The sequence below is a fragment of the Thamnophis elegans genome, chromosome 14 (assembly GCF_009769535.1).
Source record: "Thamnophis elegans isolate rThaEle1 chromosome 14, rThaEle1.pri, whole genome shotgun sequence".
NCBI classification, from domain to species: Eukaryota; Metazoa; Chordata; class Lepidosauria; order Squamata; family Colubridae; genus Thamnophis; species Thamnophis elegans.
In genome coordinates, this window is record NC_045554.1 from 14800320 (window position 1) to 14944498 (window position 144179).

Genomic DNA, 144179 nt, shown 5'->3' on the forward strand with positions numbered 1-144179 from the left:
ATATTTTTCTTAAGAGGAAGGTGTCATTAAAATATGCCAATAAAGAGGAACACAGACAAACCACAAGCAATAAATCTTACTTTAAGATCAGAGCATTTGCAGAGTGGCTACTCTTAGGAGACAACCCAGGAGCAAAACACAGCACACAGAGACTTAGACATTTAACAGTGGTTTATATACAACGTATACAGAAATACTGTATATGTGGTAGCAAATACCTGACAAGTAAGCATTCTTCTTCTTAACTCTACACAGAGAACGTAGCAATGGATACCGGACACAAGGCGAGAGAGATATGCCCTCTCCTGGCTGTCTTATATAAAGACCTCCTAAAGTGGTAAAAACTTTTGTGGACTCCTTCATAGTCTTCAATTGGCTATACCAATCCTGATTCATCTTCATTGCATCAGCCTTACATTTTATCAGCTTTACAGCTGGTTAGCTCTTAAATCTCAATACCTCAATGAGCAATTCAGAACACGAATAGCCAAAATAGCCGTGCAATTCCACAACAAAACTCACTGCCAAACCGTTGCAATGGGGTCCAATGACGTGTTCCAAGTGTGTGCATGCACTGAGTAAACATGCTCACAAGTAAACTGCAGATTAGAAGCAGCCAGCAAATCCTGGCTTACTCGCTCGGCTGCTCGCTCCCTGGAGCTCGCAGGCAGTGAACAAAACCACCTCCTCCAGCCTCTGCGCATCGAAGAGGCCAAGCAGCAGCAGGAGTGGCTGCCAGCGATGCTCTGAGGTGAAGATGTGAGTGGGGAGGCTCAATCCCACTTAGGAGCCTCAGTTTACTCATGAGCACCTTTAGCCTTATTCCCTGCCTCTCCTGACCAATGTTGCTCACCAGTAAACTGCAGCCAAGGTCTCCCACATATTGCATGGAGGGCATGGTTAGCAATGCAATTTCACAACAAAACTTGAATTATTACACCATTGCAATGGGGTCCAATGGCACATAGCAGTTCTTACAAGGATTGCTATTGGGCAAAGGGCACCATTCTCATCTCAGGCCGCATTTCTTGCACCTTATTTTCTACTAACCTACGCATCCCATAGTTTCACTTCCTTATTCTTTCTTACATTCTTACTGGCCGTCACTCTCTGCAAACACCCATGTACATTTGAAGCTCTCAGCCATTTGTTACTTTTAGTTCCTCATTTCCCACCATCTCATTCTTCCCGCTCTAAATATACCCATACGAGTTGCAGAAAATGCAGCACATGAATCAGCACATTAGAAATAAATCTGGTACGTTTTGCAATTATGTTAGTTTAAAACTTTGGTTCAGTGAGGCCTGCAAACTCACTCCTAGGCCTATTACCTGCAACTTTCCAATGGATATATGTCTCTTCTCACAAAGGAAAAATGGATGTTTTGCTTCAACTTCTCTGACAGCTTTTTCTGGTAATTCCTTAGCTGGAATGATTTTTCTGCACATACAGAATTCCTAACCAGAAGCCTCTCTTGGTTATTGGGATGCTAGTCAAGGCTTTGAGGTGATATGAAGCACCTCACTGAAGCAAGTCGTGTAGCTGCTTCGCTCCAACAAAGATAATTGTGTTGCTTTCACGCTTATCAAGACAGATCCAGAGTGCCTCAAGCAGACCTGGTGAATTTTATTGTGACTTATATTTTAGAAGACAATGGGGTGTTTTTCCCCCAGCTTAGGATCTGGAACATTTCAACTGTTCCGTTGTAATTAAAAATGCTGAAATGAAGTGATAAGAGATTGACTTTTAAGAGCATTAAGTGCCCCAGACTGCTGTTGTTCAAAGATAGGGAAAGTGATTGAAATGCTATTAAATATAAGGAAGAGAAAGGGTAGGAATTCCTGCATTCCTCTTTTTTTCCCCCATGATATTTTTGAGTGAGACACACACACACACACACACACACACACACACACACACACACTTATGTATATGTGTTAATGGCTTTTGGCAGCACACCAAGGCTTTCAAGCCACACCCACTAAGCCATGCATGTGGTAGTAAAAACATTTTAATCCCACCACTGGATACAACCCACATGACTCTCCCTCCCCTTATATTCCCCAAAAGGTGAGAAAATGCCAGAGCACCTAGGCACCAGGCTATAAAGCTGAAGGTTATAAATCACATAGGGGATAAAGCAATAAAGTATTAACAAATAAATGTAACCAGGGTCCCCCCCCCCACTTCCCCTAAAGAATGGCAGATTCATAGATCTGACAATATGTGGACTTCAACTCCCAGATTTCCTCAGCCAGATATCCACGTATCTTCAAATTGCCAAGTTTGGGGAGGGGGGGGGGAGGAAAGGAAAAACAAAACCCTGCCCTACAGTTATGGTGATGAAATGTAAAAATAAGATGAAAAAGAACTTGGAGAGGACTCTCACTGTTAACATGTTTCTGTGCTTGTCAGATTTTTGTTGACAGCTGTGGAAAGAAAATTATAATACATTTCAGCTAATTGCTGAAAGGGAATCCAAGTGTGATTTAGTAGGATGTGATTAATTGTTGACACTTTTTTTATATACTTTGGAAGAAGAAGTTGCCAACTTCAAAACTTCTTCATTATCAGTGGCCATGGATGGATTAGATAAAACAGAACCAGTGTTTCCCTCCCGAGGGCACTTCATTACAAAACTTAATTGTGGCAATCCTAGTTTCGTTTGTTTAGCATCCGTTGCATGAAAGGAAATGTTTAATGGTCTACTTTGGCTCCAGACAATTTTCTTGGTATGATTAAAAAGTTTCAGCTTACATCAGTATTGCTTCCTATAATTGATTTAACAGTTTGGATTAAAATATGTCTTTTTCTCCCCTTTCAATGTCACAGAAATGCTTCTTTAAGATGTTCTTTTGCATGTTATAGTCTAATGAACGTTAATTAAACAAGAAACTTGAACTGTTAAAATTTATTGAGCCACGGTGGTGCGGTGGTTAGAGTGCAGTACTGTAGGCTACTTCTGCTGACTGCCGGCTGCCTGCAAAATGGCAGCTCTGTTGTGGCTCGGTAAGAGCCTTTGGATTCAATTTAATTCAGACTGACACAGAAATCTCCTGGGAGTGGTTTCAGGATGCTCACAGGAGAAGATAACAAGCAGCTGGGGCTCGTTAAGGATCTCCTCCTGTGGATAAAAGACTGATGGTGCCACGCCTTAGTTGCAGAAGTCAATGTTCCGTTGTTTGTTAGTTCCGTTCCATTCCTGTTCTAGTTCATGCTCATGATTCAAAGAAGCACTTGGATAAGTGATTTGCTTTATGTAAACCTGGTTTGCTGTGAGAGTTTGTTTTTGCATTTGCTGTTTAACTTTTTGCCAGAGAATTTATCTATATTTATTTTGGGCTCGCAGCCAGCAAAAGCCGAGACTGATAAAGACATTCCTTTGCAAGCTGTGTGTGGCTGTTGGTTCTGAACGAGCAAAGAGGGGGGTCAGAATACAGCTCGAATCTCACCAGCCTCAAGGTTGACTCAGCCTCCCATTTTTCAAAGGTGGGTAAAATGAGGACCCAGATTGCAAGAGGCTGACTCTATAAACTGCTTAGAAAGGGCTGTAAAGCGCTATGAAGCAGTACATAAATCTAAGTGCTATTGCTATTGTGAACTTATTTTGATGTTGCAAACAATGGTTGACGTAATTATTGAACTACTGTATGTCCTCTCCTTTTACGGTATCAATTATTGCTTTAAAATAAAATAATTCCCACCACCTCATGATATAGGTGAATATCAAAAATGTTTTTGAAGTATAAAGGTACAGGTTCCCCTTGCACATATGTGCTAGTTGTCCCTGACTCTAGGGAATGGTGCTCAACTCCATTTCAAAGCTGAAGAGCCAGTGCTGTCCAAAGACCTCTCCGTGGTCATGTGGCTGGCATGACTAAATGCCGAAGGCATATGGAACGCTGTTACTTTCCCACCAACATGGTCCCTATTTTGCTACTTGCATTTTTATATGCTTTTGAACTGCTAGGTTGGCAGAAGCTGGGACAAATAATGGGAGCTCACTCCATTACACGGTATTAGGGATTCAAACCACCGAACTGCCGACCTTTCTGATCGACAAGTTCAGCATCTTAGCCACTGAGCCACCACATCCCTTTTGAAATATAGGAGTGCTTTAATTTGCAGAAAAAGGATAACCTTTTTTAAATTTTAAGTGGTGCACAAAACAAACATTCAACTTATTTTTTTAACATCTGTGAATTCACTTAAGCTCACTTATGCACACTTATTCACTTATTATTGAGGAAAACTCATTCTTTTAATCTGTTTCCTGAGGTGAGAAAAAAATCCTACTTAGAAGCAGAGTGAAACAAATAGAATGGACTATTAAAATATGCACATTTAAGGCTGGATAAAGTAGGAATCCTAGGCACATGGTGGCTCAGTGGCTAAGATGTTGAGCTTGTCGATCAGAGAGTTCGATGGTTCGAATCCCTAGTGCTATGTGACAGGGTGAATTACTTGTCCCAGCTTCTGCCAACCTAGCAGTTCGAAATCACGTAACAATGCAAGTAGAGTAAAAAGTTTCTCTGTACTCTTTTATAATGTAAACTGCTTTAAACTTAAACCATTTAAAACTCAATGTTTTTTAAAAAATCATTTTTTATAATAGAGCTGTCGAGGACTGGAATATCTTATTTGATTCAATTGTCTCAGCCACTAACTTTCACAGTTTTCATTCTAACTTCTCTGGACTTCACCCCACATTTTAGAAGTTCCTAAGGAGGCGTCGGTAAGTGCATTAATATACCTATCGTCCCTATCACAATTTGTTTTTCATTTTCTTGTTCTAATTTGTAATTTTTGTTTAACAAATGAATAAATACCGGGACATAAAAATAAGTAGTAAGGAGAAAAGCGATGGTTTTGCTATCTCTCTTCAAGACAGCATGCTGCTAGTTAAAATCATGTGGTCAAATGTCCTAAAAAAATCCAGCTGTAATAACTAAGGACCTCAGACCTTTTTTTTTTTTCAAAAAACCAAAACCATCTGGATTTCTTTCCTGTTTGTGTGCATAGTGTGAACAGTTTCAGAAGGGAAAATGTGAAAGTCAAGCACCTTTCTACCTTGTACTAAAAGAATAATTTAAGAATATATAAAATATAAAAGAAGAATATAAAAAAACCACAAGCCTTGGTGAAACAATACATAAAAGATGAAAAATATAAAATTTGCCACTGATAATGAGTTCTCTGTTGGGAGAATAAAGTTTCTGCTAGCCGATAAAAGCTGTAATGCCACATTCTAACTCCTGTAAAGAACAACCTTATCATCTCTATCTCTATCTCTATCTCTATCTCTATCTCTATCTCTATCTCTATCTCTATCTCTATCTCTATCTCTATCTCTATCTCTATCTACCTATCTACCTATCTACCTATCTACCTATCTACCTATCTACCTATCTATATCTATATCTATATCTATATCTATATCTATATCTATATCTATATCTATATCTATATCTATATCTATATCTATATCTATATCTATATCTATATCTATATCTATATCTATATCTATATCTATATCTATCTATATCTCTATCTATCTATCTATCTATCTATCTATCTATATCTATATCTATATCTATATCTATATCTATAGACATAGACATATGGACACATGGACACACGGACACACAGACACACAGACACACAGACACACAGACACAAACATAATGGTAGAAAATAAGGGTAGAAAATAGTATTTTTGAATTTGTATTTATTATTTTGTCAAACATGTTCAAGATAGCAGATATAAACATGGACATGAATGAAAGAAATTAATACAAATAAATGGGGAGAGTAGGACAGGGATGGTAGCCATGCTGGTGCGCTTATGCATGTCCCCTTTACGGACCTCTTAGCAATGGGGTGAGGTCCATGGTAGACAGTTTGAGGTTGAAGTTGTGAGGGTTTGAGGATGTAACAACAGAGTCAGGTAGAGTATTCCAGGCGTTGACCACTCTGTTGCTGAAGTCGTATTTTCTGCAATCAAGTTTGGGGCGATTTACCTTTAGTTTGTATTGATTGTTTGCCCATATGTTATTGAGGTTGAAGCTGAAGTAGTCATTGACAGGTAGGACGTTCTTACAGACAATTTTATGTGAGTGCTTAGATCATACTGCAGGTGGTGCAGCTCCAGGTTGTCCAAGCCCAAAATTTCGAGCCTGGTGACATAGGGAATTCTATTGTAAGTAGTGGAGTGGAGGACTCTTCTCGTGAAATACCTCTGGACCCGCTCAATCGTATTAATGTCCGATATACAGTGTGGATTCCAGGCAGACAAGCTATATTTGAGAATTGGTCTGGCGAAGGTTTTGTATGCCCTAGTTTGCAGTACAGTGTTACTGGACAAGAAGCTTTGCAAAATTAGGTTAATAACTCTTAATGCCTTTTTGGCAATGCTGTTACAGTGGGCTCTGGGGCTTTTAGTTTCTAGTAGGGTTTGTCCTAAGATTGTCCTAAGAAACTAAAACCAGTGTTTTAGTGACTTAGGAAATCACTTTTAATACTTTTTTTAGCAAAACAAAGCAGCAAAGAAGAGCGATCCAAACAGTTGAATTTGCTTTTCTTAATTGAGATGTTAATTAGCACCTCACCTGCATTGGTAACTTCCCACTTGCTTTATCTTTGAGGCATTTCTTTTTAAAAAAATGCTGCCTATCTATCTTTGCTATCCCACACAAGCACCTCGATGAATCAAATCAATAGGTCATTATGTTCTTACTGTGTTGGTCTCTTAGCAGGTGCATATTAATTACGCCAATGTTTAATGATCAGATAAGAAGTATGGGAATCCTAGCAATGGTGATTTAATGAGAGAAAGAACAAGGAGGAAAGAGAAATAATTGGTACTTTTGCAGTTGTCCTGATGGTTATTTCTACAACAGTGCCTCCCAGATATTTTAGGACAGCATACTAATAGATTAACAGAATTGGAAGGGACTTTGTAGGTCATCTAGTCCAACTTCCTGCCCAAGCAGGAGACACTACACCATTTCTAACAGATGGCAGTCCAATCTCATCTTGAAAGCTTTCAGTGATGAAGTTCCCACAACTTCTGAAGGCAATTTCTGTTTGATGGGTTGATTGTTCTCACAATCAGAAAGTTCCTCCTTATTTCTAGGTTGAATCTCTCCTTGGTCAGTTTCCATCCATTATTCCTTGTCTGGCCTTCGGGTGCTTTGGAAAATAGCTTGATCCCCTCCTCTCTGTGGTAGCCCCTCAAATATTGGAAGACTGCTCTCATAGAAGAAAAACAAGTTGTAATAGGGAAATCCCTGCTCTGATTTTATTTGTGATAGAGTTACTAGATGAACTCAGGATTTCTGAATATTGATTTTAGTGATGGGATCTGCGACTCTTGGATGAATATTTTTTATCACAATTTGTTGAGTAGCTTTAATACTCCTGCTCAGAAAACCAGGGGGCATGGGTATTTGAATTTCACCCTCTGCAGGTACTTTCCCCATGCAACAGTTTAGAAAAGGGAATAGGGCAGAATAATTTTATGAAGAATAATGAAATTGACATGAGCTACTACTGTTTTATCTGTCATGAATAAATGCAAATGTTTTATGTTTTATGATAGAATGTTTTATCTGATTTCATTCATGATATTCTTCTTCCCTCCCTCATCATCTTTCAATTTCCTTCCTTCTTTCCTTCCTGCCTCCCTCCCTCCCTCCCTCTATTTCCTTCCTTCCTTCCTTCCTTCTTTCTTCCCTCCCTCTCTATCTCTCTGTTTCCTTCCTTCCTTGCTCCCTCCCCCCACTCTCTCTTCATTTCCTTCCTTCTTTCTTTCCTCCCTCCCTCTCTATCTCTCTGTTTCCACACACCCTCTCAGAAGGATTCTATAGGCCACCACTGAGACAGTGAGTTGTTTAGCTGCCTGGTTTTTGAATTAAAACCTTTTGCTTCTGTCTACAGAGCCTCCTACATAGGTCCTAATATTCAGTTATATTATAGGAGTGTAAGACAGACTGCTGTTCAAATAATCTCACCCCATGTTTAAGGCAACTAATGCTAAAATTATCATCTTTTAATTCTATCCAGATTTAATTAGCAGTCAATTTAACCAATATTAAATGGTATATAAACATGTGGCTCTGACATTTTGCACTAACTGAAGTTATTAAATCATATTTTTAAAGATTTTATTAAATCCCACCCTTCTATTTTTTTATAAATAACTCCAGACAGAGCCTTGCCATATTATAGGAACCAAACCTAATTAGAATGTATTTTGTTTTTTTACCATTAGAATTTCCAGGGTCATGAAAGAGTTCAGAGAAGAGCAACAAAAATAATAAAGGTCTGGAGGCTAAAATGTATGATGGACCAGGTAGCTTATCAAAGAGAAGGATTGGGAGGACACAATAACTGTCTCCCAGTACTTGAGGGACGATAACAGAGAAGAGGGGACCAACCTCTTTTCCAAAACACCTGAGAACAGGAGAAGTAATAGATAGAACTTTACCAAGGAGAGATTAAACCTAAAACTAAGGAGAAATGTTCTGACAGAGAGAACAATTAGTCATTGGAACAGCTTGCCTCCTTGAATCGTGGAACCTCCATCACTGTAAGCTTTCAATAAAAGATAGCACAACTATTTGTCTGGGGTGGAATAAGGATTAACAAAACAAAATGAAATTCAATGGTGAAAAAAGTAAGGTTCTACATTTAGGGAAGAAAAACAAAATGCACACGTACAGTATACGTGATACCTTGCTCAATAGTAGTAACTGTGAGGGCTCTTGGAGTCCTAGTGGACAACCTTTTAAATAGGAGCCAACCGTGCGCAGCAGCTGCCAAAAAAGCCAACACAGTTCTAGGCTGCATAAACAGAGGGAGAGAATCAAGTGTTAATACCACTTTATAACACCTTGGTAAGGCCACACTTGGAATATGGCATCCAGTTTTGGTCGCCACAATGTAAAAAAGATATGGAGACTCTTGAAAGAGTGCAGAGAAGAGCAGCAAAGATGATTAGTGAACTGGAGGCTAAAACATGAAGAACAGTTGCAGGAACTGGGTATGTCTAGTTTAAATAAAGAAGGACTAGGGGAGAAATGATAGCAGTGTTCCAATATCTCAGGGGTTGCCACAAAGAATAAGGAGTCAAACTATTCTCCAAAGCACCTGAGGGCAGGACAAGAAGCAATGGGTGGAAACTTGAAGGAGAGAAACAACTTAGAACTAAGGAGACATTTCCTGACAGTTAGAACAATTCATCAGGGGTTGGACTGGAAGATCTCCAAGGTCCCTTCTGCTGTTCTACGCCTGTCTAGAGTAGGGGGTTGGACCATGAGCCCTTCCATCCCTCCTATGGTACTCCTCAAGAATATTGTCCTGTTACCTTTAAGACAAAATGGAGCTTCTCCAATTTAGATAGAAGGGATAACACACAGTATCAACTCTCAAATCCACTTTCTATTTATAACAGTTAGACTTATATACCGCTTCATAGGGCTTTCAGCCCTCTCTAAGTGGTTTACAGAGTCAGCATATTGCCCCCACAGTCTGGGTCCTCATTTTACCCACCTCAGAAGGATGGAAGGCTGAGTCAACCTTGAGCCGGTGAGATTAGAACCGCTGAATTGCAGATAACAGTCAGCTGAAGTGGCCTGCAGTACTGCACCCTAACCACTGCGCCACCTCGGCTTGAGTTATAGTTTCAGTTCAAATAGAAATTTGCCAGCTTTGTACTATTTGATTCATGTGTTCTGAAAGTTAGGTCAGTTGGATTGGAAAGAAGAGGAACAGTGAAAAAAAAATAGCATACCTGATGAAGATCTGCTGTTGTGTAGGCTTTTGTAAAGTACTTTTCTGAACTTCAAAAAATTAAACAGGGTTCAGTGATTCTAAATAATGCAACCATAGCTTAAAATGTTGCTTCTGCTGTAGACCAAACTTGGAAGAATAAATTTGAGTTACAAATTTAGTTAATTACCAGTACCACTTTCCAGAAGTACATATGCACTGATATTTTATTTCACAAATTCTCATTTTCTAAGCTTTATATTGTGGTTTGCAAGGTAAAGGAATGCAGATATGAAGACAAAAATAAGTAACCTGAGACTTACCTTTGTAGCAATCCTGTATCTTTTCATTCCATACCATATGTGACACAAATACTTCAAAGTTTTCATAATGTAGTGTCCTCTGAACCTCGGAATGGAACTTCCACAATTCCTGAACATGGTCTTGCTGAGTGAATTTAGTAGGAGAAAATTCCACAAAACCTCTGGAGTGCATGGTATCTGGAAAAAAAACAACCCTGTGCTATTATTAATGCACTTTCTTTTGGAATCCAAGAAACCTAAAACTTAAAATGTTAAACTGTCACTTCCTTGTAACAATGGAATGGTTATCCATTTTAGGGAATGGGACAGTGGTGAGATTCAATTTTTTTTTACTACCGGTTCTGTGGGCGTAGCTTTGTGGGTGTGGCAGGAGAAGGATACTGCAAAATCCCAATTCCTTCCCCACCCCACTAACCTGCTTTCCAGCTCTGTTCTCCTGTTCAGGACAACAAAAGAAGATCAGCTGGGAGGCTGGCAGGATGCGGTGCAGGGCCAGCCTATTTGCCAGTTCTCCGAACTACTCAACATTTCCACGACCGGTTCTCTAGAACCTGTCAGAACTGTCTGAATGCCACCTCTGGAGTGGGACTTATAAGTTGATGGAAGATACAGTCTTGATAAAAGGAGCAAGCTGAAACTGTTTGATATGGCAAAAACATCCCAAACTGTATTTTAAAGCACTTGGAATTATTTTATGTACCACAAAATAACTTTGATCGTGATTCAAAAGCATAGTTTTGCAATGAAGTGGTACCAATTCATATAATAATACAGCAAGGTTTGAGCTGTGCTTACAAGAGGAATTATTTACCATAATCGGATGCGAAAGACACTATCGATTTGGAGATCCGTTTGTCCTAAATTTGATAGAATATTCTTCATGTGTTTCTTACACCAGTTTTGAATCTGGTGGTATGCTGTACAATTAGTTGTGAAGAACACTTTAGTAGGAAATAACCAGTAATCCTATTAAAAGCATAATGAGGACTTCATTCAGTTTCCTGTCAGTCTTCAGAGCCATAAGTGGTTTCTAATTTGCACAAGATTGGAATAGCATTGAAAAATTACTGTAACTAACTGAAACACTGGTTGCATTTTCAATTTTTTGATAGCCTCCCTTGTAATGCATTATAATGTGTTGTGCTGAGGTTCGGTGACATATGCCAGATCTCATTTTAATACTGTTCTCTCTGTGAGCCGCAAGACTTAATCTAAACCAGTGGATGTGCTCCAGAATGTGTGACAATTTATTCCCCTGTCTTCAGGAACCATTTTAGTTCTTCCAAAATTAATATATATGGATTTGCTTGTTTAGCAAGAAAAGGAGTATAGGTAGTCCTTGACTTATGACTGTTGGTGTAGCAACTGTTTGAAGTTATACCAGCTTTGAAAAAAGTGAGCTACAAGTGATCCTCATACTTATAACTGTTGCTGTTGTAGCCTGCCAGGAGCCAGAGGATCTGACAGCATATTCGGACAGTGAGGAGGTTGGGGAGGAACATGGGCCAGTCCTGGAGTCTGGGGAAGGCTCTGGGGAGGGCTCTCCATCAGAGGCAGAGCTGGAGCCTGTTCCCAGTGTGTGCACGCACAGAGTTGCAAGATGAAGGGAACAGCTAAGGAACAAGGGTCAACTTGGGAGTAAGGCCACAAGTGGACAGTGAATAGCCCCTGTCATAGGAATAAAAGAGGAGCGAAAGAGGAGGAGTGTTTGCGGGAGACAATTAGTTCATTCCTGCATTCTTGCCAAGTATTGCGGCATCTGAAAGATATCGGCTTGGCCACTCTCCAAGCCTGATAAAAGTCGGTAATTGTGAACTATCTCAAAAGACTTTGGGAGAGGAAAGACTTTGCTGGAGAGGAATTCACTGTACATTAAATAAAAGGGGTTTATTGGGATGAGGCCTCGGCTTTGTGCTGCTGGGGAAGCCTAGGTCAGAATAGCTCCATTGTCCCTGCTCTCATGTGATCAAAATTTGGATGCTTGTCAACTGGTATCTATTTATGATGAATGCAGCATTCCAAGGCCACGTGACCACCATTTGCAAGCTTCCTAGCTGGTGTCTGACAAGCAAAGTCAATGGGAGGAGCTGGATCCACTTAACAACCTCATGATTTGTTTTATGACCATGGTGAGCCACTTAACGCTTGCACCCAAAATGATCATAAAATTGGGCATGATTCACTTAAGTGCTGCCTTGCTTAGCAACAGACGTTCCAGTCCAATTTACTGTCATAAGTCAAGGTGTCAGGGGTCCAAGAGGTAGATCCATTGCAAGCAAACCTCTGAGGCAGGTAGATTCATCAAGAAATAGCTTTATTGGAAATATCATATTGGTGATATTGGTGATTATCTGGTGATAATCGACTCTGAAGTGTCCCTCAGTTTTACCTAATTAAAAGTGAAAGTTTTTCCCTCAATCCCAAACAATCAGTCACGTGGCCCAATCATGGCAGCGTTCACTGGTCTGATGACATCTATCCTTCTTCCTCTGACCGGGGGCTTTCTTGGAGGCTGGGGAGGGCAAAAACGACCTCCCTCACCCCCCACCCCGGAGTCCCTCCGAAGTCTGGAAATAGCCCTTTTCTGACTTCCGGTGGACCAGGTAGGTTCCGTTTTTTGCCCTCCTCAGGCTCCAAAGGCTTTCTAGGAGGCTTGAGAGAATGAAAACAGCCTCCCCCCCACCCTCGAGGCCCTCTGGAGTCCAGAAATGGCCCATTTTCCAACTTCTGGTGGGCCTGGTAGGTCAGTTTTTCACCCCCGCCCAGGCTCCAAAGGCTTTCTAGGAGCCTGGGGAGGGCAAAAAATAGTCCAAGATGCAAACTGGAAGTTCAGGAATGGACTTCTGTGTTGCCTGTTAGGCCGTTTTTCTACTTCTGGAGGCTTCAGGAGGCTTCCCTGAAGCCTCCAGAGGGCGAAAAACAGGGTAACGCCTCACGTGCCCTCAGAAATGGCTCCGTGTGCCAACTGTGGTACACATGCCATAGGTTAGCCATCACTGCTATAGACGATCAAAAAGACTGATTTGTTTTCTAAAACAAGTCAGCAACATTGTTTTTTAATCACAACAATTTTTTTAGGCCTTTCTGTAAAAAAAAAAGTAGTAGTATATTTTTAGCTTTACTTCTTTATTTGTTAATGTTCTTTTCTTACCACAAAGGTCACCTATAATTTCAAGTTAATAGGAAACCTTTATCTAAACTAATGGCAAAATAATTTAAAACATATTAAACACTCTCGGTTCACCATTAATATGTGCATTATGCAAATTCGGAATATTATGCGTGGTATTTTCTGAATAGCTATTATTCATCTGTTGTGCCTTTCAGTCCCTTTAATGCATCATAAATTATTAAAAGGATGACTGGGAGTCTTTTATTTCTGAAGAGCGTAAAGTTGGAAAATAGTTTTCTAGCTCATTTTTCTTCTTTCATCTCAGGAATAATTCAGAGGGATCAAAGTGTAGGTTGGAAGGGGAAGGCCCGAAGCAGCTCCAGGGTCAGGAATAATGGATGACAAAGGTTGTAGATGGAGAACTACTTGATGGAGAAGGTCAGATAATGGAGTGCAGAAATTTAGCAGAGGCCCACTTCCTAAATACCAACATACCTTGTGACATCTTTGGTAGAAACACTGAAATCCTATCTGAGATCACAGGAATGTTTTTGGAAGGCAAGTTGGCTATTGCCAAAATGAGCCGTGGTGGTGTAGTGGTTAAAATGAAGTATTGAAAGCTAACTCTGTCCGTTGCCAAGAGTTCGATCCTGACCGGCTCAAGGTTGACTCAGCCTGCCATCCTTGCAAGGTTGGTAAAATGAGGATCCAGATTGGGCAAGATGCTGACTCTGTAGACTGCTTAGAGAGGGCTGTAAAGCACTGTGAAGTGGTATATAAATCTAAGTGCTATTGCTGTAGTTGTTTGGATGTTGCATTAGGAGCCTTGGTGATGGAGTGGTTAAAATGTGGTATTGCAGGCTGATTCTTCCCACGGTCTGGAGCTCAACCCTGACTGGCTCAAGATTGACTCAGCCTTCCGTCCTCCTGAGGTAGGTAGAATGCGGACCCAGATTGTTGGGGGCAAGAGGCTGACTCTGTAAACCACTTAGAGAGGGCTATAAATCACTGTAAAGTGGTATATAAGTCTAAGTGCTATTGCTATTGTATGAGATATGTAATAGCACTCAGATGTTAGACCTCACTAATTCACTGAAATATAAGAAGAGGGAGGAGGTTCAGTGGAATCAGAATAAGACAAGATTCTGTTAGTACAGAAAATCCCAATATTGTTAATTTTTGTTCCTGTATTTTGATTGCCTAATCTGGTTTACTTACTAGGATTTACAACATCATATCTAGAACAATAGAGCAACCAGATCTGAACTCCATAATCTGATCAATCACTAAATGGCAGCAAAAAGATACAAAAGAAACCATATTCTGTTCTGTCCTCTCATCAGAAGTGGGTTGTTACCAGTTCCCACTGGTTCAGACAAACCAGTAGTGGAAATTGGGACTGGGTCACTGAACAAGTAGGGATGGCAGGCTGGCCACACCCCCATACCGGTTCCCCTGTCATTGCTGCCGTTGCCGGCTTGATTTTCAGTCATTTTTTTCATGTTATGCACATGCACAAAAATTTTTACAGGCAACTGCGCGCACACACACACAAAACGAACCAGCAGAAATGCCGGCATCAACCCATCCCTGCATCTGATCATGGTTTAGATTTTCTGGTAGTCCAAAGTAAGAAGCATCGACATTGCAACCTGCTGTTGTCAGTACAGGGCAGTTAGGATAATCCAGCAAACAATCCATGAACCCGTTATTTGTTTTTGCTTGGAAATGACTGAAACTTTAAAAATCCAGTCTTCTGTTTAAAGTTATCCTTCACCATCCCAAATCTGCTTTAGGAGTTTCAATTCAGTTAGAGGTTACAAGATGTTATTCTAACTTCTTAGTAAGAATAAGTTATCATCAGTTTTTAGTATTTCCATTGCTAATGTTTATTGAATTGAACCATACCAAGCTAATAAAATAGAAAGAATGAACTCCAAAGACAGTCCTCTAGAGTTATCAATTTAACAGCAGCTGACTCCCTCCTTCAATTAAATTTGTTTATCATTTAAATAAATAAACTGCTGGAAAGTCATATCATGTGGTCTGTTACAAAATCAAAGATGTCTGTTGGCCATCTATTATCCATCCATCCATCCATCCATCCATCCATCCATCCATCCATTCATCCCTCCCTCTGTCTATCTATCATCATAGCTAACTGTTGTGGCCCAGCAGGAGCCATTGGAGCTGCCACCAGACTCCGACAGCGAGGGGCCCTATGAGTTGGCTCTGGAGGATGTGGAGGACCCTAGACAGGGTTCCGACTCCGAGCAGGGCGCAGAGAGACTGGTTGGCCACCAGATGGTGCCTGAGCCTTGGACCAGTGTGGAGGAGACAAGGGAGAGTGATCCAGAAGCCAGCAGTGAGTTGTTCCTGGATGCACGCCATCAAAGAGCTACTAGGCATCAGGAACAATTATGCAATTACAGGAGGTAATTGTGCTCAGCTGATGGTCATTAGGCTCCTTTCTAGACTATAAAAAAGACTGCTTGTGCACACGCCCCTCTTGCAGAAGTCAACACATTGACTAAAGAAAACTGTTGTAACTAACTTGTCAGGCTGGATTGCTGCCAAGGTTTATCTGAGTTGCTGCCAACGTCCTTATCTATTTGTTTGCTTGGCTTTCAGCCTCCGAGATTTTGGTCTTGCTATTAAAGTACATTCTAGTTTAGCTTGTCTTGGCTTTTGTTACTGGATGGAGGAGGGGGTCAGAACACCTAACTAGGCACACATATACACAAGCTCTATCTATATCTACAATCTATTATCTCTATCTATCTATCTATCTATCTATCTATCTATCTATCTATCTATCTATCTATCATCTATCAATGTATCTATAATGTATTAAGATAATGGTATTGTATTGGGTTACATAATTTTCATTAATGTCAATGCAGAAAAGCAAGCATTATTCTAAATACTTCAATAGTCTTTGTGAGGCATAGAAGTATCTTAGAAACCCTTAGAACAGAATAGATAGAGAGGAAAAAACATTTTGAGGATGGTAGACATGTTTGGAATATTTAATATTGTAGTTGCTTTTATCAAATAATTGTCATCCTGTGGAGAATTCATAATCCAAAATTGAAATAACATTTCTGGTCATTCTGATCAGTTTGATTTTTATATATATTACTTTCGGACCAACATGATTTTATCTTTACTCTGAGTATAGCTATATTTTGCTAGGTCATGTGTAAACTGCACAGTCAGTTTTAATCCATCAAGTTAATTTTGTATTTTTATTATATCTCTGTAAGAGAAGGAATGGCAGAGCTAGGGGGTGGAGTTAAAAGAGAGATCAGCCTAGAATCCCTACATAGTCACAAATGAACTAAGTCCAACTTCCCCTTGACTGCTGTTTATCCTTATCTAACTCTAACCAGGTGCTGTTGCGAAGATTCCTGTGTATAGGTTTTTAGCAATGAATCAATTAAATTGAATCTTCATGGGTGTTTTTTACACCTGATAAGTTATTACTTGACCATAGTAAGTTTTACCATGTACTAGTTATTGACCACAATTGTCATTATGGCTACCACAAAAGTCCCAGAAACCTGGTGAGGGTCCTTGCTGTGACCCGCTCTAACCACAAGTAATTTTCTTTCTTTCTTTATGACTGCATGCTTATCCTTGGAAGCTGAACCTTGTGCTGCAACCGTCGGCCATTTTTGTTTTCCAAAAAAAGCTGAAACCTCCCAGCTAATTATCAGCAATTAAAAGTGACATTTTACATCTCAGCATGTCAATTTCATTTCTTTATATTTAATAAACAGGTAGGTGTTTAATGAACAGGTAGGTGAGGCAAGCAAGCACTGAGGAAGAGCTGAGGTGGTGCAGTGGTTAGAGTGCAGTACTGCTGGTTAATTCAGCTGACTGCTAGCTGCAGTTCGGCAGTTCGACTCTCACCAGGCTCAAGGTTGACTCAGCCTTCCGTCCTTCTGAGGTGGGCAAAATGAAGACCCAGATTGTTGGGGGCAAGAAGTTGACTCTGTAAACCACTTAGAGAGGACTGAAAAGCACTGTGAAGTGGTATATAAGTCTAAGTGCTAAGTGCTAGTGGTAAGAGAGAACAACAAATGGTAGCCTCTCTGTTTTTCCTCCCCATTTCTACTGGGCTGTTTGACACAGGCACACTTAGGTCTGCATTATGAATCAAGACAAATGAATTCAGCAGCTCATCTAATGAGCTTATCTAATGAGTCCGGTGTGTCTTTTCTCTTTATTAACTTCACTTTTCTTAATTAAAGTCAATAATGTCTGTATCACATTTAACTTGCTCTGCTGGATTTTTTTGCAGCTTCAGATACAGATATATTGTTGTTGTTAGTTGCGAAGTCGTGCCCGACCCATTGCGACCCCATGGATAATGTTCCTCCAGACCTTCCTGTCCTCTACCATCTCCCAGAGTCCATTTAAGCTCACACCGACTGCTTCAGTCATTCCATCCAGCCACCTCATTCTCTGTCGTCCCCTTCTTTTTTTGCCCTAAATCGTTCCCAGCATGAGGCTCTTCTCCAGTGAGTCCTTCCTTCTCATTAGAAGGCCAAAGTCTTTGAGTTTCCTCTTCAGGATCTGGCCTTCTAAAGAGCAGTCAGGGTTAATCTTCTCCAGGACTGACCGGTTGGATGGCCTTGCAGTCCAAGGGACTTGCAGGAGTCTTCTCCAGCACCAGAGTTCAAAGGCCTCCATTCTTTGGCGCTCAGCCTTCCTTATGGTCCAACCTTCACAGGCATTCATTGCAACTGGGAAAACCATAGCCTTGACTAGACACACTTTTTTGGCAGGATGATCTGCTTTTTAGACAGATATATTAGCAACTAGAAAATATAGAACATAGAATTATAGAGCTGGAAGGTCTTGAAGATCTTCTAGTCCATCCACCTCCACAAGGCAGGAGACCAGACTAAAGGTTGTCCAGTCTTTTCTTGAAGACCTCCAGTGATGAAGCAGCCACAATTCCAGGAAGCAAGCTATTCCATTGATTGATCATTTTCACTGTCAGAAAATTTCTTCTTTATTCTAGGTTGGATCTCTTATTAGGGAACTTTCACCTGTTGCTTCTTGTCCTGCCCTTAGGTCCTCTGGAGAATAGGACAATCCTCTCTTCTGTGTCACAACTCTCAAATACTGGAAAACAGTGATTATGGCCCTTTGAATCCTTCTCTTTGATAGGCTAAATAATAGGCTGTAAAAATGAAGAGGTTGGGAAAAGAGAATATATTAAACAACCTAAGGAGAAAAAAACTCTATCTGATTTCAGAATGTTAAAAAATTCTGGACAAGATAGATAGATAGATGATAAATGGATGGATGGATGGATGGATGGATGGATGGATGGATGGATGGATAGATAGATAATGAGATGACAGATACAATATAAGGTGATGGATAATGGGATGATAGATGATGGATGGATGAATAGATAGAGATTATATTAATGTTATAAATTACCTAACATATAAAGAAGGGATAAAATATCTTTCCAAAACATGCTCATTTCTAAAGAGACAAGGACATGCAAATTTTGTCCCTCCTTTCTCTTTTCTTTAATTAGAATTTACATCTACAAAATTGACTTTTGATTACTATTGTTATAACCACCTTTGAGCTACTTTGCACTCAAATATGCAGAAAAAGTTGATGGGTAGAGCTAACTTCCCCATTGGCTTTTCCCATCCATTATCTCACTGTAGAACAGAGTGAAATAGGTCCAGATGAGCCTCTCCACACTTATTACTTCAGGAGCAATAGGAACCTCTTGAGTCAAATTCATTCTTGGTAGACTAATTCATTAAAACAGGAAGTCAGTGATTATCACAGGGTGGCCAGACATTAAACTGGAGTTAAGCCATTATCGAACTCCCTGTGACCAGTTGTTGAACGTTGTCTGTGTGCCTTTCATTTTTGCTGAAGCCAAGAGTTACTAATGGGCACCTGTTGTCCATAGACTAGTAATCCATTAGGGGAGCATAAATGAAATATTCTTCCATCTGAAACAGCAGGAAATATATCAAGCCTTTCTCACCCATTGCACTAAAGGAGCCCAGGCTTAGTCCGATGCTACATATCTCTTGAGCTTATTATATTTTATTACCCTCCTGTTTGGAAGTAAAAGCCAGCAGTTTGCAAGATAGTAAGCATAGTTATGGTTTATTTGCTTTAATAAAAGTAGAAACAATGTAAGAACAATAGAATTCCCCCCCCCCCCCCCCAAAGCTGCACTTCCCCTATACCAGCATACACATTAATGCGAAGGGGGAAAAGGCCAAAATGTTGAAAGAGCAAGCAGTCAAATTAAAGGAAAGATTTTTTTTTTAAAAAAAAGGTTATTGAAGAAGAAAAAGACAAGAATTAAATAAATAGGAAAAGTATTGCTGCTGGGAGATAAAGGCAGACTCACCTAGGCGTGCTCAGATGGAGAGGGGCAAAAAAAAATTTGATATGTGGAATAAATGAAGCAAATCATGAAGCCACAAAGGGAAAATAAATAAAAATGAAATTTCCAATGAGGCAGGAGCTTTCCGTGTTGATTTTTAAATCATGAGAATGGTTCCAGATGGGATGTGTACAGAGAACAATAATACTTCTGCTCACACTCAAGAGGTGCCTCCGTTGACAATATTGCTCATTGTTTACTGAAAATATTGAGGAGAAGAAGAAAAAAACCAAGGTTGGGTAAGGCTGTTTTTTTTCTGTGTGAAACGATTCTGTTTAGGTCAGACATAGAAGAACCAACACACACACTATATGTTATGAACATATCTTTTCAGTACTCGCTGGTTTGTTTATCCCTCTTGAATTTTTAGAAGACGATTCGTCTTCTTTTTAAATAGAAAATTGGGCTTTCCCTCCTAAATACCCATTGACTGGTACCGCCTGTAGGTGTTATCATTTCTATGACCCAGGGATGGGTTGCTGCTGGCATTACTGTTGGTTCAGTGCACAAAAAAATTCTGTGCACATGAACACAACATTAGGAAAAGGAAAAAAATAAATTCCTGCAATGAAGATTGTTCTGCACATGCGACGAACCAAAAATGAAGATGACCCTGTTGCAAATAGAACCAGTTCGGGGGCGTGGCAGGTCGAGTTATTATCTACTCAGGTGAACCGGTCCGAACCAGTAGGACCCCACCTCTGCTCTGACCTTTACATGGTAAAATAAAATATATGGATGGCTGAACTCAGTTTGGAAGGGTGCCCATATGGGTTACAGATTCTGTTCCAACCGGTACGGTTGGAACAGCCCCAGCATCACCCACATGGACGCACGCAGCCTGTGGGCACATACAAGTGGTGCATGCGCACACATGCATGGTGTGTGTGCATGCATTGTACTTGCCTGCAACGCTTCTGCAAGCCTCCATGACTCTCCAGCTGTTCAGTGGAGCATTGCGGAGGCGCCGTATGCACCATGCACTTGCGTGGAAGTGCCAAAACCTTAAAGCACAGGTAAGGAGTGTGGGCGGGCGGGCTCTCTGGAGTACCGTACCGGAATGGTACCCAGTGCTCCAGGCAGGATCCAGTACGCCCGTACCGGGGCGTACCACCCGCAACCCACCACTGCCATTGACCCATTAAAAAAGAATGAGTAAGCTATGCTTCATGCAGAAATGGAAGAGGAACCATGGAGAAATCTTTCCAGTTCACCTTCTTAGGATGTTGCTGCATCAGAGGTTGGTTGCTGCCGGTTTGGCCCAGTTCGGCCGAACTGTAGTGGAATTCAGGCCTGGGTCGTAGAATTATGTGCATAGCTCCAACTCTGCTATTGTATTATTGTGTTATTGAACCTACCTCTGATGATAGCCATTTGAATTCCCTGGGATACTGCGACCGTCATCAATGTGAGCCAGTTTTCAAGCATCCAAATATAAATCACGTGACCATGGGGATGCTGCAACGGTCGTAAGTGTGAAAAACAGTCATAAATTATTTTTTCAGTGCCATTGTAACTTTGAATGGTCACTAAGTAAGTCAAGGACTACCTCTCTTTGTCTCCCCAATCTGCAGTTTTCTCAGTAACTGTCTTCAGCTGCTCTTTGCATTTTTAAATAATACACATTTGTTTTGATTTCTCTAGTTGTGTTTTTATTTTGAAAATGTACTCTGTACCAGATGACTTTTCTTGTTCATGATCCTTTAATTCCTCCTAGTAACACCAATGCATACATTTACTAAAGCTCATTAGAGCGTGTTCAGCTCTGTGTTTCAAAGGAGGGTAAAAGCTTTACTAAGTAAAAGGCTTTGTTTGGTAAACAGTTGATATCTTCCATGGAAAAGTTTCATAGGAATATTAACCACTTCCTCCTCCTCCTTATATCTCTCCTCCTCCTCCTCTCGCTCCTCATCTCTCTCCTTGCCTTTCTCCTCCTCCTCCTCCTCCTCCTCCCCCCTCCTCCTTCTTGTCTTTCTCCTCCTCCACTTCCTCATCTTTCTACTCCTCGTCTTTCTACTCCTCCTCCTTGTCTGTCCTCCTTCGCCTCCTTTTTCCTCATCCGTGTCTTTCTCCTCCTCCTCCTCCTCCTCCTCCTCCTCCTCCTCCTCCTTCTCCTCCTCCTTGTCTCTGTCATCTTCCTCCTCTTCTTCCTCCTTGTCTCCCTCCACCTCCTCCTTATCACTATCCTTTCTTTCTACTCCTCCTTCTTGTCATCTTTCTACTCCTCCATCTCCTCCTTTTTGTCCTCGTCTTCTCTTTTTCCTCCTCCTTGTCTCTCTCCTCCTTATCTCTCTTCTCCTCTTCTCCTCGTCCTCCTCCTTGTCTCTCTCCTTTTGCTCCACTTCCTCCTTGTCTCCCTCCACCTCCTCATCTCTATCCTTGTCTCTCTCCTCCTTATCTCTCTTCTCCTCGTCCTCCTCCCTGTCTCTCTCTTTTTGCTCCACTTCCTCCTCCTCTCCTCTCCCTCCTCTTTGTTTCCCTCCACCTCCTCATCTTTATCCTTGTCTTTCTCCTCCTAATCTTTCTCCTCCTCTTCCTCCTTGTCTGTCCTCCTCTTCTTCTCCTCCTCCTTCTCCTCCTTATCTCTCCTCCTCCTCTCTTCCTCCCCCCCCATCTAATTTCTGGTGCTCCATTTTCAATCTGACAGGATTTAAAATTGTACAGTTCACCAATAGCAAGTTCCAGTGATTTTCTTACCTGTATTTTGTTTCTACCTTTTTGGTCATGTTAGCAAATCTTGGTGAAAGCAGTCAGTCAGTTTGTTTCTTCAGGCATACTACTTCTGCGGAAACAAATACTTACTGAATTTCCAGTTGTTAGCCATCAATATTGGCCTGAGGGAAATGACATTTTCTCAGATGAAAAGTTAGAGATGAGGGCTACCTTTGTGTGTGTGTGTGTATGTATGCTTGTTTGTGTATGTGTGAAAGGCAAAGATGTAGAAATGTTCTATGTGATAGGTTGGAGTAATGAAATATATATTCATGGCATTTTATGCAATCACATTATTCTTATTGAAGTCATTTTCTTCATAGAAGGATGAAATGGGAAATTCAGTATATAAACAATGCAAATGTTTAAATAGCCTTATAGAAATGACTTTTGGAAATTAAAATGTTAGTTCAATTAGCCATTTGCAGCATTGTTTAATTGATGGAGAAGTCACCTTTCTTGGGTTTTTTTCCCCCAGTCAAAAAGCAAATCATATGCTCTTTACTTGCCTTGTCTGTAAATCTGCAAACTTTTGGTATATAGTTCAAAAATCCATTAGCATTAACAACAACAACAAAAATAAACTTGGGACTGAGGACAAATGAAATATGTGAAATAATTTCTGTTCAAGAAGAAGCCAATTTAAGAACTTAAGTTGCATTTTTCTTCCTTAAAAAAAAGATACAATAGCTGTCCAATAGACATGAAATGCTAGCATTGTTTCATTTAAATCATCATTTTATATCTAAAGAAATGTGACATCTAGATGCCAAGATGATCTTCCACTGACATTCAGGTAGTGACTTTATTCCTGCCTCCTCTACTCTTCAACATCTAATTTAGTGTAGTCTTAAAAATGATTTATGAATAGCTATTACAGGCATATTGTTTTCTAAAGAGCGCATTAAAATCTCTAATACTAGAAGGGCTTAGGGCTATCAAGATATTTCAGTGATAGGGATTCCAGGATCTTTTGTCCTTGCCTCAAAGGAAAAGTTTGCTCCTGAGTCAACTAATACTATTTCACATATAATATTAAGAGCCTTGTGTATTGGCACTTTATTTTTATGTCTTTGTTTTTCTTGATGCTATTGTTACAGGTTCTTTGTGTTCCCAAAAAGGTGCATTATATACATTTCATCTGTTTAACGTGCTTTGTTTTTTTATGTCACTATGGGTACATAGATTGAGGGATCAAGATGGATCTGCCTTGTGGGGAAGAACGGAATCAGGTGTGCCTGAATTGCTTGGGAACCTACTGGACCATGCTCATGTATGTGTACACACACACACAAACACACACACAAACACACACACTTTCTATAAAAGATAAAATATAACAAAAATAAGGAGAGGAATAGGTAGGGAAGTACAAGGAATAAAAGAAAAAAGAAAATATTAACTTGACATTCATTGATACTATTGCAAATATTTTTTAAAAATGACTTATCACAGGTCACTTACTTATGACCCAGATTCAAAGTTTCAATGTCAGCCCCTGTTCTGACCTAGGCTTCCACAGCAGCATGAAGCCAAGTCCTTGTCCTGATAAACCCCTTTGATTTAATTTACTCTCCAGCCAAGGCCCGGCCCACAGTTTTTCAAGATAGTTCACAATTACCAACCTTTATCAGGCTTGGAGAGTGGCCAGGCAGATATTTTTCAGATGCTGCAATACTTGGCAAGAATGCAGGAATGAACTAATTGTCTCCTGCAAACTCCTCTCCACTTTTGCTCCTCTTTTATTCCCTATGGGAGGGGCCCTTCATCATCCACCTGTGGCCTTACTCCCAAGTTGACCCTTGTTCCTTAGCTGTTTCTTTGTCTGGCAACTCTGCGCATGTGCTCCCTGGGAACAGGCTCCAGCTGTTCCTCTGCCTCACTGATGTCTGACTCTAAAGGCAGCTGATAACTGGCATACAGCTCTGCCCCCCCCCCCCCTCTGCCTCTGACACAGAGCCCTCATCAGAGCCTTCCCCAGACTCCAGGACTGGCCCAGGTTCCTCCCCAACCTCCTCACTGTCTAAGTCTGCTGCCAGCTCCACAGGCTGCTGGCAGGCCACAACAGTCCCCTGCCCCATGGTTGGATGGGATGGTGGGGAAGTCTCTAAGTAACTGGGCCCCATTTATGGACATTTGCCGTGTCTCCTGGTCATGTGAGCACCTTTTATGATGGTACTGCCAAACTTTGGTATTTGCTTCAGTAGTATGTTTCTATTGTTGTTAGTTGCGACCCCATGGACAATGTTCCTCCAGGCCTCCTGGAGGAACCATCCCCCAGAGCCCATTTAAACTCACGTCAACTGCTTCGGTGACTCCATCCAGCCACCTCCTTCTCTGCCGTCCCCTTCTTCTTTTGCCCTCCATCGTTCCCAGCATGAGTCTCTTCTCCAGCGAGTCCTTCCTTCTCATCAGGTGGCCAAAGTATTTGAGCTTCCTCTTCAGGATCTGGCCTTCTAAAGAGCAGTCAGAGTTGATCTCCTCTAGGACATTTCTATAAACAGCTCTAATCATCAAATCCCAAAATGAAAATTTCATTTCTTTTTTGTTTCCAAGCAAAAAATCCAGGCGTGGTTTCCATGCAGAAACAAAGTGATCTATAGACATTTATTTGATCAAAGTGGTTAGTTTCGCCATCTCAGCCAGCTCCAGGAATCTAGTGGAACATTCTGAGGATTTAGTCCTCTCTGGCTGATTTGGAGATATCTTACAGGAAAAAGATTCCTACATTTCATTGTGCAACATTGAAGGCAGTGAGGATTTGAACCATCTCTGTCATTTTTATGAGCAGCCCTGTTAGAGCTTTTCCCAGTGATGAGACTTACTTTGAGCTTCACTTTCTTTCTCACCTCTCAACTTTTGCAGTTTGGCTAATTGCAAATCATAACTTGCAGTAATGGAATTTTATGTTTCTGTTCTGAGCTGGGAGCTCAGCTGACCTCTGAAGTTTGTTATAAATTTCCTAACAATAAGTGAACAGATATTGGACTATTGTGTAATAGGTTCAATCCCCAATGATTACTGCTCCAGAAATAGTTGGGTTAAAAGTTTCCAAATACTCTTCTATTTCTTATTTCATACTATATTTATCTACAGCCTATCATATGTTTCCCCCTCTTGTTCATTCGGCAGTTTGATGTTTGTTTTGTAGTTTCTTTGTCTTTCTTCCTCTCTTTATTGCTTCCCTACTTTCTTCCTCTTTCCTGTAGCCAATTATACCATAAGTCCCATACTGAGTAATACTTGGATTCCTCTTTGCCTTTTAGCTCTTTTGTGAGCCTGTCCATTTCAGCACATTCCAATATTTTTTAATCACGTTGTCTTCCGTTGGTGTGTGTTTATTTTTCCAATTCTGTGCATATGAGATTCTTGCTGCCGTGATTACATGTAGAATTAGGTATTTGATTTTTTCCCCTCCGACTTCTGCTTAATTATTCCTAATAGAAATATTTCCGGTTTTAGTTCTATTTGGTGTGCAGTCATCATTTCAAGCCAGTCCTTTATTTATTTATTTTTATGTGTGTGTGTGTGTTTTATTTATTTGTGCTGATAAATAAATAAAGGCAGACTAGTATAGATCTATTTCAAGCTATTTAGCTCTCATCAGCTAGCCATACCCTTACTGGGATTTGACATTATGGACATTATTTATGGAACTAATAGAAAAGCTATGTAAAGATAGATAGATAGGTAGGTAGGTAGGTAGGTAGGTAGGTAGGTAGGTAGCTATAGCTATAGCTATATAGAGATAGATAGAGAGATAGATAGAGAGAGTTAGAGATAGATAGATAGATAGATAGATAGATAGATAGAGAGAGAGAGAGAGAGAGAGAGATGGATGATAGATAGATAGATAGATAGATAGATAGATAGATAGATAGATAGATAGATAGAGAGATAGTGTCAGCCTCTGTTTTGCTGCCTGCTTTTCGGCTGCCATTGAAACGGGGAGGGAGGGCATGGTATTTGGGTGTGGGAAATAATCTGCACAGGAGGACTATTATTTGGGAGTTGTTCTCACCATCTACTGCGCATGTGGCAAGGAGGGGAGTTTCCCGCCAAGGCCAACTGTCCGGCATACCAACCTGAGGATGCTTTTTGAAGATGTCTCCCACCTGACAGCTGTGGAGATATTGGATTGGACTATGGACTGGGGCTACCAAGGGGAGGTGAATGGGTCATGTATTGATATCTAATGCTTTCGTGCGCTTTTGCTCAAATCCAGCTTTGCTTAGCTTCTATTTACTTATAACCAGTAAAAGTACTCTAAATTCTGCAAAATTGAGTTGAGTGGTTTCTTTCTTGGTTATTAAGTGAAGCAGCCCTGACATATAGATATAGTTATAAAAATAGATATAGTGGGGCAAAAAAGTATTTAGTCAGCCACCAATTGTGCATGTTCTCCCACTTAAAAAGATGAGAGAGGCATGTAATTGACGTAATAGGTAGACCTCAACTATGAGAGACAAAATGAGAAAACAAATCCAGACAATCACGCAGTAAGCAAAATGGATTTCCCCCCTCATTTAGTACATTGGTAACTAGCTAACTAACTGTTAGCTAAATATAGGTAATGCTTGACTTGCAATCATTCATTTCATGACTGTTCAAAGTTACACTGAAAAAAGTGACTTATGACCAGTTCTCAGACTTGTGACTGTGGCACAATCCCCAGAGTCATGTGATCAAATTTGGGTGCCTGTATTTAAGTTAGTTACAGCACCCTCGGGGTTTAGAAAGTGTCTAAGTTGCAAGCAGCCTTCCTTGGGAGCATGTGCCAAGCAAAGTCTATATGGGAAGCTGGATTTGCTTAGTGACTGCAACAACCTGATTCATTTAAAAACCATGGCAAAAAGGTTATAAAATGGGGCATGAGTCATTTAACAACTGACTTGCTTAGCAATGGAAATTGTGTTCCCCGTCGAGAACTATCATAAGTTAGGAAATTTCTTTTTGATTGATTTTATTAATTGATTAATTGAATTAACTTTGTGATTTATAGTCTGGGGATGAAATGCTGAAAAACGATGATTGTGGACAGGGACATATGGTAGTAACTATGGTGGTATAAAAATGACAAAACATGCATAATGATGTAATGATGCAAGGATTGGACATCTGTAAGTCAGGAGGTGGATGTCACAACATCTGTTTCATGACTCCCCCAGCTCCAGGCAGGCTATAATTACAGGTGAAAAGGACTTTCAACATTTGCGCTTGGTGGCGTGACATGAATTTTGTATTGTTGTCTTCTGTACCATTGTAGGATGTCTAAAGTATGGCTGTGTCAAAAAATTCCTTTCTGTTGCCCCTAAGGAAGTATTCTGCTGAAAAAAAATGGGGCCGTAACGTGCTCTATCCATATGGTGCCTTTCTTAAATCCTCTTCAGTTTGCAGGCCTCCTCTTAGAGCTAAATGAATTTCAGGGTTTTCTTTTGATATAAATTTGCAAGGATTGTATCTCTTTTTCTAAGGGCAAAAATAAAATATTAAACTCGATGAGGACTGGTTTTTTTTTTTTTAAAAAAAAACCCATCATTAAATCAGGCCTTGTGAGGGTGTTATAAATGAAATAGGTGTGCAGGTTTGTGTCTTCTAAACATGTGAACTACAGAAGCAATTTAAGGACTAAGGAGAAATTTCCTGGCAGTGTGAACAATTAATCAGTGGAACAACTTGCCTCCAGAAATTGTGAATGCTCCAAAAATGGAAGTTTTTAAGAAAAGATTGAATAACCATTTGTGTGAAGTGGTGTAGGGTTTCCTGCCTAAGCATGGGGTTGGACTAGAAGACCTCCAAGGTCCCTTCCAACTATGTTATTCTATTCTATTCTATTCTATTTTGTCCTTCTGTAAAATAATATAAAAAGTGCTTGAGGGCAGGAGAAGAAGCAATGGGTGGAAACTAATCAAGGAGAGAAGCTCCTTAGAACTAAAGAGAAGTTTCCTGGCAGTTAGAACAATTAATCAGTGGAGCAACTTGCCTCCAGAAGTTGTGAATGCTCCAACACTGGAAGTTTTTAAGATGTTGGATAGCTATTTGTCTGAAGTTGTATAGGGCTTCCTGCCTGAGCAGGGGGTTGGACTAAAAGATCTCCAAGGTCCCTTTCAATTCTGTTATTCTATTCTATTCTATTCTATTCTTTTTGTCCTTCTGTAAAATAATATAGAAAGCACTTGAGGGCAGGATAAGAAGCAATCGGTGGAAACTAATTGTCAGCCCTTCTTCATTCAAAAATCAGGAAAGAAAAAACCACAGGACTCCATTGGTAGAAATCAAGTGTACTTTTACTAATTATAAATGATTAGAAGTGAAGCTTAGCAAAGTCTGATTATTTAGGTGCGAAAGCGAATAATATTTTGTATAATTCATTCCCCTCCCCTTGGCATCCCGTGACAGTCCAATCATAATTCTCCCAATTGTCAGGTGTGAGATAACTTCAAAAGGCATCACCAGAATGGAATGCTGGTTCCGTTAGCCTTGGTGGGAAACACTCCTCCTCCACATGCGCAGTAAGGTGGACAGTTCAAACTCTAGAATCTTCCTCCAGCACAACATTCAGTCCCCTCCCAAATACCATGCCCTCCCCGTTTCAATGGCAGCCGAAGCAGCAGCAAAGCGGAGGCTGACATCCGGCCCTCCTCCAGGAAAAGGCGGTCAGACCTGGAAAATGACAAAGCACAAACAAACATGAACAACAATAAACGGAAAGAGAAAAACAGGGGGGGGGGGAGAGAGAAAAAGTCAGGAAATATGGGAAACTAGGGCTTGTCAGGATAAGCAGAATAGAACTGGTGGAGCAACTCAGGGGCCCGGACATGGAATTTGTCCACCCATTCGGCATGAGAAGGGGGAAAATGCTTCCAAGCCACCAGGTACTGAATGCGATTCCGCTGCCTGTGGGAGTCCAAAATTTCGCGAACTTCAAAATGCTGTTCACCATCAATCAATAGCGGGGCGGGCGGCAGGTCAACCGGAGGACGTAAGAATGAAAAGGAACAGGCTTAATGAGGTTAACATGAAAAACAGGATAGACTCGGCTGAGGTGTTTAGGCAGCTGTAGGCGAACAGAAACAGGATTGATGACCTTGATAATAGGAAATGGGCCAACATACTTAGGTCCCAACTTCTTGGATTTCTGGGTAGTCTGAAGAAACTTGGTGGACAGATAAACCTGATCACCCACTTTGTAATCAGAAGGCTTAGTCCGTTTCTTATCCGCCTGTTTCTTATGTGCGCGATGCGCAGCGTCCAAAGTTTGAAGTGCTAAAGGCCAAACATGCTGAAGGCGATCACTCCACTCAGAGAGAGACAAGACTTGTGGTTGCTCACGAGGAACTTCAGGAATAGGTACGAAATCCTGTCCAGACACCACCCGGAAAGGGGTGAAACCAGTGCTGCTATGCACAGAATTATTATAAGCCACCTCCACATGTGGCAACAAGTCCACCCAATCATCTTGCTGGTAGTTGATGAAATAACATAAGTACTGTTCTAGAACAGAATTAGTCCTCTCACAAGCCCCATTAGTCTGAGGGTGGTGGGCGGAGCTTAAGCACTGGGCGGAGCCAATATGCTTAAGAAATTCCCTCCAGAACACGGAGGTGAATTGCACACCTCTATCCAAAATGATGCGATCAGGCACTCCATGTAAACAGTAAACGTGAGAAATGAACATCTTTGCGAGAGCCTTAGCAGATGGAATTTTGGGGCAAGGGATGAAGTGGACTTGTTTGGAGAACAAGTCGGTAACCACCCAGATAATGGTGTGCCCCTAGCTCTCAGGGAGTTCGACAATGAAGTCCATAGAGATCTCCCTCCATGGGGCGACAGGGCGAGCCACAGTCTGGAGCAAACCTTGCGGTTTCCCTGGTGGGCGTTTAGTGGAAGCACAAACGGGACAACTGGTGACATAAAGTTCAATGTCCTTTTTCAAAGAAGGCCACCAAAACTGCCATTTCATGAGATGCAGCGTCTTCACGAACCCAAAATGCCCCACCATCCGGGAATCATGAGCCCATTGGAGAACCACCTGATGAAGAGATGCAGGGACGTACAGTTTCACCCCAATCCATGGCAGGTCATCCCTCATGGTGCATTCATTTACATGCTGCTGGAACCACTCATCATGAGTGAGGGCGTTCTTGAGATTGGAGAGAAAATCCTGGGACATCTCCACTTTAGAACATGCCTGTTGTCTAGTAACCATGGGGGCAGCGAGGCTTGAGGTGGGAACGACTGGCTGGACCACACTGAGCTTTGAACAATTGTACTGAGGGAGCCGGGACAAAGCATCAGCCATGAAGTTCTCCCCACCCCCCGGAATGTATTTCAGGGTGAAATTAAAATGATTGAAATGCTGAGCCCAGCGCATCTGCTTAGGGGAAAGTCTCTGGAGAGTTCTCAAAGCTTCTAAATTCTTATGGTCAGTCCACACCTCGAACGGGTGCTTAGCGCCTTCTAGAAAATGGCGCCATGTGGCCAAAGCCCAACAAACAGCAAATGCCTCCTTCTCCCAGATAGCCCAACGTCTCTCTGTGTCCGTGAGCTTGCGAGAGGTGTATGCACAGGGTTGCAAGTTACCCACAAGTTACCCACTCAGTGACTGCTTTGACCTTAGCTGGGTCCATCTCCACACCTGCGTGGGAGATACGATAGCCTAGGTAGTCCACCTTCTCCTGATGGAATTCACATTTGGACAATTTGGCATAAAGCTCCGCGGCTCGAAGCTTCTTCAGCACCGTACGAACCAGCTTGATGTGTTCCTCATGTCTTTGCGTGTAAATAAGGATATCGTCTAAATATACGATAACGCCTTTGTAAAGATGGTTGTGCAAGACCTCATTAATCAGTTGCATGAAGACCGCAGGCACCCCTTGCAGGCCAAATGGCATCACACGGAACTGGAATCAGCCCAGGGGACAATTGAAAGCTGTTTTCCACTCATCCCCCTCCTTAATACGGACTCTATATGATGCCTCCCGTAAGTCTAGTTTAGTAAAAATGCAGCCCTTGCCCAGTTGGGCTAACATGTCCTTCATTAGTGGTAACGGATAGTGGTTCTGGGCAGAGATACTGTTCAAATTTTTGAAATTCACACATAATCTGAGAGAGCCATCTTTCTTTTCTCTGAAAAGCACAGGTGCTGCTACCTTGGGTCTAGCTGGTTCAATGAAACCCCTCTCCAAGTTCTTGTCAATGAATTTTCTCATTTCCTCCATCTCCCTAGGAGACATAGAATATATGTGGGGCTTGGGAAGCACCACTCCAGGTAAAATCTCGATGGTGCAATCAGTGGGTCTGTGGGGGGGGAGCTTATCAGAAGATTTCTCACTAAAGACTTCTCTTAGATCCCAATATTCCTTTGGAATTTTCTCTTCCCCTTCGATTCTCTCCTTCCCCCTGGCTGCCAAAGTGGGGTTGGAATCAGCAGGGTCTGGGGCTTCAACCTCCCTGTCCGGGGCCATGCTAGTGCGAATGCATAGCCACCCCTTCCTCCAGTTAATGCGAAGGTTCCATTTACGAAGCCAGGGGAGTCCTAAAATAAGGGGGCGGTCCATGCCAGGTGCCACTATAAAAGTGATTAACTCCTGATGGGTTCCCATCTTCATTTCTAACGGCTCAGTAGAAAAATGAGCAGGGCCCCCACCCACAATAGAATCATCAATCTGGCAAAAAACAATAGGGGTTTTCAAAGTCCTCAACTTCAACCCCAGTTTTTCCACCATCGCCGGACTAATCATGCAGCGGGAACAGCCGGAGTCCAGCAGAGCTAAAAGCTTTTCAGTCTCGCCAGCAGATGGTACCCTTAATTCAATAGGGATCAACATGGGGCCCTTTTTTGAACTCACCCAACGATGCGAGCGGTCGTCATCTGATTCGTCAGATGAGCTGGAGGTAACGTCACCCTCCTCCTCCTCCAGCTGAAAATGCAGGGGGACATTTTCAGCAGCGCACACAGCCTCTCTCTTCTTTCCCGGGGCCTTGCTTGCCTTCCCCTCTCTTCTGGGTGGGGGTGGAGCAGTCTGAGCCAGTTTAACGTGGCAATTCACGGCACAATGGCCTTCCTTCCTGCAGCAGAAACACATGAAAGGCTTGGCCTTGCCGGCGAAGCTTCCCTTCCCTTCACCTCTGGTGTGAGCAGGGGCTTTTTGGGCCGATGTTGGGGGCGACTTCTCTGCTTCTCCCTCTTTCATGCATTGAAGTCTGGCCAAATCTAACGCAACGTCTGCTGCATGTTCATACCAAACAGTCACTTGGTGAGGAAGGTGTCTGTTAACGCACTGTTGGTAAATTTTTTCATTCAATCCCCCAGCGAACTGATCTAACAAAGCGTCTTCTGACCATCCCCTCATATAGGCTGACAGCTGTTGAAACTACTGAATATATTCAGCCACTGGTCTATTTCCCTGCTTCAGGGCCATAAATTTCACCTTCCCGCGTTTCTCAATCAGCGGGTCATCAAACCTCCTCTTCATTGCATCCATAAAGTCATTAAAATTCCTCAGGAGAGGGGAATTGCATTGGTGTAAGCCCACCATCCAGTCGGCCGCCTTGTCTTCCAATGAGAGTAAGACCATTCTTACTTTCATATCATCCGTTTCTAAATCCGGACCATAAATTTCCATATAGTTCCAAATCTGTATGACAAACAACCCTAACTTTTTGGGATCACCATTATATTTCACTGTTAAGGGAGGGACTTTTGCCAATCGACATCGCCTGCCCCCCCCTACTCTTGGAGCGGCTCTAGCTGGGGGGGGTGGTTGGGTTTCCTTGCTCCCAACCCCCCTCGGCCTCATCACCCTCCCTTAACCTATGCATAGAGTACCTTTGTTCAAACTCTTCAGCTTGCTCCCTTTCCATTGCTCTGCCACGGTTTTTGCGTTCGGACATAGCTTCCTGAAGGAGTCGCATGGCGTGGGACAGTTTGTAATCTTCATCTCCAGCGTCACTCCATTCTGCTGTTTTTTTCTTTGGTCTCCTTCTCGTGACTCCTGCATCCAACTCCTCAGACTCCTCTTTTTGCCCCACACCCAAAGTCCATCGGGGACGAACAGTAGGCTCTTCCACTCTTAGACCAGCCAGACTTTCAGTTAAAGATGGTTCTGCTGCTGCCCCTTCAGTTTCCTCTTCATCACTCACATGCAAAGACATTCTTTTTCTTCTTGTGAGAACACCCCCCTCGGTAGGTTGTAACTCCTGGTGGGGTGGAGGTTGAGACTTCGCTTATTGTCAGCCCTTCTTCATTCAAAAATCAGGAAAGAAAACCACAGGACTCCATTGGTAGAAATCAAGTGTACTTTTACTAATTATAAATTATTAGAAGTGAAGCTTAGCGAAGTCTGATTATTTAGGCGCGAAAGCGAATAATATTTTGTATAATTCATTCCCCTCCCCTTAGCATCCCGTGCACAGTCCAATCATAATTCTCCCAATTGTCAGGTGTGAGATAACTTCAAAAGGCATCACCAGGATGGAATGCTGGTTCCGTTAGCCTTGGCGGGAAACACTCCTCCTCTACATGCGCAGTAAGGTAGACAGTTCAAACTCTAGAATCTTCCTCCAGCACAACATTCAGTCCCCTCCAAAATACCATGCCCCCCCCCCCGTTTCAATGGCAGCCGAAGCAGCAGCAAAGCGGAGGCTGACACTAATCAAGGAGAGAAGCTACTTAGAACTAAAGAGAATTTTTCTGACAGTGAGAACAATTAATCAGTGCAACAACTTGCCTCCAGAAGTTGGACCAGAAGATCTCCAAGGTCCCTTCCAACTCTGTTTTCTATTCTATTCTATTCTATTCTATTCTATTCTATTCTATTCTATTCCATTCCATTCCATTCCATTCCATTCCATTCCATCCATTCTATTCTATTCTATTCTGTCCTTCCGTAAAATAATATAGAAATTCCTTCAAAACTAGCTTCCATTTTGTTGTGTTTTATTACTTTAGAATGTATGTTTACATGTGTGTGTGTACACACATATATGTATATATGTATGTACATATATACATAAACACATCTCTCTCTCTCTCATACACACACACACACACACCTTGTTTTCATTACATTTAAGAAGGTGAACTAAGGGAATTGAAAAAATATTTTTTACCAAAGATAATATGGAAGTTTTATCTTTGTAGTTGGTTGATAGAGACTTGTTTGCAGAAAAATGTTGCAGCATCACATCTAAATCAACTGTGGCTATCCTCGTTGGTTGCACAGTCAGCCAGATGCTTAGACTGAATTTGGCATTTTTATCCACCTGTCCAGTTTTTCCCAAGGACGTGGGGTAGGCAGATGTTGTCTGATGATTTCAAAGATACTGTTGCTGGATGTGAGCTGTTCCGAGTAAAGCTTCCTTTTGCAGTTGACTGATGGTGCTCAAGTTGTGCTCCAGATGTTTTGGGATTACACCCAAGCTTCCTGTTATTATGGGTATTACCTTTGCTTTCTTTTGCCACCATTCTGCTTCTACTGACAGGCCTTCGTGCAATTTTCTCCAGTTCTTTCTCTTTTATTTTGTTGCTTTAAGTACTGCAACATTATCATCATCATCATCATTTTTTATTAAAAGGGTTTTTTTTAGTCTCATACACACATTTACAAGTATACATTCTCTTAGTTATTATTCTTATCACATTTTAACACTTTTAAACATTTCATTTTTCCATGTAAAAAATTAAAATATATGGTCGGGATTTCTTTGCTTACCATCCCATACACCTATGTTGTTTTACCGACACCCTATTTTCCTTTTGTTACCTTTTCTCCCTCCTTCTCTTCTCTACTTTCTTCTTTCCTCCAACATTATCACTATGGTTGGTCCCACAGCCTCAGTTGGAACAGCTGAACAGATTTAACAGATTAACAGATTTGGACAAGAGGACCTTGTAGGTCATCTAGTCCAACCCCCCACCCAAGCAGGAAACCCTACACCATTTCTGGCAGATGGCAGTCCAGTTTCTTCTGGAAAGCTTCCAGTGATGAAGCTCCCACAAGTTCTGAAGGCAACTTCTATTCCATGGGTTGATGGTTCCCACTGTCAGGAAATTTCTCCTTATTTCCAGGTTGAATCTCTCCTTCGTCAATTTCCATCCATTATTCCTTTGGCCTTCAGGGGCTTTGGAGAATAGGTTGACCCCTTTCTCTCTTTGGCAGCTCCTCAAGTATTGGAATACTGCTCTCATGTCTCCCCTGGTCCTTCTCTTCACTAGACGAGTCATGCCCAGTTCAGATTAACATATTAACATAGGTGGAAGGGACCTTGTAGGTCATCTAATTCAATCCCCTACCCAAGCAGGAGACCCTATACCATTTCTGGCCAATGGCAGACCAGTTTATTCTGGAAATCTTCCAGTGATGAAGCTCCCACAAGTTCTGAAGGCAACTTCTGTTCCATGGGTTGATGTTTCCCACTGTCAGAAAGTTCCTCCTTATTTCCAGGTTGAATCTCTCCTTGATCAGTTTCCATCCATTATTCCTTTTCTGGCCTTCAGATGCTTTGCAATGCTATCTTTCATGCCATCTAAGAACATCTGCCTGTCTCAGCTCCTTGGGAAGGATTCAATAGATGGATAAAGTGCCAAACCCAGTCTAAACATCTGGCTGACTGCAACCAGCCAATAGAAAAACAGGTAGTCCTTGATTTACAACAATTCATTAAGGCCATTCAAAAGTTCTTTCACACAACCCATGGTCACGTGATCAAAAGTCAGATGCTGACAACTGACTTACATTTATAACAGTTGCAATGTCCTGGGGTCATGTGATCACCTTCCGACAAGGTAAAATCAACACCAGATTCACTTAACAATTACGTCACTAACTTAAGAACTGCAGTTATTCACTTAACAACTGTGGCAAGAAAGGTCATAAAGTGGGGCAAAACTCAGTTAAGAAATCTGTCACTTAACATCAAAAAGTTTGTGCTCAATGGTGGTTCTAAGTTGAGGACTACCTGTAGTAATAATTATAAAATAAATTATTAATATTATTTACAGGATGAAAGGGGAAGATGGCTGTCTAATTCCTCACTTGTTCCCTGTTTCCCTAGCAACAAACTTAGATGACTTAGATTCCTAAATACAGACTTGATCTGTGGGAGAGTTTTCCACCCACCCAAAAAACAGTTTCATTAAATAAAAAAGATAGTTATGTTGGAATGTACCTTTCTATACATACATATATACATACATACATACATACATACATACATACATACATACATACATACAGTGGCTCAGTGGCTAAGATGCTGAGCTTGTCGCTATCCCTCTGTTACAGTTAACTTATTGTTCAGGGAAGACAAATTATGTAACTGGAATAGATTGTTTGAATCATAGTGGGTCAGAGAGCAGGACCATATCTTCATAAATTATACTATAGGGATAATGTTATCTGGTTTTGGAATAATGTGTTATAGGAACTGAGCCATTGAAGCTTGCAAATATTTATGAGTTGTGGTACAAGATGAACCTAGTAAATAGTGATTTGTTCATTTAACCATGGTTAAGTAAATCATAGTTTGGGATGTTGCATAGACTCAGAATACATTCAGGGAATACTAATACTGTATTTATTTGGTGCTTTTATGTTTAAATTGTTGCTTTATGCCCTATTAATAGGCATTAAGGGACACGATGGCAGAGTGGCTAAGATGCTGTGCTTGCTGATCAGAAAGGTTGGCAGTTCAGCAAATTGAATCTCTAATGCCATGTAATGGAGTGAGCTCCCGTTACTTGTCCCAGCTTCTGCCAACCTAGCAGTTCAAAAGCACATAAAAAATGCAAGTAGAAAAATAGAAACCACCTTTGGTGGGAAGGTCACAGCGTTCCATGCGCCTTCGACATTTAGTCATGCCGGTCACATGACCACAGAAACGTCTACAGACAGCTCTGGCCCTTCGGCTGTGAAACGGAGATGAGCACCGCCCTTTAGAGTTGGGAGCAAGTAGCACTTATGTGCAAGGGGAACCTTTATCTTCTCTCTCTCTCTCTCTCTTATGCTTTGCTGAATAATGTCATTAAAGTATTGATTTGCATGGAAAACAAAGTTATTTGTTAAGCTTTTCAAAAGAGAAGCTTCAACCTCTCCAAGTTACTACTATATTTTAATAGCACTTTAGAGAACCTTCAGCTTTTAATTCTTTATTGTACATTTTATTATACTCTGTTGAAATGGACATTAATTATGTTACACCGAGGAGAATGCAAACAATTATATTTAATTTGCAGTATAACCAGGGCCAGATTTCTAATAAATATATACTAAAACAAATGAGTATACATATATTTACAATTTCCATGACTATTCACAATTTTGTCAGGTAGATTAAGGAACCAAAAATTGCAAGAAATTACATTTTTTGTCGCATATGGATTTATTTAACACATTTTGCAACTATGGGTCTGTAAAGATATTCACTGTCATTTAAAAATTTGACAATAAAATGTAATAAAAATAATTCGAATAGGACAGGTTTTCTTATTTGTTTTTTTTAACTTTTGCTTTCTCTTGGGCTTGAAGGTCGATGTTCTGAGCATATAAAGAATGCTTCCTTGACAATCTTTTGATGTATTTCATTGTTCATTGCAAAATTAGATTCTTCCCTTCTGCATTTTGCTCTATATAAAGACATGGATGGATTATTATTATTTTTTCTAGACTGGCAAACATTCAGAGGATGCTTGTGAAGGAGGGGTAGTTTATTTTTTTATATAAAAACAAGAGAAACAACAACAAAACAATATTTGATTGCATACAATAAAAAACCCTTGACTATGCTTATGCTATTTTAACAAAAACACCCCCCCCCTTTCACTTTTTTTTCAAGGAAGCACTGTTGTTATTTTGCATTATATTGCAAAATAAGTCTGAAAGCATAAAAACACCTACATTTAATACCATTTCAATTATTTGCTTAGAGCAAAGGAAAGCTACAATCCTGCCCTCTGCTGGATTTGGACATTGAAATGAACAAGGGTTTGCTGATTTATAGATATGTGTTCTAGAAGACTTTTTAAAAAATGTTATCACCATTTAAAAATAACAGTTGAACAGTGTCACCGTATTAGGTATTTATTCTGAATAATGAATATAGTAGTGATTAAAAATATACTCTTAAGAGATTAAAGATGCACATCTTCCATATGATTTGTTCGCTTCTGCTAACTTTGGTGTGGCTTTATCTCATTAAATTAAGATGCCTTTAAAATATTCTGAGATTAGAAAAGTTTGAAAAATTTCTCTTTCTTTGATACAAACTGAGCTGATTTATATATTAGGAAAAGAGTTACCAGTATACAGAACATAATTATGATAATTAGAACTACAGGAAAAACAATTACTATCAACCTGCCTTCCATTGAGGATCTGTATACTGCACGAAGCAAAAAGAGGGCTGTGAAAATATCTACAGACCCCTCACATCTTGGACATAAATTGTTTTAACTCCTACCCTCAAAACGACGCTATAGAATGACTGCATACCAAGACAACTAGACACAAGAACAGTTTTTTTCCAGAACGCCATCACTCTGCTAAGCAAATAATTCCCTCAACACTGTCAAACTATTCACTAAGTCTGCATTACTATTACTGTTAGTCTTCTCATTGTTCCTATCACCCATCTCCTCCCACTTATGACTGCAGGACTGTAACTTTGTTACTTGTATCCTTACAATTTATATTGATTGTTTCCTAGTATGATTTGATTGCTTATTTGTATCCTATGGCTATCATGAAGTGTTGAACCTTATGATTCTTGACAAAGGTATCTTTTCTTTTATGTACACTGAGAGCATCTGCACCAAAGACAAATTCCTTGTGTGTCCAATCACATTTGGCCAATAAATAATTCTATTCTATTCTATTTTTTAAAAAAATATTATATTGAAGTTTTTGGGAAATTAACAGTAGTGCTTTTTATTCAAAAAAGGTGCAAAATGATTGAAAATGCATTCAGCAATAGGATAAGGTTTATTTCATACTTTGGAAGAAAATTATCTGATCCAATACATGTCTTTAAGAAAGTTGTTCATCATGTACATTTATAATTTATTTATTTATTAAATGTATATGATTCCCATTTCACTATCAAGCTGGGTATGGGGTGGTTTACAATGACATAAATTACAATACGAAACAGTCAGAAAGTTAAAACATTAAAACATTTGAAAGTTAAAAATCAAAATATAAAAATTAAAACAATGGTTGAAAAGAATCAATCTATACATAGAGGTGGGATTTTCTCCTAATTTACTATCCAGAATGGAATGCTCCCCCACATAGCATTTGGCTCTGTGTGTGTGTGTCTGTGTGTGTGTTTTGTGGATGTATCAATGATATACATGTAGATAAATGCAGAAAAATGGAAGACCTGACTTAAAATCTTGAGGGATAAATTTTTACACAGTGGTGGAGCACAACTGTTTTCCCTGTCAAATATTTACACCTGCTTCTATCTCCCCTCCTAGTAGACTGCCAGGGAACAGCTCACTTCTTTTGAGAATAAGTCAGAATAAGTTCCAATAAAACATTATGGCACACATCCTACTTAAATATGTACAGGTATCTTGAGATATGTCTATAGAATACAGCATAACAGAGTCGGAAGGATATCATTCTTGGTGGCACAGTGGTTAAAGTGCAGTACTGCAGCCTAATTCTGCTGCTTGACAGCTGCCTGCAATTTGGCAGTTCAAATCCCGCCAGGCTCAAGGTTGACTCAGCCTTCCATCTTTCCAAGGTGGGTAAAATGAGGACCCAGATTGTTGGGGGCAAGAGGCTGACTCTGTAAACCGCTTAGAGAGGGCTGTAAAAGCTCTGTGAAGCAGCATATAAGTCTAAGTGCTGTTGCTATTCTGGACAAATGTGGTTCAATCTTTTCTTGAAGAAACTCGAGTAATGGAGCACCCACAACTTCCGAAGGGAAGCCGTTCCACTGAGTAATTGTTAACACTGTCAGGAAAATCCTCCATGTGGGTTCTCTCTTTAATTGCCTTCTACCTGTTACTCAGTGACGTGCAGTCAGCTTTATGGCTAGTGAGGCAGCTTTTTAGACTTGTGGACTTCAACTTCCAGAATTCCACAGCCAGGCACGCTCAGTTCCGAGTTAAGGCAACAGCATTTTTCCCCTTTGCAAAATAAGTTTTCCCATTCTTTTTTTATCCCTCCCCCTCCTTCCTCCCTCTCTCCCTCCCTCCCCCCTCTCTCAAACAGACACACGCACACAGATAAATTGGATCCCTCTCTCACTCACTCACTCTCAAATAAACACAAACACAGAAGTTGGATTGGATATATTTTTTAAAGGCTTGAAAGCAGCTCCTCTGCCATACCCCCCCTTCCCCTGCTGCCTTCCGATCAAACTTTTTGAATTCCTCTCCCCTTCCCACACACGCACTTTTCCAGCTGTTTTAGAGACGATTTCAACTCTGCTTCTGCCTGCCCTCATGAAAGGCCAGGCTCTGAGTCAGACTGAGCTAGTTGCTCCCAGAGAACTCTAAAAAGCCTCTAAAAATGCCCTCTACAGGAGGCAAGAGGACACGTGCCTCCTTTGCATACGAAATTTTTTGCTTGTTAACCCTTGCTTAACTCTTAAAAGGTGAAAAATTGCTTATGCACAGGAGGCCCCTATTTCTCTGGCCTCCTCATATAGTTAACACTAAGCACTGTTCCAAGTCACTGCTAATCTGGTAGCAACTACCTTGGTTTTAATTATTTTAAAAAAATTCTTTAAAATTCTTCCCTTTTCCTCATGACTGGTGAGGCCATGCCTCCCCTGCCTCTAGTGACTGCACGTCCCTGCTGTTACTTCTTGTCCTGCCCTCAGGTCTTCTGTAGCAATTGAAGGCAGTGTACATGCAACTGAGGCCTTCTTTTGCTCTCACCTCAACAATTGTGTAAGAGATTAGACTGAATTATACTGACTGGCCCACCATTACTTAATAAACTCACAATTGAGCAGGGATTTGAACTTTGATCTATTTGATCCCCACTTGACACTTTAACTATTACAACAGACTGGCTCTCCTTAGTAATAATGGAATTCCTAGCATCATTTTTTAGTTCAAGATTTGTTTACCGAAGGGTCAACCAACAAGAGTCCCCTTCAACCATTAATGAATGTTTGCAATGGAATATTGTCCATTGTCTTTGAATGCTTTCTGAACAATATTGACTTATTTGTAATTTTGGCACAGTAGAGCTGTGCAAAATTTGATGCAATTAGTCCAATTCAATTTGACTCAAATCTGTTTCTTATTAGTTTCTATTTTTTTAAATACCAATACTACCCTGAAGATGGCATTAAAAAAAAACACCTGCGTGTGATATCAGCTGAAGACAAATGGTGTGTCAGGCCTCGAAGCCATCTTTTACATTGGTCTGCCACATTTTCTATTGTGGGAAAATGGGGTGGGGGTTGTATGGAGTATAGGAGATATATAGTCATAATAACATTCCTTTCTCAGAGAGTCAAGGACATCTTGCCCTGCACCTGGAGTGGTGTGACTGGAAGGCATCTCCACTGCTGGATGGTGCCTTATTGGATCATGTGATGGACATGTGGATGCTGAGCAGGGACTTGAACTTTCACTTGAGTGGGGAAAACCTGGAAGATTTCACATTTGGGTTTTCCCAGATGTGCCAATATGACATCCCTAATAAAATGAAACTTTGAGGAAACTCAAGTCTTGGAGTCTTCTTTCATTGGGGGTCTTATTTGGAACCCTGACATGGTGTGGAGTAAGCTGAATAAACAGTAGTACAGTATAATGTTATCTCCAGACATAACAATTTCTACATCACTGTGCAGAAGTTTTGAATCACAGGTCTATAGATAAGGGTTTTGGAATGCATATTTCCTAGCATATTGTACACATTTGCAAGTACATATTAATCTAGTGTAGTTTTCTGAATATTTTTTCCACAAATCTATGCCTTTGCAGTTCTGTTCCACATAATTTAGAAAGTGTGAATTTGAAAGTTTTAAGGGTGGGAATTCATATATTTAGCAATGTATTCCTTCTTGGTAAATATAGTATCCTTCTCTTACAGTTAACCTAGCATTCAGGGAAGATAAATTATGTAACTGGAATAGATTGTTTGAATGTTAGTGGCGCAGAGATCAGGACTCTGTCTTGATTCATAAATTACATTATAGGGACAATGTTATCTGATTTTGGAATAATGTGTTATAGGAACTGAGCCATTGAAGCTTGTAAATATTTATGAGTTGTGGCATGAGGTGAACCTAGTCAGTAGTGATTTGTTCATTTAACCATGGTTAAACAAATCATGGTTTGGCATGAAGCATAAACTCAGAATGCATTCAGGGAAGAATAATACTCTATTTATTTGGTGCTTCTATGTTTAAATTAAGGGACATTTGGCTAAGATGTTGAACTTGTCAATCAGAAAGGTCGGCGGGTCGGTGGGTTGAATCCCTAGCACTGCATAATGGACTGAGCTCCTGTTACTTGTCCCAGCTTCTGTCAACCTAGCAGTTCGAAATCACCTAAAAATTCAAGTAGAAAAACAGGAGCCACCTTTGGTGGGAAGGTAACAGCGTTCCGTGTTCCTTTGACATTGAGTCATGTTGGCCACATGACCATGGAGACGTCTTTGGACAGTGCTGGCTCTTCGGCTTTGAAATGGAGATGAGCACCACCCCCTAGAGTCGGGAACAACTAGCACATATGTGCAACAGGAACCTTTACTTTTACCTTTACATTTAAATTGTTGCTAATAGGCATTAGCTAAATTATAGAAGCTGTTATGAAAGATCTTAGATTCATAAAGTGAACACCTTCAACTTGAGGGCAATGGCTTAATAGATAGTAGTTTCAACTTAACTTCATATAAAATTTTATTTCTATGATTGACAAAGAAACAGATCTTACAACATAGTAATTAAGCCATTTTCCTAGAAATTATAAATTAAATATGGAAATGGAAGGTAGGATAAAAATAACTTCAAAGTGAAGATGTTATTAGGCAGTTCTATATAAACAGAAGAACTCAACAAAATAAATTTCAATTTCTTCCTCCCTCCCTCCCTCCCTCCCTCCCCCCTCTCTCTATATAATCATAAGCCTTTCTTTAATAATTCAAAAATTAAATTGACTAGGGAAGACATGATAGCAATCTTCCCATATTTGAGGGGCTGTCAGAGAGAAGGGGAGGTGAACTTATTGTCCAAGACACTTGAAGGAAGAACAAGAAATAATGGAACAAGAAATAATGGAGGGAAATGTATCAAGGAGAGATCCAATCTAGAATTAAGGAGAAATTTCCCAACAGTGACAACAAGCAATCAATGGAATGGCTGGCCTTGATAAGTTATCCATCCAGAAGGTATTCCATCACTGGAGGTTTTTAAGAAGAGATTGAATAGCCATTGGTATGAAACAGAATAGGGTCTTCTGTATTCTATTCCTATACAGCATTTGGGAAGCCACCTTCCGTACCATACTGACAAACTCACCAATGTCCTTTTTGGATAATTTTCTGCCCTACATGCTAAAATGACATAATTTGGCAGAAAGATTTTTTATCGACTTAACAGGAAATGGATTTATACATAGACTTTGCAGATAAAAGGAAGAGAAAAGGGAAATTGATATTTGAAGCAATGTTCTTGTGTATAATGTGTGGAGCAAAATGATCCCCCCCCTTTCAAATCAATTTTGAAACATTACTGTTCTAAGAAAGGTCTTATTTTTCAGGTGCCAGCCGAAAACAGAAACATCATTACAGTGTTGGTAAATAAGTTGTCACTGTCTTATTTTCTTCTGTTTACATTAGGTTATTGCTTTTGCCTTCCTCCACCTCGGAATGCATCATAGGTTTTGACAGTAACTGACACATTCTGTGTTTTTTGTTTTTTGTTTAGTTTAGAAAAAAAAAGTGAAGGCTGTTTCTACTGCTTAATCAGAAAGGAAGCTACAAAACTAACCTGTCAGCATAATTAAATGCTCATGGGTTGAGGAGGCCCAGTTTTAAAAGTTGCAGCAAAATTGCGGTTAATTTTAACATCACTAAGAAGATGCTTAACAAAGGGAGGGAGGGAGAAATACCTTTCTACTTCTTGGTTTGTTTCAGAGACCAACTGAAGGCAGGGGTGGCATTTTGGGGTCAAGGTGAAACCTAAAGTCAAGGATAATAGAATAAAATTCAGAGGAGGTTCAGAAAGCAAAGGGGAAAGCAAAGGACCAGGGGTGGGTTGCTGCTAGCATTACTGCTGGTTTGGTGCATGCAAAAATGTTGCGCATGCATGCTCGCTTTGCTCGCGCACATGCCATTTGCACATAAATAGGTCTGTGCATGTGCAAAATGTTAAAAAAAGAAAAAATGAAATTTCTGCAATGAAAATTATTCTGTACATGCACAGAATTGAAAATCAAGATGATGCCGCCATAAGATAACTGGTTCAGGGCCTGGTAGGCCTGGGTCTGGGCCGTTTCCAGACCACTACCAGTTCGGCTGAACTGGTCCAAACCAGTAGGAACCCAGCACTGAAGAGGGCCCAAAACATGAAAAAGTGAGCTGCAGCAAAGTCCAGAAGCTAAATCAGATCATATTGATCAGTTGTTTTTTCCCCTTTCCTAAATAATAGCCATTGAAAGATTGGAATCAAGGGAAAGAAATGAGCACCAATTTCAATAAACTCACATATTCTTAAGTCACGCTAGGTAATGTAGATCAGGGGTCTCCAAAGTTGGCAATGTCAGCGATCCAAGTAATACACCCATAGAAAGCAGAACTCAGAGGCAGGTAGATTCCTCAAAAGACAGTTTTATTGGATACGTCATATTGGCACAACTGGTACAAGCCGACTGCAAAAGTTCCCACAGTTAATTCACCTAATTAAAAGAGAAAAGTTTCCCAAGTCATCAGTCACATGGTCCAGTCAAGGTGCTGGCTAGTTGCTTGGTTACTTCGCTCCTCCTCTCCACAGCCACCTTTTGAAAGACCTTGGTTCCCAAAGGAAAACTTTTTATTTTGACTACAACATCCTAGCTAACTATTTCCCTCCCCCTCCCAGCTAATGGCAGCCCTGAAGCCTCAAAGAGGGCCCCAGCCAGGTTCGCTTCAGCGTTTACAGGCAATTTTAAGACATTTGGACTTCAGCTCCCAGAATTCCACAGCTAGTATCCTGGTTGAGGGATTCCGGCAGTTAAAATCCAGAAGTCTTAAAAGTGCCAAGTTTGGAGACTCCCTGGTATAGATGAAACAGAGGTACTGGCATGTTTGTAGAAGTGATGCTGTCCAGGTTCATCATGTTCAGTCTTACTTCTAAGTAGGGAATTTCCAAAACAGTCCATTAGCATGAATAATCAGAAAGTTATTACCTTACTCCAGGGATCTCCAACCTTGGCAACTTTATGACATGCTGTGGCTAAGGAATTCTGGGAGTTGAAGTCCACACATCATAAAGTTCCCAAGGTTGGAGAGCCCTGCTTTAATCCATATTTGCTTGTTATGAAGCCTGATAAGCTTTAAACCATGTTATTTGCCACTGATTCAATTGTTCTGTTTTTTTTAAATGCGAAAGGTGCCATTGAAATAAACATCTCTTAGTTGTTAATGCATTTGTGATTGAAATAGAGTTGGCAAAATCCCTCTATTATTGTTTGTAAATTTGATTGCTTGAGTCACGTCCTTTGCTTTTTATCTTTTATTTTCTCCTCCTGTCAGGTTTTGAGACTTTATTAGAAGAATCTTTTCCATTTTCACAGATTTTAGTAATTGAGCTTTCAAATTTGATATTCAAATTGTTTTTTTTAAAGCTACACTCCTTGTACTAATCCTTTTAAGGCAGTGAGTGAAAATAATTTTTATTGGCTTTTTGTTAACTGGTGTTTTGGGATTGTTCCTTCTACCTGTTTTCTGCAGTTTTCTACTATTTCTTGTGTTTTATATTTCTTTAATGACTTCTTTATATCTTTAATTCATCATATCAGTTGCAAGGCCCTCTTCAACTATTCACAGTGACAACTTGTAATATAGAGCAATGAAAAAACCATCAACATTTTGAGACTGTTGATCATTTTGTTGTCATCAAATAGACTGGGAGGATTCAATCAGAATTTGTACAGTGATGGAAGTTTTCTTACTTGGTGATTTATTTTTTAATCAGCAACTTACTAAGGTTTTCATTACAGCAATATATAAAGCTTACCCAAAGCAAAAAGTAAGAATCTCTGATAAGATGAAATAATGCAGAATGAAGCCTTCCAGTAGCTCAAATGATGGTCAACATGTAAAGATAAACCAGCGGCCCCCTAACTTGGGGGCACCAGGACCGGTTCCATGGAGAAAGTTTTTTGCACAGACCAGAGGGGGCATTCTGCCTGCATCTTGCAGATGGGTCTAGCTTGTTTGCATGGCCCAATTGCAGGCATACCATGGCCTGGTGCCAATCCATAGACTGGTGGTTGGGGCTCCTGAGAATTGTTAAGGTCAACTCTCTTCTATCATTTTCCGGAACTGGACCTTCTTAAGTTGGTATCCCAAATTAAGTAAAGGTAAAGGTTCCTCTCTCACTAGTTGTTTCTAACTCTAGGGGGCAGTACTCATCTCCGTTTCAAAGCCGAAGAGCCAGCGATGTCTGAAGACATCTCCGTGGTCATGTGGCAGGTATGACTAAATGTCGAAGGCACACAATATGCTGTTACCTTCCCAACAAAGGTGGTTCCTATTTTTCTACTTTTTCTTTTGAAACTGCTAGGTTAGCAGAAATTGGGACAACTAACGGGAACTCACTCCATTTCACGGCACTAAGGATTCAAACCGCCAAACTGCTGATCTTTCTGATCGACAAGCTCAGTGTCTTAGCCATTGAGCCACCACGTCCCTCTATCTCACATTACTAAATGCATAATTGGCTTGAAATGGTGGCTATGCATTTTCTACTAGCACCTCAACACTCAAGTTGCTAAGTTCTGCTCAGTTGTAAATGCTATAAGAAGATGTTGTGTTTGAAATTCAGGTAGCCCTTGACTTATAAACTTTGGTTTATTAACTGTTTAAATTTACAACAGCATTGAAAAAGTGAGTTACAACCAATCTTCATACTTAAAACTCCGGCAGCATCCTCATGGTCACATGTCACATGACAATTGAGAACTATTTATGACAGTGAAAGCCTCTCTGCCCATCTCACCTATGAGACTCTGGATGTTTTGCAATAAAACTATATACTACTGGGAAGCTAAATATAAGATTTTCTAGAAATCTCTAGATATTCCCCCACACACACACACACCAAATAAAACATCCATTGATTGAAAAGACAAATAGGATTGAAATAAATTTGCTGCAATTGCTTCTGTATCAAAATAAGTGAGGCAAAGATTTATTTGAGGAGTTTTCAATGATGAAAAGGTAAGGTAGTTTCATCCTCTGTAGATCTTTATCAGCATCTCCTTGGACAGTTTGAGCTTCCTGGGTTGGCGCAGAAAGAACATTCTTTGTGGTGCTTTTTGGATGATGTTTTTGATATTAGGTGTCCATTTTAGGTCTTGAGATAGAAAAAAAACAGAAGTAGGAAAGGGGAACGAAAGAGAAGGAAATAAACCACCCTCATCTAGTCTCAACTGTCAGTAGCTGTCCTTTCATCTCCCCCATCATCTGGTAAAACTAATGAAGCTTCCTGGTTGGGGAGCAAACATCATCTTCTTCAAAAAATCAGTCCAGTTGCCTTTTCAAGAAACACCTCTCAGGCAACTATGACCCAGATGACTGAGAATCTTCATAGACAGAAGTAAATAAACATGAAAATGTGATATTTTGGCAGACAGTGATCCCTCCAAAAAGTTTGAATTACTTTTAGTATTAGAAATATATTCATTCTTTTTGTTTTTGTTTTGAATGCTGGTTTCCTCCTGTGCAAGTCAAGAGAATATTGAATAGTTTTCTGTGTGTTTTTAGCACCTTAAGCCATGCCCATGTTAGTTGGAAATATGTCTAAATTTATTAAATGGAATTGGTGCTGGCTGGGCCATCATTTATCTTCCGATAAAACACATTAAAAAAATAGGTAGCTCAGACTGTGATTATGCAGCTTATAACTGTGTCAAGTCAAATACCTGTTTATATCTGACTAATGATTATGTGGTGTAGATAGTTGCTTCTCTCTCTCTCTCTCTCACCTCACCCCTTGGAGAGGGCTGTTGTAAAAATCCTTCACTATTACAACCTCGACCTTCAGCTTGCTCAGTGGTTTTAGTGAGTTTCTGAATTCACTAAATGTGTTCTTATCTATATAATTGAAATTGGGGACATCAGAATTAGTTTGGGATAAAAGTATAGAGAGAGTGAGGGTGGGTATTTTTCCCCCAGTATTTTCAATGCAGCTGTTGCCCTGAGTAGGTTAAAATAAGTTAAGATGGCTAAAAGACAGACACAAAATGATCCATGGTCATTGAGGAAAAGTTGAGGAAGCATATTATGGGTACTAAAGCTTAGGATTTAGCATCCCTCGGAGTGAGAAAGCACAGAAAAGGAACCCACAAAATATTTGTTTCTCCAACATGACAGAGAAATCCTCAACTCTTTTGTTTTCTTTAAAAAGTATTGCCCTTTTGTCAAACAATCGAACTATGAAAAAGTTATGCAAAGTTCAAACGCAATTTGGACATTTCCTTCCTTCCTTCCTTCCTTCCTTCCCTTCCTTCCCCTTTCTTTCTTTTGTTCTTTCTTTCTTTCCTACTTACTTGCTTACTTATTTATTTATTAAGTTTTCATTGCACCCATCTTCCTTAAAAGGTGTCTTACAGGTTATAAAAGAAGCAGAAAAATAATTAAAATATTTAAAACATTAAAACAATATACTGGTTAAGATATTAAAACTGTACTGAAACCAGAACCAACTGTACTGAAACCAGTAAGGCTGTATCAAGGACCTCTTCATATTTATACTTTCTGTCCGAAATGGAGGCACATTCAATTGAATTGATTGTCTTCTTCCTCATTCTTGAACTGTCATCATTCCAGAAAACAACAAAGACCGAGCTGGCCTTTCTTATATGAGTTTTGGTGTATTTTAAAAAAGATCTGGGAAGAAAGGTATCAATGGAATCAATCTAACTCAATCTGGATTATATCCAGTTCCATGAATTTAAACTCATCTGAGAATTTCAAGCCAATGAAGCCATCACAGTAAATCTTTGAAGGAGCTGAAAGAGAACAAGGTTGAGGAAGGATGTGCTAGATTTTTGCTCGGGTAAGACCAAACATTTGCTAACACCGTCTTCAAATTCATTACTGTGGTTTCCAAATCTCTCTTAGTCAGAGAATACAAGAAAATAAAAGAGAAAGTAGCTTAATACTGTAACAGCAATAATTAGGTTATTCCATCTTCTAGGGAGGTGCAGAACAAGTGTGAATGTAAATCTTCTGAGATTTTCTTGAATATTGGCTAAGCTTTAGTTGCCATCACTGAAGATCAAACACATCTATTACATCTGTTTATTCTCTGAATTTAAGAAATAATCTAAAACTTAAAGAAAACTCTTAGAACTATTTTCCTGATAAGGCAGTCCCTTTTCTTGCATTTATAGTCTGATAGACATTAAAAGGAAGGAAGGAAGGAAGGAAGGAAGGAAGGAAGGAAGGAAGGAAGGAAGGAAGGAAGGAAGGAAGGAAAATTTAGAGGTGATAAGGGAGAAGGCTGAGTGCCAAAGAATGGAGACCTTTGAATTCTGGTGCTGGAGAAGACTCCTGCGAGTCCCTTGAACTGCAAGGTGATCAAACCAGTCAGTCCTAGAGGAGATCAACCCTGACTGCTCTTTAGAAGGCCAGATCCTGAAGAGGAAACTCAAATATTTTGGCCACCTAATGAGAAGGAAGGACTCCCTGGAGAAGAGCCTCATGCTGGGAAAGATGGAGGGCAAAAGAAGAAGGGAGAGAATGAGGTGGCTGGATGGAGTCACTGAAGCAGTTGGCCTGAGCTTAACTGGACCTCTGGGGGAAGGTAGAGGACAGGAAGGCCTGGAGGAGTGTTGTCCATGGGTTGGACATGACTTTGCCACTAAAAACTACAAAGGGAGAAGGGTTGGAGGAAAAAAGGAAGGAAGGAAGTTAACAAGAGACATTGAACCTTATAATTTTTTTTTCAGAAAGTGATGAATGAAGCTAGCAAGGAGAAAATTGAAGAGTCTCAGACCAGTCAGAGTGTTACCTAAACACAGAGCAGGTGGCTTCCAAGCTACAGTCCAGAAATAATCTATCATCTATCTATCTATCTATCTATCTATCTATCTATCTATCTATCTATCTATCTATCTATCTATCTATCATCTATCTATCTATCTATCTATCTATCTATCTATCTATCTATCTATCTATCTATCTATCTATCTATTACTTTGAAACTCAAATCCCTGAGTCCATGCGTGCTCTGTCTTGTTTATACACAGACCGACAGAGAATTTTGTAATAGTTGATCTGCACAGATAAGAGTTCCTATAATAATTTGAAATGGACTGTAAAGCAGGTTTTCTTAACCGTAAAGTAGCTCTTAAGACATGTGGATCTCAACTCCCAGAGTTCCCCAACTAGCATTTGGTAGAGAAGTTGGGTCAACAATGAGTTTGAACATTGAAGTATTTAAAATAATCCATTTAAAGTACAATTCTAAATGCCTATCAGCAAGAAAAACTTATGTTTTAAAAACACATTTAAAAGGAAGGAATCGCAGGAGAAAACTGCATCTCCTAATGGGATTTGCTAGGGACCTTACGAAAAGTATTTACACAAAAATACAACTGTTGCAAGCTATGTGCTATAAAAAGCTTGTTTTAACCATTTTCAGAAAGCGAAATGGAGGAATAAGGAACAGACCCATCTTAGCCCTAATAAGTGGTCTGGGGAAAAAAGGTAGAAATAACATATAATGCTAGTAATGTCAACACTATTATTTCCACTTTTCTGACATGTCGGTATGTAATTTGCAGCATTCCTCAGAATAATAGAATTTACTCAGTCATTTCCCCTTAATGTGTGTGGTATAAATGGGTTTATGCAGTGCTTATACATCATGGTAATAATACTTGATGCATGCTTTCTTTATAAATTGGAAACATTGATTTTTTTTCCCTTTCCTCCACATTGCAGTAATGTATAAAACCCTCCCATTCAGGGCTCATTTTAGCCTCTCTGCTCTGTAAATGAGATGATATTTCATCCAACCTCATTTCTATCATAAGCAGTCCCACAAATACATTTCTTTTTTTATATATTCTAAGTACCCTTTGCTGTTCTGTAGATTGGAAGGGTGAAGTAGGGTTAATTCAAAAAGCTTGATCCTTATATCCTTCCGAATATTCATTGTAAAATAATTTAGGACATAACATTCAAGGAGAGAGCAGGTTCTTGAATTCCGATTCACCGATTCTTTGGTTGAAATGGAAAGCTGCAATTATTACTCTCTTACACTGAAAAAACAAAAATATTTCTCTTGCTCCTTCTTGCAGTACTATGCTCATAAGTGTGCAAAACTCCTCGTTGAAATTTTGTTCTAAAGAGATAGAGAAATGGTTACCCAACTCAATGGGATATAGCTAGGTGAAAAAAAATCCTAGGTGTAAAGGAGTGTGTTATAGGAATGTGTTTTTGATGGCTCTTTAATTTCTCTGTATTTTAGAGATGAGAGGATAAAGTTTTTGTATGATCCAATATTATATTAAATGATTGAGTTGCATAGTAAAACTAGCTGATTACCTGGCATTGCCCAGATATTTATTTAACCCAATCCTGTATTAGACAGGAATGGCAATGTCAAGTGGCAACTTAAATGTGGAATGGGCTGTCCTCCTTCCTTCCATGAACATTACTGCAATTCCTGAAGAGGCAAGAGCAACGTCTCCCTGAGCCCTGATTTCGGCAACAATTAAATTAGTTTAAAAATATTTTTCCTGTGCTCCCAGAAGCGTAATTTCTGATGTTGGATTTTCCCCCTTACCAGAGGGAGCCCCCTTGTGGAGTACTGTGAAGCCGTTACTATGGAAACTCCACTGTGCTGTACAGTAGAAGCCATTTTACGGCAATGTAGTAGAAGTTATTTTAAGACACAACAGGCTGTATTTTAACAGAATACTCCCCCGAGGGGATGTTAAGGGTGTCTTACCCACACAGTATTTGTTTCCAGAGAATAAGTCATCTGTGTACCAAGTTTGGTTGAAATTGCTTGAGGCGTTCCAGAGTTATGCTGGAACATACACACACAGCCGTATATATATATGTGTGTGTGTGTGTGTGTGTGTGTTAGATAGATAGATATAGAGAGATAGAGATAGATAAATAGAGATAGATAGATAGATAGATAGATAGATAGATAGATAGATAGATAGATAGATAGATAGATAGATAGATGAAGAAGAAGATGGTGATTTAGTTGTATAGTAAAATTACATGGATTAGCTTTCCCAGATAGACCAGACCAGAAACACAAGTATTGTGTTAATTCTATTTTATTATAAGGCTACATTAATAGAACCTTACAAGTCTGAAAATACAGTTCTCCCCTTCTCTCTTTTACAGTCTGAGAAAGTTGGGATGGTCTCTTTTAAGTCTCTTTTTCCACATATTATATGTAGTTGAGGGCTATGCCCTTTCTTATCTGACCATTCCCTAGCCAACTTTTGTTGCCCCATCTCTCAAGGTCTTTCTCACAGAACATTATAGCCACCCAGACTTTGGTTTTACATCAATAAAATAAACACATTCAAACAGCTCTCTTTCTATTCTATGGCACATGCTCATACGCTACCTTCCAGATATTCTAACTAACATATAAAACAATTCTCCCAAGGAACGATATTTTTCCCTCCAAATTTAAACACTTACAAGTCCCACGAGAGGTTTAAAAAAATCCTTTTAAATCATCTCCCATTGAATCTATTAAGTGGGGCTTAATATGCTTATGTTTAGCTTACAGTTTCCAATGAAATTTCAGTGAAATAAAAGAAAGGTAGTTCATTTAAGGAGAAAAAAAAGATTGAAGGAACATAAAGCAAATAATGTAGGTTTAATATCTTTTTGTTGCTTTGGAACAAATCTGTGCTATCAGTGTATTATGCCTCCTATATATTAATATATTAGTGATTAATTGTTCTAATAATCTCCTTACCCAGGCAAGAGAGAAGAAATCTCTTTCTAGATTCATGAGACACTGATGAATTTAAAAATAGCCTTGATAATGGTACAACTGAGATTAGGGTCTAGTTAGTGTTGTTTCACACAAGTGATGATTAACTACTTTGTTAGTTGGTGTCTTTGCTATGTTGACCCAGATGGATACTTGGTTAGTGTGGTGTTATTGCTTGCTTGTTCAGACTTGTTTACAATATCCTGTCTTTGACTAAACTCATTCTATCTTTGATGGTGTTGCCTTATTTGAATTAATGTGATTTTCTCTCCTTTGATCATTGAAATTTACCCTCAAAACTTAAGTGGAACTAGAGTTCAGTTCCTAATATTTTGTTTAATTCCTACACCTGACCCATTTAAGAAAAAAATATCACATTCCCACTTTTTATTTTTATTTGTAGGCAGGAATTTCTAAGAAGCACTGCCTTATATAGACAGACCCAAATTAGTGTACGTCTTCATAGGCTAACACCAATGCTTGAAATTGACAATTCTTTCAACAAATAAACAAAAGTGGACTTATGCAGATTTTAAAGGCTGGGTGTGAGGCACCTTTCATATATTTCCTGTCTCAAATTGCTTATGGCTTTAAAAGTTTATACTTTTAAAAGTTTATACTTTTTATGTGGTAATTTTAAATGTGCCTGGTAAGCTACAATCAGTCACCAGTGCAGACTTTTCAGTAGAAGAATAGCTATTATACTGTACTCTACATAGGCCTGGCCTTGAGGACAGTTTGGAAGCTACCACTGGTCCAGAATGCAATGAAGTAGGCAGTGATGTAGGTGTTGCAGTCCGCTGACGGCCTGTGGAGCCGGCAGCAGATTCGGACAGTGAGGAAGTTGGGGACAAACATGGGCCAGTCCTGGAGTCTGGGGAAGGCTCTGATGACGGCTCTGCGTTGGAGACAGAGAGGGGGCCCGGGCCATCTGGGAGTTAGGTGCTGTCTCTGGAGCCTCTGGAGTCTGACATCAGTGAGGCAGAAGAACAGTGTGAGCCTTTTCCCACTGTGTGCATGTGCAGAGCTTCCAGAAGGCAAGAACAATTAAGACAAAAAGGGTGACTCGGGAGTAAGGCTTGGAGATGATTGGCCCCTCCCATAAGACATAAAAGAGGAGAGCCTTTGCAGACAGCAACTTTGTAACCAAGCACCCTTGTTCATTTTGGTCAGTTCAAACTGAGAAGCTCTGTTTGATTCTGTGCTCCATTTGGCCTTGCAAAACTAATTGGCAATTAGATCTCTGGCAGCATTTCAAGGGAGATAAAGGTGGGTGTTTATCAGCATTGCCCTGAAAGACTGTGGCAAACATCTGTCGGACTCTTCACAGACTGTTTGCAAATCATAACGGGCTGTGAATGAACATAATGCACAGCCATTTAAATAAAAATAGGGTTTGGGACTAAGTGTGTGATTTTTACTGCGTCAGGGAGCCTAGGTCAGAATAGTAGAGATCACCCTGTTCCTAGCCTGATGCCTTAACCACAACACCAAACTGGCTCTCACTTAAGACTTCAGTGCCTGAGTGTATTGTGACATTTTTTTGCCTTTGTGGAGCTGGAGTGGGTGTAGCCTGTGAGATGCCAGTTTGACAGAACTGCTAGTGGGATGCAAACAAGAATTGGTAGCGTTACTGTAATTCAAAGCCCCCAAGAACTATCCAGGGTCCTGAAACTGTTAGCTTAATAGTACATTCACACATTAAGCTAAAAATTAAGTTGAAGTAACTTGGATGTGCATATTGAGAAAGGGAGAAACTAATTCACTTGTGATCTATAATAGAAGTTAGTCCAAGGGTCAGCATATAAGATCAAACAAAAACAAGCAGGCTAGTAAGTTACAGTTGGAAAGATGATGGGCAAATACAGTATTTTTGAAACTGGGTGTCAGGTCTGCCTCAAGCATTAGCTAGAAGCATTAGAATTTCTCTTACCTGATTTATGTACTGTATAGTCCTTTTGTTGTTGTTGTTAGTTGCGAAGTCATGTCCGACCCATGGACAACATTCCTCCAGTCCTTCCTGTCCTCTACCATCCTCTGGAGTCCATTTAAGCTCACACTGACTGCTTCGATGATTCCATCCAGCCACCTCATTCTCTGCTGTCCCCTTCTTCTTTTGCCCTCAATCTTTTCCAGCATCTTCTCCAATGAGTCCTTCCTTCTCCTTAGGTGACCAAAGTCTTTGTGTTTCCTCTTCAGGATCTGGCCTTCTAAAGTGCAGTCAGGGTTGATCTCCTCTAGGAGTGACCGGTTGGATTTTCTTCCAGTCCAAGGGACTCGAATGAGTCTTCTCCAGTGTAGTCCTTTAGTACTAGCTCTTTCTATGGAAGTGCCTTCATCTGACCACTGACCAGTACATTGTCCTAGAAATGTAGCATCGGAAAGTCATTATTTTCACTTCTCTTTGCTTACTGAAGAATCTATATCAAACCAGTTTCAGGAGTTGATTCACCATATTTTTTTGGGGGGCTTAGATTGATTCAAGGATCAGGATCCCGTCACATCTCTACAAATGGTTTCAGTGTTATAGGTTCATAGACTTTTCCTTATAGGCCTTCTTGAAATCTTTTACTCTATGTTCTGTGCCTCATTATAATTTTTTTAAAGTTTCTGACCTTATATGTGATGTCCTTTTACCTACTTCCTCCAAGTTACTCCATAGGTGCTGTCTGTCCAGTATGATTGGCAGATTTAGGATGCTCCGGATTCTAAAGTATCATCTAGTCAGTGTTGTTGTAAGTTTGAGCAGTTGCTGAAAAACTGGTTATTAGGTGAAGACCACCTGTGCTTTCTTAATCAACCATACTGAATTTTAGGGTATTCCATTTGATATCTCCTTCCAGTTTGATGACACACTGTTTTTCAATATAATTTTTGAGCCTGTTTATCCATTTAATTGTCATGTATCTTACCCATTATATTTGCTAATATTAGTTTGCTAAAGGTAATACCATCATAATATTTTGTTATATGCTTTATTGACATCAAGATATACTCTGTTTCCAGCATTCCCATAATCTATAAAGGAATGTACTCAATGAAAAAGGAGCCAAGATTAGTCTGACATGAGCTGTTCTTGATAAATATTTGCTTGGGTTCATTTTTCCATTTACTTTAAAATAGATTATCTCTGTGGTAATGTCACATTCATCAGCAGCTCAAAACCAAGGGAGGTGATTCACACAGAGTCTCATTAATCAGGTTTATTTCAAGGAAAAAAGGTTAGGGTACAGAATCTTGAAAATTGAATATATGTACCTTAGACCTCATTTATTAATGAATTCATTAATGAAGGGCTTCTTTGATGTCTTTAATCATTTTTCCTGTATCTATACTTAGAAAAAAGTTTGCTACCTGTTTAATTGTGATGGAATATCTAACTCTGAAAACATGACAGAGGAACCCTAATTGTTACAAAAAAGGTTCCTGAGTCCAGGAGAGAGAGGAAACATAAGAGGCAAAACTTAGCTCTGCTAAGTAGGCCTGCCTTAATTAAATTAGGTATGAATAGAGCTTGAGAATTATTTTCAAAATATTTTTACACCAGAAATCCAAGTAGTTCTTGCTTCCTAAGTATGCCTGCTTTATAGGGCTTGATATCATCTCTCTCTCTCTCTCTCCCTCCTTCCCTCCCTCCCTCCCTCCCTCCCCCCTCTCTCTCAACCAAACTTGGTACACAGATGACTTACTCTCTGGAAACAAATACTGTGGGGGTAAGACACCCCTTGGGTTATGTGTTCTGTTAAGATGCAGCCTGTTGTGCCTTAAAATGGCTTCTACTATGCAATGCTGTGGAGTTGCCATGGTAATGGCTTCACAGAACTCCACAAAGAGGCTCCCTTTGGTAAGGGAGAAAATACAGCATTAGAAATTATATTTGGTCCAGACATTTTCGACCTATAAATAAATACCTGGGCAACAATGGGCTCTCGGCTAGTCTGTTATAAAAGGAATGTTCACTTTTTGGCAAATACACATTATTCTTCCCAGATTTAGAGAATTCCATTGCACCATCCTCTGGCCAACATTTTCTTAACTATCCTTGTGAAGTGAAACTAAAAACTTGTATTGGTTTCCCCCTTTAGAGTCTTCTTTCACAGATTGGAAGGATAAATGAGAATATCCCAGGTTTTTCTGCTTCTTTCTAAGAGCTTCAAAAGCACAGTGATGTAATTGTAACTACTCTTGGTTGCACAGCTCATCACCTGACATTGATATGCAAATAGTCCAGTTCAGGTTAAAAATTACTCATTCAGCAACTGTTCAAATTTACCATGCTGAACAGGTGGTACTTAAAGAGTGGCCCACATTTGTGGTCACTTGATTGTGATTTGTGACCTTCCATACCAGCTTCCCAGAAACAAAGTCAATGGGGAAGCCAGCAAGAAATCAAAAGTCACAGTCCCTGAGATCCTTGCTTAACGATGCATGGTATCTCACTTAACAATGGTAATTGAACTGCCAGAACTGGAAACTCCAGTCTCAATTAGCTGTTAGGTTCCAAGTAACACCCCCAACAAAAGAAGACTCTGAGGCTTGAAGTTCCTCAAAGTTTCATATTGGCACATCTGGGAAAACCTGAATCTGAAATCTTCCAGGTTTTTCCCACCCAAAAGAAAGCTCAAGTCCCTTCCCCTGCACCCATATGCCCATTACATGGGCCAATCAAAGCACCATCCCAACTGGAGATGCCTCCCAGTCACGCCACTCAAGGTGTAGGGCAGAATGTCCTTGACTCTCAGAGAAAGGAATGTTATTTTGATTATATCTATGCCACTCCATACAATTGGCCCTATCAGTTTCCCACAGCAAGAAATGTGGCAGGCCTGAAGGCCCAATGTAAAAGATCACTTCCAGGCCTGACATGCATGATATCTCACTTATCAGACACTGCCAGAACTGAAAATTCCAATTGCAATTAGCATTGTTAAGCAAGGACTACAGTATCTATACTATACATTTGTGTGACGAGACTGTGGCTTAGTCAGAATCACAAGCATGCTCCTAATATTGTAAGGTGTGGGATAAAAGAATGTCTCTTCTAACCAAAAAAAAAAAAAAAAAAAAACCACCCTAGGATTTTATTGTTCAGCCTTAGACTTTCAATGGTGTTTAATTTATTTTAGCCTTCCAGGTCTGGAGGCCCCAATTTTATCAAAAAAAAAAAAAGTTGACTCAGAATGGGACATTATAAAATGAATAATTTTATAGCCAAGGGAAGAGAAATGTGATAATGTGAATATGGTATGAATACATATGATGTCAACACTGCCAGAAGTATTTTTCTCAAACTTTTGGTTTCAATTTAGTTTCAGTTTTGCTTTTTCTGCTACACAAACATCACAAACAACCTTGTATTCAATTGTCCTTGATACAGAAGTGCAGTCTTTTGTAGTGGATGGGCGTGAACCTGTCTGCACATGAATACAACCACAGTTACATTGTATATATAGAGAAAGGTTTGTTTAAATATTGCTCTTTAAAATATTCCAGAGTATTGAGTGGCTTGAAGGGTACATTATGTCAATTTATCATATATGTTCCTCTAAAAACATTACAATTTTTGTCATGAAAAAGAGATGCTTTCCTGTTAGTACCCACATGGATTTTGGGTGGGTGGGGGGTGGGTGGGTATAGGAGTCTTACAATAATGTGTGTGTATATCTAGTGTTTCACAGCAGAGATACAATTTAAAGCTGGGAAGTTATTCAATGAACTTTCTATTAAGTTTTGGGAGACTTTTGTCACACCTCATTTGATCTTCATGACCTAGAAAATATGATGCCATTTACAGTGGCATTCAATTAAAGGGAATCATGCGTCTAGCCATGTAGCAAAATACGATAGCCAATTTACGGATATGAAACCATTTTGATGTGTGTGTGTGTGTGTGTGTGTGTGTGTGTGAGAGAGATCTTCAGAGTATAAATTACCAGTACACGCAATGTTGACATCTTTGCTTTAGCTTTAAGAGTGTGGGTGCAATATAGAATATTTGCAGAAGCAAAGTTAACAAATCCTGCTTTGATTGTTGTTGGTTTTTTGCTCTGAATTTTCTCCCCTGCTGCCCCCCCACAAAAGAAACTGCAGGTAGTCCTCACTTAATGATGATAATTGGGACTGGAATTTCCACTGCTAAGTTAGGTAGTTCTAAAGCGTGACATCACACGATTTGCACCATTTAGCAACAGAAATTCCAAGCGGTTGCCATCATTAAGCAAATCACCATGGGTCATTAAGTGAGGACATTTCATGGTTGCAATCTCCTGCTGGCTTGCCCCTTAACTTTGCTTGTAGGAGGTTAGTGATGAAGGTTGCAAATGGGAATCGCATAGTGGATGCTGCAGTGCTCAGCACCTGATCACATGGTTTAATGATGAACAGTGCTGTGTCAGGTTTGATGAGTACATGGATTTGTATAAGTTTCAGACAGGCTGCTGTTGTGGCCTATTAGCCACCGACCCCTCCAACAGATGAGGAGGCATGGGAGTCAGGGTCAGGATCAAGGCAACCTGAGAACTCCAAGGTGGAAGAGGGAATGGAGCTGGCAGAGACAGAGAGACAGAGGTAGAGCCTGGACCGTTGATTAGCCCTCAGATGAAGATTTAACAGCTCCCAGGTCTAGAGGTGACTGATGAAGAAGATTAGGAACAGCTGGGTCCAGTGCCTGATATGCGAATGCAGAAGGCAGAGGAGAGGAGACCAGTGGGAATCTATGGGCTGATCCTTGGGAAGGAAGAGCCACATGCTGCTAGCTCTGGGGATAAAAGGCAGGGGGCGGAGATGAATAGGTTTGGCTCACAACTATTTATCTCCCAGCCGGTGAGACTTGTTAGCCCTCATTGAGAGAAAAACTTTTTGCTGGGGCTGCTAATAAAGGAATCGTTGAGTTAACTTAAGAGGGTTTGTTGTGGTGGGGGAGCTGGGTCAGAAGAGCTGCTAGGGGGTTGTGTAATGTCTGAAATGCCCTTAGGAGATTGTGCAATGTAGTGAGTTCTGTGTCTTCTGCTAAATGGCAGTGGGTTAATCCTATTATGTCCTGAAGGGTCATGTCCTGTTCTTCTTATCCCATCATCCTGGAGCTGAAGGTCATTTGTTTTGTAGATAGGATGGTCTAATCTTTCTTAATCTTTCTTAATGGGCACAAAATATCAGCTGGGTGGTGGCTATTAAGAAAGACTGAGCCTGCTTTCTTTTTTTAAGAGCATGTTTCTCCATGGGTGCTTTGGAAAATAGCTCAACCTCTTCCTCTCTGTGGCAGCCCCTCAAATATTGGAACACTCCTATCATGTCTTCCCTGGCAGGAAAAAAAGTGACCTGTGGGTAACGCTGAGGCAAAGCCATTCTCTTCTTCATCAAGTTCAATTGATTGATTGATTGATTGATTAAATTTATTGGCGTCCATCGTACCCTACGGTATTGTTCTTAATTATTCATAAATTAAGTGTTTATGATAATTGCAGCATCCCAGGGTCATGTGATCACCATTTGCAACCTTCCCAGCTGACTTTCTCCAGGGAACCTCAATGCAGGAAGCCAAATTCACTCAACAATCATGCATTTAACAGAACAGCAGATTTGGAAGGGGCCTTGAAGGTCTTCTAGTCCAACCCCCTGAACAAGCAGGAGACCTTATACCATTCCAGGCAAATAGTTGTCAAGTCTCTTTTTAAAAGCCTCCAGTGATGTAGCACCCACAACTTTGGAAGGCAAGCCATTCCATTGCTTCTTCTCCTGTGTTGCTTTGGAAAATAGGTTGACTCCCTCTTCAATGTGGCAGATTAACATTTTCCCTTAACAACTGTGGCAAAAAAAAGTAAAATTGGGCAAAACATATTTAGTAATGGAATTTCTGATCCCAATTGTGGCCATAAGTCAAGAGCTACCTGTAGTTTACTGAACTAAATGAGTCTTATTCCTCAGTAAAGGCATGTGGGATCATAACGTGAAGGTAAAGGTTCCCCTCGCACATAGGTGCTAGTTGTTCCTGACTTTAGGGGGCGGTGCTCATCTCTGTTTCAAAGCGCTGTCTGAAGATGTCTCCAGGGTCATGTGGCCAGCATGACTAAACACCGAAGGCGCACAGAACGCTGTTACCTTCCCACCAAAGATGGTTCCTATTTTTCTACTTGCATTTTTACATGCTTTTGAACTGCTAGGTTGGCAGAAGCTGGGGCAAGTAACGGGAGCTCACTCTGTTACGCGGCTCTAGGGATTCGAACCGCTGAGCTTTCTGATCTAAAATCTCAGTGTCTTAGCCACTGCACCACCATGTCCCTATGATCCACCTGGGATCATAATAGTTTCATTAAAGGCAAAAAGAATGAACTTGCTCATCTCTTCAGCCCTGAAGTGATAGGCAGCTTCTACTGATATGTGATATATGCATATTATATAAACAGTGTGTTTTTGCACATGTTATCCATATCAGTATTCTATTACAGGCTGAAAGTTGGTTTACAAGGATGCTGTAAGTCAGTTCATTAATAAGCTCAAAACTCCTCAAAACCTTTTATTTCTGGCCGGAATTCTTCCTCCTATCCAAATTTGTCGATTTTATGTCAAACATCAGTCCTTTAGCAAGGTTTTATAAGAGAAATGAGAATCATCATCAAAAAATTGTAATATGAACTCTTAAATTACTTTATTGGTAATTCTTCCATGAGGCACAATAAAATGTGGAAATTATTGGGCGTATTTGGGAAAGTATGTTATGAATTCATTTTATGCCTGAGATCTTTGAATGCGTTTATTCATTTATTTCAACTGTCCTTGTTGATGATCATTTTATTGTTTAACGGCATTGTTTCAAATTATTTATTTTGTCTTTCAAATTATTTATATCTTGTGATGTTTTATTTTAGAGTTGCATTTATGTCTGCCTAGTAAATTAAACAAATTAAGCATAAGTAATGGTTTTCATTGCCCTTTTCCAGTTAATCAAAATCAGTTTCAACTTCTTACAAATATTTGTTTGTTCCCTTTCTTAAATTAAGCTTTGCTATTCTTCTAGATGACCTTATTTCCATATAATATATGCAGGACATGTGGCCTGTATGGCTGTGAATAAATAATGTATTCAAGACAATTATGCTTAAATTTTAATGTTATATCAGTATTTGTGCTGAAGGGTTAGGGTTAGGGTTTCACTCCATTGATTCAAACTTTTTTTAAAAAAAATAATGAGATTCAACATTAGTATAACTTCAGTAATTAATAAATGTAAACTATGAATATGGATGTGGTGGCTCAGTGGTTAATACACTGAGCTTGTCGATCAGAAAGGTCAACAGTTCGGCAGTTCGAATCCCTAGCACAGTGTAATGGAATGAGCTCCTGTTACTTGTCCCAGCTTCTGCTAGCAGTTTGAAAGCATGAAAAAATGCAAGTAGAAAAATAGGAACCACCTTTGGTGGGAAGGTAACAGCGTTCTGTGCACCTGTGCATACAAGTTTAATAAATACTAATACTAAATACACCTTCAGCATTTAGTCTTGCCAGCCACATGACCACGGAGACGTCTTCGGACAGTGCTGGCTCTTTAGCTTTGAAACAGAGTTGAGCACACTGCCTAGAGTCAGGAATGACTAGCACATATGTGCGAGGGGAACCTTTACCTTTAAGCTAACAAGGTTAATGTTGTAGGCTGCTGAGAGTTGCCTTCTGGTGAGATTGGTGGCAAAGAAATTTAATAAATAAATAAACATTAACTTCATTAATTAATTAAATTTCACATGAGCTAGTATAACTTTGTATCCCCTGAAAGTACTGAGATTTTAGAGTCCCTCAAATTCTCCCATGGAAAAAAAATTGCAAAACAAATCTGTAAAGCAATTTTACAAGTGATCACAACTGATGAAGCTTCTTGTGTCAGGATTCCAAGAAAGACCCTCAACGAAAGAGGACTCTGAGACTTGAGTTTCTTCAAAGTTGCATTTTATTAGAGATGTCATATTGGCACATCTGAGTGCTCTCAGTGTACATGAAAAGACATGAAAAGATACATTTGTCAAGAATCATAAGGTACAACACTTAATGAAAGTCATGGGGTACAAATAAGCAACTAGGAAACAATCAATATCAATATAAATTGTAAGGATACAAGCAACAAAGTTACAGTCCTGAAGTCATAAGTGGGAGGAGATGGTTGATAGGAACAATGAGAAGAGTAATAGTAACAGTAATGCAGCCTTAGTGAATAGTTTGACAGTGGTGAGGGAATTACATGTTTAGCAGAGTGATGGCACAAGAAAAAAGCAGTACAGTTACCTTTTGAAAAAGCACCTTTGAGACCTTCCAATCTACCCATAAATTTAGAGTTAAAGCCTTATCATCCCTTTTGGTACCTATCTTACAACCAGGATCTCCTTTGTGATGGCACTACTCACAAAACAAATTCACCAGGAAACCCCCAAGCTGCAGGAAATATTCAAAACACTTGCTACCTTTTAGCAACCTAGTTGAATGGTTTTTATGCATTTTATGCTGCTTCAGCATTTTTAGTATTTCAATATTTCCACTGTTGTTTTTTTAGTGAAATTGTATATGCACTGGAATATTTTATGGAAATACTTAATGAATTTCATTTTGTGGAGCTTTGGGAAGACAAATTTGGCAACCTTGATAAATTATACAACATCCATTTGTAGAGCTTTACAAAGATACAATAAAGATGCACCGGGTCATATCCAGATGCATAGAGAGAAAAGATGGAAGCAACCCAGAGCTCATCTAGTCCAACCCCATGCTCAAATAGGAGACCCCCAAAACAGCGGTGGGTTCCTAATGGTTTGGACCGATTCAGCTGAACCTGGGGAGGGCTAAAAAAACTCCCCCCTCCCCAGCCACCACGGAGGCCCTTCAGAGGCTTCAGGGACCTTCAGGAGGCTTCCTTGAAGCCTCCGAAGGGCAAAGAACGACTCTATGAGCAAACCAGAAGTGACTTCTAGTTTGCTCATAGGCCCAGTTTAAGCACTCTGGAGGCTTCAGGGAAGCCTCCTGAAGGTCCCTGAAGCCTCCAGAGGGCTTAAACCGACCCTATGAGCAAACCGGAGGTCCGTTCCCATCCTTCTGGTTTGCCCATAGACCCATTTTGTTTGCACTCCAGAGGCCTCAGGGAAGCTCCTGAAGCCTCCGGAGGGCCTCATGGGGGGAATAAGGCTCTTTTCGCCCTCCCCAGGCTCCTATAAAGCCTCTGGAGCCTGGGGAGAGTGAAAATGCCTTTAAAAAAGTCTGAACTCAGCTGGCCAGCTTGCGCATGTGCGCTGGCCACCTGACAGGGCAATGCCTCCCCATAGGTGTCATAGGTTTGCATCCCGGCCCCATACCATTTCAGACAAATGACAGAATTGCAAATCTTGTCTATTGATGGAAAAATACTGAAGTATAAGAAAAGTGATATAAAGTTACAGGATGCATGTTGATAAGCCAAAAAAAACCCCCCACCAAAATCCCTCAACAAAAGCCATTTCTTCTTTTTTACTTGGCCAATATTACCCTAACAGATGTCTAATAATTATTTTTAAGAATAGTATCTAAATCACATTATATTGCATCAACAAAGAGAATAAGTAAAATGATAAAAAATATTCATTTTTTTCTCTAAATTAACTTTCCCATCTGTCACAATAGCCATCCGTATGATTTCATAAAGCTTTTTTTTTACTTTTACAATGACAAAAGTTCATTTTGTCTGCAAATTATCTGAATTTGTAAGAGTGTAGAACCTGAAGTATTTAGGTTTTTTAAAAAGGAAAGAAAAAACCCATGTGCACTAATCTAATTAACGTGGAATGGAGAGTAGTACCCATTGTGAGAAATTTTAAGTATCTACTGTGAACAAAAAGAGAAAAGAAGAGAAACAAAGTATGTAATAATGTATAATTAAATTTTGACCTGATAAATTCTGCTAACCTTCAAAACCAACACTACAAAAGCACAATATTATTAGCAATAAAAAAGAATTTGCTTTGCCCTTTTTAAATTGCCATAAATGGATTGACTGAAGCAGAATGATGATCCTATTTAAGAAGTAGAACACTAGATTCTATTACCTCTGATTCTCTGTCACCAACCATATTCTAGTTTTTTTATCTAATTATTGTGCTTAAATTGTATTAACTCTCCATCAATTTGTCCACTGTTGGAAAAAAATAATTGACATTTGGTTATTGTTTTATTGCATCATGGTGGTGCAGTGGTTAGAGTGCGGTACTACAGGCTACTTCTGCTGACTGCTGGCTGCCTGCAATTTGGCAGTTCGAATCTCACCAGGCTCAAGGTTGACTCAGTCTTCCATCCTTCTGAGGTGAGTAAAATGAGGAGCCAGATTGTTGGGGGCAAGAGATTGACTCTGTAAACCACTTAAAGAGGACTGCAAAGCACTATGAAGCAGTGTATAAGTCTAAGTGCTATTGCTATTGCTATCATATTTTCTGCATATTTGGGAGATACAACAGCCAGTTGCAAAGAGTCTATTTTTATCTCAATGGCTTAGATTTATTTAAAGGAGAGGGGTATGAAATACATTTTTTTAGTGTTTAAACTGTGATCTGGGGTTAATATTTAGAACCTGTACCAAAATTAATTAGTGAAATAAAACAAAAGTAGACACCAAAGTTGTAATAATGAAATTAATTTATGTTAGCTTTTATTTCCAGTTAACTTTAAGATGACACATGAGTATCTCCCTTTATCTCTACAGTGATAAAACAAGTTTATAATCCTGTCTACTATAGGTTAGTGACTATGTTTGCACATATAAGGTTATGGTTTGTATCATTTGGTCAATGAGGTTTGTAGAATACACCATAGTTTGCTTATATCATGCATTGTCATGAGCCTAATTTTGTGTACCACAATGGAGAGGATTTATTACGATTACTATTATTGTGTGGTTAATCTTTGGTGAGATTCACAGCCTTTGGGGCTGGTTGGTAGCTCAACAGCTCAAGCCCTAACCAAGGACCTAGGAACTGTTAAGGTAACGTCGGAGGATATAAGCTGTTCCAAGTAGGGTGGTTTTTTGTAGAATCAGAATGTTCAAGTCTGATAAATTTAAAATTTCCAAATAGCAAGGTAGCCCTTTGGGTATTGTTCCAAGGGCTCCAATTACAATTGGGACAACACATGGCTTCTTTTTCCACAGTCACTCAACTTCAATTTGCAAGTCCCAGTATTTTGTGATTTTTTCTTGCTGTTTATCTTCAATTCGTGCATCTCCAGGTATTGCAATGTCAATGAACCATACTTTTTTTCTTTTCAACTATTGTTATGCCAGGTGTGTTGTGGGCCAAGTGCCTGTCAGTCTGGATTCTGAAATCCCATAAGATCTTGACTTTCTCATTCTCTAAAACCTTCTGAACCTGATGTTCCCAGTGGTTTTTGCTGTACTCAAATCCAAACTTTTGGCACAATTTCCAGTGAATGATCGTAGCAACGCGGTCATGGCGTTGTAGGTAGTCAGTTTGTGAAATTTTGCTGCACCCACTGATCAAGTAGTTGACTGTCTCATCTTTCTCATTACAGAGGCAACATTTGGTGGTAACATGTTGAATTTTTGCCTTCATGCAGTTTGTGGCTAAGGCTTGTTCTTGAGCTGCCAAAATAAAGCCTTCTGTTTCTTTTTTCAGTGCTCCTGATTTTAACCAGTTCCAAGTTAGCTTTTGGTCAGCTTTGCCTTCAATACTTTTCAAGACTTTTCATTATTATTGTTATTGTTGTTGTTTGTTAGTTAGTTAGTTAGTTAGTTAGTTAGTTTGTCAAGCATGTACAAGTTAACAGGTATAAGTATAAACATGGACATGAGCACAGGAAATGGGTACAAATAAATGGGGACAGTAGGACAGGAATGGAAGCCACGCTGGTGCACTTATGCATGCCCCTTTTACAAACCTCTTAGGAAAGGGGTGACGTCCACACTAGACAGTTTAAGGTTGAAGTTATGGGGGTTTGAGGATGTAACAACAGAGTCGGGTAGAGCATTCCAGGCGTTGACCACTCTGTTGCTGAAGTCGTATTTTCTGCAATTGAATTTGGTATGGTTTACTTTGAGTTTGTATCTATTGTGTGCTCATGTATTGTTGCGATTGAAGCTGAAGTAGTCATTGACAGGTAGGACATTGTAGCAGGTAATTTTGTTATCTACACTTAGGTTGTAGTGAATGGATGGAAAACAATAGCCATAAGCACCAACTCAGTGTGTTAAAATTCAAGGAGGTTCTATATTGAAGGAGAAGTTTAGAGAAACAAATTTGACTTCACTCCTCTTTTGTGTAATGTTTTGTCATTGAATATCAGTGACAAAAAGAAAAAGAAGAATAGAATTAGGTAGATCACCAACAATTATTTATTCTGTTTTTACTTTTTTTTCCCCACAGGAGGCCAACTGTGTAGATTAATTTGGAGTTTTCACTATGTTAGAGATGGACACATGAGCCTTATTTTGTGGCCATGGACGGAGATTATCTATCTATCTATCTATCTATCTATCTATCTATCTATCTATCTATCTATCTATCTATCTATCTATCTATTTGTGGGTGATTTTTATGTCGGTCATTCCCAGACAAAATCACTCAGATGATAATTGGGGAGATAACAATAGAAGGGGTTTACTGCGTATCCTATGGGGTGGGGGAGTGGAGTGGATATCATTTGATAAATAAATTCCTGTGTGAAATAATAATGCCTATAATTCTATCCAACATAAGAGAAGGAAGGGAGTGAGGGAGGGAGGAAATGTAAAATTAACTCCAAAACGGGGCACTATCTTCTCAGTCAATTCCTAGATACTTATCTTTTGATTTTGTCACAGGTATCTTCAATGCTGGGTTTGTTTTTGACAGTAAAGATAATTAGCTGTGATGCTGATGAATTATTAAATATTGCCACTTTATTTCTTTGGTATTTGTCAATGGCTTCACTAACATGCATTATACATGAGAGCACATTAAAAGTAAACCATAGTTTATGGCTATCCTTTTCGAATGGAATGATTTCTTCTCCATTCTATTGAAAGTTTTTCTTTTTTTAAAAAAAGTCAAAAGTTTGCTGCATTCATTTTTTGGGAACATCTGAGAAGACAATTTTCAGGAATAGGAAGGCGATACAGCCAGCTCTTCCTCTAATGCATTCCGCTTTTTAAAAATGTCACTTATACACCATTCAGCATAATTATAGCAATAGCAATAGCAGTAGACTTATATACCGCTTCATAGGGCTTTCAGCCCTCTCTAAGCGGTTTACAGAGAGTCAGCATATTGCCCCCAACAATCCGGGTCCTCATTTTACCCACCTCGGAAGGATGGAAGGCTGAGTCAACCCTGAGCCGGTGAGATTTGAACCGCTGAACTGCTGATCTAGCAGTAGCCCCTGCACTGCTGCATTTAACCACTGCGCCACCTCGGCTCTGCCTAAAAAACCTGGTTGTGCTGAGGTCTGTTTGTTTAAACATGGTTTATTAAATCAACCAAGATTTTCTGGTTGTGCTCAGCATATTAAACCATAATTGATGGGTTGGAAACCACAGGCATTGGATTTATACAATATTCTAGTGATCGTGTCTTTGTGCAATAAGTGAATCCAGCTATTGAGTTCAATAGGGCTTAGTTTGAGCTATGAGGTCTGGGCTGCAAAAATCCAGATGACAACTAGATGGCAGCAATGTCTTAGAATTTGCTTTAGCATTTTATGGCTACCTAGTGTTATCCAGATTTATGCAATGGGTATCTAGTAGCCCTAATTATTATGAAATAATATGGATCAGATTTCAGCTAAACCAAGAAGAAACACTATTTTCTCATTAAGAGTTCATTTTGTTCATACTTCACAGAGGGATCCAGTATTTCTTGCTACATAAAAGTCCTTCCAAAACATAAGCTTTCATAATTCTCTTTTCTTTGCCTCTTTATATCCACAAGGAGAAGGTTGGAACATTTTTTTTTTAAAAATCCCGTCTCAGTTCTTTGGGAGAGAAAAAAAATATGGTTTATGAGAAGGGAACTCAGGATTAAATTTGTGGCTTCATTACCATGTAAATGCATGTTTCAATTAATCACATTTTGCTGAACCCTCCAGAATCAGTTTTGCATACAGATGAGGAAGAGAACTATTACTGGGAGATTCATCTGTTGTACTAAGACATTTAAAAATGGTTTACTGAGCTGTAATTGAGAATTGGGAGTGTTTGCACAACACGCTAAAGCCAAAATCAAGCAGCCAATTGTGAGTGCAGCGATTACTGAAATGTGGGCCTTTGACCCAATACAGTAGAAATTTTCAAAGTTCAACCTTGTCAGATTTCAACCTTGAGCCTGATGAGATTTGAACTACTGGCAGAGTCAGCCTTCTATACTGCATTCTAACCACTGTCAAGGCAGGCAGGCAGGCAGGCAGGCAGGAAGGAAGGAAGGAAGGAAGGAATAGCACTAGCACTTAGACTTATATTCCACCCATTGCTTCTTGGTATGACATCTACTAGATGTGTATAGCAATAGCAATAGCACTTAGACTTATATACCACTTTACAGTGCTTTATAGCCCTCTCTAAGTGGTTTACAGAGTCAGCCTATTGCCCCCAGCATTTGTCCTCATTTGACCCATCTCAGAAGGATGCAAGCCTGAGTCAACCTTGAGCCTGGTGGGATTTGAACTACCAAATTGCAGTCAGTCAGCAGTCAGAAGAAGTAGCCTTCTGCACTCTAACCACTCTAACGACTGCACCTCCACAGCTCATAGCGTATACTGCGATCACCATCATATCTCACCACTGGACACACACGCCCAGTTCAGCGAAGGTTGAAATCTGGCAGTGTCCAAAGTGAGATGCCCCTTTCAATGTTAGCAGTAAACTCTCAATTGAAGGTATTTTCTTTTCAAAAGGAAATTCATGCTTAACCATATATATTTATGAAATACTCTGTAAGACTGACACGGGATAATGGGTAATAACTGATATTAGTAAATGCCTTGAAAACATCTAAATATTCAGTACAGGTAGTCCTTGATTTATGACCACAGTTGGGCAAGAATTTTATTTTGCTAAGGAAAGTGTCTGTTAGAATAGAATAACAGAGTTGGAAGGGACCTTGGAGGTCTTCTAGTCCAACCCCCGGCTTAGGCCTTCAGACAAATGGTTACCCAATCTCTTCTTTAAAACTTCCAGTGTTGGAGCATTCATAACTTCTGGAGGCAAGTTGTTCCACTGGTTAATTGTCCTAACGATCAGGAAATTTCTCCTTAGTTCTAAGTTGCTTCTCTCCTTGATGAGTTTCCACCCGTTGCTCCTTGTCCTACTCTCAGGTGCTTTGGAGAATAGCTTGACTTCCTCTTCTTTGTGGCAACCCCTGAGATATTGGAAGACTGCTATCAGGTCTCCCCTAGTCCTTCTTTTCATTAAACTAGACATACCCAGTTCCTGCAACTGTTCTTCATATGTTTTAGTCTCCAGTCCCCTAATCATCTTTGTTGTCTATTAAGTGAGTTGTGCCCAATTTTGCATTTATTTTGCCATGGTTATTAAAGCATGCAGTTGTTAAGTGAATCATATGGTTGTTAAGCAAATCTGGTTTTCCCAGTGACTGACAATTGAAACCTATTCTGTTGCAGCCATTTTCTCATTTCTCAGCTGCCACAGAGGTGCCACAGAGGTGCCACAGCTATCCTGAAGGTGCTTTTTCAGGAGGCAACTGGACTTTCTTGTCTTTTTTTTTTCTTTTGAACACATTTCACTTCCTATCCAAGAAGTTTCCTGTGGGAGTAGGAATGGATTTCCAGAGGGAAAAAAGGAATGCAGACTACAGGAACCAGGAGCACTAACTCAGGGGACTTTGAGGACACAGATAAACCTCCAAGTGGCCTCAACAACTCTCTAAAAGGATGCAAATGAGCAGCTGTCTGCAAGGAGTATAAATTCTTCCATTCCCCACCATCCAGTTAGAGATGAAGAAGCTTCTTAGATGAGAGGTGAAACGTCTTCAAAAAAAAGAATGTCCAGTTGCCTCCTGAAAAGGCAGGAGACAACTGGACAACCATGACCTGGTTGACCTTTGGGACAACCATGACCTGGATGACTAAGAATCTCTACAGACATTTGGAATGCTGGCCCCAAGATGACAACAAGAAATCATCCCATGGGAATCAAGGTCATCTCAACAGATGTTTGCCAAAGACTTGGCAGAGTTGTCATACCAACACCAGAACACCTAATTGAACAATGTGACCTGTGCTAATGAGGGAAGAATCTAGATTAACAGAGTTGGAAGGAAGTGACCTTGTAGGTCATCTAGTCCAACCTCCCACCCAAGCAGGAGACCCTACACCATTTCTGACAAATGACACTCCAAACTCTTCTTGAAAGCTTCCAGTGATGAAGCTTCCACAACTTCAGAAGGCAACTTCTATTCCATTGGTTGATTGTTCTCACTGTCAGAAAAAATCTACTTATTTTCAGGTTGAATGTCTTCTTGATCAGTTTCCATCCATCTTTCTTTTTCTGCCCTTCAGGTGCTTTGGAAAAGCTTCACCTCTTCCTCTCTGTGGCAGCCCCTCAAATATTGGAAGACTGCTATCACAATCTCCCCTGTCCTTTCCTTCACTTGACTAGCCATGCCCAGTTCCTGCCCAGTTCTTCATATGTTTTAGCCTCCAGACCCCTAATCATCTTGGTTCCTCTTCTCTATTCTTTACTTATGTGAAAACCACAGGAAATTTTCCTTTCATGTATGCCAAAATGATGTACTCAGTCAAGTTTTGCTTAAAGAGCTCGGACCACCTCGACTTGGATAGCTTGGTTGGGTTCATCAATCAGAACCTTGACAGTGACTTTGTCGGTTCCTGGCTGGGAAGATTAGAAATGGAGATCACACAATGATCCTGGGGTGCTACAACTATTGTAAATAGATGGTAGTTGCAAAGCTCGTGATTTTTGTTCACATAACTGTGGAGATGCTGCAGCTGTTCTAAGTGCAAGAAGGATCTTAAGTTAGGTTTTTTTTTCCAGTGCTGTTGTAACTTCAGACAGTTGCTAAACACATGACTGTAAGCCGAGGACTGCCTATATAATATCCCTTTCATCTGCAGATTTTATGTATATACAACATCTTTTATTTAGGAAAAAAAACATTTAAATATGTCTAATTAAAATAATATAACCCTGTCAAATTGCATAAACACATATACAAGCTTCCAAATATATACATCAAAATGCTAACATAACAATATGAAGGAACGGTTTTTTTCTTTCAAAAACTGAAAGAGGATTGATTATGTATTATCCAACACTTGTAAAGTTTATGAATTGCTATGTAATTAAAATTAGACTGAGTGTGCTCATCTGTCTCTTTTCCCATTGTCTTCTTGCTACACCACCTGAGGTGTTTTGTTCCTTCAAATTACTTTGACTACACTCTATATTTCAACACCTGTCAAACAATATGTATTACAAAGCATGTTTTAAGCAAGAGATCTACATGAATCTAAAAACCAGGAGAGGCTAATGTCTGATGAAGTAATATGTTCTCCCTGCCATTTTTATCCTTAATTACTTTCCCTAAACATGCTGTCGGGGAGATTGGTAATTTTTTAATATCAACTATGATTTTTTTTTCCATAAAGGAATTTCCACCATCCTTAGAGCTAATGCTTCTATACTTCAGAATTGTCAAGGAGTATTTCTGCCGGCTACTCCCTCTTAAAAATTACTAAACATATTCTGTGTGATGGATGTTGCTAGTATTAATGTTCATATAGAATTATATGAAAAAGCAATCTTTTTTTAAAGTTTTTTATTTTTCCCTTTCAAATTCATTCATAAATATACATTCGTATAATTGCTATTTAACATTTATCTGTTCATCATTAGCCTCTATATTCATTTTTACACACACACACACACACACACACACACACACACACACACACACCAGTTTGGGTCACTTTCTTGCCACCCTATTCCTCCATCTTATTTTGCAACAACCTTACTCCTTCCATCTTCTCAACCTCCCTTCTCTACTTTCTTCTTTCCTTTTCTCCTTCCTCCTTTCTTCTTCCCCTCTCTTTCCCCTCTCCTCCTTTCTCTTCTTTATTACCCTCTCTCCTATTCTTAAATTCCCTTACTTTCTCTGCTTTACAATTTCTTCCTCCCTCCTCATCCTCCATCCTTTCCGTTGTTGCCCTTACTTATTTATTTTCTCTGATGGGTTCTTAAGGTAGCGTTTCAGCAATCCCAACTTTATATTTTCATACGAATAATTTTCTGTGATTATATTTTATTTCTAATATTAGTTCCACTTATGTCATTTTTCCATTTGTATATTTACATTTTAATATTAAATATTAAATTAAAAGAGCAATCTTGACTTTGGATCAGAAGCTGGCTATATAACATCTCTATGCCCATGGATGCTGGAAGTTCTCCCTGGATTTTAGAAGAATAAAATGCCATGTGGTATGCTTAGAACCTTGCTGGAGGAGAAAAAAAAATCTCAACCAGGCTTGAGTAAGATCCAGTTGTGGTCACCACATTATAAAAAAGATGTGAAGACTCTAGAAAGACTGCAGAGAAGAGCAACCAAGATGATGAGGGGACTGGAGGCTAAAACAGTATGAAGAACAGTTGCAGGAACTGGGCATGGCTAATCTAGTGAAGAGAAGGACCAGGGGAGATATGAGAGCAGTCTTCCAATATTTGAGGGGCAACCATAGAGAGGAGGGGATCATGCTATTTTCCAAGGCACCTGAAGTCCAGGCAAGGAATAATGGATGGAAACTGAACAAGGAGAGATTCAACCTGGAAATACGAAGACATGTTCTATCAGTGAGAGCAATCAACCCATGGAACATAAGTTTTCTTCAGAAGTTGTGGGAGCTTCATCACTGGAAGCTTTCAAGAAGAGACTGGAAGCTTTCATCTGTCAGAAATGGTGTAGGGTAGGGGGTTGGATTGGATGACCTACAATGCCCCTTCCAGCTCTATTCATCTAGTAAAAGAATTACTGCATAATTATAAGGCCAGAAAAATGGAGCTATTTATCCACCTTTATGGTCTCTGCAGAGGCAGGCAGTGGTCCTGTTTTGGATGACCTCATCCTGGGAAGAAGGAAAACTTAGAGGCCAATATTAGATAAAATTTCTTTGAATTGCTTGGTGTTGGGATCCAGCAGTTCAGGTCCTGGGAAACAAAGAGTCTTGCTCAGTTGTCTGGGAAGAGTTCAAATCTATTGATCCTGATGAAGTTGACATAGTCCTCAAAGATCTGGTTCTTTGTGGGAGAGGATAGATTCATCATCCTTGAAGGAAGTGAGTGTCCACCTCTCCTGAAAAGAACATCCATGGAGCCAACCTGTCTATACTATTTTTGTCCACTCTCCAAATTTACTTTTTAGGGAAGGTTATTGAAAACATCTGGATACTTTGCAGTCACTGGAATGGGGCTGCCCTTGAAGAGTATTCGGAGACTTCAGCTTGTCCAGAACGCAGCGGCGCAAGCGATAGTGGGTGCACCTCGGTACACCCACGTTACACCTATCCTCCGCGAGCTGCACTGGCTGCCCATTGGGCTCCGGACTCGTTTCAAGGTGCTAGTCGTTACTTTTAAAGCCCTACATGGTATTGGACCTGGGTACTTGAGAGACCGCCTCCTGCCAATTACCTCCCTATGACCTATCAGATCCCATAGACTAGGCCTCCTCCGAATTCCATCTGCCAGCCAGTGTTGACTGGGCCTTCTCTGTGGCTGCTCCGGCCCTCTGGAACGATCTCCCTGTTGAGATCTGGACCCTCACCACCCTTTCAGCTTTCCGCAAAGCCACAAAGACCTGGTTGTTCCGGCCGGCCTGGGGCTGATGAAATTCCAGCCCCACTTGAATGTTGCAACTGTTGTGTATTTTAATTTATTTGTCATTTTAAGTTGTTTGTTTTTATTTTCCTATTTGTATCCCCTTTCCCCCTTGGTTGTTAGCCGCCCTGAATCCCTCGGGAATAGGGCGGCATACAAATTGAATAAACTACAACTACTACTACAACTAATTGGGAGGGGGCTAATAAATTACATCAACAAACAATCAATTGGTTGGCTTAGACCTCCAGGCAGGGCTTGGATCTTGGCTCAACCCTTATACAATATTCTGTGAGCAGAAAACAGTTGCCCTGTGATATAGCCAAACTTTTTCAAGCATTGTTTGTTCTGACCTAGTCTTCCCTAAGAAGCACAAAGTAGATTCCTGATCCCAACAAAACCCCTTTTATTAAGCAAATGCGAATTCCTCTCATTCACATTCAGCCAAGGCCTGGTAAACAGTCTTTCACAGGTGAAGGTATGACCATAGACCTTATCTAGCTTGGAAACTGGGCACAGAGTCTCTGAGATTCACAGAGAGATCTTCACACTCCTGAAATGAACAAATGAACTGTTTCCTGCAAAAGTCCACTCCCTTTTTGCTCCTCTTTTATTTCCTATGGGAGTGGCCATTCACCATCCATCCGTGGCTTTACTCCCAAGTTTACCCTGATTTCTCAAATGTTTTTTTTTTCTTCTGGCAGCTCTGCGCATGCTCACATTGGAAACAGGCTCCAGCTGTTCCTCTGCCTCACTGCTGTTCTAGCTCCAAAGGCAGCTGAGAACTGCCAGGCACCCTTGGCCCCACCTCTGCCTCCAATGGGCCCTCGTTTGAACCTTCCCAAGCCTCCAGGACTGGCCCATGTTCCTCCCCAACCTCCTCATTGTCCAACTCTGCTGCCAGCTCTGCTGGTGGACCACAAAATTGTTTTTCAATGGTGGCAACTTCAAGATGTGTGGACTTCAACTCCCAGAATTTCCTAACTGGCATTATTGCAGTGATAACAAAGTGGGGGGGAGTCATTTCCTGGACTCTATGAAGGTCATTGAAAATAGGTGCAGACCTGATTCTGAATGATCACAAACCCTCCCCCTTCTCCACCTAGTGTTATTAAAGGATGGAGAAGAAGGGTGACTTGAATGTCCAATTTCCACTTGGCTTTCAACCAGAGTCAACAAGCAGAACCACATTTTTGCTTCTGACAATCTGTCCCATAAAAAGAGATGGAAAACTATAATGTACATAATGTATTTAAATACATAGTAGATCAAGTAAGTGGGAAGGAAATGAAATGGATGAGAATTAATTCTGGGCATGCAGCGTAAGGGGGGAAAATGAAATTATATAGTTGCACAGCGGGTGCCTCTCCCTCTGGAGAAATTATACTCTTAAAAGTGTGGTTGGACTATTTAATGATTGGCAGATTTATGGAATTTTCTGTTAAGCACCCAGCCATTTTTATTATTGGGGAGACAAAACCACTGCATAACTCATAACACCGCCACAGTGCCTAACTTTTCTCATCTGTTTTCCTGGAGAATGTCTTTGTTGATATACTTATGCTACCTGTAGCAAAGCAGGATGCATAGGTTATAGCTGCTTTCAAGACGGTTATTTTTCTATAGCTTCTCCTATGCAGTTATATTCATTAATCGTTAGGAATGTGGATCGCTGGGTTTGGTTGGCCAAGGTAGGGGAGACTCTAGTCATTAGTAGCTACCTGACTCAGATATTTGAAGCAGAGGGATGATTTTTTTGGGACAGATTTGCCTGCAAAGGGTCAGGCATGAAAATCCAGGAGCCAGGATAGGGTTCAGAAGTACTACAAAGAGTTGTGGTTGCACAGTGGTTAGAGTGCAGTACTGCAGGCTACTGGCTGACTGCCGGCTGACTGCAATTTGGCAGTTTGAATCTCACCAGGCTCAAGGTTGACAGAGCCTTCCCTCCTTCTGAGGTGGGTCAACTGAGGACCCAGATTGTTGTGGGAAAGAGGCTGAGTCTGTAAACCACTTAGAGAGTGCTGCAAAGAACTGTATAGTAGTATCTAAGTCTAAGTGCTATTGCTCCAAGTTTATTTCTTGCTAGCTATACAAAATAAATAGTCAAGGGAAATTAGTGCTAGATAAAGAGTCAGTGTTATGGCTCCTCTCCTAACTTGAGAAAGTAAAGACTCTTGAAACGGATTATTTCAAAAGGAACCTTTAATCAGTCAGGATGGAAACCATTTGAAGCAAAGCAGCATCTGAAAACCTTTAGGCTATGCAAATGGGATTAAGCTGATAATGACCTCTCCCCTTTGTCCGAATGCAGATTCTGACCAATACACAATTCTTAACTCTTCTGTCCTGGGAGTCAATAAAGCACACATTCCCATGGCTATCTCTAGTTAGACATCAAAGTTATATATCCCACATGGCTACCATAAACATCCCTCCAGAGATGTTGGGACCTTCAGTCTCCCGGTGACAGGAAACCAGTTGTAAAGTTGTAAAACTTAGTTGTTTCAGATGTAGCTAATGATTTAACTCCGAGGCTCCCCTCCTCCCAATTGAATGGCAGTATCACTTTTAGGGATCTGGAGTCAGCAGACTTCAAGGTCTCTTACTGAGGTGTTGTTGTTGTTTTTAGTTGCAAAGTCGTGTCCGACCCATCGCGACCCCATAGACAGGCCTTCCTGTCCTCTACCATCCCTGGAACCCATTTAAGCTCATGCCGACTTCTTCAGTGATTCCATCCAGCCACCTCATTCTCTATAGTCCCCTTCTTCTTTTTCCCTCAGTCTTTCCCAGCATGAGGCTCTTCTCCAGTGAGTTGTTCCTTCTCATTAGGTGGCCAAAGTCTTTGAGTTTCCTCTTCAGGATCTGGCCTTCTAAAGAGCAGTCAGGATTTATCTCCTCTAGGACTGACCGGTTGGATCACCTTGCAGTCCAAGGGACTCGCAGGAGTCTTCTCCAGCTGATGATGCATTTGATCTCTCCCTTGGGCTCCGTCTGGTAATCTCCTACACATTGCTTCTGATTGCTACTCTGTCACCTATAGTAAGATGCTTCTTCTATCTCTTCAACTCTGTTGTTCCTTCTCCAGAGTGCTTCATTTCATCTGATCACTTTCCTTGCTCCTTTATTCACTTGCTCCTGGTTAGATGGATAGACTTTCCAACAGATGCTGAAAATACCTGTAGAACCTCAACAAGATCTGTGAGATTTTCTTTAAAATAAGTTACTTAAATGTAGACGTCTTTCAGAATTTTTGACCCAACACATCTTGTTTTGAGATCAAGTTTAAAATCTACATTTTGTTAAATAATCAATCATTGATATGACAGTCCTTTACCTCAATTTTTGCAGCCCCAGGATAACCAGCATTCATGATTTGAAGTCTGATTCTTTTAAATTTATATTGCAAATATGGCTAAATGTAGAGTTTAGATAAAATACTAGTCAGAAGAAAAACTTCTTTTGATTATACCTTTAGGACAATTGTTTAAAACAACAGTTCTCAGGCCTATAGATAATTTAGATGAAACTTCTGGAGAACTTTTTTTTCCGGAGTGACACAGAAAACTCAATTCAAATTTAGATGATTTTTAATATAATGCCAGTTGTTGCATGTTCAAGTCAGTACTTTTCCATAGATATTTCACAAAGCTGTCCCATTAATCATATATAATGCCAGAGCTAACATCTATCAAATTCTTAGGTTTCTTTAAAAAAAACCCTGAGCATACCAGTTCTCATAGTATTTAATAAGATATGCTTTTCGGCTAAATATCTGTTATGTGGGGATTATATTATATATTCATGAATTCCTAAGAAAAAATTGACAGCATGTTGGAGCATTCAGCAAACTGGACAGAAACATTGTTATTGTGACATGAAATTTCAGATATAAATGTTCATTTATTTATTTTTCAAAAAAAGTTTTTTTATTTTTAATCTCCTACATATACATTCTCATAATTATTATTAGCAATGTGTATTAGCACTTTTAAATATTCATTTTTCCATATAAAAGTTGAAATATATAATCAGGATTGCTTTGCTTACCATCCCTTACACCTTTTTTTTATATTACCACAACCCTGCTTTTCTTTCCTTTTTTCCCTTCCTCCCTTTTTCTCTACTTTCTTCTTTCCTCCTCTTCTTTCCCTTTAATTCTTCTCCTTCTTCTCCCCCACTCCTCTCCTCTTCTTCCACTTCCTACCCTCTCTCTTACTCTTACTTCTCCTCCCTGTCTTCCTCTACTTTCCTCTTTCTTCTTTCCCGCTCTTTCCCTCTCCTTTTCCTATCTTTCTTCTCTTTCTTCTTTCTATTGTTTTCCCTCTTGTTGTGATTGCATATTTTCCTCTTCCATCTGGCATATTTTCAGGATGATATTCCAGCAAACCCAGTTCTCTTTTTACATTTACCATTTTACATTCTCTTTTCCTCATTATATTTTCCAATTATTTACACATACCTCATCCTTTGAACATATATTTGTATATTAGTACTTTTCTATTTCATTCCTTTTCTCTCCTTTTTCAATATGTTCATTTAGAGCAGGGATGTCAAACTCGACTTCATTGAGGGCCTCATCAGCTTTGTGTTTGACCTTGAGGGGGGGGTGCGTGGCCAAGGTAGGCATGGTAGACTCATGTCGGAGGCACTTATGGTGGCCCAAGTGCTCTGCCTTCAAAATGGGGCTCCTGTGCCAGTTCTTCACTGTTTCCAGGGCAGTCCTGCTGGCCAGATCTAAGCATCCTGCGGGCTGGATCCAGCCCCTGGGCCTTGAGTTTGACACCCCTGATTTAGAGGTATGAAATGAGTAGGAATTGGAGCTGATCCAGATAAATGTATTCTAATTGGAAACTTTAGACTGGAATATTATGTCTCCACGTTGAACATCTCTATAAGTAAAGTTGATTTTTCCCCCTTTGAATCAGTCTCTGTTGACGGGTGAACAATTTTTTTAGAATAAATTTTATGCATAGACACTTTTTTTGAAAAACAGTGCATTGTCAGGGTATACCATTTACAAATAAAAAAGACAAAAAAATGGTGTTAAGTATTGACATACAAGCTAGTAACAATAATAATGATATAGTAACAATGGTAATAATATAACCAAAAAGCTCTTAGCTAGGTTTCTTCTTATATTAAAGTATTGTAATTATTTACCCATTTGTTTTCAGTTCTAACATTTATGAAATTACTTTTCTCCAATTCCTACCTCTTGCTTCTATCGATTCATAGAACTTATTCCAAATCATACAATATTCTGTATCTTCTTGATCTTTAATTTTAAAGGTTAATCAATTTCGGCACAATCAAAAAAATTTCGGATTACAGCCTCCTCTGGTGGGATATTCACATTTTCCCAATATTTAGCATATATGATCCTTGCTGCTGCCAGTATGTGTAAAACTAAATATGTGGTCCCTTTATCATTTTTAACATCAGAATAAAACCAATTCTATGTTTCCCATACTAAACTGAGGACAAAATACCAAGATCAGATTTAACTCTAGGGACAACAATTTATGACAAAGTTTTGTTTTCTTTGAATCTATTTCTTTTTTATATCAGTTTTATATATTTGACATGGTCAATTGACTTAATAAAGTTTTCTTCTTCTACTAAACTGTAGGAGAATAATGCTTTTGCTCCCTAATGAAGTATCAGGTCAAATTAGATTACTTGGAGTCATGTAGGACAGATTAGATTATTTCTACAGCTCTCAACCAGACCTCTTAATTACACAGGATATTTTCTGCATCTCCCAATAATAATTGATGTATGAGGCACAGATGAGATGGATTAGCTCTTTGCAAGCAAAAAAATAAAATAAAACCCCCCACTTGATTGTTATTTCATCTAAAAGAATGAACCCATAGCATATTCCAGACATGTAAACAAGGTAATTCTTCTCTTTCTAGGATGCTGTTTGGCTGCCTCATATATTACTTTTCTGTATTATGTGCTGCACAATCTTATACACATTTTTCACTAGTAAGTGTGACTGAATTCCATTGGCATTTTCTTCCCAGGTGTGTGTGTGTGTGTGTGTGTGTGTGTGTGTGTGTGTGTGTGTGTGTGTAATGCAGTCTTAGAACGATAACCTGACCAGAAACATTCATTTAAATTAATGACTACCGAGCAGTAATTCCCATTTCTTATAATGAGGTTTTTTCCCCTGATGTGTTGGTTTCTACTTCTACTTCTCTCCACAGCCAACATGGGCAAAATTAATTGGGACTTGGCAACCAGAGTCTTTGGTGTGTGCCAGACTGGAAAAGTTAGCTACGCTATAAGATTACAACTCTATTTTATTTTATTTTAATTATCCTTTACATAAGTTATTTTTGGAATGGCTTCTTCGTTGCTGGGATGTGATGACATCTTTCATGGTTGTACTAGGGGGCACACTGTCTATATTGTTTATTTCCACTTGCATAGCTATATCTTTCTGCCTTTCACTGGAGATCTTTACGGCCATTGGCTACCTTTCAAAACTTCAGGTTTTCCCCTGTGAGACATCTCACCTGTCACACACACTAGCATTAAAGTCATGTTAGTCCATTTTTGAGAATCTCTGTCTGAGATGGAAGGTGGGATGTTTGGAAGACATGAATGACTTTTTGAACTGGGGGACTTGAGAATGGAGTTTTTTTCTGTGCTATCGAAGGTATTAGGAAGAAGCAGTACAAAAATACAGTATTTTCCCAAAAATAAGACAGGGTCTTATTTTCTTTTGATCCCCAAAGTAAGCGCTTGGCCTTATTTTCAGGGAGGTCATTATTTTTGAGGTGCAGGAGGCAGTGAGCATGGTCGCCTCATGGCTGCTGCTGTGTTGCAATATTCTCAGGGAGGGCTTATTTTAGTGCCAGACTAAATGCCATAACAAGCTCCCCAGGCTTGTTATCAGGGGAGGTCTTATTTTCAGGGAAACAGGATAATAGGACATTGACATTATTTTCTGCCCAGGATTAACATGGTTTTTCTTCAGCATTCTTCTCATCCCTGTCAACCATTGCAATAAAAATGTACAGTGAGAATGTAAAAGTTTGGGCTTTTGCATATGTTATGTTACTAATTAGCTGAACAGACTCTTACTTGTTTATGGCAATGAGGCTTGAAATATAGAATGTTTTGCGTGAATGTTGGATAAAAGGTTGAATGAGATAAGAGGTATGTGATAGAGTATAGTGGGGAGGTGGATCCCCAGATGAGCAAGTTGCACATAAAGATGAAGAAATAATAGAGTGAGTGAAATTTTATATATATATATATATATATATATATATGTGTGTGTGTGTGTGTGTGTGTGTGTGTGTGTGTGTTATTTACTAAAGTTGTGGAAATCAAGACATAAAGCTTGACATCTAACAGATTGTTTCTTCCCAACCATTTCTGACCTCCAATATTTATTTATGTATAAGTTTTGTGTGGCACCCACCTCATCTTGAGGTGACTGTGGCCAGCTTAGAAAGCATTGAAACCAGTAAACAGTAAGATGATAAAACAATAAATAATAAAAATGGTGATGATTTATCATTAAAAGTTGGGTGGAGAAGGATGTTCTAGTAGAATTAGTACTCTCCAAAATCCATCCATTAAATGTTGTTGTCTTTTGAGAGTTAGGATATCTGCATGCTTGGTTGTTATCCCCCACCCTCTGGAAAAATAACACCCACCCCCCAAAGATAAAGATGATATAACAATTTTGAAATGGATGGAAACTCCTACAGCCATTTTCCATTTCCCAAGTTGCCATACTGTTCGGGGAGGGGAGAGAGGAACAGGATGTGGAGTAGCCAAAACAACCTACTATCTAGTGGGAACCAATGTCATTCCCAACAGGTGCTGGCCAGAGACTGGAACTGGTTTGCCAAGGAGATGCCAGAACACCTAATTGGACAATATGACTAGGGGAGGGGGACTATCTAACATTTAATTATACTGAAAATGTGGGTCAAAGGTAGAGCTGGTTTTAAGTTCATTCATGCCAAAATGATGTACTCAATAAAGCAGTTCTTTGAGGAAGCTGAATGTCTTGGAGTGCTGAATCATTTGGGTCCATTATTCAGAACCTTGACATGATGTCCTCTCTCCTAAGGTTCTTTGAAAGCTTTGAAAACTTGGATTTTGTCCAGACTTTATGATTTTGTCCACCTCAGTATGACCCCAATTGGGTTCACTTAGAATAACAGTGTTGGAAGGGACCTGGGAGGTCTTCTAGTCCAAACCCCTGCTTAGGTAGGAAACCCTATATCATTTCAGACAAATGCGGGTCCAACCTCTTCTTAAAAACTTCCAGTGTTGGAGCATTCACAACTTCTGGAGGCAAGCTGTTCCACTGATTAATTGTTCTGTCAGGAACTTTCTCCTTAGTCTTAAGTTGCTTAACTCCTTCATTAGTTTCCACCCATTGCGTCTTGTCCTGCCCTCAAGTGCTTTGGAAAATAGCTTGACTCTGTCTTCTTTGTGGTTGTCCCTGAGACATCGGAAAACTGCTATGATGTCTCTCATAGTCCTTCTTAAAGGACTAGAGGTGACTTAAATATATTTCAATAAATAAATAAGACACAAGATGCTGGCGGAATGGTAAATGGTTCCGTGTCGTTTGCCCAGAAGGAAAAATGTTTTTCTTTTTTAAAGTAACTGTGCTGAAGAGTGTGATTTTGCCCACATGGTTAGCAAGAGCCGAGCATGTCACAAGCTGATTTAAGTTTGGTGCAATGGGAATGAGGTAATTAACAAGTGTGCCAGGCAGAGGAGATAGGGTCAAGAATGTGAGTGGATTGAGTACAAATGTGAGTGACCAGTGCAAAAGAAAAGGTCACACCATGAGAATGAATGAGGCTCAAGTTGTAAAATAAATGCGTGAAAGAAGTGTGAAAGGGTTGAGATGAAGGGGAGGCTTGAGAAAGTTGTGCTTCGGAAGCAAGGATGGGGAGTCATGGAGAAGGACTCAATGGGATACTGTAAACCAGTGGCAGATACAAGGTTTTTTTCTCCCTTTATGTCATGCCAGACAAATTCTTTGTCTTGCTAGTTTTACACCTTTTTCTTCGCTCTATATAATATTGCACATCCCAACTGAGTGGGGTGATGGGTTTAGATACATGTCAGTTTTTATAAGAGTAGAAAATATAAAACATCTCAATCGGTTATTTCAACCGTTGGAGAAAAACAAATCACAATCTGTTGACTCTCCAATTCAGGCAACTGGAAACACTTCAGGTGCAGAGCACTAGCAATCTTTTCCTGGTTTTTGTTTTAAAACAATCCAAAATAAGCGAATTTAAAAGATTCGTTATAAAACCATGTGGAAGTGGGAGGTCAGAGAAGAAGGGGAAAACCCTTGAGAAAACCCACATCAATTCCTATTTTTATTCTGAATTATTATTATTTTTGCTACATTCGTCATTCATTGCTTTCTCAGTTTTAGTGTTGATGCAGTCGGCTGTTTTGTCTGCCATCTTTGTCTTCTAAAGTTCTATTTTTGTTATATTCAAGCTTCTGTCCTGTTTTCTTTCTACATTATTGTGATTTGTCTTGTCCTGTAGCTTTCTCTACATCCTAACGGCCTGCCTACCCTTAATGTATAGCTTTCTGATATTTTTAGACTTTATTTTCTTATGACCTATAATTGCTACATAAATTTCTCTCCTACCTTCCACCTCTGTTAGATATGACAGACAGACAGACAGACTCTACTCTCATCTATCTATCTCTCATCTATCAATTTTACTCCATCTATCTATCTATCTATCTATCTATCTATCTATCTATCTATCTATCTATCTATCTATCTATCTATCATCATCATCATCATCTATCTATATCTATATCTATATCTATATCTATCTATCTATCTATCTATCTATCTATCTATCTATCTATCATCTATCAATCTTACTCCTATCCATCCATCCATCCATCCATTCATCCATCCATTCATCCATCCATCCATCCATCCATCCATCCATCCATCCATCCATCTCCTGTCTGTCTGTCTGTCTGTCTGTCTGTCTAGCCAATTACCTCCCAAAGACCCGTCAGATCTCACAGGGTCGGCCTCCTCCGGGTTCCGTCCACTAGCCAATGCCATCTGGCTACTACCCGGGGGAGGGCCTTCTCTGTAGCAGCTCCGGCCCTTTGGAATGAACTCCCCGCGGAGATTCGGACCCTCACCTCTCTCCAGGCCTTCCGGAAAGCCGTCAAAACCTGGCTGTGCCGGCAGGCCTGGGGTTGATGAGTTCCCCTCCCCTCTCGACTGGTATGGCTGTGTGACTTTTGTGTATTTTAATTATGTGTACTGTTGTTTATGTTCCCTCTCCCCCTCTGAGTTGTTCGCTGCCCTGAGTCCCTCCTGGAGAAGGGCGGCATACAAATAAACCAAATACAAATACAAATACAAATATCTATTTATCTATCTATCTATCTATCTATCTATCTATCTATCTATCTATCTATCTATCCATCCATCCATCCATCCATCCATCCATCCATCCATCCATCCATCCATCCATCCATCCATCCATCCATCCATCTATCTATCATCTCTGTCTGCCTGCCTGTCTGTCTGTCTGTCTGTCACTGTGGCAAAAATAGAAGATATGTATTTTCCCTTACAATATGCAGCTTCTTTCTATCATTAGTGAATTAAACTAGGTTCATATTAGTTTTCAACTCTTTGTCTTCTTTGGCCCCAGGTTTTCAAAATTGTGCAAATCTTCTGGGCTCCTTTTCAGTTTCCCAGGTTTTTTTTTTTTTTTTTTTGAGCAATCAAAATTATCTTTCTGAAGAATCCATTCAAAAGAATTAAATAGTGGAGCAACTACTGCCACTAAATGGCAACAGGACTTTCATGGTCTTGTTAAAGATTGGAGTTAAACCAAGCAATCTTATTTTCAACACCTCGCCTATTGACATTTTTATGTAAATACCAATAGGGTTTGAAAAGTCACACGTGATCTTGCATATTATTTGCATAAAAAATTGCCATGTCAAAAAAGATAAAAAAAAACAACACCTTAATAATCTCTTGTGGTGGTTACCTCTGTTTTAATTATATATGGGACAGAGTTTTAACACTGTTTTAATGTTAATTTTTTGTCCAGTGACCTACTGATTTAAGATTGATTAATAAAATAAACAAGAAATTTAAAAAGATTTTCTCGGCATTACCAATGAATTGCGAGAATATAGCACATAGGGTTGAAAGGGACTTCAAAGGTCTTCTAGTCCAACCTCCTGCTCAGGTTAGAAGACCTTATACCCTCTTGGTCAAAAGGTTGTCTAGTCTATTTTTTAAAACCTCCAGTGATGGAGCACCCACAACTCTGGGACGCAAGCAGTTCCACTGATTTATTATTCTCACTCTCAGAAAATTTATCCTTACTTCCTGGTTGGATCTTTCTTTAACAAGCTTGCTTAGGGGGCTGGACTAAAAGACCTCCAAGCTCCTGTCTGGTCCTGTCCCATGCTGTGCTGGTTTGTCCTACTCAGGCATGAAACACTCTAATCTTCACTTCCAGTTCAGAACTGGGAGCGCTCGAATGCGGCACTTCTGTGCATGCGCAGAACCTTCTGCAAATGTGCAGAGCTTCTATGATGATGTCTGGGCAGGTGGGCAGAGCCTCCTGTTGCCAGTGGCAGAATACCATCTCTGGTCCTGTCCTGTCCTTGTCCTTGTCCTTGTACTTGTCCTTATCCTTATCCTTATCCTTACCCTTACCCTTACCCTTACCCTTACCCTTACCCTTACCCTTACCCTTACCCTTATCCTTATCCTTAACCTTAACCTTAACCTTAACCTTAACCTTATCCTATCCTTATCCTATCCTTATCCTATTCTATCCTATCCTATCCTATCCTATCCTTATCCTTATCCTATCCTATCCTATCCTTATCCTTATCCTATCCTATCCTTATCCTATCCTTATCCTATCCTTATTTTATCCTATCCTTATCCTATCCTATCCTTATCCTTATCCTTTCCTATCCTTATCCTTATCCTATCCTATCCTATCCTATCCTATCCTATCCTATCCTATCCTATCCTTATCCTGTCCTGTCCTGTCCTATCCCATCCCATCCCATCCCATCCTTATCCTATCCTATCTTCCACCTTTTACTCCTTGTCCTACCCTCTAGTCCTTTGAAGAATAAGACAAATCAGTTCTTTTCTGTGAATTCTGTAAGGTGTCAATAAATATATATTTATAAATATATTTTGCCTTATAAATGCATTTTGCCAATACATTTCAAGTTGTTATAACTTAATTGATCATCTAGACATGAATGTATGAAGCCACCTAGTTAGTGCGATTGGTAAACCATAGTTCATGGGTTATTGTGTCAAGAAGATCTGTAATTTCTGTTAGTCTTTCTCTCGGATATGTTGATGTGGCTGCCTTGTGTAGGCTACCAGTATTTTCAAGTTTTCATTATTCACTGCAAGAAAAGTTTTTTTTTTTTTTAAAAAAAAAAGCTGTTTCTATAATACTTAAAAATCTCTAAAAAAAAAAACCTTCAAGTGTAGTTACTGGTCATATAGTAGAATCATTAGGATTCAATACTGATGGCTAATCTTTTTGTTGTCACATGCCAAAAACATGTGCACATACCCATAATGCAAAGTGTGCACGAAACTCCCCATGTGCCCCCCACAGGCATGCCCATGTGACCTCCCCTGCATGCGCCGTGGACTCCCATGCATGCATGTGCAACTCCCATGCATGCATGTGTGACCCCTCTGCACACACGCCGCCTCCACTGCATGTGCGGCAGAGACCCAAAAACCAGCTGGCTGACAGGAGGTGCATGCACATGCATTGTGGAGCTAAGCTTGGGTGATGAGTCACGTGCCCACAGAGAGAGTGCTGAATGCCATCTGTGGCAAGCATGCCATAGGTTCACCCCCACGGGTCTATGATGAGTAGAATGTCTCCCCACTTTAGTTATGGCTTTATATTTTAAATTTTATTTTATCCTTAGGAAACATACTCTGGATGTTTTATTGTACATACTTAATTACTGTAAACTGCTGAGAGTTGCATTGGTTATAAATTTGATAGGTCAACAAACAAAGGAATTGCTCACAATTAAACACAACTTCTCTGTCATTAATTCTCTCCCTTATATACATGTGCAATTTAAGTATTCCAATCCTCTCCTTTGCTGCTTTTTTCCATTGAATTTGAAATTGGTTCTGAAAGCAAGTTCAGTGATTCATGATGAACCTTAATAAAACAAATATTTTCAGGAAGCACAACTGCTTATTATTACGCTATGAGGCATCGCTGAAGTGTGAATTTTGCATATTGGTGTATTATTCCACTGACACAAGAAAAACCCGTATCCATGCGGACATGCCTTTAGCATTTGTTTTAGGCACACCAAGCCATATTCCAGAATATTTGTATGATAATAAAGTCCAGAAATCTCTGATGGTTGAGGTGGAACAAAAATATTTAAGTATTCTGTTTTGTTTATTTTAATAGTGCTTGTTACACTCATGCATGCATACACATGGATTTAAAAAAAACATAATCAAACAGCCATGTTTTGAAAGCCTTTCTGAAAATTAGAAGCATCAGGAACAACGGAACATGTTAAGGATATTATCAGGGAATTCTCTCTCTATATATATAAATGGCTGTGTGTGTGTATGTTCCAGCATAACTCTGGAACGCCTCGAACAATTTCAACCAAACTTGGTACACAGATGACTTACTCTTGGGAGACAAATACTGTGGTGGTAAGACACCCAAAAACCCCTTCGGAGTGTGTGTTCTGTTAAGAACAGCCTGTTCTGCCTTAAAATGGCTTCTACTGTGCAGCGCAGTAGAGTTGCCGTGGTAACAGCTTTACAATACTCCACAAGGGGGTTCCCTCTGGTAAGGGGGAAAATCCAATATTAGAAATTATTTGATCCAAACATTTTATCCCTATAAGTAAATACCCAGGCAACGCCAGGTTAACGGCTAATCACTGACTAAACTTTTAAATGCTCTCAAGACATTCCCAGAACTCCTCATCCAGGTCACAAGTAGTTCTTGACTTGACAGAAATTTTGGGCTGAATTGTGGTCATGAGGGGAGAGCTTTGTTAAGTGAGTTTTGCCCTATTTTGTGACCTTTCTTTCCACAGTTGTTAAGCCTGTCACTGAAGTTGATAAGTTGGTACTGTGAAACTGGCTTCCCCATCGACTTTTCTTGTCAGAAGTTTACAAAAGGGGATCCCGTGATCCCAGGATGCTTCAAGGGTCATCAACAGTCATCAATATGAGTCGCTTGCCAAGCATCTGAATTTAGAACACGTGATCATTGGGGGGGGGAGGGGTTGCAAAGGCCGTGACTATGAAAAAGTCACATTTTTCAATGCTGTTGTAACTATGAATAGTCATTAAATGAACTGTTCTTAGTCAAGGACTAGAACTAGAACTAAGTCCACACATCTGAAAAAAATGCTCACTTTAAGGAAGACTGGGTTTTTTAAAAAATAAATAATACTGAGTATTGGGTGAAGTAGGATGGAGCGGGGGAATGGATTGATAGATCTGGAATGGTTCCTAAATGACCAACTGGGCTACCAGGGTCTGCACATGGCCATAATTAAGCTTGGAATTATGGTCATGAGCACTGGTTCTCGAGAACTGGTCAGAGCAGGTTCTGACCAGTTCTCGAGAACCAGTAGCGGAAGTTTTGAGCAGTTCAGAGAACCAGTAAATACCACCTCTGGCTGGCCCCGCCCCCATCTATTCTCTGCCTCCCAAGTCCCAGCTGATCAGGAGGGAATGGGGATTTTGCAGTATCCTTCCCCTGATACACCCACCACAGAACCATTATTAAAAAAAATTGAATCCACCACTGGTCATAAGCCATTGTGATCATAGGATGAACCATTTCTTGAACTTAATGTCTTGACATTTTTTGTAGCAATCGTTTAACAAACACCATGGTCATTAAGCAAACACAACAGTTATTCAGCAAATTCATTTTCCTCAAACGGCCCTTTTTTGGCCAGAAACTGCAAGCAAACACCAGAAACCAGCAAAAAGGTCTCAAATTATGGTCCCAAAAGCACAGGATGTTGTGAATGGCTGTAAAGGCGAGACAGTTGCCAGGTGCCCAAAATGCAATAAGGGGACCGAGGGAAGCATGCGACCATAATGAGGTTGAAAAGAGGTAGTAATAGCTCTGGAGGGGGTCCGTCATAACATTGAATTTCGCTAAGCAGCTGTTGGTAAGTCACAGGATACCTGTACATGCAAACCATACATCGAGGGGTGGGATTCAGCCAGTCTGGGCGAACCAGGCGTTAATTTTAATCTGGCTTGCTGAACCGGTAGTTTTAAGGCCTGGCTGACCCTGCTCACCCTGCCCCTCCCAGGGGTCTCCAAGCAGCCCCTTTTGGATGCGAAGTAAGTGCAGGGCCTGCATGGAGGCTCTGGGAGGGCAAACAATGGGCCAACCGGAAGTACCAGAAGTCCAAAAACAGGCCTGCTTCTGGCTCCGGAGGGCTTCCGGAGCCCGGGTGAGGCAGTTTTCGCCCTCCCAGAGGCTCAAAAAGAACCTCCAGAGCCGAGAGAGGGTGAAAATGCCCCCCCTCTCCCGCCATGATGCAGTAGATTGACTAGGCCACACCCCCATGGCTGCACTCACCCAGCAACCGGGCAGAGAACCGGCTGCTAAATTTTTTCAATCCCTACATACATCTGAATGAAAATGCAAGTGTAGCAGTTTCCAAAACCGAGTATTTTCTCTAAACAGTGCTTGGCTGAGAGCAGGGGATAAAAAATAATGAATGGATGCTGAATATTGGGAGATGATGCTCGCTTATAGCGCAGGTCGGTGTCTCTAAATGAATTATAGGCCTCCTGCACTTAAGCACTCTTCTGTACATTACATTTTGGTCTGATTCATTTTTGAGAAAGTCATTGCAAAATATTTAACAAATGGAAATGGGGGAAAAAAGACAGCTTAAACTGGATCATGATTCAAAATGTCTGCTGACCTTTTCAATTTATTATTAAAAATAATGATTCCCCGATATAGCAAATAATATATTAGTATTGCAATCTATGCACCAAGCCAGTTCTTAATGTACTGAAGACTTTGATACTCATTTAGCAAAGAAGAACAAAATAATTTGAAGTGCTGAAGGAAGAGAAAAATATGCGAACAAATCTTTATTTCCTCAGAAAATGGAAGGTTCTGTGTTAAATGTTATTCTGTGCAGGTCTTACATTTGTTCAGGGGTCCAACAAGGAGGTTTCTAAGAGCTATTTTTAATAGAATTAAGTCTGTGAATGAAATATGATTTTCAAAATATTATTTTCTTTCCTTCCTTGCTTTATATGTACATGAAATATTTTAACATTTAGATCAGAAACAATAATAATTCTCCTAGTATTCAAAAGTATTTACAATGGCATCTTAAGGCACATACTCTTATTATTTTTTTTTAAAAAAAATACTAACTTATAGTTAGGAAGGACATTTAAAAGTCTGTTTGTTAATCAAGGGAGAAAGGAATAAGTTTAATAAGCCACATTATTACAAGATAAAGCTCAGTTCTGAACCTCAGTAGGGGTAGTAAAATTTGATTAGCCTGAAATAGGAATGGAAGTTTGCAAAATGCTGCATTCAATTGATGTTTGCAAAACACTTCATTAACAGTTGGATTTTTCCAGTCATGTCTTATAAATAGTTAGGCAGCTTCCCCTTAAATCAAAAGAGAACGTATCAAGAAAAAAAAATTTTGTTGATAAAACCCAGTGGCCAAAATTATGTAACCTAACACCACTTTCCTTGAAGTAAATCTGACTACTGAGAGTGTAGAACTATAGCTATTTATGTTTGGTAGGAACAGGGTAAAAATGGTTTTATGTAGAATCTGTCAATACATTTATTTATCTACAAATGATGGAATCTGTTTAACACTGTTCTTGAGCACTGGGCTCTATCCAACCAAATGCGATTCAGTGGTGAAAAAGCTTCTACACTTAGACAAGAAAAAAAACAAACAACTGCATGCAAATAGAATAGGTGGTGCCTGGCTCAACAGTAGTAACTGTAAGAGAGATCTGGGAGTCCTAATGGGCAATGACTTAACTATGAGCCAGCAGTGTGTTGCAGCTGCCAAAAAAGCCAATGCAATCCTGGGCTGCATCAACAGAGGGATAGTATCAAGATGTTGTGAAGTGTTAGTACTTGTTTATACTCCTTTGTTAAGACTACACTTGGAATACTGCATCCCATTTTGCTCACACTAATACAAAAAAGATGTTGAAAGAGTAGAAAGAGTGCAGAGAAGAGCAACAAAGATGAATTGGGGACCAGAGGCTAAAACATACAATGAACAGTTGTGGGAACTGGGTATGACTGGCCTAATGAAGAGAAGGATTAGGGCTAACGTTATATCAGCCTTCCAATATTTGAGGAGCTGGCACAGAGAAGAGGGGGTCAAGGTCAACCTATCCTCAAAAGCACAAGAAGTAATGGATGGAAGCTTTTTAGTTATCCAATTAATCATTGATGCTGAGCATGCCAATTGCCAGGCACCAAAACTTTGATCATCTCCTCCTCCTCCTCCTCCTCCTCCTCCTCCTCCTCCTCCTCCTCCTCCTCCTCCTCCTCCTCCTCCTCCTCCTCCTCCTCCTCCTTCCAATACAATACAATAGCAGAGTTGGAAGGGACCTTGGAGGTCTTCTAGTCTAACCCCCTGTCCAGGCAGGAAACCCTATACTGTTTCAGACAAATAGCTATCCAACATCTTCTTAAAGACTTCCAGTGTTGGGGCATTCACAACTTCTGGAGGCAAGTTGTTGTTGTTGTTGTTGTTGTTGTTGTTGTTGTTCTTCTTCTTCTTCTTCTTCTTCTTCTTCTTCTTCTTCTTCTTCTTCTTCTTCTTCTTCTTCTTCTTCTTCTTCTTCTCCTTCTCCTTCTCCTTCTCCTTCTCCTTCTCCATCTCCTTCTCCTTCTCCTCCTCCTCCTCCTCCTCCTCCTCCTCCTCCTCCTCCTCCTCCTCCTCCTCCTTTCTGTAGGTACAAGGTCTGCTTTTTGGATCATTAAACACCACTTTGCATGGTCAGCTGCATCTCCAGGGCACAGGCCTGCAGTTTGTATATCTTTGTTGTAGGTGTCTTGCCATCTCTGTTTTGGATGCCCGCAAGGTTGCCGGCCATTGACTTCTAGTTGGTAGGCAGTCTTGGCCACGGTGGAAGGTGCTGGTCTCTGGACATGTCCATACCAATGGAGCTGGCCTTCTCTGTAATTGATGTCACATCAAAATGCTGACCAAAACTTTGATCACAAGACCATGGGGATAATTCAATGCTTATACACTAGGACTAATTTTAAGGTTTTTTCCCCCGGTGCCGTTGTAACTTTGAACAGTTACTAAACAAATGGTTTTAAGTCAATTGCCTATAACTGGCAATGCTACACCAACCTAATAGTTACGTTCAGTCTGATATTTTATGTAAAAGAAAGCACCCGATATGACAAAGGACAGGGAAAACCAGCTTCAGTATCGCCACATCCAAGAAGATCTGATCTAATGTTGCTGTGGGTTCCGGCCTCCTTGTCCCCTTTTATTTCCTTCCTCCTGTTCTCTTAGAGATGACAGTTTTGAAAGTGATGCATATTTCTTGATAGCCTGACTCTTCTGCTTAATTTGCTTCATATTCTTCCATTAATTTTGCTTGCTTCTGATTCTGCTGGAAGGCAGATTTGTTCAGCTAAAATGATGATAACAAATGAAGGCAGCGGTCCATATCTTCAACCGAAGTTGATCTAAGAGCTGTCACAATATTTCTTATTTTCACTCTTTCACTTACCCATTTCTCGGAGCCATGAAAACTCCACAGATGCAAGTGTTGGCTCAGAGCTATTGTGCATCGGAGGTGAGTTTTCCCACTGTTCATTTCATAGGCTCTAGGCAAAATCACATTCTTTGCAGATCGGCAGAGGTGAAAAAAGATCTTCTATTCCACCATCTACTTATCAGTAGGACTACTTTTTAAGGTAAAGGCTTAAAAATAAAGGTTTCCTTTGCGCATACATATGTGCTAGTTGTTCCTGAGTCTAGGGGGCAGTGCTCATCTCTGTTTCAAAGCCGAAGAACCAGCACTGTATGAAGATGTCTCCATGGTCATGTGGCTGTCTTGACTAAACACTGAAGGCACATGGAACGCTGTTACCTTCCCACCAAAGGTGGTCCCTCTTTTTCTATTTGCATATTTATGTGCTTTCGAACTGGCAGGTTGGCAGAAGCTGGGACAAGTAACGGGAGCTCACTCTGTTACACAGCGCTAGGGATTTGAACTGCCAAACTGACGACCTTCCTGATCAACAAGCTCAGTGTCTTAGCAACTGAGCCATCACATCCCATAAAGGCTTAGCCAGTAGTAATTATCGGTTTTCCTGTTTATAGAGCTGGAAAGGCATTTCATCTAAAGCTCACTCCAATACCTTCTGAGCCATGCGTTCTACTTCTCCCAATAGTGGAGTAGTTGAAGCGAGCTTAGCTTTTGTATAGGAATGATCTTATTCAGAAGGAGAGAACAATGGAGACTTATGGAGGGACAAACATTTGATAGTTATCAAAATCCTTAAACCACAGGTAGTATGACTTTGGTGCTCTTTGGGTAGATGCAAAAGTCAGACTTCTATTTCTTTTAACCACTAGACTCAAGAAGATTTCAGTTATCTCCAACTGGTAGACTTGTAGCTCTCTTAATTTAAAAAAAGAAGATCTGATCTTGATAGAAGTAACATTCTCCCCACATAGACAACACCCTCAAAACAAGAGAGAACAATCAACAATATAGGATGAACATTCATTTTTGTTTTGAACGAAAGGACTGTGTGGCACACTGGAGCTAGGTAGTAGGTTTGGCAAAATAGCACATTAATTGAGATCCTAAGGTCTGTAAGCAGATCAATGCTCCAAACTGAATAGATTTGTGTTCCTTATGCAAGAAATCTTGTCAACCAACCAGCTAATGTCTATGGCAGGGGTGTCAAACTCAATTTCATTGAGGGACACATCAGGACTGTGGTTGACCTCAGGGACCCAGGTGGGCATGGTAGACTGGTGGGCATGGCTGACTGGATGGGCATGGCCAGCTTGATGCCATTCCCCAACCTGCTGGCATGTTTCCTCTTCACACTGGGTAGACGGGGCTGAAGCCACGCTGGCCCAATGTTTCTTCTTCACATTGGGTAGACTGGGCCAATCGATGTGGGCCAGCCACTTACATTTTCCAGCATGGCCACATGGGCTGGATCTGAGCACATTGTGGGCTGAATCTGGCCCACAGGCCTTGGGTTTGACACCCCTGATCTATGGAGATTCTCAGTCATCCAGGTCATGGTTGTCCCAAAGGTGCTTTTTTCAAGAGGCAACACTTGAAAATCCATAAAGTCCACTTGCCCCTTGAAAAAATCACCTAGCTAATGCTTAGAGAACAGATCTGTATTCCTGTATTAAGTTTTCCTCTTAAAATGAGTTTTGCTGGTTAACTATGGGCTATCTTTACAGTTTGGTTCCCCAGCACCACCTAACTGAAGGAAAGTCCTTAACGGCCATATTTCATATAAAGGTGAGGTTTAAAGGAGTGATGAAAGAAGGAGAGAACAACTTTGCAAATAGCAATAGCAATAGCAGTTAGACTTATATACCGCTTCATAGGGCTTTCAGCCCTCTCTAAGCGGTTTACAGAGTCAGCATATTGCCCCCAACAACAATCCGGGTCCAGCAAAAAATAGGGGAAGGGCTATAAATGTATGCCATGCTCTTAAAATGATTTATGATTGTATGGTTTGCTATTGATTTTGGTTTTGCCCTAAATATTTAAGTGACCCCCCCCCCAAAAAAAGAGCAAGAGTGTCTATTACGGATCTTATAACATAAATCACAGAGTCCCTTATCTTTTCCCCTTCGCCCGATAATGATATTCAGAAGCAATTGTTGCTACGATTAATCAATGATTTCACACTGTAAAAAAGTAAAGGGATGATAATGCTGCTCTAAACTGTGAATAACAAATAAAGAAAGATGATGTTAAAGACGAGACAGGCAGAAGCAAGCTTTGTGCTATTTATCTGTGTATTATGTTGCTATCTCGCCTTTCTTCTGGGCTTGAGATCTCCTGTCACTTGATGCTCAGGCAGCCGCGTTCTGGGAGATCACGATTGGTTTGAGGTCACCCAGTGGGCTCCATAGTGTGGATGGACTTAATTTTGGGTCTGTCTGATCTCAGTCCAACATTTAATCATTCTTTTATGCCAGATAATCCTGCATTAGAAAATGAGAGTGGGGTTTGTTTGTTTGTTTTTGTTATAGAAAGAGGAATAAAATGTTTTCTTTTGAACAGAATTTTCTTCTGTTCAGTCATTTCTAGTTCTATGAGTTTCCCTGGACAAATCCCTGTATTTTTCTTGGTCAGGTTTTCAATAAGTGGTTTGCTATTGCCTCCTTTCTAGGGCTGAGGCAGAGTGACTGGCCCAAGGTCACTCAGTTGGCTTTGTAGCCAAGATAGAACTAGAACTCAACATTCCCATGTTTCTAGCTTGGTACCTTAGAATTGATTCTCTTACTTAAAAATATTATAAATATTTACTTTTTAAAAGATGTTGAGACCCTAGAAACAGTGCAGAAAAGAGCAATCAAATGATTTTAGACTGGAAGCTAAAACATACGATGAACGGTTGCAGGAACTGGGTATGTCTAGTTGAATGAAGAGAAGGACCAGGGGAGACAGGATAGCAGTCTTCCAATATTTGAGGGGCTGCCAAAGAGAGGAGGGGGTCAAGCTATTCTCCAAAGCAACTGAAGGCCAGACAAGGAAAAATGGATGGAAACTGACCAAGAAGAGATTCAACCTAGAAATAAAGAGGAATTTTCTGACAGTGAGAGCAATCAACCAATGGAACAGAAATTGCCTTCGGAAGTTGTGGGAGCTTCATCACTGGAAGCTTTCAAGAAGATATTGAACTGCCATCTGTCAGAAATGGTGTAGGGTCTCCTGCTTGGGTCAGGGGTTGGACTAGATGACATAGGAGATTTCTTCCAACTCTGTTAATTTGTAATATTTCAAGTGAGAAAAATATTGTCTCTATGAGCTCATATGTATTGGGCTCTTTCTATTGTCATTTGTTATACATGGGTGTCAGCTTATGGTGTTTTTTTTCAAAGGAACTAGGGAGTAGTTTTTGTTATTATCTGCCCTTCAGATGTTGTTGAATTTTTCCTTCCATTTGAAGAAATGCTATCAATTGACACTTACATTTTGCTTTTGAAAGGGATACAAATAACACTTTCTTATTATTCAAAAACATTTATCTCAATTATCCAATTGAGAGAAATGCAAGGAATTGTAGTTCAGTTAGAGTTGGGGAGCTGTTGCAAATTAACTAGCTCTACAATGGTGAAAAAAAACCCTACCTCATTGTTCTTTCATATCAAGCAGTTTCCAGATGTTCATGCGGAACAAATATTCAGCGGGTTGTCTATTACTGTAGGCTTTTAAGAAGATACTGGACATCTCCATGTCTGGAATGGTATAGGGCAGGGATGGCGAACCTTTTCAGCACCAAGTGCCCAAATCAGAACATGCATGCATGCATGTCCATGTGCGTGCATCAAAGAGCCGGAAACCCAAAGACCAGCTGGCTAGAGTGTGCATGCCTGTTTTTTCGGCTGTTTTCCAGGCCGTTTTGGGGTCTATTTTGGGGGCATTCTCTGGTGCTCCAGCACCCACGAAGACCAGCATACTTGCTGGAAACCAAAAGGGCAGCTGGCAACAACACACATGCCCACAGAGTGGGCTCTGGGTGCCACCTCTGGCACTTGTGCCATAGGTGCGCCATCACAGGTATAGGGTCTCCTGCTTGAGCAGAGGGTTGGAGTAGAAGACCTCCAAGGTTCCCTTCCAGTTCTGTTATTCTGTAATTTTGTTATTCTGAAATCCGGGGATTTCAACCTGCCTACACTTGGTGAACGCTCTGATGGGGCGCAGGAGTTCATGGCTTCCATGACAGCCATGGACTTGACCCAAGTAATTCGAGGTTCGACTCATTCAGTGGGTCACACACTTGACCTTGTATTTCTGTCGGAGCAGTGGAGATGTGATCTAGAGTTGAAGGGCATTAAAACCTTGCCCTTGTCATGGTCTGATCACTTCCTGCTGAGGCTTGACTTTCGGAGGCCAATCCCCCACTGTAGGGAGGAGGAACCGATTAGGTGGTTCCGCCCCAGGCGCCTGATGGACCCAATGGGGTTTCAGACGGCGCTTGGAGAAATACCTGACACTATCGTCCACAATCCGGTGGAGTCCTTAGTCGCTGCTTGGAATATAGCGGCGGCGGGGGCTCTAAACCGGATTGCGCCTTTGCGACCTCTCCGAGGCGGCGGATCTAGGAGGGCTCCTTGGTTCACCGAGGAACTCCGGGAGATGAAACGCCAAAAGAGACGCCTAGAGCGCCGGTGGAGGGCCAGTAAATCTGAGTCAGACCGAGCACTGATGAGAGCCTTTATTAGAGCCTATCTCGTGGCAATACGGGCGGTGAAATGTTCGCATTTTGCCGCCCTTATTGCACTCGCCAAATTGCGCCCAGCCGCCTTGTTTAGAATAACCCGCTCCCTCTTGAAAGGGAGGGATGCGGGTGACCCTCTACAGGGTAGAGCTGAGGAATTTGTTCAGTATTTGATGGATAAAGTCGCTCGGATTCGGACAGAGCTGGACTCCAATTGCACGATACCAGCCGAGGTACCGGGGGAGGGTCTTGAGCATGCTTTATGGATTGAGTTTCAACGGGCTTCTCCTGATGAAGTGGACAAGGCCATGGGAGCGGTGAGTGCCTCCACTTGTATACTGGACCCGTGTCCCTCCTGGCTGGTCTCAACCAGCAGGGAGGTGACACGCGGCTGGATCCAGACAATTTTGAACACCTCTCTCCGGGAGGGAATCTTCCCACCACTACTAAAGGATGCGGTGGTGAGACCCCTCCTGAAGAAATCGTCTCTGGACCCAGCCATTTTGAGCAACTATCGTCCAGTCTCCAACCTTCCCTTTGTAGGGAAGGTTGTTGAGAAAGTGGTGGCCTCGCAACTCCGACGGTCCTTGGATGAAGCCGATTATCTAGACTCTTTTCAGTCGGGTTTCAGGCCTGGTTACAGCACGGAAACTGCTTTGGTCGCGCTGATAGATGATCTCTGGTGGGCCAGGGATAGGGGTCACCCCTCTATCCTTGTGCTTCTTGACCTCTCAGCGGCCTTCGATACCATTGACCATGGTATCCTTCTGCGACGGTTGCAAGAGGTGGGGGTGGGAGGCACCATTTTGCGGTGGTTCTCCTCCTACCTCTCGGACAGGTCGCAGTCGGTGTTGGTCGGAGGGCAGAGATCGACCCCAAGGCCCCTCAAGTATGGGGTGCCACAGGATTCGGTCCTGTCCCCCCTCTTATTTAACATCTACATGAAGCCACTGGGTGAGATCATACGCCGGCACGGGATTAAGTATCACCAATATGCAGACAATACGCAGCTGTATCTGTCTGCCCCGTGCCAACTCAGCGAAGCAGTAGAAGTGATGTGCCAGTGCCTGGAGGCTGTTAGAGTCTGGATGGGAGCAAACAAGTTGGCACTCAATCCAGACAAGACCGAGTGGCTTCTGATGTTCCCTCCCAAAGATTGTCCAACTGTTCCATCTCTCAGGCTGAGGGGCGAAATTATATGCCCCTCAGAGAGGGTTCGCAATTTGGGAGTCCTCCTGGACCCACAGCTGACTCTAGAACACCATCTGTCGGCTGTGACCAGGGGGACCTTTGCCCAGGTTCGCCTGGTGCACCAATTGCGACCCTACCTGGATCGGGAGGCCCTTCAGACAGTCACTCACGCTCTCGTGACCTCAAGACTGGATTATTGTAATGCGCTCTACATGGGGCTGCCCTTGAAGAGTGTTTGAAGACTCCAATTAGTCCAGAATGCAGCCGCCCGAGCGATTGTGGGTGCACCAAGGTACACCCACGTTACACCTATCCTCCGCGAGCTGCACTGGCTACCTATTAGTCTCCGAATCCGCTTCAAGGTGCTGGTCGCTACCTATAAAGCCCTACATGGCATTGGACCTGGGTACCTGAGAGACCACCTCCTGCCGATTACCTCTCTCAGACCAATTAGATCGCACAGGTTGGGTCTCCTCCGGATTCCATCTGCCAGCCAATGTCGACTGGCGACTCCCCGGGGGAGAGCCTTCTCTATTGCAGCTCCGGCCCTCTGGAACAAGCTCCCTGTTGAGATCCGGATCCTTACTACCCTCCCAGCCTTCCGCAAAGCCACCAAGTCCTGGCTGTTCCAGCAGGCTGGGGGAGCTGAGAAGCATCTACCTCCGTAGAAATTGTGAATGTTGGTTTTGTTTTTAATATGTTGTCTTTGTCTTGTTCCCCCCTTTCCCTTGTCTTTTGTGAGCCGCCCGGAGTCCTCCGGGAGTGGGCAGCATACAAGACAAATAAATAAATAAATAAATAAATAAATAAATAAATAATAATAATAATAATAATAATAATAGGGTTTCACATGTATAAAAGATGCAATTGCCATCTTGATTTTTGCTACACACACACACACACATACACACACACACAATGCAAATGCAGTACACATACATACATAGATACCTGCATGCGTATATATAATATGGATTCCATCCAGAGGTGAATTTCACATAATTTTATCACCTGTTCACTGCACACTAAAACTGTGAGTGCGCTCAAACACACATCTTCCGTGCATGTGCACAGCCCTCTGTGCATGCACTTTGCTCATGTGCATGTCTTGCACAGATGTGCATGGCTTAGAAAACATGGATAACTTGGATGGCATAGAGTCAGAGCGGGTGGTCAGTCTGCAGGTTGCCACTACCAGTTTCCCGAACCAGTCAGAACCACCTGAATACCATCACTGATTCCATCCATTGAACCAGTAAATGAAATTTGCCATTGGTCACTTAATATCAAGCCCTATCATTCTACATTCTCCGAATAAAATTCTAATGCTGCTACGTAGGGAAATGATAAAATACAGCCTGTACAATATGTTCGTATAATCTTGATACTAAAAATAAAATATATAACATTAGTTTAAGACTAATCAATTTCAACTTAGTTGTAATTTATGAAATATAAAAGTCTTACAGGATCCTTACTGTAGTTCTTGGCAGGTTTTATAAGCTGCAGCTCCCAAAAGCCATCAGGATCCTTTGCAACTATGTCTAACCAACTGGTTTGGTCAATCAAAGTATCCAAGATCTTATATATTCCCTGTCTACATCATCATCCTCTTTTAACGACCCCATAATCCCTTGCGGGGTGTAGCCTGGGCAACTGAATGGAGCTGAGTGTTTACTGGCCGGAATCCTTTCCTGTTGCCAATGAGGAGTTTTCTTTCAGCAGATATATTCTTAGTGTGCCCAGAGAGAAAAATATCTGCCTCCACCTAGGATTGCACTCAAAGCCTCCTGGTTGTAAGTTGAGAGCTCCACCTCTTGGCTACCACACCACTCCATCCCTTGTCTATATAGTGCTCATTAAAGAAATTCATGAACATTAAAGAAATTCATGAACAGCCTTCTCAATTTGGCCATTCTTATGAAGACATAATTGTTCTCCATGAGATCTTCCTGAACATTCCCTCTGCCCCAGAGGAGACAATATCAGGCAACCACATCCATGTCAAGCCCCCCCCCCCTGGTCTTTGGGATTTCTCTTTTATGCTTTTGGCTCTACTATATACATCTGATTCTCAAGGATCAATAAAGTATTCTCCTTTATTCACGGACCAGAATTCACTGCTGCAGACATATTGCAAGCCTTTTCATAACCCCGAAGAGTGTAGAGGTTGGCTAGAGAGAGTCCTAGGAGTGTTAATGTAAGGATTCATTAATTATTCCATGCAGCAGAATGAAATGCAATCTCTAGATTATTTACCTAATTGAGTAGATAACAAAAATGGATCTTCATCTTAGGCCCCCTTACAATTTTTTTGATACTTAATATCCAACTTATCTTCCTTTCAGACCTGATGTCATATGCACACCAAGGTTTGGCTTATAGTCATAGACTCACATCCTGTTTCCAGATAAAATACCATCTGGAAAATAGACACATATGCAAATCGCCTTTAACTGAATACAGAGGCACAACTGGTTGTTTAGGATATGGAGGCTCTATGAATTTAAAATGATAGCAAATCTTTCCTGGTTGCAACAAATATACAGGGGTGGGATTCAGCCGGTTTGGACCAGTTTGGCCGAACCGGTGGCTCAGATGATCAGCTGGGGAGCGAACTGGTTGGCTCAGATGATCAGGTGGGCCTGTCTGCCCGCCTCTGTGCTTTACTTACCTATATCCTCTCAGCTGATTCGTGCAGCAGAGTGGGTTGCCATGGCTTAGCTGTGTTACTCCCCAGAAGTAACATGGAAGGTAAGTCTTGTTAAAACTGTGCACAAATGGAGCACACAATCACGCAATTGCATGCAGAGCATACAATCACCAAACCAGTTGTTAAACCAGCTGTCACCATTCCAGAAGAACCCAACTCCAAGTGAAAACTCCAAGAAAGGCATTTTCTCAAAGTTCCATTTTATTAGCTTAGGTATACCAGCACATCTGGGAAAATCCGAATCTGAGAGTTCCAGGTTTTCCCTCATTAAGTCAAAAGTCCAAACCCAACCCCTGCACCCATCAGTCCATCACATGGTTCAATCCCAATCTGTCCTAACTCGAGATATCACTTCAATCACTCCTCCTCCATGTGCAGGAATACCATGACCTTGACCGAAAAGAAGAATGTTATTATGTCCAACTACATTCCCTCTACTAAATCCCCGCTCCTAATTTCCCAAGCATAAGCATGTGGCAGCTTGGAAGCTTCTGGTGTTAATATGACTTCAAAAGCTGACACCAGGAGGATGTCAACCCCACTGCATATATATTTGCTGTTTCTTACGTGCACACAACACACACACAGATCCACATTTACCAATGCTCTTCTCAAACAGGCTGGAAGGCATTAGCCAGAGGGACAGAAGCCGTGAACTCTGGATCCAAAGATGACTCAAAGAGTTGGCAGGCTTTGCTCAGATTTTGAAATACACCATGCAAGCAAAATGAAGAAAGTGGAAGAGTGGAAGGGAGGTGATAGGAGGAACAGAGGGGTTAGGAGAGAGGGTAGAGGGGAGGGAAGAGAAGGAGTGGAAAGAGGAGAGAGGAGAAGGAGAGAGGAAGGGAAAGTAGAGAAGAGAGAAGAAAGGAGGTAGGAAGGAGAAGAGAGGGAGAGGAGGCAGGAAAGCGATGGATAGGGTATAAATATGGTGTATGGAAAGCAGAAGAACAAATGTTAGTTATTGGGGGTTGATGGTAAGAGGAATTTATATAATATTGAATAATACAAAATAATGTTGGCTAAGATGCAATGGTATACATGTGGTTATTTGTATGAAGATAAAAGAAATAAAAAACTTAAAAAAAAAAACAGTTGGCAGGCTTCAGGAGCTGTTTTATCCTCAAAGTCTTTGCTTTGTTGATTCACAGGTCTGGTAGGTAGAACTTGGGGTGGGTTTTCCCATACTCTCGAGCCCAATTTTATTTGTTCAGGTGATATTGTTTCCTTTGTTTCCTTCACTTGGTTCCTTCTTCACTCCTTCCCCTGGGACATTTTCCTGGCTTTTGTCTACCCTGCTTGGGTGCTTGCTTCATCTTTAGATACAGCAGTGTCAGACTTGTCTCCCACTGGTCCAGGCCCTTAGGTTTCTGTTAGGAATATAATTCTAACGGTTGGGTTGGCAATACATAAATCATTAACAATGCTATAACTGTTTCTTTAAACCATGCTGTAAAATGTGATTGATTGCTATTTCCCACAATTGGCCATAAGAGGGAGCCAGAACAACTGATAGTTCTCTCTCTGTTTGTTAGATGCTGGGCTGATCTGATCTGAGTGCCATGAGCTATTGTACGTTTTGCAACTGTTAGCAAACTTTGATTACTGGACTGATTATATGTTACTGGACTATGTTATTTGGATTATCCCTTAACTGAAAGATATTGATGACTGACTGAATTATCTGTGTATGACTTGGACTGTTTGATGGATTCTGATACCTCTACTTCTGCTAAAGTAAAAGCCTATTTAAACTGCAGTGTCTCTGTATGCTGGTTTGTATGTTCTCCAACATAACTCTCACAACGCTTCGCTGACTGTACTCGCTCTCCCAAAGGGGAGCTTACCTAACAGTTTCTACTAAATCCTGTAGGAGAGAAAGATCATATTGTTGACATACAAATAATTGTATCTCCTCTAAGTTAGAAGGGCAGAAAGTCAGATTATTCAACCACTTGACTAAATGATTTATTTTCTGGGGATTGATTATGTGCCATCAAGTCATTGTTGACTCTTAGCAACACCATAGATTTTCTCTATCATGATCTGCCCCTAATTTCCTCTTTCATATTCTTGACAAGGCACCCAATGCCACAGTAACATTTGTCCTCCCATTTTGCTGCTTCAAAGTTGTCCTCTGCTTCTTTTCCTCTTTCCTTCATCAGCACCTGGTCTTCAAAGAATTAGGTCCTTACATAAGGAGACTTATGGAGACTAAAACATATGAAGAATGGTTGCAGAAACCAGGTCTAGTTTAATGAAAAGAAGAACCAGGGGAGACATGGTAGCAGTCTTCCAATATCTCAGGGGCTGCCACAAAGAAGAGGGGGTCAACCTATTCTCAAAAGGACCTGAAGGCAGGACAAGAAGCAACGGGTGGAAACTAATCAAGGAGAGAAGCAACTTAGAACTAAGGTGAAATTTCCTGACAGTTAGAACAATTAATCAGTGGAACAACTTGCCTCCAGAAGTTGTGAATGCCCCAACACTGGAAGTCTTTAAGAAGAGGTTGAATAATCATTTGTCTGAAGTGTTGTAAGGTTTCCTGCCTAGGCAGGGGGTTGGACTAGAAGACCTCCAAGGTTCCTTCCAACTCTGCTATTCTATTCTATTGTATTGTATAATGTGTCCAAAGTAGAATAATTTGGTGCTTGATCATTTGTGCCATAAGTAAAAAAAAAAACACTTTAGGTTGGTTTGTTCAATGGCTGTTTGTTGTGCCTGTTGTCATTAGTCTTTGTATTTAATTTTGGGTTCTTGCAGTTATATCTTGCCATGGTTGACTAACCTGGTTGCTGCTCAGAAGCCAATAGGATTTGAGGACAATGGGTTCAAACTAAGGTGAAATGCATACTAAGAGTTTATTGAATAAGCATTAAATGGTCAACAGAGAAGGAAAGTTATGCCAATCTACAGCCCTTCAGCATACTATGAAAGCCTCCTAGGATTTTGGGTCTACACCAGGGGTCGGCTGCTATGAATTCACCCATAGCTAATGTTATGGCTGGTTCAGAGAACCTCCAAATCCCACCCTTGCCTGGCCCCGCCCACCACTTCCCATCCCTGCCACCCCTCCTAGGAGTCTCCACGTGGCCCATTTTGGATGTGTGGTAAGTTCAAGGCCCACGTGGAGGCTTGGGGAAGGGAAAATGGGCCTCCCCAAAGGCCTCCTGGGTCTGGGGGAGGCAGTTTCTGCCCTCTCAGAAGCTCAAGGAAAGCCTCAGAGCCTGGGGAAGGTGGAAACATCCCCCCCTGTGGTGCAGGAGGCCAACTAAGCCATACCCACTATGGCCATGCCCACTCAGCAGCTGTGCAAAGAACCCATTGCTGAAATTTTTAAAGCCCACCCATGGTCTACACCAATCTGGCTGGGTCTCCCCCACTTTTTATATTAAGAAGGGACAGAATGTATAAACAATAACTCCAGGAGATGCCTTGGTCACACAGCTTATCCAGGACATCACAATTTTAGGTATTTCTCTGCCAAAAATATTTCTAGGGCAGTACCTTGGGTACCCCCAGTTGAGAAATCCTCTGCCAAGATTATGTTTATGAGATCATTGCTAATAGGCAACAATTGTTCCCCTTCCCTTTGGCAGGTGTTAGGATAGGAAGCTGGTGTTGATCTCTCTATCTTAATGGCTAGAACTGAGAATAAAGAGAAGAAGCAAAATAAGCATGAGAAACAATACAATGATGCAATCCACAGAGCTGTTTTAAGCCAATATGCTTGCAATGTGTGCACCCAGATAGCTTCAGCTGGATAGTTAACCCTTTCTGTGCACCACTAGCCAATCTCTAGCGAGTCTTCTACAGTGCTAATAAGTATAATTTTTATTGTCATTGTACTTAAATACAACAAAATTGGTTTTAACCTCACTTGTGCAAAATTATAGCAGAATCGAAAAAAGAAAGAGAAAGAAAAAAAGCTAACGTGTGCATGGAATGATTGTGGTTGTATTTAAAAGTCTCACAGCCCGAGGATAGAAACTATCTTTAAACCTGTTTGTTTGGCTGACTATACTTTGATACCTTCTGCCCGATGGTAGAAGTGCAAAGAGACACTGACCAGGGTGTGAATCATCTCTGAGTATCTTCCTTACTCTGCTAAAGCAGCGAGACCTGGCGATGTCACCCAGTGGTGTCAGAGGGCAACCAATGGTTTCTTGTGCCAAATTGATCACTCTCTGTAATGCCTTCCTGTCCGCAGCTGTTAAACCAGCATACCATACTGTAATGCAGTATGTGAGGACACTTTCTAGGGTGGACCGATACATCTTGGTTTACTAAATAAACTACCATTGTTGGGTTTCAAGAACACGCTAAAAAACAAAATGAAACTGAACATATTAAGCCTTAAGGTAAAGGTTCCCTTCGCACATATGTGCTAGTCATTCCCGACTTTAGGGGTGGGGCTCATCTCCGTTTCAAATCCGAAGAGCCAGTGCTGTCCAAAGATGTCTCTCTGGCCATGTGGCTGGCACAACTAAATGCCAGAGGCACATGGAGCACTGTTATCTTCCCACCAAAGGTGGTCCCTATTTTTCTACTTGCATTTTTATGTGCTTTCGAACTGCTAGGTTGGCAGAAGCTGGGACAAGTAATGGGAGCTCACTCCATTACACGGCGCTAGGGATTCGAACCACCGAACTGCTGACCTTTCTGATCGACAAGCTCAGCGTCGTAGCCACTGAGCCACCACATCCCTTATTAAGCCTTACTACAGCCTAATTGGACCTTATCAGAGAAGAAGAAAGGGTTGGGCGACATTTTAATGATTTGTTTGATTATTGTATTGTATTGATTATTTCCAATTGTGCATCTTCTACATCAATGAACTCTCTACATTGTTCTCTCTAGCTTTTCCCTGGAAATCCCCCCCTTTGTGAAAAATCTCCCGGCCTTTGCACATTGTCATGTTGAAACTTCTCATTTCTCAAATCCTCCTGAAAGGTCTGCTGTCCTGTTCATGTTGGCCCTTAAATTGCTCTCATTGCTACTTTATGGAAGCTGGGGATGACAAGTGTTGTCAGCAAGAGGGTAGTTTTCAAGACTTGGAGTGTGGTTGGCAGGGTGATGACTTCCCTGTCATTGTGAGAAGGGAACACCTCATCCTGTCCAGCAAGGGTTGCTAATTGGAATAAAATAGGGTTTATGAGGACAACTCTTAGCATCTCGCCAACTTGCTTGGGGTTTTCATTTTATCTTTAGCCAATCAGGTGGAAACCTAATCAACTGAAACTTTAATTGACTAATTTTTAGTGTCTTGTTACTGCTGTTGTTATTACTATTTGACTTCATTATATCCACTCATCAAAAGACTCTGTAGAGCAAAGCCTATTAAGAAGTGATTTTCAAAAACTATATATATATATTATCACTTTCTTTTCCTATAAATTATAATCAGGCTTTCTTGCTATAAAGTAACGTAGGAAAAAAAATCCACAGATGGCTTTGGAAGTACGTGTAAAATTGGCGACTATTTTTAGACATCCAGTCCCTTTTGAGTAGATGACAAAGTTGAGACAGATAGGCAAGTGGCATTTGTCCTGCTTCATTAGGGGAAAATGGGGAAATATTTTAATGTCTCTGCATCACACCTGTCCTGGAAAAGTTTTCTTTGAAAAATGAACCTCAAGGAGCTCGTAATCCATGTGCTTTAGGAAACATTGGGTTGTCCAGGACATCATTATCATAAATTTCCTTGATGCTATGTCTTTAAGCATGGAGAATTTATCTTCTGTATTTAAGAAGGAAGATGACCTTCTGCAAAATCTTAGTGACCAGCAACCATTAAATTACCTTTTTTAAGAAGGCAAAAAAACCCCATGACTTCTTGAGAGAAAAAGTCTACTCATCAATAAGATCCTTCACCAGAGCTTTGGGTGGAGCCCAGAATGATCAAACACAATTGTTTTCATTTCAAGGCTTGTTCTTTGTTACAGACACATTTCATTTTTATTTCCAGCTTTAGGAATGTCTTTACTAATCTTGATAAAGCATAAATTCTTGCTGTTTGGAATCTTGGTGGATTTTGTTTGTGGTCTGTACTTAATGTTTCATCTATTGCTAAAACTTTATCTTGCTTGATATTCTGGTGTGTTTGAATTTTGTACTCTGGATGCTAGAGGAGTTGCAATAAAAAAAAATAAACATATTAATTGATTTTCATTGTTATCTCCACCAATCCCAAGATAAGGTTGTGAAATAGGAATAAAACTGCTGAACAGTATTTCAGTGCCTTTCTTCAGATGTTTTTAGTTGTGATGGAACTAATTTCTTGCTCTGAAGTTGTCAATCTCTCATCTATGCATAACCTACCTCTTTTTCAATTTTTTTCAATTTAACTTTTGTGGTCATTCTGATATTATATCCCTATTAACCATGTTAAAAATGTTCTGGCTTTATGGAGAGATGAGAATGAGGCAGGGAACAACTAAGTTGATCTAAGTTTTGGTGAGCTGCTTTGGTAACTTCAGTCTTCTGTCCTTCTAAAGGTAGAGTCTGTGTAAGTATAAATGGAATTGATGATGATAGAGAACCGAGGTTGCACAGTGGTTAGAGTGCAGTACTGTAGGTTAATTCAGCTGACTGCTGGGTGCAGTTCGACAGTTCAAATCTCACTGGCTCAGGGTTGACTCAGACTTCCATCCTTCCAAAGTGGGTAAAACGAGGACCCATATTGTTAGGGACAATATGCTGACTCTGTAAACCACTTAGAGAGGGCTATAAAAGCACTATGAAGCGGTATATAAGTCTAAATGCTATTGCTATAGCGGTGGTGATGATAAACTTGAGATCCACTTGTAGTGAATCATGGCTACATCCATATAGTATTCTTGGCAACAGTAGGGAAGTAAGTTTTCATAGGTTTCTTCTGGGAGGTCAACTTCCCAGTTGGCAAACATTCCTTGGAGATCTTCATACCAACCAGTGCTATTGCTGCTTAGCTTCCAAGACCAGACAAAGAGAGCAAGATACTGCCACCTGCTGAATCAATAATGACCAGAAGAACATTAATATTTCTTTACAAACAACAACAACACTGATGTATTCAAATGAGCAAGAGTTAAAGACTCTTTTATTCACTTAGAAGGATGAGTCTTTTGTTCGCTGACATTGATGTTTCTGTCAGTTGGCACTGGGTTTTGTAGTCAATACCTTGGACAAGGGGCTGGACTAGAAGACCTCCAGTATCCCTTCTGATTCTATGATTTTAAAAACCACAAGCTTTTTACAGCTCGCTTGCAACTTTACCAAATTTAATTCAGCCATTTCCTTTTGTTATTAAATGGGTATTGCTAGTTCAATGCACATGCACTCCACTTTTAAGATGCTGAAAAAATCCCCATGACCTGCAACAAAATTCATTCTTCTACTCTTATCTTGCCCTAACTTCTGATAGGTTCCTGAAATATAGATCTATAAAATTTAGTGAAAATATTTCTATCTATTTTAATACAGACTCGTAAAACAGATTGGGACAAATGACATTAGTGCTCTGGGATAATAGCAGGTTTACTCTCTTTGGATTTTCAGATAAAAGGTATCTTTTGGGCTAAGTTCTAACAATGTAGTTCTCTAATGTAACTATGAAACAGTCCAAATATATAATTCCCCTCAGGGAGGAATTCTGGGAGTTGAAGTCCACAAGTCTTAAAACTGTCACGTTTGAAGACCTCTGGGGTTTTTTTTCCCCTAAAGGGTTAGGGGTGCAAGGGTCTTGTAACAACAGCTTTAAGACTTGCGTGCTTCAAATGCCAGACTTTCTGAGCCAACATTTTGGTTGCTAAGCAGGACCGTTGTTAAGTGATACTGATATTATATAACACTTTTAATTAAGCGGGTACCTTGAATAAACATAACTTTGAGTTTCAAATAATACTGATTTTGTTGTTGTCTTAGGTGACATATGTGAAAAAAATTCAGGTGCTCAGGCATGAAAATATGCCGCTCAAACACTATACTTTTCCGCTCACACTGAAAAAAAATTAGAGGGAACATTGATGAGCTTCCATTAAGGTATCTAGTTTATGACCTGAAGCACTGTTTTTCCTGTTTTAAATTGTTCTGTATATTAAGAGCTTAAGAAGTTATTCTTCTAAAGATGCCCCAACTTTCAAAGTTTGATACATCTAGTCTTCCACTGTACTATTCCCAGGTGATGGAAAGCAGCCTTGTAGAACACATTTGTTCTACGTCTAAGCGTCTCCCTAAAAAGGTCTTAATGAAATGAGATTTAATAAGCTCATCAATGTAGTAAAAGGGTTATTCGTTCATAAGTGCAAACATATGAATGAATAATTATATTAGAATTGATGGGGATTTCTACGCAGCCACTGGCTTTTTTTTAATATTCATGCTTTCACATTTTATTTTTGCATGAAGGTCTACTACCAAAAGAGTCATTGTCATCTTTTCCCTCTCATTCTGGATATTCCATCAGCTTTAAGTGCTCTTGACATCTTTCAATAGGTCTACTTCCTTTGATTGACTTCTATTTCTCTAGGTCATGGTTGAAAATGTAACATAATTTACGATTATTTGAATTTCAGGATGATTCCTCAGGCACAAATTTCCTTCAGACATTTTATATAGCCACCCTTTTGTGTTTTAAATAACATCTGCATTGTATGTTTTCTCCTTACTCTTCCATATTGTGTTCATTGAGAAACAACATGACTTTCCTGTATTATTGCAATTGTGGTTACAGAATTCAGTGATTTCAACTCATTAAGAATCTACTATGGTAACTGTGGATTACAGTTATTACTGACTGTCTATTAAACAATTTCCAATAATATCATTATGAAAAACATAGAAACTATAGTATATCATGATGTAAATACAACAGGAATTGTGTCTGTTCTTTCTTAAGATTTTGCCCTCAAGCTCCACTAAACTGTGTTTGCAACACAGTCTGTTGCTAACACCATGTTAATAATTGTCTAGTCCCTTCGTTTTGACTCTTTTAAATACAAAGTATTTGGATTAGAAAGCGACAATTGGCTAAATGCTACATTAAGGGACTGATCTGGTGTATTGAAGCATTTACCTCTGTCAGGCTAATTTCCATAATATCATCTGCTTGCAAAAGAAGAGTGAATATCTAATCTAGTGGGAATAACTTGCATGAAAATGAAATGGTGCAGTCCAGAGTATTCAAGGTACTTGTAATAATGGTCAATTACTAGAGTTGGCCATCTGTAATTTGTAATTGACCAGATGTCAATTACAAATTAAACATTCTTTTTAAAAAGGGCTGGAAGTAAAACTCAAGCAGAAATGAAATGAAACTGATTTTAGCCTGGCCAAACAACAATGCTTAATATAAAATAACAAAAAACAAAAAACAAAAAAAACCAGCTGATATGAAGACTTTGCAACCCTCCTGGAAACAATTCAGCAAAACAGCGAATATTCCTCTCATCTGCTCTACCAAGGCAATTAGTTCAAAAAGACATTATTAGATCTGTGCACCAAGCCATGTAAAATGGGCTGCAGTAACACACAGATAACTGACTCGATTTCCCCCCCATCAGACAACAGCATGAATGTTCTCGTCATGCAATGTTACTGAATCTCCTTTCCATTAACAGGAAAAGCAAAATGTTCTAGGTTAGAAAGAAGGAAGATATGATATGTCGTTAATATCTTTCCAGGATGCTAATTTGGCATGGCCCGTGCTAATATTGTTTAGGAGACTGAGCACTGCCTGGTGTGGTATTTAAAGAGAATATAGCAATGGCATTACAGAAACAGTGAGGTTCACATTTGGGTAATGTTTGCTTTGCAAAAACTGCTTTCAACAATTAACTCTCTCTTTGCATAATGAAATCTTCATTACTGTCATAGTATTGGAAGAGTGGGATACAAACAATTAACAATTTTTGAAGCTGAAAATATAATAAATGTAAAATACACAAAGCTAAAAAAACATTTTAGCCTAACAAAAAGAAGGACTAGGCTAGAGGTGGTATTCAGCAGGTTCTGACCAGTTCTGGAGAACCGGTAGCAGAAATTATGAGTAGTTCAGAGAACCGGCAAATACCACCTCTGACTGGCCCCGTCCCCATTTATTCTCTGCCTCCCAAATCCCTGCTGATCAGAAGGAAATGGGGATTTTGCAGTATCCTTCCCCTGCCACGCCCACCAAGCCATGCCCACCAAACCACACTTACAGAACCAGTAGTAAAAAAAAATTGAATCCCACCCACTGGACTAGGAGTGACACGATAGCTGTTTACCAATACTTGAGGAGGTGTCACATAGAATAAGAGGGTCAACCTATTCTCCAAAGCAGCAGGGGGCAGGATCAGATGCAATGGGTAGGAGACCATTAAAGAGCGATCCAAACTGGAACTAAGGAGAAATTTCCTGCGAGAACAATTAATCAGTGGAATGACTTATCTTCAGAAGATGCTGGTACTCCATCGCTGGTAGTTGGTTTCCAAGAAGAAGTTGGACAACCATTTGCCTGGAATGATATAGGATCTACTGCTTGAGTAGCAGGTTTGAACCAGTAGACCTCCAAATTCCCATACAATTCTATGATTCTAAACAGAGTTTTCAGTTGTATAGAATTATTTAAGAACCCATTTGACAGATGGGAAAAAAATAAAACTTTTAGTTGAATAAATTCAATCACATATTTGTTTCCTCCCCCTCCCCAATTTTATTACATTTCTGTGTTGTCATGAAATCATTTTTTTTATGGGGAGATATATTCACATTTTAAGAGCGACAAAAGGGGAATAGGCAAATGAAAGAATTAAAATTATACAGGTACAGTTAAAAGTACCATTTTACAAAGCACAACAATTCTAAAATCAATCAATGGAAATCAGTATTATAGCTTTATGGATTTAAGATACTTTGAGTTAATATTATTTTTGTGGAGAGAGGTTGCTGGGAGCATTGTTACAAAATTAATATGAGAATAGAATAAAGTTGGAAGGGTCCTTGGAGGTCTTCTAGTCCAGCCCCATGCTCAAGCAGGAGAACCTATACCATCTCAGACTGATCCAGTCTCTTCTTTAAAAAAAAAACAACAACTGTCCAGTCTCTTCTTAAAAACCTCCAGCGATGGAGCACCCACAATTTCTCAAGGCAAGCTGTTCCACTGGATAATTGTTCTCACGGTTAGAAAGTTTCTCCTTAATTCCAGGTTGCTTCTCTCCTTGATTAGTTTCCATTGTTTCTTGTCCTGTCTTCAGATGCTTTGGAGAATAATTTGACCCTCTCTTCTTCATATTAACAGATTAACAGTGTTGGAAGGGACCTTATATGTCATCTAGTCTTTATGGATTTAAGATTCATTGAATTAATATCATTTTTTTGGAGGGAGGTTGCTGGGAGCATTGTTACAAAATTAATATTAGAATAGAATAAAGCTGGAAGGGACCTTGGAGGTCTTCTAGTTCAGCCCCCCCGCTTAAGCAGGAAACCCTACTCCAATCTCTTCTTGAAAGTCTCAAGTGACGAAGCCCCCACAACTTCCGAAGGCAAATTCTGTTCCATGGGTTGATTGCTTTCACTGTCATAAAGTCCCTCCTTCTTTCCAGGTTGAATCTTTCCTTGGTCAGCTTCCATCCATTATTCCTTTCTGGCTTTCGGGGACTTTGAAAAACATACCCCCCCTAGGTTTTCACTTTAGACATAGAATTGAAAATAGACAATTCTGAATTTCACTTTCTTTGATTCCTTTTAAAATAGCACATTTCTTTTTGCTTTGATCTTAAGGAAGTTATCCTTTTTAATTACTTTAGTTGATTTTTCATGCAAATTTCATTCTAACTAGGAAATGGGAAAAATAATGGGTGTGCTTTTCCCTTAATTGATGACAGCACAGGTCATGTTGTCTAATTGTGGTTTTGATCATTTTTGTTAGTTGCTAGCAATTAAATTTTTGAAATAAGTAAAATTATCCTGTAAGTTTGACACAGAAAAAATCTTAAGTTTTCACACACACTCTCTGAACCTGGACCATTTCTCTTCTTTTTGTAGAACTTTGCAGTGGAGAGTTAAATTGTCAAAAAATCTAGAGTGCTGTCCAAACACCGAAAACCGTGTATTATCTTAACTGTATCTAATGAATTAAATTGTCACAACAAAGCAAGTTCCAGCAACCGATTATGAAGCCTAGTATGAGACCCATTTGTTTTTGTGAACGCTTGTTGTGATTAATCACATTTTAAAGATCAAGTAACTCGTGATTAATGCAAAACTGTGCTGCAGTCAAGAACAAGAACGGGGTAATAGCTAAGGTCACCGAGAAACTGAGATTGTGAACTCAGAATCCATGGGCTGAGCCTAACGATTTTATCATCATTTATTCCATGGTTTTCAACTGTTGTTTTTGTTCAAAGATCAGGGAAAGAAATGAAATGCCGTTAAGGTATACATACGTTGGTATCCAGCCATTATTCCCTAAAGTTATTTTTAATCCTAATTAACAGGGAGATGAATGTGTAAAACAATTTATGGCATAAGGTTATTACAACCCCTGATCATATTACAATTCTCCAAAGCAAGAACAAGAATTCATTTCCTCTGGCAGGAGATAATGACATTTTTTCCCCCTAAAAGAAAAAAAAAGAAGAATTTTTCTCTTTCCGTATTTCTTTCCCCCAAGGTTTCCTTCCTCCTGTGGAGTTTAGTTCAAGAGATCATCAGATCTGTTCGGGCCTTTATCACCATTCAAAAGAGCATAAAGGTCCTTTTATTTATTTCCATAGAAGATTCCCATCCAATGCATTTTATTTTCTTCTTATATTTTTTTAAAAAGAAGGAAAATATTTTTCTGCCACTTTAAATTTTTACATTTTACATACTCATGGGTTTCTGTTTCCTCTTTGCTGTGCAAAGTATGGTTTTGAGAACTATTTTGTCAGTATATTTTTTCCTGTGTTTTCAATAATAATGAAGCTATGTTTTAAGACCTGAGTGAGGATGAAACAGCCCTTTCTCTTAACAGTGTGCCAGGAGCCAAGCTTGATAATGAGAATAATCCTGATATAATTCTGATACTAACACCTAGCAGTTACTGAAGTACTCCTATAGGTCCAGATTTAAATGTTTTATAACACCACTACACACTCCTAGACTTTAACACAGCTACTACAAAAAGAAAACAAGTAAAAGGCATTGTAAAATCAATCTTTTTTTCTCTTATCAATAATTTATTTTCAAATAAATTAATTTTGCCCTAAGAAAAAGGAAATGGCCATTTTAGGGGACCTGTCTAGTTTGTTTTATTTATTCATTTGTACCCCACTGTATAGAATAGAATAGAATTAGAACAGAACAGAACAGAACAGAATAGAATAGAATAGAATAGAATAGAATTCTTTATTGGCCAAGTGTGATTGGACACACAAGGAATTTGTCTTTGGTGGATATGCTCTCAGTGTACATAAAGAAAAATAAAATAGAATACATTCATCAAGAATCGTAAGATACAATACACAGTGATAGTCATAGGTTACTAATAAGCAATCAAACCATACTAGGACAAATAAAACAATATAAGCAAGCAACTTAGTTATAGCCGTAAGTGGGAAGAGATAGGTAATAGGAAATATGAGAAAAATAATAGTAATACAGTCTTACTAAATCATTTGACAGTTTTGTGGGAATTAGTTGTTTAGCAGAGTGATGGCATTTGGGAAAAACCTGTCCTTGTGTCTAGTTGTTCTGGTGTGCAGTCCCTATAACCTCGTTTTGAGGGTAGGAGTTGAAACAATTTATGTCCAGGATGTGAGGGGTCTGTAAATATTTTCTCAGCCCTCTTTTTGACTCGTGCAGTGTGCAGGTCCTCCATGGAAGGCAGGTTGGTAGCCATTGTTTTTTCTGCAGTTCTGATTATCATCTGTGTCTGTCTTGTTGGGTTGCAGAGCCAAACCATTGTTGTTGTTGTTGTTGTTGTTGTTGTTGTTGTTGTTGTTGTTACAAATAATTCAAGGTGATTAACATATCCAACAACTTTACTTTCTCCTATTTTCCCACAACAAATCTGTGCTGCCAGACAGAGTCTTTGCTGGATTGTACATAGTTGTCACTTAATAAAGAGCTCAATTAAACTTGGTACACAGATTACTTACTCTCTGGAAATACTGTAGGGGTAAGACACCCCTCGGGGTGTGTGTTCTGTTAAGATACAGCCTGTTATGCCCTAAAATGGCTTCTATTGTACCGCCATAAAATGGCTTCTACTGTATAGTGCTGTGGAGTTGCCATGGTAACAGCTTCACAGTACTCCACAAGGGGGCTTTCTCTGGTAAGGGGGGAAGTCCAAAATTAGAAATTGCGGCAAGATTCATAGAAGGAGGGTTGGGATAAATAAATACCTGGCCAGTGCTGGGTTATCAGCTAGTAAAAAATACATTTTTGAATGAAAAAACAACAACGTCCTGCTGAAATATTTACTCCAATGTTTCTCAATGTTGGCTACTGAGACTTCAATTGTTTGGATTTTAAGTTCACCTAGCTTACATTGGCTGGGGAACCCTGGGAATGCTAGCTGGGAAATTCTGGGATTTGAATTGCACATATCTTAAAGTTGCTGAGGTTGAGAAATACTGATGAATGGAAACTAATCAAGGAGAGAAGCAACCTGGAATTAAGGAGAAATTTTCTGACAGTGAGAGCAATCAACCAGTGGAATGGTGGATGCTTCATCACTGGAAGCTTTCAGGAAGAGACTGGACAGCCATTTGTCTGAAATAGTATAAGGTCTCCTGCTAGAGCAGGGAGTTGGACTAGAAGATCTCCAAGGTCCCTTCCCACTCCGTTATTGCAATTTAGCCTGTCTCATTCATCATTATCCATAATTTAAAGGTTGTGTTAATATGTACATTATTCATCAAGAAAGGGAAGACGGGGGATGGGGGGTGCTGCAAAAGAAAGAGAGAGAGAGGGGGAGGAGCGAGGGAGGGAGGGAGGGAGGAAGGGAAAAAGGAGAGAGAGGAAGGACCACAAACGTGGCATTAGACACAGCTTCAGAGGATACCTTGAAAGAGCACAGCGATCCAGGGCTGGAAGGCACCTGGAGGTCATGTAGCCCAACCCCCCGCTCCAGCAGGACATTGTTAAAGTGAGTTTCTGTCTTTTGATCCCCAGTCACATGACTACATAGCCACACCCACCCAGTCACATGACACCCCTCCCACCAAGCCACACCCACAGAAATAGTAGGATTTTTTTTTTTAAAGATTTTAGCACTGCTCCTGTATCTGTGTTACTATCTTCAAATAGTTGATCTTCTGGACATTGTTAATTTTATTTTAGGGCTGTTTTTATTGCAATGCCACTGGGAGTCATTACAGAGTTGAACAGTCAGATGAGTTTACATCAACCAGTTAATGCATGGCCAATCTATGAACTGCATGGCTTTGACATGAGGAAAAGTAATTTGTATTTGTTTTCGAAGTTGTCTTTTGAAAGACCTCCTCCATTCCTCTCTTGCAAAAGTAAATGAAAGCTATTTGTCCAATCTCTCCTGCATTAAATTGTCATTCGATTAAGGGGAAAAAAGGAAAGCTGCTACCAAAGACAGTGGACAAACATTCAAAAACCTGATTTCCTTCCTGCACTATTTCAAAGCAAATATAGCTAGAGGATAGCTGAATTATTTATTTTATTTATTTATCTGGAACATTTATTCATTTAAAGTGGTGGCACAGTTCCTCAGACAATCCACTGGGATTGTCAGCTGGAAAGCCCGATTCGAGACCCAAGCACCACGCAATGGGTGAGCTTCCATCCTCACCTCAGCTCCAGCCAACCTAGCCGTTCGAAAGCATGCAAATGCAAGTAGATAAATAGATACCACTTTGGTGGGAAGGTAACAGTCCTCTGTGACATCATGCTGGCCACATGACTGTAGAAATGTCTTTGGACATTTTACTGACCCACTTGCCTTGAAACAGAGATGGGCACTGCCCCTTAGAGTTGCCAATGACCAGCGGAATAAAATCCTCAAGGACTCCAGCTGGAGAAGACTCCTGCGAGTCCCTTGGACTGCAAGGCGATCCAAACGATCAGTCCTGGAGAAGATCAACCCTGGCTGCTCTTTAGGAGGCCAGATCCTGAAGAGGAAACATAAAGACTTTGGCCACCTAATGAGAAGGAAGGACTCCCTGGAGAAGAGCCTCATGCTGGGAAAGACGGAGGGCAAATGAAGAAGGGGACGACAGAGAATGAGGTGGCTGGATGGAGTCACTGAAGCAGTCAGCGTGAGCTTAAATGGACTCCAGAGGATGGTAGAGGACAGGAAGACCTGGAGGAACTTTGTCCATGGGGTCACAAAGGGTCAAACATGGCTTTACAACTAAAAACATGTGGGACTGATTGGGGTATATTGTAGCGGGGGGCACTGAAATATAATTTTATCATATTTTATTTATCCATATATTAAATTATTGTACTTTATTCTCATTTTAAAATGTAGATTTATTCCAATTTTATTTTAAATTGTATTTCATTCCAATTCCATTTTTAATTGTTTTTATCGGATTTTAGTAATAATTTGTGTTTGGAACTCTGCCCTTTGATATGGCCCATGGGTTAAACAATAAAGTAAACTAACATTTAAAGCATTTATATAGTCATCCACCTGCCTCTTCTGGGTGGTTCCCAATCAAAGAATAAGTTTACATAATACAAATTTACCTTACTTTTATGCTGACATTCTTTTTCATGCTTCCCTGTCAGCAGTTTGCAATCAATTTAAATTCTTCAACCATAATTTTAAAGGGATTTTTTTTTAATTGATGCCTCTGCAGAATGTACATAGTTTTTGGGTCTGTTTTGCTTCTGTGCTTCACAAGAATTAGATTTTGCCAGTCAGATGCATCCATTTCATTCATGTCAAAATATATTTTCTTAGACAGTTTGCACTCTTATTTAACAGCCTGCTTAGAGCGAGCTCGTTGTACTTAATTACTATTCAAATATGTCATGGAAATTTTACTTCCTCTGTACATTTTTCCCCTATTGTAAAATACCCCAAGGTCACGAAAGATAAACATGTTCAGGGAGGAATATGGTTTCAAATCAGGACAGGATCTTAAATCACACCTATTTTAAATATGGCATATGCTAGATAAACCTTTTTGAATAGGACTGCCTGCGGAGGTCTCAGGAATTTATCTGTGCGTGGCTAATTCTGGATGTTGGGCTACCATATTTGTGCTACGAACATCCAGGCTATCTTGGATGGAGGCAGAGATGGGTTCTAATTCTTGATTGCCACTACATCATGTACACATTTTTGTTGCCATGGTCTAGTACAGGTAATCCTTGAGTTATGACCAGCCTCTTAAGGACTTTTCAAAGGACCTCATGTAAGCTACTTATAATCTGTTTTTAAAGTTAAACTGGTTGCCCTCTCTCTCTCTCTCTCTCTCTCTCTCTCTCTCTCTCTCACATACTCACTTTCCTGTCTCTCTCTCTCTGCCTCTCTCTCTCACTCATTCACTCACTTTCCTTGTCTCTCTCTCTCTGTCTCTCTCTCTGCCTTTCTCTCTCTCTCTCTCTTTGTCTGTCTGTCTGTCTGTCTGTCTCTCTCTCATTCACTTTCCTTGTCTCTCTCTCTCTCTGTGTGTCTCTGTCTCTCTCTCCCTCTCTCATTCACTCACTTTCCTTGTCTCTCTCTCTCTGTCTGTCTCTCTCACTCATTCACTCACTTTCCTTGTCTCTCTCTCTCTGTCTCTCTCTGTATCTCCCTCTCTCTTTGTCTCTCTCTGTCTGTGTGTGTGTCACTCTCTCTCTCTCTCTCTCTCTCTCTCACACACACACACACACACACACACACCCCAGAAGTTGGTTTCTGCCGGTTTGCCCCTGGAGTGGTGGTGGTGGGAGGCTCCGCCCACCCACCTGGACCCTTCTGCGCATGTGCAGAAGTGTCACACATGTGCACAAATGAACTGGTAGTAAAATAAATTGAAACCCACCACTGACACACACATATTCTCATCAGGCCACTTGGCAACCGGTTCATCTTTACAACCAGTTGCAGAATCTTGTGGCCATGAGACTGGGATTTATTTTTGGCCAGTTTCCAGAATTTACTTCTGGTTTTTGATTTGTTTAAAAATCATTGGGAAAATTATTTCATTTAACCTCTGTCATGTTCATTTAATGACTGCTGTAAAATAGTTGAAAAATCAGGTTCTGTCACGTGATGCCTTGACTTACAACTACAATGATTTACTACTATTATTTGGGACTCAGTTATGATCATAAGTTGAGGACTACCTTGTAAATGTCAAAATAACTGCACATAAAAGTGATCATATGCCAGCAAAGTACTGCCAAACAATATTATAATGTTCTTTTACATATTGGCTGACCATAATAACCTCATTATTAAAATCGGTGACTAAGGCTTTTTTCAAAGGTTTTACTCTAGTATGACACCATTCTTTATCCCACAAAAAGGTGAAAAGGGGGGAAAATGATTAAGTGTGTTTACTTTTTTCCCCATTGGAAGTCCTGTAGAGCTTTTCTTCTTCTAAACACCTTCTGATGGGGGTGTGAGGTTGGAAAACTGCCTCAGCATTTATTTAATAATGTATTGCTCTGCAGCTTCTCTTCCTGTTTTTTCTTTTGGTCTCCAAGTTGCATACAATATACGTTTTCCACTGCTTTAATTTGCCTGGTTTCCAAAACTTAGTGCCATCTTCAAAAAGAATAGAATAGAATAAAATAAAATAACAGAGTTGGAAGGGACCTTGGAGGTCTTCAACCTCCTGCTTAGGCAGGAAGCCCTACACCACTTTAGACAAATGGTTATCCAACATCTTCTTGAAAACTTCCAGTGTTGGAGCATTCACAACTTCTGGAGGCAAGTTGTTCCACTGTTAGTTCTACATTACTTCTCTCCTTGATTAGTTTCCACCCATTGCTTCTTGTCCTGCCCTCTGGGGCTTTAGAGAATAGCTTGACTCCTCTTCTTTGTGGCAACCCCTGAGATATTGGAACACTGCTCTCATGTCTCCCTTAGTCCTTCTTTTCATTAGACTAGACATACTCAGTTCTAGCAACCGTTCTTCATATGTTTTAGCCTTCAGTCCCTTGATCATCTTTGTTGCTCTTCTGTGCACTCTTTCTAGAGTCTCAAAATCTTTTTCACATCGTGGTGACAAAACCTGGTTACAGTACTCCCAAGTGTGGCCTTACCAAGGCGTTATAAAGTGGTATTAACACTTCACGCAATCTTGATTCTATCCCTCTGTTTATGCAGCCTAGAACTGTGTTGGCTTTTTGGGCAGCTGCTGCACATGGCTGGCCCATATTTAAATGGTTGTCCACTAGGACTCCAAGAGCCCTCACAGTTACTACTATTGAGCAAGGTATCATATATACTATACCTGCACATTTTGTTTTTCTTGCCTAAATGTAGAACCTCACTTTTCCACCATTGAATTTCATTTTGTTAGATAGCACCCAATATTCAAGTCTGTCAAGATCCTTCTGTAAGTTAAACATGGTGGAGTTGGTGAAGAGGCTCAAAAGATTCATTTATCAGACGTCTAGAGGAATCCCATGTGAGGAACAACTGTATTTAGGGTCTTTTCTCTTAGGGGAAAAAGATAAGGAAGAATTAAGCATGATAAAATCTAGTTGTGCAAGACATAGAGAAGAAAATGCCATATTACTCCTGAGATTTTCTTCTCTAGTTCTGTATATTCTCATGCTTCTAGGTTTTTCTTGAGCACTTGGTGAGCCACTGTAGGAGCATTTGGTCAGATGAAGCCTTAGATTACAGGTAGTCCTCGGTTTACGACAATTCAATCTATGCTGCAGATTGCAGCTGAATTGATAAAGCCTGAATTGGCTTTAACTTCAGTGAACAACATTTTAATTCAATTTATTTAATTTAGGCACTGCCTTACTCCAAATTGACTCTGGGCAGTGTACAATAACGCCAAACAGAGTAGAAAATGTAATAATTATATTTTTAAAAAAATGAACAATAGAGAACAAAACAGAACAAGAACCAATGTTGGATTTTTGCTATTCTAGCTGGGAGGAAGATCGGGTATTGAAGTCTTGGTACTATCTGCAGTCTCAATTTCAGCTTTATTTTATTTATTAAATTTATATGCCACTGTTTTCTCCTGAAAGTGCCTTTATACTAAGTTGCTGTAGCCTGATGTGCTTGGTGTAACATACTTTGACATCATATTGAACCCATTCTCATTATCTAGAATACTAATTTCAAAGGATATTATAATGGAAGGTGAAACAGAAATGTGTGTGTGTGTGTGTGTGTGTGTGTGTAAAATGTATAAATTTATTTGCCACCTATCTACTAGGGCTACTTCAGACAGTTTTGCAACAATAAAATATAACTTTAAATAACCACATTTTAGTGTCTAAGCCTCACATTTATATCATATAACAGCCCCCAAATTTAGGAGCATTTTATCCCTTTAATGTTCTGCCCACAGCTGGCCTGGAATGGAAATATAGAGAAAACCCATAGGAAACCGAGTATTGTCTCTGTGAAAGGGGTACCATAGAAACCACAGCTTATCTCCTTCTGTCTCGCTGGTTCTCCAGGGACATTCACCACAAGTTCATTACCCCTCTTTTATTTCAATTTCTAGGGCATTCTGATATCTTTTATTTTCGCTGATAAATGATTAAGATAAACCGATTTCTCTAAAAGTAGGGGAAAATATTTTTTAAGTGTCACCTGCAATTAGTTGCCAATAGTTATTGTTGTAAGGGGATATTTCTGAACTGTCAATTTTATTGAGTATATTTTTATTAGTCAGTGACCAACATAAAGTTCTGTCTTTTTTATTTGGACTGATTTTTTCCTGCCTCATTCTGAACCAGAAAGAGAGTTCACTGTGTCTTTTGCTGCATAGCTCTGCATAGAGTATCTGAATTGAAAGGGACCTTAGAGATCTTATAGTCCAGCACCTTGCTCAAGCTGGAGACCCTATATCATTTCAGACTAATGGCTCTTCTTAAAAAACCTCCAGTGTTTGAGCACTCACAACTTCTGAAGGCAAGCTATTCCACTGATTAATCGTTCAAACTGTCAGGAAGTTTCTCCTTAATTCCAGGTTGCTTCTCTCCTTGATTAGTTTCCACCCATTGCTTCTTGTCCTGTCTTCAGGTGCTTTGGAGAATAGTTTGACTCCCTCTTCTTTGTGGCAGCCCTTCAAATATTGGAACACAGCTATCATGTCACCCTCTAGTCCTTCCTTTCACTAGACTAGACATACTCAATTCCTGCAATTGTTCATTATATGTTGTAGTCTCTATTATTATTAATAGTGTTTAGCCTGCTTTGTTTCTGTAGTGAATGTGGACTAAGATTAGCCTGTTGATATATTGGATTAAGAAAAGAGACTAGTATTTCCATCCCTCATCTTCCAATGTCTGCAGTCTAAACACTGGGCTGAAACTTGTAGATTTACTTCCATTTATTTCTTTGATTGATATATAATTAGAAAATGATGATACAATGACGTCCTAATGTTTTGAGATTTCTATAACAGACATGGGATATCTCATAGTTTACATTGAAATAGATATCTGCCATTTAGCACAATATATTCGAGATCTTGACTGACTTTTGTTTTGTTGACCTGATGATGTTACCTAGTTGGGTAATGAAACACCTGCAAGAAAACAACCAAGTTCAGAGAGGACCATGAATCTCACAGTTCAACCTTGAGCTACAAATATTATCTTTAATTGACGTCTTTTGTGTGATAAAAATCTTCCTTTGAAGACATCTCTGTTCTTTTATCTTTGAACCTTTTTGCCTGTAATCTATTAATTTTCCTGTACCATATAATGACCCCCCTTCTTTGCTTAAATGTAATTAGTAATGACAGATCCTCTGCACAACAGCTGCAACGAACGTGTGATTCACACTATAGTTGGGGAAAGGCACTTCTATTATAAATTAGTGCAATGATTTCAGGCAAGCCATGACTTAAACTGTAGGCTGTTTCCTTTGATTTTTCAGTTATAGTTTGTTATTTTTATGTTATTTATAGACTTCTAGTGTTAAAAACAACAGAGTTTCCAATGTAAAAATCACACACAAAATATGCACACTTCTTTTAATTAGGTTACAAAATTGAATGGAGCATATATTAACTGATTCTTTATTGACCAGAATATTGGAAAACAGCTGGCAGATTCTTTATATGGGTGCCAAAAACGAACACCAGAAATGCAAACTAGATATTTGAGACTTTTGGACAAAATTGGCCCTAATAATATAAAAACTATTTTTTTAAATACAATAAGGACCGAACATTGATTTTTGACAATCAGCTGCCTCCACAAAACTTCTATTCCATTTGGACTTTTTCCTTGCATATTTGAGTAGATCTTTAGACATTTAGGTAGAGGTCAAGGTAAAAGTTTGCCTCGCACATCTGTGCTAGTCATTCCCGACTCTAGGGGGCGGTGCTCATCTTTGTTTCAAAGCCAAAGAGCCAGCGCTGTCTGAAGACGTCTCAGTGGTCATGTGGCCGATATGACTAAATACTGAAGGCGCACAGAACGCTGTTACTTTCCCACCAAAGATGATTCCTATTTTTTCTATTTGCCTTTTTATGTGCTTTTGAACTGCTAGGTTAGCAGAAGCTAGGACAAGAAAGAGGAGCGCACTCCATTATGAGGCCACTGAGCCACCACATCCCATGTTAGATATTTTAGTGTTTTGCTATTCTGGGTTCTCCTTCATGAAGTGTTAGAAGTTTTATCAGAAATAAACCATCACTCATTTTAGCGCTGGATGGACCACGCTGCACAACCCTTAAATAAAAATGTAAAACAGGTAACAGAAAAGGCATTTGAAATGCTAATACAATCTGCTGAAAGTGACAACAGTAAGAAAATTCAAATTAGTAGATGATAAAGCAACTTAATACCTTTAACCATTCTTGATTTTGTTTCACAGTCATACCTTAGTGTTGGAAATGAAAGCCGCTTGAGATGCAGTCTTAACACTTCAATGGCTTCTTTAGAAATTCAGACGTTTTGCATTCTAAGAATCAAATGACTTCTGACAACATATCAATAAAACAGACATCAGTCATTAACTAAGTTTGCATCTCTGTATGGTGATGTAAAAAACCCTACTTTTCTTTCTTTAAATGTAGAATGATAAAAGCTGCTGTTTTGATAATTAATCCTTTTTAGGTACTAAAATGGTATGTGAGCAAAACACCTGTCCTGATTAATCAGCACAAGATATATTTAGTTGATCTATTATTTGATAAGATTCCCAAAGGAGTCAAACAATTATAGCAAAAAAAGAGGGCAGGGGGAATCTGACTGATTCAGCCACATGTTATTATAACAAGCACAATGAAACAAAATTTCTCTTTAAAGGAAGAGAAAATGAAATGTCTATGCATGCCCTTTATGTTTAATCAGTCCTTGTATTGTTATTACTGTAAAACCAAGGAAATATATCTTGTGGTGATTAATCAGTATAAGGTACTAAAATACTATAATTTCTTTTGTCATTATCCAAAACTTTCTTAATAAGTTTGAGTTGTCTCAAGGAAACCAAGAGGCTTGGTGGTGAGGACAGAGGAAGCAAGCATAGTGCCACCAAGACTACTGGCTGTCTATGCAGGGAAGGTATTAATATATTGTTGTTGTTAGTTGCGAAGTCATGTCCGACCCATCACAACCCCATGGACAATGTTACACCAGGCCTTCCTGTCCTGTACCATCCCCTGGAGTCCAAGCTCACACCAACTGCTTCGGTGATTCCATCCAGCCACCTTGTTCTCTGCCGTCCCCTTCTTCTTCTTTTGCCCTCCATCTTTCCCAGCATGAGGCTCTTCTCCAGGGAGTCCTTCCTTTTCATTAAGTGGCCTCATTATTTGAGTTTCCTCTTCAGGATCTGTCCTTCTAAAGAGCAGTCAGGGTTGATCTCCTCTAGGACTGACCGGTTGGATGGCCTTGCAGACCAAGGGACCCGCAGGAGTCTTCTCCAATACCAGGGTTCAAAGCCTCCATTCTTTGATGCTCAGCCTTCCTTATGGTCCAATTTTCACAGCCATCCATTGCAACTGGGAAAATCATAGCCTTGACTAGACAGACTTTTGTTGGCAGGGTGATGTTTCTGCTTTTTAGTCTGCTGTCTAGATTTGCCATAGCTTTCCTCCCAGGAGCAAGCATCTTTTCATTTCTTAGCTGCATTCCCCATCCTGCAGTCACCATAGATGGGAGGGGAAGGGTAAGCGGGACCAGCCAGGAGTGAGATTTGGGGGTTCTCCAAACTGCATAGAATCTTAGCTAGAGGTTCTCCTGAACCCCTACAAACCCCCAGAAGCCCACCCCTGGCCTAGAAGATGTTGAGGTGATGATCAGAAATCAAGCTTGAGTCCTAAGATGCATTTCCCTTTCAAAAGACATTTATGGGGGACTTTGCAATACTGGTATATCACTTGATGCTAGATTAAGATGACTTCCAAATGTTTAGAATATAATTAAGTTATAAAAATGAGCTTCTGACATGCTTAGTTATGGAAGACCTCACTATCACTCATCTAACCTCATATAAATCTATATGCCCAAAGGTAAAGAGTTTCTCTCATTAAGTCAAGAAAATATATTGTTTTGATTCTGTGCAGACAGTGCATTCTCCCAGACGTAAAAAAAAAAAAAATAGCTTGATTAAAATTGGTGATTTCCAACAAGAAACGACTAATTATACTGAGAGCATATTAGCAGAATATGTAACATACGCAGAGGTGTACCAATAAACCAGGCAAAGTAATTATATAAATTGCATCGTGTCTAAAAATGGGATAACAAGTTGTCAGAAAAATGTTATTTATTTCATAGCAAGCTAATATTGTAAGAACAAACATCTAGGCAGGTGAAACGTATCAAATTATTAATTACGGTATATAGACTCATTTTGCTGCTTATAATAAATGTTCTGTATCTGGCTTCAAAGGAATTACTAAAATAATGGTTCAGTCTAAGAAGATGTTGGATAACCATTTGTTTGAAGTGGTGTAGGGTTTCCCATCTAAACAGGGGGTTGGAGTAGAAGACCTCCAAGGTCCCTTTCTAACTCTGTTATTCTATTCTATTCCAAATATACATACATACATACATACATACATACATACATACATACATACATACATACATACATACATCTCCAAACTAAGGTACAGTGAAAAGTAAAATTAGAAATGCCGTGTTAATTTTCTTTGTTGCCATATTTTGTTTATTGATAATTAATGCATCATGAAGCACAAAATTCAATATTTGATATGGAGGAAAATTGTTGTCATTGCCTACACATCTCACTTGGAATACATGGAAATTCTGCTAAATTGCTTCAAGAATCTAAACATTATTCTAGGAAGCATTGTCTCTTTTGGGTTAAATTCACTTTTGGGTGATTGCATCTATGCATTTTTTTCAGTAAGGTTATATGAATGGCTTGTCATTGCCTTACTTCAGGATTATTATTTTTTTTGCTTCTCAGTTTACTAGTCTAGTAAAATGAGAGTAACACAATAGGAAACTGCAGGCCTCTTCGTTTCAACTTGCTGAAGATAGCTTTTCCCTCCTAACTTGCATAAAACGATTTGAGCATGTTTCGGATTAAGCTAGTTTACATCAGGGTGTCAAACTCAATTTCATTGAGGGCCACATCAGGGTTGTGTTTGACCTCTGGGGACTACGGCGGGTGTGGCCAAGCTGGGTGTGGCCATGGTAGGTGTGGCCAACTTGATGTCACTTGTATCAGGGGCACCTGTGTAACCCAGGTGCTCTGCCAGCGAAAACAGGCTCTCAAGCTCCGTTTTTGACTACGATGGCCTTCTGCAACCCTCTGCCAGTTAAAATAGAACTAGAGAGAGCCTCACGTGGCCCTCCCCAGCTCTGTTTTTTCTGGCAGAGGCACTGTAAGCCAGAGATAAGTGCCCCACAGGCCAAATCCAGCCCCCGGGCCTTGCATTTGAAACCCCTGGTTTAGATTGTCCCGGTCTTATAGGACTAAAATATGGCAAATGTCAGGCATAATGTGCTTTAAAAAAAATTAAAGCAGGGATTGCCACTGAAGTATGCGTAAAGTGGTCCTTGATTTTTCTAACGGTGTTTTATAAGGGTTCCACGACAATTTGATGGGAACCCATCCCAAATTAAAGGCAAGATACATTGTGTATTTAAATGAAGCCAGTTTTCAATTTCTAGCACACCGCCTCTCATGAAAGAGTGCTGGACATCCACTTTTAAATAACCATCTGGTTCCGCAGATAAATCTACCTTTAATTTGCCTTACTAAGGAACATGGTATTAATCGGCCCAACCCAATGCTTACATTACTTGGTCTGCATGCATTTTTAAAAGCTTCACAGTTTCAGAAAAAGAGAGTGTAAATGACAGAGTGGTGGGAAGCCTTGAAGAGGTGCCTCACTTTGATAAGACTTCAAGCAAGAAAAGCATCATCTTGCATTGACTTTGTGGAAGAGTGAGGAGCCAAATTCTAAAGAATAGAGCAGTGATTCTCTCTGACCAGAGGTGGTATTCAGCTGGTTTGGACCGGCTCGCCCAAACCAGTAGTGCCCATCCACCTTAGCTCTATGCCGTTCTATTTAGGCACATTTTCAAGACGCATGTTCTGACCTAGACTTACCCAAAAAGCACGAAGCAGATTCCCGGTCCTGATAAAACCCTTTTTATTAAACAAAAGTGAATTCCTCTCATTCACCTTCAACAAAGGCTTGGTAAACAATCTTTCAAAGGTGATTTTATGACCACAGACCTTATCTAGCTTGGAAAGTTGCCATGTAAATATTTTCCAAATGCAGTGCTGTGTGTGGAAAGACTTGGCACAGAGTCTCTGAGATTCATGGACAGATCTTCACACTCCTGAAATGAACAAATGAACAAACAAATTGTTTCCTGCAAAAGTCCACTCCCCTTTCGCTCCTCTTTTATTTCCTATGAAAGGGCCCATTCACCAACCACCTGTGACTTTACTCCCAAGTCTACCCTGATTTCTCAGCTGTTCTTTTCTTCTGGCAGCTCTGCGCATGAGCAAAGTGGGAACAGGCTCCAGCTGTTCCTCCACCTCACTGCTGTCTAGCTCTGAAGGCAGCTGAGAATTGCTGGATGGCCTTGGCCTCACCTCTGTCTCTGACACAGAGCCCTCATCCGAGCTTTCTCCAGCCTCCAGGACTGGCCCATGTTCCTTCCCAACCTCCCCTGGTCAAAGCACGCTCACATTTGTGAACTGGTAGGGAAAGTAAGTGAATATCACTCCTATCCCTGACACTGTTGATTGGATGTTTGGTCTTATAAGAGCCGAGGTGGTGCAGTGGTTAAATGCAGCACTGCAGGCTACTGCTAGATCAGCAGTTCAGCGGTTCAAATCTCACCGGCTCAGGGTTGACTCAGCCTTCCATCCTTCCGAGGTGGGTAAAATGAGGACCCAGATTGTTGGGGGCAATATGCTGACTCTCTGTAAACCGCTTAGAGGGCTGAAAGCCCTATGAAGCGGTATATAAGTCTACTGCTATTGCTATTGCTTATTCCGACTTCTGAAGTCTGAGCATATATTTAAAACACTGGAACAGCCTTTGGAAATACAAATTTTACTTATACATTCATTATCCCGCATTAGGGATTATTTCACATTACAGCAGCCCAGCAAGAAGTGTTTAAAATGGAAGGGCTGATTAGTTTCAACGCTCCCTGATGGGTGAAATGGTGAATTATGAAGCAGAAAAGTTGGACCTTCCTGGCAGTGTAAATGAAATACTAATCCAACAAAGTAAATCATGTTCTTTCTCCTTTCCTCCCCCCCCCCCAGCTCCCAGTCTGGTTTGTGCCTCTGTGCATTGTGGGGTTATTAATCTTGATAATAGAAATGGAAAAAAGGAAATGTGGCCCTGAAAAATATGTGTTGATATAAAACGCTGATGAATTGCGGGGGGAGGGGGGGAACAATTGTGATTTCCTAACGCTTATCTTGGCCATACGTTGACGTGGAACAGTACTAAATTGAAAACTAGTTGGAGAATAATGCATCTACTCTATATAATATTTCATTGCCCACAAATTGTATATGCAAGGGCAGAGAGCTCTGCTGGGCTGATTCTGGTGATGTAATTAAAATTTCAAGACCTGAAAATGGAACCCCGATGCATTTGAATAATTTAATCACATTAATAAAATTATTTAGCTCTGTGAGCCTTGCTTGTCAGACCGGGAGTTAGACGTGTTGTTTCGGGGAGTTTCCTGCACATTGCCAAACAACTTAGTGTGGTCAGTTTCTCTAGGTTGACAGGACAATGGAATTTCCATTTATTTGTTTGCTTTCAGTAAGTTTTGGAAAAATAGGTCTGTTGATCCAGAAATATGCCAGTTTGAACAGATGGCTGAAATTATGTGTATAGGCAAGGGTATTCTTAGTTATAATTATAAACAATTGAATACTTGTGGGGGGATATGGAAAGTTACAAAACTACCTAGTGCAGCAAAGGTGTACAGCTACATTTCTCTCTTCCATGCTTGGAGGATGACAAGTCTTGTTTTATCAGCCCTGAGAGCTGCAGGGAATTTGCTTGCCAGAAAAGGTATAAGAAGTAACCTCAGTAGATTGTGTGCCATTATCTCTGCCTTCTACCTCCATGCTCCCTTATAGTTATTCCTGATATGAGGGAAAGGTAAAGTTTCCCCTTGCACATACTATGTGCTAGTCATTCTTGACTCTAAGGGGTGGTGCTAATCTCTGTTTCTAAGCCGAAGAGCCAGTGTTGTCCGAAGAAGTCTCTGTGGTATGTGACCGGCATGCCTAAATGCTGAAGGCGCACAGAACTCTGTTATCTTCCCACCAAAGGTGGTTCCTATTTTTCTACTTGCATTTTTACATGGTTTCGAACTGCTAGGTTGGCAAAAACTGGGACAAGTAACGGGAGCTCACTCTGTTATGCAGCACTAGGGATTCAAACAGTGGTGGGATTCAAATAATTTAACAACCGGTTCTCTGCCCTAATAACCAGTTCACCAAATTGCTCAGAAGGTTAACAACCAGTTCTCCCGAAGTGGTGCGAACTGGCTGAATCTCACCACTGGATTCGAACCACCAAACTACCGACTTTTCTGATCGACAAGCTCAGCATCTTAGCCACTGAGCCCATAGATATGAGGGATAATATTACTTTTTTTCTCTCCAAGACTTTTCAAGGGAAAATAACTCAACTTTGCCAAATCTCACCTTAGTCATGGAAGCAGTCTGCGTGACTGAGCCAATCACCAGGAGATGATGAGTTGTAGTCCTGCTACACACACACACACACACACACACACACACACACACACACAGCAATTTAGATGATAGATAGATAGATAGATAGATAGATAGATAGATAGATAGATAGATAGATAGATAGATAGATAGATAGATAGATAGATAGATAGATAGATAGATTATGGACCCTTCATGGGAGCTAGATCTTTGCATAATATGTCCAAAATGTTAATATGACTCTCATTATTTGTTTCTGAGAACTCCGACACAATGTTTTCCATGATCCATTTTGTTTGTTCGTTTTCTTGGCTACCCATGATATTATGAGACTTTTTTCCAACACCAAATTTCTATCCTGCTTCTTTAAAGTCCAACTTTCAAGAGCATCAATATATTTTCAGTCCTCCTTCAAAGTTCCACTTTTGCTGGAATGTCACTGGGAAAACCCCTGTGTTTACAATTCTGATCTTTGTAGTATGGCTTGGCATCTGAAGACCATTTCCAAGAATTTCATTGCTACTCAGCAAGCATATGACATTGAATTGTGGTCCATTTTTGAGTATACTACTTGTATTTCATTACCAAAGATTGCACATTGTTTGCATTTTCAGCTATCAGAATAGCATTGTCAGGTGCAAAAAATACCAACAATCCAAGGTGACATATGAAGGTTCAATTTATTGCTAAGGAAACTTTTCAACTGTCAACATCAGCTTAGAACTAGATAAGGTTCAACACAAATCAAAGCAGCTAAATGTAAGATGAGAAGTAATAGATGGAAACTAATCAAGGAGAGATTCAGCCTAGAACTAGGGAGAAGTTTCCTGAAAATGAGAACAATTAATCAGGGAATGGCTTTCCTCCAGAGGTTGTGGGTGCTCCATCACTGGAGGCTTTGAAGAAGAGAATGGACAACCATTTGTCTGAAATGGTATAGGGTCTCTTCTTGGATGGGGTGGGGTTGGACTAGAAGACCTCCAAGGTCTTCCCTCCCAACTCTGTTATTGTATTAAAGTGGAACTACAATGAACATGGGACATGGTGGCTCAGTGGCTAAGACACTGAGCTTGTCGATCAGAAAGATCGGCAGTTCTGTGGTTTTAATCCCTAGTGCTGCATAATAGAGTGAGCTCCCTTTACTTGTCCCAGCTTCTGCCAACCTAGCAGTTTACTTGCATGTAAAAATGCAAGTAGAAAAATAGGAACCACCTTTGGTGGGAAGGTAACAGCATTCCATGCACCTTCGGCATTTAGACATGCCAGACACATGACCACAGAGACGTCTTCAGACAGCGATGGCTCTTTGGCTTTAAAGCGGAAATGAGCATTGCCCCCTAGAGTCGGGAATGACTAGCACATATTTTACCTTACCTTACAATGAACATGTTGAGACATTAGCCAAATAGCAATAGCACTTAGACTTATATATCACTTTACAGTGCTTCGCAGCCCTCTCTAAACCGTTTACACAGCCAGCCTCTTGCCCCCAACAATCTGGGTCCTCATTTTACCCACCTGGGAAGGATGGAAGACTGAGTCAACCTTGAGCCTGGTGAGATTCGAACTGCCAAACTGCAGTCAGCCGGCAGTCACCAAAAGTAGCCTGCAGTACTGCATTCTAACTACTGTGCCACCGCAACTTACACAGCGTATTTAAAGTCTCAGATATGTGCTCCATCTTTCTTTTTCTTTTCTTTTTATCAATATTTTTATCAAGCACTCTAGGCTCCCACCTCCACTCACATTTTCTTCTCCTCACTTGACCTGCTGGTTATGAACATTTCCTTGTTAGTTCATAGGATACCATCGTCAGTTTGAAAGACAAAGTGCAAATTAAGAGACATGGGCAAGGCTGGGCGAGGTGGGTGCCTGAATGTGTACCCTGGTTTTTCATTCACAGATCAGATCTGCCCCAAACACAATTGCCATTGCAGAAACATAGAGGTTAGCCGAGAAAACACATGGCAGTTTTGGCTTGTACCAAACTATAATTGGGAAGATTATTTTTGATCACAGTTACACCGCAGCCCAAACATTGGAGATTTCTTAATAAGGCTGGCAGGAAATTAAACCCAAACCCAAACAACACTGATTGGGTTGCCTCAAAGCACAGTAATATTCTGAATTGTCTTATTATAGACCTTGATAACATTATATAACTGTACTTTGGAGGAAGACATTTAAAATAATCAACAACTGTCTATTTGCCTCATTTCACCACTTTCTTGTTTGTTTGTTTGTTTTTTCTTGAAAATGATTTGATTAAATGTACAAGATGCAGAATTATTTTTGCATATATTCTCTACATCTAACTGGTGTTTATTAGTCATTAGTCACAATGCCATTAGCATTGTGGATCTCAAACATCCAGGCCGATTGCTGCTTTTAAGATGTGGGCGTTTATCCAGCCATAGTATTGAAAAATAAACAGATATTTTGTTTTACTAGCCACTGATTTCCTTCAAACTTTTTTTTTAAGCAATGAAAGTTATAAACACCAATGCAGAGGCCAAAAAGGGAGGGAGAGATTCGTCCATAAATCTAGATCTTTTTTTCTGTAAAATCCTCAGCAGAATATCAGTAAGCTCATTAGACCTGTGATGGCGAATCTATAGCACGCATGCCTGAAGTGACACACAGAGCCATGTTGCCTGGCACACACGGTGTTACCTGTTTCTCTTCCAGGTTAATGGTGTGCATGGGGTCGTGACCATCAGCTGGCCTTTGTGTGTGCGGCAGTGCCGGAAACTGGAAGAGCTGATCTTCCGTTTTCTGGCATGAGCATTTGTGTCGTCTAGCTGATCATCGCACATGCATGCAAACCAGAAGACCAGCTGGCCAGCGCACATGCATGCACCAGAAACCGGAAGTTTATTTTTTGGTGTGCACATGCCCCCTGGGTAGCTCCTCTTCCTGGTTGCGGGCCCGATCAACATGCTCATGCATGCTCCCTTTTCAGCGCTTGGTGCTGAAAAGATTTGCCATCACTACATTAGATCAAAACAAAAATAGGGAACACCCAATTGTACATGAGCGTTTTTGCCTTTCCTTTGTGATAATTGTAACCCTTTGGCTTTGCCATAGCTCATTCCAAAACACAGGAGCCAATTTTATCAACCATTTCTTCATAAGAATGGACACATCTTTCTAAATCTTTGCCAATTTCACTTAGTTCATCAGTACATCCCATCACTGTGATATTATTTTTTTCTTTCCTTTTTTGCATTTAGATGTATATGCAGGATGTTTGTATTATTTGCATTTTTTAAATAAAAAATAATTAAAAAATTGGTACATCCCATCATGTTTCCACTTCTGACTGCAGCCTTTAACAGATTAACAGAGTTGGAAGGGACCTCTGTCCAATTTCTTCTTGAAAGTCTCAAGTGATGAAGCCTCACAACTTCCGAAGGAAACTTTTGTTGCATTTTTTGATTGTTTTCACTGTCATAAAGTCCATCCTTCTTTCCAGGTTAAATCTCTCCTTGGTCAGTTTCCATCCATTATTCCTTGTCTGGCCTTCAAGTGCTTTGGAAAATAGCTCTGTTTGATTGGACAGTGTGACCAGTGACTTGAGGGAAAGGGGATTTTACTTTTTAATTAGGTGAAAGCTGCAGGAACTTTCAGAGTCGGCTTTCACCAGTTGTGCCAATATGATGTATCCAATAAATTGTTCTTTGAGGAATTTGCCTGCATCAGGATTCTGCTTTCTATGGATGCATTACTTGGAACCTTGACACCTTTACTAGTAATGGGACACACATATGCATGACTACACACTAATTCAGACATTCTTTTTCTGCTGATAAATTACTTTTAATTTTTCCACGAGATTCATCCAAGGAAACAATGATCCTTTGCTTAATAAGAATTCAGGAAACCTGTATGATGAATTGGTTTGTATGTTAAAATAACCTTGGGCGGTCATCTCCAGATGGATAATGTGCAGGAATAAATAAATGAGGCTAAATCTCTTTTCTGATCTTTTTATCTTTCCCTCTTATTTTTTTTTTTAAATATACATCTATAATTATATTTATAGTTTTTTCTTTAAGATCATATGTGCTTGGTGTATTGTTTGGATCTAAGTATTTTATACACAATGCTAATAACAATAATAATACTGTTTATGTATGCATAATAATTTTTTTAACTTCTAACATTTACATGTAGATAATAATTATAATTTATTCTATTATGTTTCAATATATATAATTCTATTTTCCCATTTTCTACTTTCTATTTCTATTTCTATTTTCTAACCCCTAATAATGCAATTGCCATATTGAGAGATAGTCTATGTTTATCCATCATCCCTTTCCCTTTTTAATATTTCAACTCTTATTGACCTCTTAAACAGTTTTATGTGCATAAATTTTCTTTTAAACATGAGTGCTCTAAGGATCTGGGGATAACGAGAAAGGTAGTATGAAAAGAAATAATACATTGCATTCTGTGTTTTATTTTAGGAAACCGTAGAGCAGCCCAATGTAAGTGGAAGTTACAGTTTTCTGGAGCGAAGCATTCTTTCTGTAAGTGTAAAACTTCTTTTCATATTACTATGTTTTAAATTCTTAAGAGTCTTAAGTCTCATTTTACTAGCATGCACACACACACACACAGAAAAACAAAATTGCAATGAAAATGTGTTATAACAGAAAAACTATAGAAGTCACTTGGTTGTTTACAGATTTATCAATTCTATGTAGTGATTGTTTTTCTGTTAATTACCATATTTTTATTTCATTTTCATTTTCATTTTATACAATCACTTATATACTGTGCGTAACAAAAAAACAAAAAAAAGGAAAAAAAAATCCACCATAAAAAAACCAACATAACACTTCAATCCCCCATACACCCTTTCTTCTCCCCCTCCAACTTTCATTTCTCCCCTCCAACATTCCCCTCTTCTACTTCCCTTCCCCCTCAGACATCTCCCCCTCCCTCCATCTCACCCTCCTTACATTCCCCTCTCACTCCCTCTTTACTTCTCCCTCTTCTTTCCCTCTACTCCTCACTTTGGTGTATCCCTACAATTAATCTATTCAGTTTATTTTTTAGAAAATGAAAGAAAAAAGAAAAGAAAAGCGAGCAACAGTATACAAGTGCATTCTTATTGTTCTAAGAATTGAAACTGTATTTCCACCCTCCCCCCTCCCCCCTATAATCCCCCCTCCCTAACCCCCTTACGGCTTCCCAGGTCCCATACCCGGCATAGTTCTTTAACAAGCACTGGAATGTAATAAGACCAACTAACTTTAAAGTTAAAAGATAAAAAATAAAAGAAAAATCAATTGGGGTTCTCCAACTAAAGGTCTCATTGCTTTATCTATCTATTCAGACCTTTAATTTATCTCTTTTTTATCCAAATATCCAAACCTTTCTATAAAACCATTAAACTCAAGTACTTCTTTCATTTTTCATTTCGAACACCTCCCATTCTGTCCTTACCCACATCCACGTGTAAATTTTTTACCTTCCACCCTGCCTTTACCCATGTCCACATATATATTTTATCCGCGTCCATTGCTCCTCACATATTTACTCCACCTTCCTGGAGACTCTCTGACTAATCTTTCTTAACCTTATATTGAAATAGCAATTCATACAAACATCAGCTTGCATTCTAGCCCCAAGTAGTCTAGTTAAGCTTTCGCTACCCTTCCATCTCCCACGCAGCTCCCAACTCCGTTCGTCCCAAACCACAACTCAAGAAGATCGCGATCTCCGCTCTCCTCGCCTAGGAAAATAATTCATGCGCAATTTGAGTTAGAGTTCAAACAAATCTTATATACAATATATGTCCACAATCAGCAGCGCTTCCTTCAGCCTCCATATCTCATCATCGATGTACAACTTTTCCATTTTATACCAGGCAGAAATCATGAAGTTTTAAAAGCATCGCTAAGTCTTTATTCTTTACTCTTCTGCCCTTCCGGAAGAGGAAAGCAACACCCTCCGCCTTGTGGCCACGTGTCCCGCTGCTTGTCTTCTCCTTCTCCTTGTCTCTCTCCAGGTCCGGATGAATCAGGAAGTCCCGCCTTCAGAGTCTTGTAATAAAATTCTCGGGCTTCACAGACAGAGTTAAAGCGATGTTTTTGATTCTCAAATGTAACTGTAATGCCAGCCGGGACTTCCCATTTGTATGGAATCTGAGAATTTCTGAGTTCTTCAGTTAAGAAAATGTAGTCTCTCCTTGCTCTTAATATTTGAGATGGTATTTCTTTAAAAACAATCAAGTCCTGTCCATCAATTCTCAGCCTCTTGTTGTAAAGCCTCTGTATTATCACATTTCTGGATTCCCTTGTGGTGAAATATATAATTATGTCCCTCAGAAGCTGTCGCTGTTTTGCTACCCACGAATTCTGGTGGTAAATTTTTTGGATCTGCCAATCAAAGTTAAGTCCCGGACTTCCCACCGAGCGGCTAAGAGCCTCAAAGAAGATCTGTTTCAAATTCTCCTGTTCCTTTTCACGCAGTCCTCTAACTCTTATTGCAAACGCAGTCTTATTATAATTTATCATGACAAGTTGTTTTTGAGCATTTTCAATTTCCTGTTGTAACGTTTGGATTTTGGATGTCAAATTAGAGTTGGTTTCTTCCAAAAGTTCCAATTTATCCTCCGTTTCAGCAATATAATCTGTCATAACTGTCATTACTCCGATCATATCCTCCTTTGCTTGAGCAATTTTAGCATCAAATTGATCATATAAATCCGATATCAGTTGATTAATTTCCTGTCTGAAATTATTAAGCGTTTTGAGAAGAAATTCTTGTGTTAACAAATCTCCAGTAGAGGGCGTAGGAGGCAAGGGCAGCGACTTCATAGCAATTTTTTGAGATGTGTTATTAAGGAAGCGCTTCTGCTTAGATTTGGGAGCCATTCCAAAAAAATAAAAAATAAAAACAAGCAATCAAGCAAGCCAACAATCAAAGTCTCTGCTCCCCTCAGTTAATCTTTTAACAGTTAATACGAAGAAGCCTTCAGGAGAGTAGGGCTGACTAAGTACGTCACATCAAACACAAAAGCTATAAGATCGCCATCTTGTGACGCAGCTAGAAAAGGGAGCCTTTTACAAAATTGAAGCTGGTATTTTGGATAATAATAGAAGAAATTCCTCAGGAATGGTCCCCGCCCGGATTAATTTTTAAATAGCTTAGCTTTGTCCTGGGGGGGGGGGGGCAACCTGCCTCGGGCTGCAAAAAAGCAGCTGCGAAGAACTGGCTGGAGTAAAAGCTCAGCTAATGTTGAACCTCTTCTCCATTCACAGCGAAAATAAAAGGCTGTGAATTACAAAGAGATCCTAACGACTGACCTTCTCCCTGCCCCTTTCTGCCAGAAAGGGGAGATATCTATAGATCTTATAAGATATACAGACCAGAACTCTGAGAGGAGCTCCGTTGAGCTCCCGTCGGCGACAGCTCCTCCCCCAGAAGCCGTAGTGATTGTTTTTCTGAGTGCTTCTCTACTAGAAAGAAGAGAAAGTCTTGCTTTTGGGATTTGTTAATCCAAGAACATTGTTTTATTTTTCTCACATGTATATTTTTAAAGCTCCCTTTTAACAAAAATCACCCAGAGTAACATTTGTATCTGTCCAGTTGTTTTGGATTAATTTATTGACGTTTCTCTGCAATTTACTGATATAGGATTGTCTTTGTTGATCGTAGTTAATTCTCTCCATTCAGTGCAAATAAATGAGATTTAATTTAAATTAAATTAGATTAGATGGGTTAGATTAGATTAGATTCAGCAAGACAGTTTGGATTGCTCAAATGTGTGCCATGTTCCCAGTATATTTCAAGGTGGAAAACTCTTAAGCAGTACTTTCAATACTATAACCAAGATTTTGGGACTTTTGAAGGACCTTTTTCAGTGGTCAATTCCTAAATTGTTATAACTTTGATAAATGCTAGTTCTTCCTTGTTCCCTCAGGGTTTAACAATGTTGTGTCCTGGTATTTGTGGAGGAAAAAAAAAGTATTTTGTTTTGTTGGCAGCTTTCAGATGCTGTTCTTCCTCCCAGATTTTGGGTAGATATGTGAATTGTTGCTGCTTGATACGATGATGTTGGCTTCTGTAAAATGTGTGTGCAATTCTTACTTTGGGAAATCGTTCTGTATATTTACAAAAACAACACATTAAATTCACTAATTTCCTTATGATCCTTAAGGCATTGCAGTGGCTCCATATCAAATTCTAGACTTAGAATGGTGTGTATCATGTCTATATCCTACTTTAAAAAGGACAGCATGCATTAGACAATAGTGTGAAAAAAGTAAACACACATAACAACAAAAAAGTTGGATTAAATCCCCACGAAAATAATTTTACCATAGTTTGATACTTGAAAAAGCCCAAATGAAAAGTCTGAAATGTTAAATAGTTAAGTGTCAGCTTTGGCCTTATTAGGTTTATTCCCAGTATAACACAATATCCATAAATACTTGTGTATATGCCCATCTGCATATGTCAATCCTTGAATTTTTAACCATGGACAATGGACCACCCTCCTCCTCCTCCTCCTCCTCCTCCTCCTCCTCCTCCTCCTCCTCCTCCTCCTCCTCCTCCTGCCATATCCATCATTGGATGTTGTTGATCATATTGGCAATCCTATTTTTGTCAACAGCTGCATGAAAAAGTGCTGCTGATTTTTCTCCAAACTGGTACCTTAGATTTTGAAGCCCTGATGTTCTTCTTCCGCCTGGACCTCATTTGCCTTCAATCTTTCCCTGGAGGATTAAGTGAAAGATGCCATATTTTTTCCGGGTGTCGCATCACATGTCCAAAATATTCTAACTTGCACTTTTTAATAGCTTTGATGGCTTCCCTTGGCTTTCCCAGGCGACTTATCACCTCCTCATTTCTGATTTTGTCAAACCAGCTTATACATAAGGCTTGGCTTAGAAAAGCCAATTGTGAATATTAACACATACAAATATTTCAAGGGGTGTCTTATCTGTGAGTAGAACATTTTTATGGTCTTTTAGTCTAAATCAGTGGTTCCCAACATGGGACCCATGCCACACAGGGGGGGGGGATTTGATTTTTTTATGGGGGCAATTTGAACCTTGTTTAAACCAAGTTAATGACCTTTTAGGTTTCCTCCATGTGAGTAGAGTTCACTTTTTGAGTAAAGTACGAATTATATGTCGTGAGGGGGCATCAGGATTTCAGAGATGCTTAGGTGGGGCATGGCCAAAAAAAAAGGTTGGGAATCACTGGCCTAAATTCAACTGGTCTAAATTGGCTTATTCACGGGTAGTCCTTGACTTACAACACTTCATTTTGTGACCGTTCAAAATTACAACAGCACTGAAAGGTGCTTTTTCAAGAAGCAATTGGACTTTCCTGTTTTTCTCTGAAGACATTTCGCTTCTCAGAGCTGAAGGAGCTTCTTCTTGGATAAGAAGCAAAACGTCTTCAAAGAAAATCCAGAAAATCCAGTTGCCTCTTGAAATAGCCCTTTGGGACAACCTGGATGACGGAGCATCTCAACAGACAACAGCATTGAAAAAAGTGACTTATGACCATTTTTCACACTTATGACCATTGCAGCAGCCCCATGGTCATGTGATTTATATTCAGATGCTAGATAACTGACTCACATTTATGACGGTTGCAGTGTCCTGCGGTCATGTGATCACCTTTTGCGACTTTCTGACAGGCAAAGTCAATGGAAAAAACAAATTCCCTTAACAACTGTGTTACTATTTTAATAACTGCAGTGATTGAGTGAACAGATGTGACATAAAATGGGCCAAACCTTAACAAATTTCTCATTTAGCACCAAAAAAGTTGGGCTTAATTATGATCATAAGATGAGGACTACATCTATGCAGCAATTGTTTATAAAAGGGCAATCTTGTTCTACTGAATACCAATCAATATTCAAGCATTAGGGATATTATAAATAAAAAAAATAGTGAACTATGATGGTGCAGTGGTTAAAATACGGTACTGCAGGCTAGCTCACTGCTCCCTCCAGGAGTTCGATTCTCAACAGCTAAAGGTCAACTTAGCCTTCCATCTTTATGAGATCGATAAAATGTGGATCCAGATTTTTGTGGTCCATATGCTGACTCTCTAAATCACTTAGAGAGAGCTGTAAAAGCACTGTGAAGCAGTATAAAAAATCTAAGTGCAATTGCTAATACCGCAATCGTAACCATCAAAACACTACATAAAACTGTAGGAATAATAAAACATCAAATCAGTTCATCTGCTCATCATTCCTCCCTACAAAGATAGCGGACATTCTCATGTTTGCAAACTCAAACCACGAGATGGGTTGTAAATAAATGAATAATACTAAGAAGAAGAAAAAATCCACAGTTAGTCTACCAAAGACCGATGGCACATTTCCACATTCGTGCAAGGGCCATCTGTGGTGCATACAAATGACAGGCCTTATGGAAATTGTAGTATCTGCTTCCGCCTGTCTGTTTCTTTCTGGGATTCTGTCACTTCCTGCTGACATGGGAGATTGGTGAGAATGGACAAATTTATCACTCCTGATCTTCCCAGTAATATCCTGAGAAAACAGCAGGTTTCCCCAGAGTACGTTTTTTTGGGGGAAAAAATCATCAAGGTAACTGTAACTTTGGTTACTTCAACAGTCACCAAAGCTCATTTGTAACGACAAACACAATACACAAATGTCCGTAACTTCTGCAAGCATTTTGCACTTGTGGATGAGATTAGAAATTAGCAGCAGTTCCATTCAAGAGACTCCTACAAATCCCATTCTTTTTGTTCTGTGGCATGCCAGTTCCTTTTTTTTAAACTTATTTTTCCGCTCTCTCCCACCAGCAGTGCCATCTGTCATGGAACGGTAATATGGCAGTTAGCAGGATTTGACAAGAAGAAGGAAAAACAGTGAGAGATAATTTCTACCACTAAGAAGGCGGAAGGGAGAGTGAGTCCCCAGCATAGGGGAGATAGCAGTCCCTGAGCTGATTAGTATGACACTGTGAGACGCCAACAATTTATCTACAGTTATTAAATTTCAATATCTTTATAATGCTGACTGGAGGGTATGAGGTGTAACGGCTGTGTTGCCAGTGTCGAAACAGAACTGTTATGTTGGCAAAGATCAGCTGTCTCCCTACACCAGGAGTGGAGAACAATGGTCCTTTTGTGACTTCTGGACTTTAACTCCCAGAATTTCTGAGCCAGCCATTCCATTCCATGACTGGCCCAGGAATTCTGGGAGCTGAAATCCAGTCATATTCATTGGCATCCTTCAGTCTCAAAAGACTATAGTATCCTGCTCTGGAAAGAGGTCAAAGCTGGAGTGTCCTCTCCAACACAAGGCCTGGGTAGATTAATATGGAGGATAGGCTGTTACCCTAGCAGCAGATCCCCCCTCTGCACATCACTGGAATAGTCCAATGGAATGGCAGGGCCGATAAGTTTGGTTCCAGCTGTGTCACAGGAGTTATCAGAACGTGGTTGTACCCAGTCACGAACTGTTCCGGGACTCTGGCTCCAGATTTTGCCTGGAGGTTGACTCTTGAAGCCTTTTATAGTAGTGGATGAGGCCATAAGGCAGTGGAGGTTTGTAATCAGAGTTTCCCTTTTGCTAGAAGATGGTTCTGCCACTTTATCTGCCGTTGGGGCGGAGAACCCTCTTCCACCTTCAAAACCGTTGACCGTCTTCTCCTGTAACCCTGGAAAGGGGCCCCTTATGAGGTGCTACCAGCCGGGCCAGCTGGACCATGGTTTTTTTAAGGTGGTGATACTCCTCTATTACTCACCCTTTATCTTGGCTTGTGACAGGCAGAGCCTGGCTTCCCAAACGTTGGGCCCAGGAAGTCATAACGGAGTCATCATTCCCATTCCCTCTGCTGTGGGATCCATTGTCTACTTTTGAAATAAACAATCGCCAGCCAAAACCTCCAAGAGAAAACAAGTATAATGTTATTCTTCACTTTGTAAAGAGGGTGGACTATGCATACACAGGCACAGTGGACACACCCTAAATCAGTGGTTCCCAAGCTTTTTTGGCCATGCCTCACCTAAGCATCTCTACAATCCTGTTGCCCTCCTGTGACATATAATTTTTACTTTACTCAAAAAGTGAACTCTACTTATGTGGAGGA